Source organism: Narcine bancroftii, chromosome 3 (assembly GCF_036971445.1).
Source record: "Narcine bancroftii isolate sNarBan1 chromosome 3, sNarBan1.hap1, whole genome shotgun sequence".
Taxonomy (NCBI): Eukaryota; Metazoa; Chordata; class Chondrichthyes; order Torpediniformes; family Narcinidae; genus Narcine; species Narcine bancroftii.
The window spans coordinates 132,951,563-133,075,956 of NC_091471.1; the positions used below are offsets into that span (position 1 = coordinate 132,951,563).

Below are 124,394 nucleotides of genomic sequence, written 5' to 3' on the forward strand. Positions count from 1 at the left end.
TGTGGTCTTTCTGTTAGGAAGTGCAGAATCCAGTTAGGGAGAGGGGTGTTGAGTCCCAGCGAGGACCACTTCTCCGCCAGCCTCTGGGGAATGATCGCATTAAATGTCGAGCTGAAGTCAATGAACAGCAACTTGGCACATAAGACTCATTCTCCAGGTAGAACAAGATGGAATGGAAAGAAAAAGCTGTAGCATCATCAGTGGAACACTTCCATCTCTAGGCAAACTGAAATGGGTCCAATGTCTTTGAGAGGTGCGCTTTGATGCGTTCCATCACCAGATACTCAAAGCTTTCCATATTGGTGTTGACAAGTGCCACAAGTGCGGGCTCTCCTGCAACTCTATTCATTCATCAATGTGCCGCAGAACAAAACAGAAGGTAGGGTTACACAGAGAGACCAGTTCAAATGGAGTAAGAGCAACAGTACCTTAAACGCTGATAGTGGTAAGAAAGGGTCTGTCCTTAAACCTGGTGATGCGTGATTTCACAAGATTCAAGGACAATGTTTTTTTACTGTTGGGAGGAGGGCACAATTAGTCTGGCTGAGGTGAGATGAGCCCTTCACTAAGTTGGCTGATTTTCTAAGGATTTAGATACTTAGATGGAGTCAATGAAGGAAAGGGGATTTCTGTGATGTTGCATGGTGCATTCACAATTCTGAGTTTATTGCAGTCCCATACCATGCAGCGATGCACCCTCACATGATACTCTGATGGTACTGTTGTACTTGAGGGAAGATAGGATAATGCCAAATGTCCTCAAGTTTCTGAGATTGTAGAGGCAATTCTTTATATATAATAGTGAAGACAGAAAATTCAGTAGCGAATTCAGTGCTAAGTCCAGAGACTGTAATGTGCACAGATGAAAACGAGATATCATTCTCCATGCTACAATTGACCTTTTTGCAATGGTGCCAAAGGCTATGGTGAAGGGCCACACTTTGAACACTGAATACAGTAAACATTTATTAAAGAACAAATTTTTATATCCAATTTTCTTACAACTGCTCCCTGTAAATAACAATGAGAACATGCGATATCTCCTTTAAGTCACGATGAGAACATGCAAAGTCAATGCATACAATATAAAAAGAGAAAAGCACCATGGAGAATAATTTATGACACTAACAAGTACCACAAGTTGCATGCATACAGAGGTCATGTAAAAATTGTTTGTGTATTTACATTTTCTTGTTTATATTTCAATGGGAAAGTGCTGATAATATGGAGAAATTGGGTGAATGACAGTTATATCTCCAGATCACCACCAAAAAGTAAATCTTACCAAAAAAATTAACATTTTTAATGAACCAAAATGAAGCTCTCACTCTTTCATGGGCAAACTTCTTGGGTGAAGGAACTTGTTGACAGTTCACTGACAAATTCTACAATGTCAGATATATTTTGAAGGGCTTGATTGCTGTAATAATATCCTGATGTTAAAGATACACGCTCTTTCTTGCTTTAATTATGGAAGTGAAATTGCAACTCCTTTTTAAATTATCCTTCAAATTAGATGGCTTTCTAAAATTAATATGTTTGATCTTAATTCTAATGCTGAATCTCCTCTGTTAAGCAAACACCTTCATCATAAACCGTAGAATAAGGATTACAGCAAATGATTCAGACAATATGTCTCCATAATAATCCAAAAGATAAATTCAATTACTCCCTCCTTCGGATTGTCACCTCCCATCTACCCCACCCTCTTCCCATCCCACCAAACTCCATCTCCATTTCAACAATTCTCTGAAAGCATCCAAGTTTCTCTGCTTTAAAAACTTCTCCAACTCTCTATTGTAAATTACCGTTTAATCTGCTATCATTTCATTTTCAGATCTACCACTCCGCACAACAATTTGTTTCCTTGCCTGGTTTCTGGTGCTAGAATTCTGCATCTGCTGGTTACTGTGTCTTGCATTGCTGGAAACAATTCCATCTTACTTTCTCCATGATATGGTTCATGATATTGAATACACGCTTTAAATCTACCCTTAACACCATCTGTCCTGGCAAAAGCAATCCAGCATTTTCCATATTCTCAATAAAACAGAAATTCCACAAACATAGTTTCATTCTCATAAATCTGCTCTGCAGGGATTTGATTTGGACCTGTGATATGGTGCCAAGAAATGGAAAAAAAACTTCAGCTAAAAGCTTACCTCACACATGTCAAACTCTGGCCCGCGATATAATTATATTTGGTCCGCAAGATCATTTCAAAAATGTATTAGAGGTGGCCTGCTGGCCGCCGCGCCAGTATAGCGCATGCACAGTAATACAACAAATCCCAGAATGCATTGGCGTCAGCCCGCTAATCGCCCCCACCTCCTCTGTTTACGTTGCAGGGTCTCACCGTGGACTCTGGTTTTGGGGCCTGGCCAGTGTCAGGGGAAGCCAAGGCCGCTTCCCAGCGACCGGAACCAGAGGCCTCGGGCCTGACCTCGCCAGGACCATTGCCCACTCCCCCTCCCTGCCGCAGGCCGACCCGCGACTCACGATGACGGGGCCGCTGATCCGCCGAGATGCCACCCTGCAGCGAGAGCCGATGCCCCCGCACTGTCGTTGTCCAACCCGATCGCCCGCAAACCCCACCCTCCCGCACACAGGCCTGAGTAAGTATTATGAACTTTAATCTCAGGGTGAAACGATCTTCCAATAGTTTCATGTCACAGTGATAAATATATTCCTGGTTAAAAATGGTCCTGCACCTGGATACAAGCTCATTAGGCATAAAACTTGAAAAGTGTGTAAATCAAAGGATATCTGGTACCAATGGAAAAAGGGCATGGCAAATAACCCTGCTAGAGTTCATGCCCACAATCAGTCACCCATTTGATTGTTTCAGGAATCATGTCGTTCTCCCACATTCTCAATAGCCCTCAGATTTTACTATTCGACAGCACACTAGCAACATTTGACAAATCCTCTATAGAGAAATATTATTTATTGAATATTTTATTTCTCATTTGTTAATGCTTCTGGAAAGAGTTTATCCAAAACTATTATTAAACATTTATTTTAATAAGAAAAAGTTTAACATTACATATGTTGAAAGAAGAGAAAACATGTAGATGTTGTTGAAAATTTTCAATAAATATTTAGTTCGGCCCTCGACTTAGTCCAAGTTTTTAATTTTGGTCCTCCGTGAATTTGAGTTTGACACCCCTGGCTTACCTGGATGTTTATGATGGGTTTTCATAATCCTTTGCATTTTATATTCTGTGTTAAAATGGAGAAAGCCAAGAAACTCATTTTCCTTTTTAATATCTTTCAAAGCATTCTCTGTTGTACTGAGTACTGAAGGAGGCTGATTGGTGCATATATCAAATTGGAAAAGTAGAATTTTACCCAACGCCTTTTGAAAGCCATTTCGTATATCAATCATACTACCCTCAACAACCTTCTTTGTCAAATAATCATCAAGTTTGTGAGATCAATGGCTGTGAAAATGAGGAAATAAGACCATAAGATATAGGAGCAGTAGCAAGCCATTTGGCCCATTGAGTTCACTCCATTATGAGCTGATCCAACTGCTCAACCCCACAGCCACCTGTGGTAGTAAATTACAGAGGTTCATCACCCTGCTCCAAAATAAATTTCTCCCTGTCGCCATTATAAATGGGTACCCTTTAATCCTGAAGTTCTGCTCTCTAGTACTAAACTCTTCTAAAATGGAACACAACTTTTCCACATCTACTCCACTCAGGTACTTCAACATTAAAAATGTTCCTCTGAAGTCCCCCTTATTCATCTGAACTCCAAAGAATACAGTCTAAAAGCTGTCAAATATTCTTCATGTGCTAACCCCTTCATTCCAGAAATCATTTTTGGGACTCTTCTCTGTACCCTCTCCAATGCCAGCCCAAAACTGTACCCCATATTCCATGAGGCCTTACTAGTGCCTTATGAAGCCCCAACATCACATCCTTGCTCTAATATCCTATTCCTATAGATATGAATGCCAGCACTGCATTTGCTATCTTCAACACCAACTCAACCAGGAGGTTAACTTTTAGGGCAGTGGTTCTCAACCTTTCCTTCCCATCCACATACCACTTTAAGTAATCCCTATGCAATCATTGGTTTGTGATTAGTAAGGGATTACTTAAGGTGGTATATGGATGGGAAGAGAAGGTTGAGAACCACTACTCTAGACCCCAATGTTACTGAAATATTTTCCTTGAGATAAATTGTCATTGGCCCATTTTCTTTGGAGTTATGAAACTGCGCACGTAATGAATCAATGAGGTACAATTAAAGCAGTGGTTTTCAAACTTTTTCTTTCCACCCACATACCACCTTAAGCAATCCCTTACTAATCACAGAGTACTTATGGCATAGGGAATACTTGAAGTGGTATGTGAGTGGAAAGCAAAAGGTTGAGAACCACTGCTTTAAGGTATCCTGCATGAGGACTCCCAAGTCCCTTTGCCCCTCTGAATTTTGAATTTTGTCCCATTCAAATTACCTTCTGCCCTTTTATTCATTCTACCAAAGTGCATGACCATACACTTTCATTTGCCACTTCTTTGCCCATTCTCCTAATCTAAGTCTTTCTGCAGCCTCTCCTTTCCTCATCACTATTGCCCCTCCACTCGTCTTTGTATCATCTGCAAACTTAAATACAAAGCCCTTTATTCTACAATCCAAATAATTAACATACAACATGAAAAGAAGTGCCCACAACACCCCTGCGGTACACCACTAGTAATCGGTAGCTAACCAAAATAGGATCCCTTTGTTCCCATTCTCTGTTTCCTGCCAATCAGCCAATGCCTTACCCATGCTAGTATCCTTCCTGTAATTCCATGGGCTCTCATCTTGTTAAGCAGCCTCATGTTTGGCACCTTGTTAAAGGCCTTTAGAAAATCTAAAAATACAACATCCCATGTCTATCCTGCTTGTGGCTTCCTCAAATATTTGCAGTAGGCTTGTCAGGAAAGTTAGACCATTCAGCTTTCCAAGCATCTTCTCTCTGGTGATCATGACTGCACTCTCTTCTTTTCCCTGACACCCTTAACAATCAGTTATACTGCTGATGTCTCCCACAGTGGAGACTGATGCAAAATACTTATTCAGTTCCTCTGTCATTTCCTTGTCTCGAATTATAATTTCTCCAGTGCCATTTTCTATCAGTCCTAATATATAAAACACACACTCTCTCTCTCTCTCTTAATAAAATAAAAGATTTTTTGGTATTCTTTTTGATAGTATTCAATTCCTTCCTTATGTTCCCATATTGGTGAGCTGGTGTGAGAAGTGATGAGCTCCAGTGAGTGACAAAGGTTGATTTGGCACCATAAGATTGAGTTGAATGGGCAATTATACCTTTCCTGATCTAATGACCTTCTATATCGAAGAGCAGAGGACTGCACCAAATCCAGCATTCTATCCACTGCTCTTGCCTTCTCAGAGATCATATTACCCTGCCATTCACTTTTTCTCCGCCAGTACAGTCAAACTTTTTAATCCAGTGACATTAGGACCTGGCCATTGCCGGACCACAAAAAGTGCCGGAAAATAGAAAAAGCACAGAAACTAGTTGTCAAAAGTGCAGTAGGTGACTCGATCAGACACATTTTCTAAGCTAAAAGGATCAAATAAGCCACAAATAAAATTGGGGTTAGTTTAGCAGTTAGCACAATTCCTTTACAGTGCCAACGATCGAGACTGCAGTTTGAATCCCATGCTGTAAAGAGTTTGTACCAATGGCAGGTGCTGGTCTACAGTGTGCCAGATTTAAGAGGTTCAATTTGTAATAGGACAGGGGATATTAAATAAACACAAGAACTGCTGGTGCTACAATCTTGAGCAAACAATAAGAAGCTAAAGTGACTCAGAAGGTCAGGAAGCAATATTGACTCGCCATTTCCTCATTGGATTCTGCCTGACCCCCTGGGTCCATTCAATTGTACGTTGTTTGCACGAGGAGTATTAAATAATATGGATACTTGGCCATATCATTTTAAGCTATACTCAATCATGCACTGCAGGAAATTAGCCTGCAGATCAACTATCAACTTGCTAAATTATCTGTATGAAAAATGAAATGTTTCAATAAACTGCTTTTAAATCCAATACATGTATGGGTGTGAGAAAAAGACAAAAGTGGGGTAAATTCAATTAGAGTCATGGAGTTATACAACACAGAAACAGGTCTTACAGCCTACCATGTCCTTCAAGTACTCATCTATATTAAGCTCAAGGATGAGGTCTTGACCAACTATTGTCTTTCAATCCCATTAATTTCTCAGATACTCATTTCTTTGATTTCTTCATTCACCTGGACCTGTGCTTCTCTTCTACTTCTGGGAGGTTTTTTTTGTGCCTGCTCCCATAAAGGCAGGCAAAATATTTGCACAACTTCTCTCCCATGTCCTTATTCCAATGTGAATGAACCACAGGGACTGCAGCTGTAGTTTTAAAAGTTCTTTATTCAGCAAGACAAGCAGACATTCAGTAGAATCAATCTCTCTTGGAGACGCTCCAGAGAAAAGCTGGAAGTTTCTGAAGTACACAAAAATAACAAAGTAAATTAGCATATTTTCAGTGGTGTCTCTACTCACCAGTATCTCTTCTTTCACAGTGATGAACTATTTTTATTTCTGGCATTAATATTTTTTAAATCAAAATTCAACATTTCACTACTATCACATTATTTTGCCACTTAGCCCTTTTTCTGTCATGTCATTCCCCTTTTTCAGTTTCCTTTTCTGTAACAAATTACTTTGATATCATCTGCAAATTTCAACATCTAGTTACTTTGTCTTACTTTTATCAATGTTTTCTCTTGCGCCAGAACTTGGTATTGTCGTTGCAAAACCCTTATTTGCCCAACCTGACTTCATCCTCAGATAGTACTGATCCTAAGCAAAAAAGCAAACAGAGAGATAGCCAGCCTGAATTAGAAAGGCGGGATGAATTGCAATGTAACAGTTGAAAGGAAAGAATGAGTGCACTGCAATTTTTAAATTGAGTGTCAATTTATAAATAGCTGTCCCTTTCTTTTGATTTAAATTCTCTGGATGTGAGTTACTTAATGTAACCTGATACTGAGTAAAATATTAAAATTTTGCAGGAGATGCTAAATTTATTCTATTAGTTCCAATCAATGTGAAGTCTCTCATGTTACCAGAGAATCCTTACCCGCATCTTCCGTGTCTCAAGCACTTCTGCTTCCACTCCATCCTCTCCCAGACAGAACAAGGATAGGTTTCTCACTTTTCACCCCAGCAGCCTCCACATCCCACCACCAGCCACATCTTCATCAACTTCCTCAAAGTATGTGGCTCTTCACAGGGATCATCATCTCCATGAATCTCTGGATTGATCTTCCCTCCCCACTCATCCTTCCACCCCCTTGGGCACTTCCCAATCCAACTGCTGAAGGTGCTTTACATTTCCCTATATATTCTTCCACACCTGTAGTAAACAGGGCTTCCAAGTGAGACTGAATTTTACATGCACCTCATCCAACCTAGTGCATTTGGATGTTGCCTCCTCTACATTGTTGAGCTCAAATGTAGATTGGGTGACTACATTGCCAAGCACCAGCTCTCTGTCCTTTGGAATAAGCCTGAACTCCTGCTATATAACTATGATATATTGCACTCAGGTATCCTGAAACCCAACAGCTAACTCCACCTGATCCAGTTCCACTGTTTCCATCTTTCCTTCACCTGTTCCCATTTTCACTACTCACTCTTCTCTCAAACCTACTCCACCACCTCTTTCCCATCATAGTTTCCTCTCCTACCTTTCTCTCCACCTCACGTGTCCAATATTGATTGGCCCCTCCCCAGCCACTATTTCCCCCCCCCACCTTCTTTTAATACTTGAGATCTCTCCTTTCTTTTCAGTTTTGAGAAAGGAAAAAACATTCACTGGCCATTTCTCTCCATGGATTAAAAACACACAATGCTGGAGAAGCTCAGCAGGTCAAACAGGGTCCTTTATGTTACAAAGGTAAAGCTACAAAACTGACGTTTCGGGCTTGAGCCCTTCATCAAAGTAGGAGAAAATGCCAGCAGGTGTCCGAACAAAAGTGTAGTGGGAAATGGGGGGGGGAGGGAGGTGGCAAAGGCAGGAGATGATAGGTGGAGAAAGAAGGAAGGAGACAGCAGCATTGAGGGGGAGGAGGGATGGCTGGGTGGGTGGAAGAACTGGAAAGGCACGAAAGGAGGAGTGGAAAGAAAAAGCGAGCAGGTTTGATGGAAACCAGAAAAGTCAACGTTAATGCCATCTGGCTTGAAAGTGCCCAGACAGAAAAGAGTACATGGTCGTAGAACTTGAGAGCGGCAGGGGTTACAGATGGGAAGCAGTGAGTGTGGTGATCCAACCACTACACTGGCCACACTCCTACCAGCCTACTGCAGGTAGGCAATCTGGGAGGCTGGCCCCACCTGCCAGCTGTCAATCACTGGCCCCTTTGGGAGCAGTCAGACACGTGGAGCCAGAAGTGTGTACAAGTTTAAGCTAATTAAATCCTGTTGTACAGTCTGTGGACTTTGCATCAGAATTATTCACAGAGCAGAGCTCACAATGTAATTAGATTAAAATTAAAGGACCATGGAGAAGTTCCTCACCATCGAGAGGCTGGATATTGACCTTCAGCATCTGGAATCTCCAACATACTTCGAGATCTGGAAGCATGTGATCAAGGTGATCATCCACACACAGGCTGAGGTCATCAATATAAACCAGAAAAAAACTCATGGTGCTTCACACCAAGCTGGACCCGTGCACTTTCCAGGCTGGAGTTTGAATCAGCAATGGCCATCCTGGAAGGCCCCCGATTAACATACTCTATGCCTGGTACCTGCTCAGCATCAGGGTACAGCAGTCAAGTGAGATGGCAGATGCTTACTTGGGGACACTGTGAGAGCTAGCATGCCCATGCACAATCAAAACTGGAGTAACTGCTGGGGAGGTGGACCGACTCATCCGAGATGACTGCGAGAGTTGCAGTCAAGGGCATCTCAACAGAAACTGTTAGAGAAGATTAATGCTTCCCTCGCCAGGATCATGGAAGTGGTCCGCTCCCTAGAAACTGCAGCTCACCATGTAGAGGTCTTCGATATTCACCTCCCCCATCCTCCGGCCTGGCCAATGTCGACGACAGCAATCGCCAAACGGCCCCATGTAGAAGAGACGATCACCCCTGCCGACGCCATCTGCCGCTGTAAGTACTTCAGGTCCTGGTGTGGGTCAGACAGGCACTCCAAAAAGAACTCTCCCGCAAGGAACTCACATTGCTTCTGATGCAGCAAGAAAGGCCATTTCACAAAAGTACTGCAGTCCTCCGCAACCAACGGGAGCCCCTCTCATCCTTTGGGCACCCCCACGTGTGAATGCTGGGCAGCGCTATCACTTCACCCACCACTTCCGCTTGCACTGATTAAGTCACTTCTGGCCCGGCTGTCCAACCACGCTGCAACCAAGTGCTCACTATTTTTAATCATCCAACTTCTGTCCAAACTGATGTCATCACTTCCAGCTGAGTCGCCGGACCACATTGATGTCATGTGCATCACCATCACCTGGGCGCCACCATCTTGGGCCAGCCGACCCCCATCCACCCCAACTCGTTCAGGTTGCCAACCAAATGACGTGGTCACTATGTGCGTATAGAAAACTGTGCACTCGTTGCACCCTACACTCCTAAAGACACCCACTGGCCACTACGCGCCATAACCATTGGCAGTCCTAGTGTCCACCAAGCTAGTGGAAGACATTCCCCATGGACTCAGGTGCTCGATAATAGACATTGCTGTCAATGGGAAGATAATAAAATGCCTGTTTGACAGCGGTAGTACTGGGAGCTTTGTGCACCCGAACATGGTCCATGTGCTGAAACTCAAAGTATACCCAGTGAACATTGCTATCGCTTTCGAGGCCAGGACCACTCCATCACGCCACTGGGGGGGGGGGGGGGTGGGGGGAGACATACCAAGGGTTCAGTCTACTGGTCATACCCAGGCTCTGTGCCATGATTCTCCTGGGACTAGACTTCCAATGTCACTTCCACAGCCTCACCCTTGCCTTCGGTGGGCCACTCCCCCCACTCTCCACCAACAGCACAAAATCCAGTGATCACCCCCAGTCCATCTACGAGCTCTCCCCCTTAAGGGTACCCCCTCTATCCCTCTTCAACTACCTAATGCTGGACTGCAAGCCTATAGTGGCCAAGAGCAGGAGTTACTGTGCGGCTGACAGGACCTTCATGAAGGCCAAGGTGAGATGGCTTCTGGTAGAAGGAGTTGTAGAGCTCAGCACCAGCCCAAATCCTTGTTGTAAAAAGGAGCAGCAAACTGAGGATGATCATCGACTGTAGTAAGACCATCAACCAGTACACCCAGCTGGACATCTACCACTGCCCCACATTGCCAACGTGGTCAATGAAATAGCCCAGTACAGGGTTTTCTCCATGACTGACCTAAAGTTGGCCTACCAACAGCTCCCCATCCATCCCTGGGATAAACCTTATAATGTCTTAGAGGCGGAAAGATGCCTTTATCATTGGGTCCAGTTTGGGGACACAAATGGAGTCTCTGTGTTTCAGCAGAAGATGGACCGCACGGTAGAGTGGCATAACCTGAGAGTGATTTTCCCAAGCCTGGACAATGTAACCATCTGCAGCCATGACCTGCAGGGCCACAATGCCAACCTTTTCTCCTTTCCTAGGAAATTGGTGACTGATGTGTCCCTGCATGTTTGGCTGATGTCTCTGGGGCCAATACTCCTCCACAAACATGTGGGGACCCATAAATCCAGCCTCCTGGTCAAGCAGGTGCACCTCCTTCATGCAAACCGAAATTACCCCAATGGACGTGAGGACACCATCTCAACCAGGGACCTGGCACCAGCAGAGATCCAACCCTCTGTCCCACACCTACACCCCCCCCTGCATACTGGACCCAGCTGACCCTCAGCCAGCCCTGCCCCTATCAACCATTCACTAGGAGACTGTCCTGCAACGATCCCAGAGGCATAGATGACCGCCTGAACTCATAGATTCTACTCGGTACCAAGAACACCGCCCCCACCTTAATTTAAGAAGGGGGTGTGATAGTACAGACCTATCACCAATGTATATAGTATATAGTATATAGTTACAGTATCTAGAGTGTAATGATATTAAATTGAGGGGCATCTTTCTCTCTCCGCACTTTGCACAGATAGTGTACTTTCTCACTTTCATCTATATTATCTGCTGCAAAATGACCTGATATTGTAAAAACATCTTCATTTCGTGGTATTTACCAAGTTTAGCAGCACACAGGACCAATAGTCACAAAAGGATTGTAAATCTTCCATATAAAAAGGAATTACTTTGAAAGGGTTGGATATTTTAAAGAGTACTATATGACTGTGAGTTACTCCGCTTGAGTGGGTGGGCATATTGAACTGAGTATATCTGAACTCTGCCACAGGAATATGGATAGGTTGAGTGAGTGGGCAAAAACTTGTGGGAGAGTGTGAGATCATGAACTTTGGGAAAAGGAATCTAAAGCAGATGGGTAAAATATAGAGGATTAAAGTATTCTGAATGAATGGTTTATTGTCACATGCACAAATACAACATACAGATCCTATGACAGCCTTACTTGCTGCAGTTTCCCATGTACCTAAGACACATTAACAACACCAAGTATAATTAACCCAATAGAGAAGAGGGAAAAAGATAATAAATATAATAGGAATGAAAAAAAAATAATAAATATCTACAGTTGGCTGGTTGGGCAAATAATATGGTGTGTCAGAAGTGTAGATAATTTTCAGGCAGTTTTGAAGCAATGCTGTGGTTAGAGTAGGAAAGATAAATTTAAAGGCCTGATAGCTGCTGGAAAAAAATTAAAGATACTGGACTTGAGGCTTCTGTACCTTTTGTACTGAAGGGAGCAGCAAGATGAGAGCATGGTCATGGTAATGAGGGTCCCTTATGACACTGACTGCCTTTTTAAGGCAGTGCCACACATAGATGTCATCAGTGAAGAGTCCAGTGCATACCGGACCTGGCTAGGTTTGCCATTTTCTGAAACTGTCTGCGTTCCTGGACATTCATTTTTCCAAATTAGGCCATGATGCAACCAGTCAGCATGCTTTCCACAGTACACCATTTAGAAGTTAAGTAAAGTATTTGGCAACAAGCTGAATCTCCTGAAGTATTTGAGAACGTAGACATGTTGGTATACCTTCTTCATGGCTGTCTCAATGTGTTGATTCCAGAAGATGGCCTCCGATATGTGGACATCAAGGAACTTGAAGATACAAACCCTTTCCGCCATTGTCGGGTGAGTGAAGACAGGTGTGAGGTCCCTTGACTTCCATTTCTTGAAGTCCGCAATCAGCTCCTTGGTCTTGCTGATGTTAAGAGCATGGTTGATATTCTGGCACCAAAAGAAAACAGATTCTCGAGCTCCTTCTTATATACTGATGTAGCGGGAGCTACACTGCTCCTGCAATAACACACACAACCAGACGGGCTGCTGGGCTGCACTTATACTCCCTGCCCAGACCTGGCTGAGAACCACACTGGAGGGCGCTGACGTCATCCGGGCATCACGTGGTCACATGGGTTTCTGAGCCCCGTGCTGGAAGGAAGGGAATCCCCCGACAGCACCATTTTGGTCGGCTGCCCCACGGCATGGCTTACAAGCGGGGTCGGTTCACCTGCCTCATGGTGAGCCACCACACAGCACCCCCCCAGAACCGATACCAATGTCCTTTTTTGCCAGGCTGCCTCGCTTCTTGGCTGGGCAACGACCACAGGCTCGGTGAAATCGAGATGCGCCAGCTTCAGCCTGTCTATGGTAAATAGCTCCCGCCTGCCACCCATGTCCAGCATGAATGTCAAGCTGGAACGCTGCACAACCCGGTACGGCCCCTCGTATGATCGCTGCAGAGGTGCCGCGGTTGGGCCCCGCCGAACTAAAACGTACTCTGCGGAAAGCACTTAGCCAGAAACGTGAGATGGGCGGGTGCCATGCCTGGGTGGTGGTGGGGGTTCAAACATGTCCAAGCGTGTCCTGAGGTGAGGAAGTAGTTCGTGCAGTGACCGCTGGGGATTGTGAGGTGCGTTGACGAACTCACCAGGTAGTGCCACTGGAGCACCATAGACCAGCTCAGCTGATGACACCTGAAGATCTTCCTTGGGAGTGGAGCAGACGCCCAGGAGCACTCAAGGCAGTTTGTCTCCCCAGTCGGGACCGGTGAGGCGGGCCATGAGCGCCGACTTAAGGAGGCGGTGCAGACGTTTGACCAGTCCATTGGCCTGCGGGTGGTAGGACATGGTGCGGTGTACCTGGATCCCCAACCTGTTGGCGAGCTGCACCCAGAGCGCAGATGTGAACTGGGCGCCTCGATTGCTGGTGAGATGACCCGGGACGCCGAACCGGGCGACCCAACCACGCAACAGTGTCCATGAGCGGAAGTCGGTGGAGGCATCTGGCATTGGGATCACCTCAGGCCAGCGACTGGTGTGGTCCGCCACCATAAACAAGTAATGGTTGCCCCGGGAAATGGGTAAGGGCCCGACGATGTCCATGTGAATGTGGCTGAACCGTTCCCGAACATGCTCGAACTCCTGTATGGGCACCTTGGTGTGCCTGTGCACCTTGGACATTTGGCATTGGGTGCATGTTCTGGCCCAGCCCGCAATCTGCTTCCACAGCCCATGCCATACGAACCGTTCTGCCACCATCTGGACCGTGGACCTGATGGATGGATGTCAAAGGTCGTGGATGTGACGGAAGACCTGCCTGCGCCACTACTGGGGAACCACTGGCCGCGGGGTGCCCAAGAAGATATCGCACAGGATGATGCCTTTGCCACTCGGAGTTGGAAGGTCTCGGAACCACAGGCCGGTGATGGCGGTCTTGAAGGCCCTCGTCTCCTCATCAGCTTCCTGTTCCTGGGTGAGCTGGTCGAAGTCGAGGATGGGCATCAGCGTGCAGGTGGCCAGTTGCGAGAGTGCATCGACAACCACATTGTCCTTCTCTGCCTTGTGCCGAATGTCATTGTTAAACTCCAACACGAAGGAGAGGTGACGCTGAAAAGTCCACCCCTCCAAAAAATAGCAGAAATGCCACATCGCCAGGAACATGCCCAGAAACTAACGGTCGAAGGCTCTATACTTGCGTTCTGGCAGGCGGAGCAAGCGGCTGAAGAATGCCAGTGGCTTCCAATGTCCATTCACCTGTTGCTCCAGAACAACACCAATGGCTGTGGCGGAGACATTAACAGAGTGCCATATGCAGGTCGGTGTGCGAGTGGGCAAGCATGGCTGCCTTTGCGAAGATGTCCTTAGTAAACTCGAATGTGGTGAAGGCTTCTGGGTTCCAAGCGAACGTTTTGTGCTTGTCTGCAATGAGGGTGAATAGCGGCTGCATGATGCGCGCAGCTCCCGGGATGAAGCGGTTGTAAAAGTTGACCATACCCGTGAACTCTTGCAGCCCCTTGAGGCTGTCCGGGCGTGGGAACTCCCTGATACCGGCGACCATTGCAGCGGCGGGTGTGGCTCCTTCGGCAGTGATGGTATGGCCCAGGAACTGCATGGACTCTTTCCCGAACTGGTACTTGGCCGGGTTGATGGTAAGGCCGAAGTCGGACAGCCGAGAGAAAAGGGCACGTAAGTGTGCCTTGAGTTGCGCCTGGTCCTTGCTGGCATTTAGGATGTTGTCCAAATAAATAAAAATGAAATCCTGCCGACAGAGTCCATGAGGCGCTGGAAGGTCTGAGCGGCGTTCTTGAGCCTGAACGGCATGTGCAGGAATTTGAACAAGCCAAAAGGGGTGATGATGGCTGTCTTGGGTATGTCCTCAGGGTGCACCGGGATCTGATGATATCCGTGCACCAGGTCAACCTTGGAGAAGACCCTCACACCATGCAGGTTGGCCGTAAAGTCTTGGATGTGAAGGATGGGGTAACATTCAGGAACGGTTGCCTCAATGAGCCGTCGATAGTCTCCTCAGGGACGCTAGCCGCCGCAGGTTTTCGGGACCAGGTGGAGCGGCAAGGCCCACGGGCTGTCGGACCACCAAATGATCCCCAGCTCCCACAGGTGCGAAAACTCCTCCTTCGCTACCTGGAGCTTGTCAGGCAGGGGCCGGTGTGCCTTGGCGTGAACCGGTGGGCCCTGGGTGGGGATGTGGTGGGAAACCCCGTGGCGCAGCAAGGCAGCAGAGAACTGTGGCTTGAGGAGTGTCGGGAACTCGTCTCTGGGTATGCTGATCATGGCCATCTGCGGCTGCTCCAAGCAGGAGGCGTTGAGGCAAATGGCCTGGAAGGTACAGGCGTCTACCAGGCGCCTACCTCAAATGTCCACCAGAAGCCCATCTGTGAGGAGGATGTCTGCACCCAGGATGGCAGTCGGGACGGACGAGACGGTGAACCTCCACGCGAACTTCCATTGGCCAATCTGGAAGTGGACTGTCTTGTCTCCATATGTCCGGATTGCTGATGCATTGGCCGCACGGAGGGGAGGTCCACGAGGTCAGTTCCTGGACTCGATGGCCGTGGCCAGGATGACACTGATCTGGGCTCCAGTGTCAACAAGGAACCGCCACCCGCTGACTAAATCCCGCAGGTAGAGGAGGCTGTGTCCTTGGCCAGCCGGCGAAGCCATTAACAGCGACCGACCTGGTCGTTTCCCTGGAACGAGCAGGGCTGACCACACTTCCGAGCCTTGGCTCCCCAGTGCTGGTGGTAGAAGCAGAGGCCTGAAGCGGATCATGTGGCCTTGGTTATGCTTTTGGGGGCCACTGCAGGGGCCGGGTGCTTTACCACAGTGCTATGGGTGGGTTTGGCCTGGTCATGCCCGTGCTTCGTGACCTGCTGGACCACTGAGCCCTCCGGGAATCGTGCGAGCCATAGCTCTTGGGCCTTCTGGGTGACCTTCCTCGGGTCGGTGAAGCTCTCCTGGACCAGCAGCAGCCGGATGTCCCCGGGCATATGGTTGAGGAAGATGCGCTCGAAGAGTGGGCAGTCGGTGTGCTCACCCAAGAGCGTGAGCATCTCATCCATCAGCTCCATCGGGGACCTGTCCACTAGGGCGTCAAGTGCAGCATCCGAGCAGCACGCTGGTGTTGGATAGTCCAAGGGACCCGGTAAGCACTCACTTGATGGTCTCATATTTGTCCTCGGCACGTGGGTGTTGAACAAGGTGCAGCATGCATCTGGCGGTGGTCTGGTCCAGGGCAGGGACCGCATGGTAGAATTTGGTCGTGTCGGATGAAATCTGGCGGAGGTGAAACTGGGCCTCCACGTGGCCAAACCAGGTCTCCGGCTCCTGAACCCAGAATTCAGGCAGTTTTACGGCTATAGCGCTGATCCCAAGCTTGCTCATGTTGGGTTCAAAGATGTTTGAACCATTCGGGGTCACCAATTGTAGCGGTGGCAACACTGCTCCTGCAATAACTCACACAACCAGACGGGTTGAGCTCAGTAAGCAGACTGGTTTATTGCAGGTTGCTGGGCTGCATTTATACTCCCAGCCCGGACCTGGCTGAGAACCGTGCTGGAGGGCACTGACGTAACCCGGGCGTCACGTGGTCCCACAGCTCAGGTTTCTGAGCCCCATGCTGGAAGGAAGGGAAACCCCCGACGGCGCCATTTTGGCTGGCTGCCCCGCCGCGTGGCTTACAAGCGGGGCTGGTTCGCCTGCCTCGTGGTGAGCTGCCACAGACTCAATATTACCTGTTATTTGGCCAACAACAGTGGTGGCATCAATAAATTTGTGAATTTCAATGTGGCTATGCAGTTGTGGGTATAAAAGGAATACAGCGCAGAACTAAGAACAACAGTTGAAGTGTTGCTGGTCGTTGATCAGTGAACGATGTTACCTAACCGCACTAGAATATTGAACATCGGTCATTACAGCACAGCAGGGGTCCTTTAGCCCACAATGTTGGACCAAATTCTATAAAACACATCAATCTCACCCTTGGAGTGAAACATGAAAGTCTGCAGATGCAATGATCTCACAGCATCAATAGGAAGTAAAGACAGATAACTGGCTCAGGCCAGAAATGTTGGTTATACAGTATATTTTTACCTCCAATGGACAATGTGAGACCTGCTGAGTTCCTCCAACATTTCTGTGTCAATCTCACCCTTCCCTCCCTCATAGCCCATAATTCTCCATCTTTCTTGTGCCTATCTCAGGGTTTTTTTAAAATGTCTCTATTTAACCAGCCTTCACCAATACCCCTGGCAATGCATTTCAGGTATTCATCTCTCTCTGTAAAAACAATACCTTGATCGGACGTTTCACCTACTCTTCTCTCCACTCACCTTAAGTGGATGTCCTCTGCTATTATCTATTGGCACCCTAGGAAAAATATACATTTCCTCCCCAGCACAATGAAAAGTGTGAAATGTTTGGTGGAGCCCATTAAAACGAATCCAATTTTCCAGCTAAAAATCCAAGACAGAAATAGGGAAGCAAAATATTTTATCAACTAATGAACGACTTTGGTACCATCTTTAAAATACAAGGAGATGCTGATGATGGTAGATTAACTACCACACAGACCCTAGGCTGAGGCCCCCCAAGGTTGGCGTCATGAGGGGGTGGGCATTTGCAGCCCATGCCCACCCACTTAGTGGCATATCTATGGAAAATAGCTCCTATGACAAGCACTGAAATTGCACTCCTGTCCTAAAATCTGACACCTAACTTTTAGATAACTTTGACAACTCAAAAATACAAGTCAAGGTCTCAATGCTTCAGAGATCTCCCAATGTATCGATTCCCTCTTTGCCCCAGCCCAGCCACCAACCCCCCTCTCTCCCCAGTTACCCCTACCTTATCTTGGCCAGTGTATTAAGAGTAGATTTTATCTTAAGCCACTTTTCCACTGGCAATCCAGTTAATTGACTGTGCAGTGTCTCAGAATAGGAATCCCTTTGTGACAGGACCACCCTTAACTAGGATACAAATGGCTTCTCCACTGAACACACTCGTCCCCAGGGATCGGAGTTTTCTACCTTCAATTGGAAATGGGTGACTTTCTGCTGTCCTTTTCCCAATGGTTTTATCGGCATGCCGGCGTCAGCAAAAACCAGGGATACGAGTAGGGGTAGAGGCAGTTAATCCCCGGTGTGAAATAACATCATTTGATGCTGGCATTTGGACAATGTTCCTTTTCCACTGGACTCTGTCCCAGTAAATTCCCAGTTAATTCCTGGGACAGGGAGCCAGTGGAAAAGGGGCTTTATATTTATTTCAAAGAAATATGATGCATTACGGCCAAATCAGATCAAACAATTTTATTAATGTTAGTTTTCCAGTACTCCCACATCCCATCCCTGTGCAATTGTATTTGAATAGTAAATAAAATTTACTGGTGTATGTATTATTTATACTTATCTGCATTAGGATTACAATTGTTTGAATTAACTCTATAATGACAATTTGGTACAGTTACAGATAGAAGGCAGGCTACGACAGGGATGCACGTTTCCCTGACACAGACAGAGCAGTTCCGGCTGCATGGGGAACTATGGGTAACAAAGACGGCCATTGATGCCACATTGGGCCGTCGCTGTCCTGAGCAGGCCCTTTTTTTTAATGATTCCAGTGAATAGGTGAAAGCCAATCAACAAGAGCATTGAAAGCTTTTGCAGTTTTAAAATACTTTTAATATTGTGGCTTAGTTCCCTTTGGTATCATTATATAGTAACATTTCTAATGTATCTCTTATCTCTATTGTTGTTTGACATCAGGCCCCCTACCTTCTAGGCTCCTAGGATTGAGCCTACCCAGCCTAATGGTTAATCCACCACTGGGTGATGAGCATGCAAGACTGTTCATTTACAATTTATAATTGGGCAGTAATGTGATTTTTGCCACTGTGCAAAGTCCCGACTAGGGAGCTTTTGTAAGTAATGATGAACTGAAATTCCATATTCTGTAGTAAAATGTCTTTATTTGGGTTAACAGATTATAACAATTAAAACAGTTAACATAGGGATCTCCTTTCTGGTTCCTGGTCCCTTTATGCTACAAGCTGAACCCTCAATTATAATCATACTAAAAGTCAATCTCCTACTAATCCCATAAGAAAGGACTTGCCATGAAAGGCCAGTTCACTTGCCTGATGACAACTCTTGCCTCAGTAGTCCATTGTCAATTTTTTGAAGTTCTCTTCTCCAGACTTTCTCTTGACACTAACTTTGTGGATGAGTGCTCCCTCTTTCAAGGCAAAATCCTAAGGCCACAGATAATAAATAAACCTGCAAAATTTGAACTCTGTTTGCCTGAGAAAGAGGTACTTCCACTCTCTTTCATGCACTTGTTTTCTGCAGTTGAACCAAGCCAAATCCATACCATGTGTATTTTCCTATTCCTAAAAGCAGCTTAGGACAAAATCCAGAACCTGTTTTACAACAGCATTGTGAAACTTAGCCCTTTAAAACAACATCAACCCAGGAGAACAGACTTGCTATTTCTCTCTCTCTCACACACACACACACACACACACACACACACACACACACACACACACACACACACACACACACACACACACACACACACACACACACACACACACACACACACACACACACACACACACACACACACACACACACACACATTCCACTGCCTTCATTCAGACTCTCATAAATTGTTCTTCTCTCAAGTATGATGCGACCTGGAAACATTTTTTCAGCTATTTCCTGGAATATGTCACAAGCAAAATAGTGCCAGCATAGCTTCTTGCCAGGTTAACACAGAAACAGTTTGCTACTCCCCCTGCACTTACTGCTGGAAGCAGAAGAATCACCAGGGATATACTTCCCTTCTAAATTCAGATTTAATTGCTAACATCTTGAGTTTGTTGCAGGAGAAAGAACTGTGAAGACTCTGCCTAGTAAAGAAGGATAGGGATTGTGCTAATGTGGTAACAGGAAACCACAGTCAAGCCCAAGAACAAGGATATGGAATACAGCAGTGAGGGCACCCAAGTTTCAGGAACACAACTAATTGTGCTATTATATACCCCCTTTGCTGCTAGTAGGAAATTGGATTTATTATTAACTAAGTTACAATCAACACATGCACCATTATTGTGAACAGAAAGAGACCTATTGTTAACGGAGATAAACGAATAGATAAATAGATCTTTGTAACTCCCATTCTGTAATTAAAACAGTAAAAATATGTTAATCAAGTTTATGTAAATTGTGTTCATTCAGAGTATAAAACCTGCACCAAAATTATGCTCAGTAGATCAGCTTTGACTGATCTGATACACCAGTTTTATAAATTGCTCATTGTTTCGACCACCATCACTTCATGGTATTTCTATTTTGCTCCTACAAACATCAATTAAGACATCTGCCTAATTACCACAGGAAGAGAGCTGGTTTCAAAATATGGTCAAAGCTCCCACTGAATAGTTTTAGTCTTGCTACACTGAACATATATCATTATGTCCTCCTTTTAAATCCCAAAAATTCACCTGTTTGGCCACTTTTTAATTACACTTCCTAAATATTGTCTCATCATTGTTATAATTTGAAAGTGTTCTTCTGAAATACATTAACACATTTTTTTTTCCATGGTAGGCACAAGCCAGATTTTGAATGATTTTGCCATTTTCCATAAATTTGGAAACTTCGATTGGATATATATCCATCTATAAAAACTGATAAAATTTGGATTCAAATTTTGTTACAGAATTCTCACAGTTATTTCATTAGTTTAGTCAACAATTAATTCTCTTAGGATATGCAAAATGGCAGGTGTCAAGGTTTAAAAAAACTGTTATTTCCTGTTTGCAACCAGTGGAAAGTCTTTCTGAACATTACATTTAGACAGCTAGTCATTTGCAAAATGTATACACCTACAATAATCAGAATGAAAGAGCAGAAGGTGACATCTTACAATATTTAAGCAATAAATATAATGAGGAACAACTTGAAACTTCCCACAATACAGAAAATATAGATAGATTTCTCCCATGAGAAGATCACTCATTTCCTGCAGATTCCAATGTTAAGCCGCTGTGAAGGGAGAACTCTCCAACAACAGATTGAAAGCTTGAAATATAGATAATATCATTGTGGCCCAGTTGTATTCTGATGAAGACCAGCATGATGAAATGCTGGAGCTTTTCCACCTAGCCAGCTTTGTGAGAACAGAAAACAGAAATAGTAAAGGCTTAATGGGTAGTTTTCTTTTATTAATACTTTCCTTGTGAGATCAGGGGAAGCAGCAAACCTCCTTGAAAAGTTTGGTCCTCTTGTTCAGGTTTCTTTCACACTTCCTACCATCTCTTAACAACTCCACGTAACTTGTCTGAATGATCTCTTATGTCTCTGGCTTGACTTTTTCCACTAAACCTTGCATTCTTACTTCCTGGCCCATCACCACTTCCTGATAATTTGGGGCAGTAAAGTGACTGACACATTTATAGATTAAGATTACAAAAAGTCTGAGATTATCAAGGTTGTTTGTACAATTTAGGCTTGACTGTATTGCGAAAATTGGGATTTCCCAGTAGCCTGATGAATAAAGGGATTGCCTAAGATTTGTTTAAAGAACAGTTGACCAGAAGTCAGGATCTGCAGGTTAAATTGAGGAAGAAAGACAAGAAATGGATGATTTGGGAATTTTAGATGAGAGATACCGTAAATTTTATCAAAAGGAAAAAGGAAACACAAGTAAGATTTAGGAAGCTGAAATCAGACAGGGAAATAAAGAAAACAGGAATGAGGAGTACCAAAAAAGACATGAAATATCATTAGAAAATTGGATTAAAGAAAATCCTTGTTTTTTATACATATGTTAAATCCCCAGTTATTGAGAGAGGCAAGAGAGGTGGGGCCTTGAGAGATAGTTGGGGGCATAACAGAAATATTTATATCCTCTCTAGCCACAAGTGAGAGGTTTCAGAGTACTGGAAATTATCCAATGTCGTTCCTCACCTTAAAAAAGATATTAGGGATAATCCAACAAATTATAGACTGGCGAACCTATCAGAGAGGATTCTTAGGGATAGGATTTACTCATTTTGAAAATCATCGAGTTATAAGAGAGAGTCAGAATGGCTTTGGGTGGGGCATGTCATGTCTTATGAACATAACTGAGCATATTGAGAAGATGGCAAAGATGGTTGTTGAGCATAGTTAGAGGATGTTGTCCACTCTTGTAAGGCCTTTGACAAGTTCCTTCATGGTTGGCTGATCAAGAAGGTTAAGGCATATGGGATCCAGAGTGACTTGGCAAATTGGATTTAAAATCAGTTTAGCCAGAAAGGACAGAGGGTAGAGGTGGAGGCATGATGGTGTGCATGTATATACAGTTTGTGGATCATGTGCAGGTACATGGAATTAATTTAATTTGGCATCATAGTCACACAGATTTCATGGGCAGAAGGCCCTGGTCCTGTGATGCATTGTTTATGCTTTTTTTTTATATTGTGGGACAATCTCAAACTGAAGGCCACCATTTAGAAATAAGGAGTCATTCTCTCTTTAAGACATTGTGAATTTCTGCAATGACTCCATCAAAATGGTATAGAAGCAGGAGCTTGGAATATTTTTAAGACAGAGGTGGAGAGAGTCCTGATAAGTAAGTGGGTATTACTTGGAATAGGTTGGAATGCTGTGTTGAGGTTGCAATCAGATTAGTCATGATCTTTCTGAATGATAGAGCAAGCTAGAGAGGCAGAGTGGCTGACTCCTCGTCTTATGTGTTCTGTATATTGGTTAATTCCCATTATGTTTTAAGTGAGAAAAGACTTGAATGGAATTCCTAACACTAAGAGAATAAGACCTCAAAACACAGACACAAGACAAAAAAAAAATCAGTCTTGGTCAGCAAGATTCAAAACCTAGGCTTCTGTACCACCCTCTCTAACTGGATCCTTAACTTCCTCATCGGAGGACCAGTCTGTGGAGATTGGAAACAAAATGTTCTCCTCACTGATAATCAACAAAGGTACACCTCAGGGATGCATGCTTCGCCCATTCTCTTTACTCCCATGACTGTGGCTGGGCACAATTCAAATGCCATCTACAAATTTGCTGATGACACTACAGTTAATTGGCAAAAATCAGAGATGGCAATGAGGAAGCGCACAGGAGTGACATTGAGTGGTGTCACAACAACCACGTTGCTCTCAACACAAGTAAAACGGAGGAATTGATTGTGGACTTCAGGAAGAATAAGCCAAAAGAACACAAATCAGTCCTCGTCAAGAGGTTAGCCCTGGGAAGGGTAAGAAACTTCAAATTCCTGGGTATCAACATCTCTGAAGATCTATTCTGGGACCGTCATGACAATGGAATCATGAAGAAGGCATGCCAGCAGATATATTTCATTAGGGGTTTAAGGAGATTTGGTAAATAACCAAAGACTCTTGCAAGTTTCTACAGGTGTACTGGTTGTATCATTGTCTGGTATGGACAGGACAAGAACAGGCTATAGAGAGTTGTATACTCGGCCAGCCCCATCATGGCCATTAATCTTCACTCCATTAACAACATCTTTCAGAGGCAGTGTCTCAAAAAAGCAGCTTCTATTATCAAAGACCCTCAACACATAGACCATGCCCCTTTCTCACTGCTTTTTTCACAGGAAGGTGACTCAAGAGTCTGATGACATGTGTTAAATATTACAAAACAGCTTCTTCCTCTCCGCCATCGCATTTCTGAATGGATAATGAAGCTATGGACACTACCTCACCTTTACTCTTTCTTGCACGAGTTATTTATTATTGTTCAATCTTGTATTTACGGAATTTGTAATTTATAGTAATTTTGCGCCTTGTTCTACACCATACTGCAGCCATAAAACAATTAATTTCATGGCACATTCATATCAATGAACCTGATTTTTATCTTTCAGTACTGGACTTGTGTGACTAGTAACATTTGGCATTAATTTTTTTGAAACTACGAAAACAATATTATTTGGGGTGTGTTAGGGTGGGATGAGGGGGTCCCACCAGCAAGGCTCACAAGCCACAGCAAATTAAAACAATAATTCCCATTCGAGACCTTGTCAGCGACTCTGGGGGATTCTCTTTTTCTTCCTTTTCTCTGATTGTAAGGAGTGCTGGGCAGTTTCTGCTAATAGCAAATCTTTGTCTGGTTACAGTAGACCAGGGCTTCCCAAACTTTTTAGCTCATGGAACCCTTTTGGGGAGCACTTGGAAATCGTGGAACCCAAATCGTCAATTACAGTTTAAAAGGCCTGGTATATCAAAGTAAGAAAGTAAATAAACTCACCAGTAGTGGATTAACTACCACCCGGCCCCTGGGCTGAGCTTTATTAAGCCCCCCCCCCACCTTGATCTTGCACTGTGGCCTGCCGTTCTTTGCTCCCTGCCATGGCCCCTTCCACCCCAAATTTCCCCAGTCTGGTTTGGCTCCCCCCTCCCCCTCCATGGCCACCATCTTCTCTCCCCCCACCCCGGAACAAATTGGGAAACGCTATGGTAGACTAAAGGACATTTCATGTAATATCACATTTTCTATTTTATTACATGACATTAAAAGAATCTTGAATTTTCATTCCACTACTGACCATTTCAACATCCAGATGACCACTGCTGATGCACACAAGACCTAATTAATCATTCCAAATTGTTGATGCACAAAGTTGCTGAACAGAGCCTTGAAAATCAAAAGCCAATGTTGGACATTTTAAAGAATACCTTCCATTCTCTATCCATTTCCAGCACCAGTATGTCCTGGTCTCAAGGCCTTCTAGCCATCTCCAGCCCCACCCTGTGTGACCCAACTTTTTCTAACTGACCCTTTTTGTTCCTCTTGCCTCTCTCGCCCTTTTTCCAGCACCTGCCCATCTATTTATCAATCTTTGCTCCTCCCTGGTTCAACAACCCACTGCTGTCCCTATCCAACCCCTCCTATTCCCTATCCTCATTATAATAGCTATCTCCCCTCTACCTCTTAGTCTTGATGAAGGGATCTGACCCAAAACACTGACCATTATTTTCTCCCACTGATGCTGCTCAACCCCCAAGTTCCTCCAGTAGATTGTTTTTGCTACAGTGCTATCAGATTATCTTAGTTGGTTAGACCTCAAACATTAGTGGCTGAAATACCAGAAAATGTCTGCAAAGAGTGGAATAGCTCCATGTTAATCAAGTGAAATAGGAGATAAATAATGATAATGAGCTTGTTGTCATATACATAAGTAAAATGTATATATGCACTGAAGTTCTTCTGCAACCAAACAGGTACGCAAGAAATACAAGCTACAATAGTATACATTAAGTTACTCCAGGGCAGAAAGAGATAATAAATAGAAAGGATAGATAGATAACATTACATTACTGCAGTAAAAAAATGGTGTTTCAATAGTGCTGACAGGTCCTTTTGAGGTGCCCGAGTAGTCTATGATTAGTGTTCAAGAGCCTGATGGCCATTGGAAAGAAACTGTTCCTGAATTTAGAGGCACTGATCTTCAGGTTTCAGTACTTTCCTGCCAAAGGTAGCAGTGGGAAGAGGTTATATCCAGGGTGATCAAGATCCATTATTATTTTGGCTGCCTTATTGAGGTAATGACTCACATAGGTGTCTTGAATGATGGCTGGGGTCAAAATCTGTGATGGACTTGGCTCTATTTGCTACTTTTTGCAGCCTTCTGCATTCTTGATCAATTGAATTTCTTTCCACTGTTCACCTGAATAAATTTGATAGGGTATTTGATGTCATACCTACATCTCTTCAGACTTTTTAGAAAGTAAAGTTGTTGTTGTGCCTTCTCCGCAGTTGTCTTGATGTGCTGGCTGAAAAGAATTGGTATTCCTACACTCTATACAGTTCGACTTTACAGAGTGTACATTTGTAGCAACATATCCTGCAGGAACACTGCTTATGCTGCTACCCTAACACAAGGTAGTCCTCACTTATATCTGCAACCTCAATAATAAACCTCAGTACAAGTTCACGCAAGTGTCTGTACTGCTCTCAAGGTTAAAGTCAAATTCAGCTCACTTTAGAGCCATAGAACATTACAATACAAAAACAGGTCCTTTGACCCTTCTAGTCTTTGCCAAACAATTATTCTACCTAGTCCCACTGACCTCCACCCAGTCCATTCCCCTCCCATCCATGTACCTGTCCAAATACTTCTTAAATGTTAAAACTGAGCCTGCATTCACCACTTTAGCTGGCAGCTCAATCCACACTCCCACCAATCCCTATGTGAAGTTATCCCTAAATATTTCCCTTTTCACTCTTAACCCATGTCCTCTGGTTTGTATCTCACCTACCTCCAATGAAAAAAGCTTGTCTACATTTACACTGCCTATACCTCTCAATTTTAAATACCTCTACCAAATCTCCCCTCATTCTTCTACACTCTAGGGAATAAAGTCCTAACCTGTTTAATTTTTCCATGTAACTCAGTCCCTGAAGTCTGGGCAACATCCTAGTAAATTTTCTCTGCACTCTTTCAATCTTATTGCAATTTTTCCTGTAGCAAGCCTGCACACAATACTCCAAATTTGGTCTCACCAATGTCTTGTACAACTTTACCATAACATTCCAACTCCTACACTCAATACTTTGATTTATGGAGGCCAAGATGCCAAAAGCTCTCTTTACAACCCTATACGTCCTTAACAACATTTCCAGGGAATTATGTATCTATATTCTCAGATCCCTCTGCTCTACTGCACTCCTCAGTGCCTTATATGTACATATACATACTGTATATGTCCTACCTTGGTTTGTCCTTCCAAAATGCAAATCCTCACACTTGTCTGCATTAAATTCCATCTGCCATTTTTCATCCCATTTTTCCAGCAGGTCCAAATCTCTCTGCAAGATTGAAAGCCCTCCATAACGCTTCCAATCTTTTTGTTATCTGCAAACTTGCTGATCCAATTTACCACATTGTCATCTATATCAATGATTTAGATGATAAACAACAATGATCCCAGTATCTATCCCTGAGGCACACCACTATTCACAGGCCTCCAATCTGAGAGGCCATCATCCACCATCACTCTCTGACTTCTCACATACACCCAATATCAAAACCAGTTTACTACCTCACCAGGAATACTGAGTGTCTGAACCTTCCTGTCTAACCTCCCTTGTGGGACATTGTCGAAGGCCTTACTGAAGTCCATGTAAACAACTTCCATAGCCTTTCCTTCATCAACTTTCCCTCGTGACTGAAATTTATTAAACATGACCTACCACTCACAAAGCCATGTTGACTGTTGCTAATCAGTCTCTGGCTATCCAAATATCTGATCTCTGAGAACACCTTCCATTAATTTACCTCCCACTGACATCAGGCTTATAGGCCTATAATTTCAGGTTTACTGAGAAAAAGTCAAAAGTACTCTGCAAATGCCTTTTGCTAATTTGTGTCATAAAGCACTGCTGCATAACAAAATGTTAAAAAAAACCTTAACTATTATGGTGGAGAATCTACAATTTTTGGTTAAAGTAATGTTATTTTTCAGAGCTGAAATCTGCATTTCCTCACATGCAGACATTAGCGGCAGATTTCATAACTTACAGGAATCACATTGTGAATTTTTACCCTCAAATACATTGTAACTTCCCGAAAGAAGTGTCTTTGGACAGGACAATATCTACTCTACTCACTAATCTTCACAAGCCTGCTGAAACACTTAACCCCCGCACCCGCCCCCCCCCCCACCCCCCTCAACCCACTGTTAGAGAATTCACCCATCCCTGTCAACATTTCCCAATCACTGGAAACCACCACCCCCCCCCCCCCCCCCTTGCATTATGCTGTTACTGTTTAAAGCCTGCCCTCTTAGGTCAGCGGTGTGAGGATATATGCTGGAAGCATAAGAGGTTTGAGGTGGGCTCACCTCACTGACAAAAGGCAAAGGAGGAAAAACCCAACACCCAACCCCAACCCACCAATTTTCCCCTGCAGCCGCTGCAACCGTGTCTGCCTGTCCCGCATCGGACTTGTCAGCCACCAACGAGCCTGCAGCTGACGTGGACTTTTACCCCCTCCATAAATCTTCGTCCGCGAAGCCAAGCCAAAGAAGAGGTTTGAGTAATTCACTCCTACTGTCCCTGAAAAAGAAGTGTTTCATGAGAGAGATGAATCCACTGATTTCAAGCAAGCAGTAACAAGTGTATTATTTTTTAGATATTTTCCATGCTGCATCAGGGAGATAATCTCAACATATATTCACAAGTATTGTTGCAAATACATTTTTTGCCCATAATGTTGCAATAAGCAGCAGAGACCTACAGGTGGGTGAGATACAAGGCATGGTGACGTGGCTTAAAACAGTAACAGGAGCTGAAAAAAGGATAATTAAAAAAAAACTTTGCAAGTGTTATTAAGAACAATACTAATGGTTTATTTCTGTAAACCTATTAAGTTTCATCACCAAATTTATTTGCAACTTTCCTCATGAGGGTTCATCTGTCTTTGGAGGACTCCATTTTCACTTAAATTACTTGTTACAATATACTTCTTAAACCATTAGTATTGTTCTTAATAACACTTGCAAAGTTTTTTTTTAATTATCCTTTTTTCAGCTCCTGTTACTGTTTTAAGCCACGTCACCATGCCTTGTATCTCACCCACCTGTAGGTCTCTGCTGCTTATTGCAACATTCAAAGCCACAATACCATTTTTCTACGCTGAAAAAAATATTGTAGGATCTCTCATTGAGGTTAGATAAATGATCTCAGATGCATCTTATTGTCTTTTAAAATCTCCCCCGTCGAAGGCAGGAGACTAACATCTGGTTTCTGTTCTGAAGGGATTTCTTAAAATGGAACTGAAAATAATCTGGAGCTATTTAAAGGAACACATTAAAAAAACAGGCAAACCTGGTCTTTCATTTTGTTTAAGTGTACAGATCAGTTCAAGTGAACAGCCAAAGGAAGATCAAAGAAGCTGACATTCCATTATGAAGAGCAATCAAATGCTGAGGCCTTTGGCAGCAATTCTGCTTTTCACAGTCCTTGTAGCAGGTAAGATTTTTAACAATTATAGTTTCAATATGCAATGTGATGACTAAACATCTGGGTTTTTTTAGTAAATAGAAAACAAGGAAGTATAAAAACAAAAAAATGAAGGAGACCAAGTATTCTCTCCCTGATACCTGTAATTAGAAACACCATCAATGTATGTGGAGACATTGGTTTGAGCATGTACAGAAGTAATTAATTAGGCTTGGTACAGAATAATTTGTGGACAGTGATATTGTACAATCATGTGGTTGTGCAATCTCTTTGCACATTGCTCTGATCACCTCAGCATGTGGTGGTCTCATTCATAAATAACTGTGTACTCAACTTTAGCTGTGAATTTTTTTAAATTAACTATTTTATTTTTCTTACCATACTTGAATAATTATTTTTAAAATACATCTGTCACATAATTTTTAATGTCTAATCACCATAATTTAACTATAAAATAGCTCCAGTAGCAATCTGTTACATTGGTATCAAATGAAAGAGAATATTTCTACTTAATCAGAGACACCTCAATTGGGGACCAGGGCTCTTTATCTCCATTTAGCCATTTATGTCAAGCGTCAGAAAAGGTCCCTAAGCAATCCAAAAATCAAGATTCAATTTATTATCCTAGTAATAAAACAGTGACTTATTACATGAAATTTCTTTTTGCCTGCTGCAAGGCAGACAGATTCACCACTGGCAGGAATTGCCTAAGTGCCTCTTACAGTCAGAGAGAGTGAGAATCAAAAGAGAGTTCCCCTAGAGTCCCCAAGTGTCTGTAGATTCAACCCCCCACAGCCACACAAAGTCCAGTCCAATCCATTGGAAACCCGAGCTCCAGATAAAAACCTCCAGCACCTTCTCTCACCTCAGTTCCAATACCTGGCACCCCTCCAGCCAGTTCAAGCCAGTCTCCAGCAGTCCGCAGCCCAGCGTGAGTCTCCCAACAGTAATCTCCAGCAGCCCACAGCTCCCACAGGTTCCTTGCCTCGAGTCGCCAGCAGCCCGCCGCATCCACTAGTCCCTCAGCTGCAGAGCCGCCTCACTGGTTCGCCGCTGTGGTCACCATCCCTGTGGGTCATCTCCTCTCCTTCTCCCTCTCAGACTATGCATGATCTTCCCATCCTCTGGTGCCCTGCTCCAGTCCTCTGCTTCCCCGGAGTCTCCAGCCCCTTGTGGCTGCTGCCGATTAATAGGTGTAGCCATCTTAGGTGCAGACCCACGGCCGCGGGTTATCAACTAAAACCATTGTCTGCTCCCTGAACGGGTCATTCAAATCCCGTGCAGAGCTAACGGCAATCGACTGGGCAGCTGGACCCTGCAGGAACCCTGTATCTCTGCTCCCCGTGGGTCTGCGCCAGCCAAATAACTAGGCCCACAGGAGACTGCAGATGCTGGAATCAGAAGCCAAACTCAATCTGCTTCAAGGACAAGGAAGATCAGTGGGCCAGATCCCATTCTTTTTTCCCCACTAAAGTTGCTTGACCCACTGAGAATGTTGTAAACAGGAAGTCCGAAGATCCTGAGGTCTATTGCAGTACATAAAAATGCTGGAGAAATTCAACAGGTCACATAGCATCCATGGAAAGTAAAAGGTAATCAACACTTCTCGCCTTAAACCTCCTTCAGAAGTTCCGAAAATCAGGCCTGATTAAAAAGCTGGGATGGTTGGGGGGTGGGGGGTGGGGGCAGGAAAGAAAGAGGACAGATTGTGTTAGGTTACTACTTGGGCCATTCTGCCAATTTGAGGATTAATTTTTTTTTTATAAACAAGAAACAAAAGTTTTCAATCAAACATGAAGCAATGAAAAGTTGAAAAAGTCTAACAGAAAAGCACAATTATAAAATATAAAAATATAAATAAAAGTTTTAATGATAAAATGGCAAAAAAATCTAACTGTATTATTGAAACATTTTTCTTGCCCTAACTGTGAATATTTATCGATGTCTCCATTCATATTTATCCTATCTTTTTCTGTCTTGGCCTATTGTGATCATTTAATATATACAATTGCTGTTGTTTGGCTGCACCAAATATAAATTTTGGTGTATCTGTACATTACACTCATGTATAATGGAATAGACTCTCTTCCTCATAATTCAAAACCCACAAAATTGAGATGAAATCATTCATAAAGCTATTTTAAAAACTAATTTTAATTTCTTAAAAAAAAACTACCAAGAATATAATAAAATGTATTGTTTGATGAAATTAATTACAATAAACTCATCTTGTACTATATATTGTACAGCTTTTTAACTAAACATTATGCCATCCAGCCCCAAAGCCAAAAATATGCTCTCCATCTCAAGAGACATTTCCACTTCTTATATTAGTGATTACATAAGTTTTTTTCTTCTGTAGGGGCAACTCAGCTCAGGGTATTTGAGAAGTTTTAAAAAATCAAGAAATAAATGCAAAAATAAATGAAAAAGAATTGCAAGTGTTGTCAAAGTTAAGATCAAAATTTTTATTTAATGTAAATGCATTGGAGAAAATAACCAGGAAAATATACTTTTTTTCAAACCTTAAAGATAGAAAAAACATAAAATATAGTCCAATAATCATCAAAAATTAATTTTACAAATATATATTAAAAAAACAAAAAAAAAGACAGCAAAATTAAAATTAAAATAAAAAAAAAACCAAACCCGCCCTCCCACCCCTTCAGCCAGCTCCCTTAAGGGGAGCCAAAAATATAAAGTATATACAAACAAAATTATAAATGTTGAAAACAACTCAAAGTATATCTAAATGCATATATTCCAAATACGGAGACCATTTTCTAATAAGAATAATTATCATGTAAATTATATGTAAATTTTTCCATAACAATACAAGTTTTCAATTCATTGTGCCGACGTAGTATATTAATCTCTATATTGTCTTTCCAAGTACTCGCAGCACATTTATGTGCTACTGATAACACCAAACATACAAAAGCAATTTGGATTTTATCCAAACCTAATTCCGTCAATGAAATCAAATTACCCAGGAAGAAAATCATTGGGTCGAATGGTAATGTGAAGTTGTACAATTTTTCCAAAACTACTTTAATTCCTTGCCAGAATGGTTGAACTTTAACACAAGTCCAAAGAGCATGTAAAAAAAGTTCCAATACATGAATCACATCTAAAACACAAGTCTGAATTACTAAATCCACATTTTTTAGTTTCTCTGGAGTCAAATATAATTGATGTAAAAAATTATAATTAACCATTCCATATCTTACATTAGTTAATTTGATTACATTGTCCTGACACATATCCACCCAATCATCTTCAGGAAAAATAAACACTATATCACTCTCCCATTAAAGTTTAGATTTATCCCAATCTGGTTTATCCATATTATCTTGTAACAAATTGTACATAACTGAAATATAACCCTTCTTTGGTACAGAGGAAATCAAAGACTCAAATCTCGACAAAGTAGGTAAATTCATTTCTCTACCATAATTATCCCTTACGAAGGCTCTAAGTTGGTAACACACAAACAAAGAATTTACAGATATATCAAATCTCTCTCTCAATTGATTAAAAGAAAGAAATTGTCCCTCTTCAAAACAATCCTGTATTGTCTTTATACCCTTAAAATCCCAACTCTTTAAATAATTATTAAACATTGAAAAAGAAATAAGTTGGTTATTATACAATGGGGTTAAAATTGATCATTTATCTTTTGGTCCCAAAACCCTATTTTTTTTTAAATACAGATCTTTAATAAATGTTTCAATACCGGCATATTATATTCCTGTAATAAATTCAAATTCCAACAAAATATAAATTCATGTACCTCGACCTCAGAAATACCTGCCATTTCCACCTTAGCCCAGCTAGGAGATTGATCTAGATCCATCAACCTGCTAATAAACTTCAACTGGGCCACTTCATAATAATTTTGAAAATATGGTAACTGAACTCCACCTAACACATATTTTTGTACAATGCCACTCGAGCTAATTTACCTTTCCATAAAAACTCCTGCACTACCTTATTTAAATCCTGAAACAAACCTTTTGAAAGCAAACAAGGTATTGACTGAAATAAATATTGAATTTGGGGGAAAATATTCATTTTAATACAATTGACCCTACCAATCAAAGTCAATGGAAAATCTTTCCACTTAATCAAATCTGCTTTAATCCATTTAATATAGACACATAATTTAATGGATACAATGACTGATAATTAACATAATCAAACACACCTAAATATTTAATTTTATTTCAAATGTTCTTTTTCTGTCAAATGTATTTCTTGTAAAAAGGCAATATCAATTTTCATTTTTTAATACATAAGCCAATACCCTCTTTCACTTAATTGGATTATTTAATCCCTGAACATTAAAAGTTGCAAAATTCAAAGTAGACATTTTTACTAAGTACTAATATATTTACACTCTATAAAATAATGCTCCCCTTTATAATCCTTCAAAAATACAAAAAACCCACCCCTCCCTCAATAATTTTTTTTAAATGTTTCAAAAACTTCAAAAATATAAAAACCACCCAAAGGTAGTAACACCCTAAAAATCTGGGTATGGTAAGCCCACTAGTGGCAGATGACAGTCAAAGCTTTCAGTGTCATCCACTCCACACAGCCAGATATATATTCATTATGTAATTAAAAACAATCAAAAATAGTAAATATATTCAACCCAATGATTCCAAGCCCAATGATTGTTCCAGATCTTCAATGTCAAGAAGACTTCGTGTCAGCTCTTCTTTCTTTCCATTCTTTCCATACCCATTCCTGTCCCCATTTCCATCTCCATTTCCCTTCCTCTTAGGAGACAATGGTGAAGGCCATCAATTTCTTCACAATTCTGGCAATGAATTAGCAAAAACCAAGGCATTGTGATCATTCTCAAAAAATTGAGATTGAAAGTTTCCGTAAAAAACCTTCAAAATTGCAGGATAACAAAAAGCAAACTTATAGCCCTTTCGCCATAAGACATCTTCAGGCGAATTAAATACCCGTTGTCTTCTAATAACCTCTTGACTCAAATCGGAATTAAAAAAACATTACTTTTGAATCATCAACAGGGATTGACTCTGCCGCGCTTTCTGTACTGCCATTTGTAGAATCATTTCTCTATCTTGATATTTCAAACAATGAATCAAGACCGCCTTCAATGTTTATCCTGGAGGTGGTTTTTTTCCTCAATTCTCTATGGGCCCGATCCAGTTCCAAACCTTCAGGAAAAAGCTCTTTACCCAGTACCTCTGGGATCCAATGCTTAAAATTTTTTATTGGATCAGAACCTTCAAAGTCCTCTGGAAGACCAACTATTTTCACATTATTTCTCCGGCTTTGATTTTTCAATGAATCAATCTTCATCAATAAATCCTTTCTTTGAATCCCCCAATCTACAAAAGGATCTTCTACTTTTTCCATTTTCTCTCTTTTGCGTTCCACCTGATTTTAACATTCAGAAAAGGCTGTTTCAATTTTTTTTAATTATCTTGTACAATATCAACAGATTTTATACATCTGTTAATATCACTCTTAACTACAGTCATTTCTTGTTTCATAGTTGACATTTCTTCACACAAAGTATTCATTTTTGATTTCACCTCCATAGGTGTCATATCTTCTTTGGCTTGGCTTCGCGGACGAAGATTTATGGAGGGGGTAAATGTCCACGTCAGCTGCAGGCTCATTTGTGGCTGACAAGTCCGATGCAGGAGAGGCAGACACGGTTGCAGCGGTTGCAGGGGAAAATTGGTTGGTTGGGGTTGGGTGTTGGGTTTTTCCTCCTTTGCCTTTTGTCAGTGAGGTGGGCTCTGCGGTCTTCTTCAAAGGAGGTTGCTGCCTGCTGAACAGTGAGGCGCCAAGATGCACGGTTTGAGGTGATATCAGCCCACTGGCGGTGGTCAATGTGGCAGGCACCAAGAGATTTCTTTAGGCAGTCCTTGTACCTTTTCTTTGGTGCACCTCTATCATGGTGGCCAGTGGAGAGCTCGCCATATAACACGATCTTGGGAAGGCGATGGTCCTCCATTCTGGAGACGTGACCCACCCAGCGCAGCTGGATCTTCAGCAGCGTGGACTCGATGCTGTCGGCCTCTGCCATCTCGAGTACTTCGATGTTTGGAGATGAAGTCGCTCCAATGAATGTTGAGGATGGAGCGGAGACAATGCTGGTGGAAGCATTCTAGGAGCCGTAGGTGATGCCGGTAGAGGACCCATGATTTGGAGCCGAACAGGAGTGTGGGTATGACAACGGCTCTGTATACGCTTATCTTTGTGAGGTTTTTCAGTTGGTTGTTTTTCCAGACTCTTTTGTGTAGTCTTCCAAAGGCGCTATTTGCCTTGGCGAGTCTGTTGTCTATCTCGTTGTCGATCCTTGCATCTGATGAAATGGTGCAGCCGAGATAGGTAAACTGGTTGACCGTTTTGAGTTTTGTGTGCCCGATGGAGATGTGGGGGGGCTGGTAGTCATGGTGGGGAGCTGGCTGATGGAGGACCTCAGTTTTCTTCAGGCTGACTTCCAGGCCAAACATTTTGGCAGTTTCCGCAAAACAGGACGTCAAGCGCTGAAGAGCTGGCTCTGAATGGGCAACTAAAGCGGCATCGTCTGCAAAGAGTAGTTCACGGACAAGTTTCTCTTGTGTCTTGGTGTGAGCTTGCAGGCGCCTCAGATTGAAGAGACTGCCATCCGTGTGGTACCGGATGTAAACAGCGTCTTCATTGTTGAGGTCTTTCATGGCTTGGTTCAGCATCATGCTGAAGAAGATTGAAAAGAGGGTTGGTGCGAGAACACAGCCTTGCTTCATGCCATTGTTAATGGAGAAGGGTTCAGAGAGCTCATTTCTGTATCTGACCCGACCTTGTTGGTTTTCGTGCAGTTGGATAACCATGCTGAGGAGCTTTGGGGGGCATCCGATGCGTTCTAGTATTTGTCAAAGCCGTTTCCTGCTCACGGTGTCGAAGGCTTTGGTGAGGTCAACAAAGGTGATGTAGAGTCCTTTGTTTTGTTCTCTGCACTTTTCTTGGAGCTGTCTGAGGGCAAAGACCATGTCAGTAGTTCCTCTGTTTGCGCGAAAGCCGCACTGTGATTCTGGGAGAATATTCTCGGCGACACTAGGTATTATTCTATTTAGGAGAATCCTAGTGAAGATGTCATATACACCTGTCATATACACACATGGACACTGTACTGGAACAGAGGAGTTACATGATTACATTTTATGCAAGAATTCTTTTTATAAGAATTGAAAAGCAATTCATTTGGTCATTTGAGTTGAAATTTGTTTTGACATATTATTCATTTGGGAGCAATCCCTTCCACATCTATACTTTTATATGGTAATTTCTTCTGAAGTTGAGTTTTAGATTTCTTCACATTGGTAGCCATGGTGAATCACTGTTATTCAAAAAACTGTAAATATTATTTTTAACCACTTTTATACTTTTTTTTTTAAAATCGGGTATTTAAATATCCAGCTGGGAAAAGGTGGAACACATGTCTTTCTTCTACGCCATCTTGCCACGCCCCCAGGAAAATATACTTGATAAGGATATAAAAGATTGTATTGAACATTAAGTGAATAGACCTTTATGAAATGAGTATTTTATACCCACTTTTACAGAAGGGGAAAAAACATCAACACAAAAACAAAACTTCAATCAAGGAAAATGTAATAAATGTAAATATTAAAATGGAAAAGGAGAAAAATCCGGCTGTCTGGTAAATATTGAGTCTGCTAAAGGTTTGGAAAACTGGAAGTATTACTTTCTTTAAAAATGGGTTAAAAAACAGATAACCACTAATTTGTCAGTTGTGGATGATGTTCTGGTCATTTTTATTGTGATCAACTTTTATGGAATGTAGATATCACTGGGAAGACGAGCACTCCTGGAAGTGTTTTTTTTCCTCAATGCTCTATGGGCCCGATCCAACTCCAAACCTTCAGGAAAAAGCACTGCATTTGCAGCACTGGAATCTGTCAGAGTGACTGAGAACCTGCACAGGCAAGGTCTGATCAAAGACTAACAGCATGGACTTAAGAGGGCTAGGTTACACTAGAACCACTTCTTTTTGAGAAGGTGCATCGGCAGGGAAGTACGCATGGACACTGTACTGGAAAAGAGGAGTTACATGATTAAATTTATGCAAGAATTCTTTTTAGAAGAATTGAAAAGCAATGCATTGAAATTAAAGAATGCAATAAAATTGGTTGAGGGAAAGGATTTTAAATAAGAAAAATCAAGAAACTGAATCAGTTTGGTGGCATAGAAATATAATTGAAATATATGAAATCTTTTTGAGGTTTGACAGGGTAATTCCAGGGATTATGTTTCTGTTAATTGGGGAACCCAAAATCAAAGTTTAGCCTTTTGGGATGGACATCAGAAAAAAATCTTCACCCAGAGGGTAATGAGTGTTTGGTACTCTCTACCTAGGGAATCTATGGAGGCTGGGTTCCTGAATATATTCAAGAGAGAGACCAATGAATATTTAGATATCTTGGGATAGGAGCATCGTACAAAAAAGAGGTGAAAGATCAAGGCAGCACAGTTAGCATTGGGGGGGATACCACGGTTAGCGTTAGTGCAACACTGTTACAGCACCAGCGATCAGAATTGTGGCTCGAATCCCATACTGTAAGAAGTTCACATGTTCTCCCAGTGTCTGTGTGGGTTTTCCCCAAGTTCTGGTTCCCTCCCACCATTCAAAAATATACCGAGGGTTGTAGGTCAATTGGGTGGCATGGGCTCGTGGGCCAAAAGGACCTGTTACCATGCTGCACATCCAATTCGTGTATATATACATATATATATATATATATACATACATATACATACATACATATACATACATACACATATATATATATACATATATATACATACATATATACACATATATACATATATACACATATATACATACATATATATATACATATATATACACACACATATATATATACACACATATATACATATATATATACATACATACATATACATACATACATATACATACATATACATACATATACATACATATACATACATACATACATATGCATACATATACATATACACACACACATATATATATATATATACACACACACACACATACTGTATTTAAATCAATTATGATTTCTTCCAAAAGAGTCACAAGGGGGCAAAACACCTACTCCTGATTCTGCTTCTTTTGTTCATTGTAACATGTTATAGATTTGAGGACAAGAGTAAAGATGAAACAATTTCTCTTTGATACAATATTCTATAGCAAATAGGCTAGCTCATCAGGTTGTTCACCATTTGCAGCAATGATTTGAATCTTCAGAATAAACCTCAGTATATTATTTAGAATCAGGTTTATTGTCATGAACATGTGTCACAAAATTTGTTGTTTTGTTTCAGAATTGCACCTGTTCTGTGATGGGATAATACTGGTTAGATAACTCTGACATCTGCCGTAACTGCTACAAAAATTTGTTTCTCATTAGATAATGCCAATGAGGACCAGACACTCGAGAATGGTGTTTACAGCCCCCCTTGAATTCTGATCACCCATTTTTTTTTAAGTTTCAAACCTCTGCTTCAGCCGGATAGTGCCAATCTCAACACACAATGTCCTTTTATTAAAGAACATTTGTTCCTTGCCCCTATCACTCTGATGGCCATAGATTTAGAACACTAGCTCGAAAGCGGAATAAGCATTTCTTCACATTCTGATACCATAGTTTTGTCTGTCCTGGCAAGACAATTAACATACGTTGAACATTTCTCATAATACAACACGTTCATTTAGAAGAACAAATGTTACTGATTAAGATGGCTAGCAACCACGTCCCATTTTTTTTTTTTTTTTTTTTTTTTTTTTTTACAGCTGATTCTGAAAAGCACCTTCTAGTTAAATCAAAATGTAACTGCCTGACTATGACATCCAAAACAGTCGTGAATGTATTGCCTTCTGGTGCACGTGTGGAACAGCTTATAAGAGATATAAAAATTACGTAAGTAAATGCATTTCCATGTTCACATTGTTTAAAAAAAAAGGCAATTATTGAAAACAACTTTATGCATTGGTTCATTGGATGATTATAACAGAAAGCAAACTGTCATTGTATCAGTCAGAATCAAATCCTATCTGCATACCTACTGACCATTTTATTCCCCAAGTGAATATGGAAGTCAATAAATGTGTGCCAGAATTTAATTGCTGGGTTCCAATGGGAAAAGAAACTTTATACTGTACTACTATATAGCCCAATTATTTGTTAGCATTTTTTAAAAATAACCAAATCAGGTATTGCTGCACCAATGCAGAAAATTGAAAATTCTGTATGGTATCTGTAGTCAAGATTACCACAGAGAGGGGAAATGATCTTCAGTGAATTAAAAGATGAGATGATAGTTTGTCATATACATAATCAAAACACAGAAATGCTGGAGGAACTCAGCTGATCTTGTGCTGTCCATAGGAGGTAAAAATAGATTGCTTGAGCCCTTCTTCAAGGTGCAGAAATACTGAAGCAATAGCATGGATCTCCCCAGTGGCCACCCATTTCAATTCCCTGCCCCATTCCCTTGCTGATATGTCTGTCCATGGTCTTATGCACTACCAGGCTGAGACCACCCACAAATAGGAGGAACAACACCTCAGAGTGGCAGTTAACATAGCGGTTAGTGTAACACCTTTACAGCAGTAGCGATTGGGACCAGACGAGGGTTCCAGTCCAACGCTGTCTGTAAGGAGTTGGTACGTTTTTCCCGTGTCTGTGTGGGTCTTTTCCAGGAAAAAAAATCATACCAGGTGTGTAGGTGAATGAGGTGCAAATTGGCCAGCACATATTCATGGGCCAAAATGGCCTGTTACCATGCTGCATGTCTAAAATTAAATGTTAATCTTCTGTCTGGGCACCCTCCTACTGGATGGCATTAATATAGACTACTCCAGCTTCCATTGCAACTCCCCCACCTTTCTCTTTCTCTCTCTCATCCACCTTTTGTCTATTGGTCTGTACTCCTCTCCTTCCCATTCTTCCCCCTTTCTTTCCCCAGCCTTTAATTTAGATGCCTATATTGTTTCACTCTTTCCTTGAGGAAGGGCTCAGGCCCAAAACATTGGTAATATCTCGTTACCTCCTCCAGATGCTGCGAGACCAGCTGAGTTTCTCCAGCAATTCTGTGTTTTGACTACAATGACTACATCTGCAGACACTCCTGGCATATACACAAGTACAATGTGCAAATTAATTGAAGTTGTTCTTGCTTTCTGCATCTACACAGGTACATAAAATGTATCAATAGCATTACAACAAAAAATATAATTATTGATAGATGCAGCCAGTGGGAAAAAATGTGATATTACAGTAATACAGGTAGATCTTTGGAGCTGGAATATCAAAGATACCTATTGGAGTGTATTAGTTAGTGTAGTACAGGAAGGGTCAAGAAGTTAGAAAAATTGTTCTTGAACATAGAGGTGCAAGACCTCAGGCCTCTGTACCTTCTGCCTGGAGGTAGGTAACAGTGAGAAGAGAATGTGACCAGAATGGGGACTTTTTTGATCTCTCATTTCCTGGATGCGACACCCTTTGAGCAATCTGCAAGAGATGCAATGACTACTAGGCCATGAAAAAGGTGCATGTGGAGGTTTAATCCATTTGTGACCTGACATTCCCATTTATTTCTCATCTTCTATTTTACCTTATGATTCCATTTCCTGGAATCAATTCCAAGCCACTGAAAACCATTTGACCTGCCAACATAAGCGGTAACTATGTATCATTTTCTGAAGCAACCTTATGTCTTCCAAACTTGGCCCAGGTTCAATTTGGTAAAGTCTTTACACAGATTGTAAGATTTTCTGCTTTAAAAAGTACAATATTTTTGTAGGATGTCCTCATTTTCTACTGGTATTATAATGGATACTTGGGCCCAGGCAAAATAACTAATATGATTAATTTAATTATTAATTTTGTTCCTTTAATCAAGATCATTGCCCAAGCCACATCTGTAGCAACCCTGTCCTAGTTGTCAATCCCCAGTAATCTTAAAATGATTGTTAATTGTTCCTTTATTACAGAATTCCTATGAGGAGCAGAGAGAACATTTCAGATCCAACATCCCCTCTTCGAACCAAGTTTGTCTACAAAATTTCAGATTTGTATGTTATTTATTTTTATCATTTCATGCAATATATAATTAGAACAGGTTTCAGAACACACCCTACAGCTGGCATTCAAATTTTTAATATATGGCATGCATGGTGTAAAGCTCATAAGATTCAACTTCTGGAAAAATGGAGACCAGCTATAACTATACATTTAAATTCTTTTATGGCTGGAGTATAATTAAGCCAGTACAAGTGCCAAACCATACATTTGATGTGGTGAAATTGTTAGCTCATAGTAGCATTGCAGTAGAGCTACAGTTTCCCATTCCAGTGAAATCCTGACCTCTAGTGTTGTCTTTGTGGAGTTTGCACATTCTTTCATTACCTTGTTGATTGCCCCTTTCATGCTCCTGTCGGTTTCTTCCCAAGTATGAAAGACTTGATGTTGCAAATTTCTCCAGTTGCAATTGGATGGTAGAATATTGGGGAGGTGCTGAAAATCGGGAGAACCAGAAGAAGGGAAATCCAGTGGGGGAATGGGATTGCTCATAGCGGGAGCCAGTTCAGACCATTGAGACAGTCTTAATGAAACATGAAAAGTATGCACCTGCTCATAACCAATCAACCTCATGATTAGTATGCCTTTAAACAAGAGGATACAACAGCACCCAAGGGAACCTGCACAAACATGTGGCCTCTACCCAGACAGAACTGGAGGTCAGAATTGAACTCCAGTCACTGGACTAGGGAGACCTGCTGTACCCAATTGCATCTCCTCATGGTCACCTCTTGTTACCCCAAGGATAACAAGAGAGGACCTGAAAAGAAACAATGGTTTTTCACTTCAGAATTTGACATAACCACAAGAGAGCTCTGCAGAGGGGGAAAAAAAATAGAAACCATTGACAGTTTTGAGGCCAATTTGCAAACAGCACAATGATTGGAATTTATAAATATCCCAATAATTCACAACATTTACAAAAGACGATTGCATTATTGATCCAAAGTGATCGAGATATGTGGAACATGCCCAAATGAAAAGAAAAATTGAGGAATTATTTTGTCATAACACAATGATTTTAAGAAATATAAAATGTAGTGTAGGAATAATCACTTCTTTGATCCATATATTTTGTTGCAGCTGCAAGAATTGCACTCAAAAGCCAACCTCACCAGAAGAACCTCAGTGCAAGGCCCCATCTCCCTCTCCAGATACCTGCTTTAGCCATGACAACAGAAAATGTCTGTACCGTAAAATCAACTTGGGAGATGACAAACATATGAATGCAGTTATGAATCCTGAATGCCTCAAACATGAACCAAACCACTGGATTCCAAAGACTAGACGGTCTATTTAAACACATGATTCGGTTTGATGGCAGATGCTTTGTAGTTTCTTCAAAATACTGCAGCCGATTCCTTAATGCGTTTTCAGTTTTGACATTTGCCTCTCGTCTTTCTTCATAAAATGCTTTATAGCTTCAAAATGTATTCAAAATCATATGCTTTGTGTTACAGCATCATTTGTAATGTGTCACATTTGGTTCTCTTATTTGGTGATTGAATATGGGAGATTACAACTTAAATCATTTTTGTACAATTAGGAATAGTAGAATGAAAACATGGGCCTGAATTCTGTGGTAACCCACGCACCATTAACCCTGCTGCTCCAGGGAACAACTTCAAGCAGGCTGTTAAAAAATTCTCAGAGGTCACAAACAGATGATGAAATTTTCAATAAATATTTCAAACAACATGCAGAGCACAAATATATCAACATACAACTAAACGTTAGCCAATAAGAAGTTTTTTTAATGCAAGTTAAAATAGCAATTGTTGGGCTGAGAGGTCCATCTCAGTACTGTTGCTTTCTGTGACTACGTGAATGCAAAAAAGAGGCTATTCTGCTTCTTCTGGCTCCCTGCTCTTCATCAAGATCACGTAGGTAACTGATCTTTCACCCCTGTCATTTTCTTATACTAAACATTTCCTTTCAAGTCCCCCACCCCTGCTCTCCTGCTGCCAGTCACATTCTCGGAAGGAGACCAAGCCTACCCACTACTTCAGGACACACCCTCTTTCCCCTCCTTCCCCCCACCCCACCCCCCCTCCTCCACAATTGTCAAAATTCACTCCAGTTTCAATAACAACTCTGCTCAAATTCTGCATACCAATTAGTGCTGCCTGATGGTCTCAGAGTTCTCAGGTCCCAGTACATTATTACCTGGCCCATGGAAGGGGATTCATATTGCAGCAGCATTTAGTCAGTGTATAAAATGACCTCCATCTGCCTCACGTGCTGCCTTCAAATTCCTAGATCCTTTACTCTTGTACTGCCTTTAAACTACATCGAGGGAGCAAATGGAAAGTAATGCTGAGAAAAAGAACAGATTTGCACTGACTTTGTTGGATGGCAGACCAGGATCAGGGTGATTTGGAAAAACTCACGAGAGCCATCTCCCTGATGCAGATTTTAAAAAATTAAGAATTTTATTTTGTCATTAAATTTACAATGTTATTTTTACATTTTGCTCAGATCAGTAATATTTTTGCCACATTGCTGCAGAAACAAATCAGCCCGCACAAGTACCAACCAACAATGATTTTCAACATTGATGATAATCCTACTAGAACCCCCTGACATTCAAAGGCATAACATTACCGAATCCCCATCATCAATATCCTAAGGCTACTATTGACCAGAAACTGAACTGGGGAACTCAGTAACAGCCCCTTGAGGGCACAGGTGGTGGTAGTTAAGAGTGGGGAGATTATAGCCAGACCATCAATAGGTCACGGTGAATTGACATGGTGAATGAGATTGCTCAGTGCTAGGTCTTTTCCACCATAGATCTTAAGTTGGCATACCACAAGATCCTGACCTACATGGCATTCGAGGCCAATGGCCGCTTCTATCACTTTCTGTGGGTCCCATTCAGCCTCACGAATGGAGTGTCCGTGTTCCAAAGGGAAATGGACTGCATGGTGGATGACAATAAATTAAAAGCCACCTATCCCTATTTGGATAATGTCACCATCTGCGGCCGTACCCAAGAGGAACATAATGAGAACCTGCAAAAGTTTCTGGATACCGCAAGAAATCTGAACTTAACATGCAATTAAAAAAAGTGGGTTCAGTACCATGTGGTTGGCCATATTGGGGTATGTGGTGGAGCATAGTTTCATTGCCCCAAAACCTGAGCACATGCGCCCCCTGCTGGAAGTTTCACTGATCCAGAACCCCAAGGTGTTAAAAAGATGCCTGATGTTCTTCTCATACTGTGCTCAGTGGAATCCCAACTACTTGGACAAAGCCCACCCCCCGGTAAAAACAACCACCTTTCCTCCTTCGGTGGAGGACTGTGAGACATTCAAGGGCATTAAAAGGGAGATTGCCAAGGCAGGCATGTATGACATTGATGAATCCATCCATTTTCAAGTAGAGAGTGATTCCTCCGACTTTGCCCTGGCTGTCACGCTGAACCAAGCAAGCAGGCCCAGAGCATTATTTTCCTGAATCCTCCAGGGCCCTGAACTCAGGTACTTGGCCACTGAGAAGGAGGCACAGGGTATAGTGGAAGCAGTGCACCACTGGAGGCACTATTTGGCTGGCAGACCCTTCACTCTGTTGAAGGACCAGAGACCTATCAATTTTATGCTTAACAATAAACAGAAGGGAAAAATCAAAAATAACAAGATTATGAGGAGGAGAATTGTAGCTTGATCAATGACCACACACAGACACAAAGTATGTGGCCAAAGGCTTTAATGTCCTGAAACCTCCAGCATACAACTACATGCTTCTAGCCTGGATCCAAGGCTGGAATTGAGGGAGGAGACTAGGGCTCTCAGCCTCTATAGGGAAACTACAGGGAGTTACCAGGTCGTAGGCAGGCCAGTCTGAGTAGTCCAGTGAGGTTCCCCGCCTGCATTACTGTGTTCCACCACAGTAGCCATACACAGATTGAGGCTACAAGAGCAGGTCAGAGGCTAGGAATTCTGTTGCTAGTAGCTCGTCTCCTAGTGCCAAAACTTTTCTGGCATCTACGAGATTCAAGTGATTGTGATTGAATACTCTTCACTTACCTACACAAGTTCAGCTTCAACAGCACTCTAGAATACCCATTAATGAGAGTGGCCCCCTGAGGGCTTTTCTTATGAGGCCCCCTTCTCCAAAGCAGTCAAGTTTTGGTTTCTTCAGTACTTCACTCCTACAGACTAGATGTCATTTATTATGCACAAGGTGAAAAGAAAACAAGGCTTTTACTTAAGTACGCTGTGGCCTCCAAGGGGACCATAGAGCCCTCATTGAGGATGAATCATCTAGAAGCTTGACACCATACAAGTCCTAGCAGCCTGCTTGACAGACATCCCACCCACAAGCACCGATGTGCAGTAACACCAGTACTCAGCAACTCACAGAGCTCCTTAGGCAAGACCTTCCAAACTCACACCCTCTGCCAGCCAAATAGTGGCAGCAAATGCACAGGAACACCATTGCCTCGAAGTTGCCCTTCAATTACAAATCATTCTGATTTGCAAATACATCACTGTTCCTTCACAGTGGCTGGGTCAAAATCCTGGAATTCCTTCCCCACCAACATCGTGGGTGCAACCATACCTCCATGACTGCATTGGGTCAAGGCTTCAGGTCATCAAGGGAAATTAGGGATGGGCAACTAAATTCAGCTCAGCCTCTGAAGCCCACATCCCTCGAATTAATCAAGTTTTTTAAAAATTACAGACCATTACTGTGCACATTTTGAAGAGCCAGTAAGATGGGAACATACTATTAGGTACAAATGTAGACCACACAACCTATACCACGTTGGGAAGAGTATCAGGTTTGGTGGGTTCAGAGAGGGGAGTCTGGACATGTGTTACAATCATAGGCAACTTTTTAAAACACATGGGAAACAAACATTAAATGGTACACAATTACTAATTCATGCAAGCAACGATACAGACATTCGCCTCAGACATCAGTCAGATTCTGACAACAGTAAACCTATATTCAACCCCACACACACCCTATAAAACAGGGGTTCTTACACACGCTCCCGGTTGCCTGATCAATACTTGTAATAGAGCTGCACCACTATTGATCTATCGCAATACTACAGCTCAACTTCAGTGTAGTGCACACCTTACCCGCGACACTTCCAGCGATGTCCACAGAAGCGATCTGGCATGAAGTGGTATCTGGGGCTTGGACCGCAAGGAAGAGAAATAATCTGCTGTGCAATGGTGTTATATACAATGCTGATCTGTGCTTCTAGCCAATAATAACCCTCGGTGATTTAAATTAGCCAACATCAAAGTATACATTAATAGGTGGCCAGAGTCCAAACTTGATTGACTTCCAAATAAGTTCCAGACGGGAGGACATGAAACCACCTGCAATACACACATTCCAGACAGGCTGGGAGGTCACATTTCCTCCACACACAACAACCTGGCAATTCTTTTTTCCAAACAGTGATCATGGTCCAGAACTCTCCATCTCACTGATTGAGGTGGTGGGGGCAGAAACCTTCATCACATTTAAGAATGAACTTGAACATTCATTTAAAGCTGTGTAAACCTCAAGGCTACAAGTGAAGAAATGGTATGTGGCATTGACCCAAATAGTTCTTGTTTTGACCCAAGGCAATGACCCTTTAATGAAGAACCATATTTGAGACATGCAGGAGTGGCCAACTTTTAAATTTAGACATACAGCACAGTAACCGGCCATTTTGGCCCACAAGTATGCACTGGGGGTGTGGGGGCACAGACTTGGGGGCTGAAAGGGCCTGTTATTATGCTGCATGTCTAAATTAAAAATTAAAAGGTTGGCCACCCCTGAAGTGCTACAGAGGCTCATTTATACAAATCATCCCCTACAAGTCCAGAACCTTGGTCACTCTTTTACAGAGATATCAAAATTATAATAATTTGCAACAAGTCAGGAGGAGACCAGATCGCCTTTCAGTATTCAACTGGATTGTTTCATGAGCCCATCTATTTGACAGAGGAATTAGATCCATAAAAGTAGACATTTCCATATTTTCCATTGCTTTATTTGTTAATGAATATGTTGCATATCAAAATCAACTAGTAGACAATACATGCTATTCTATAATGCAGCAGATTGATTCTGCTGTGTAAACTTTACACAACATGTTATAACAAAGGGATAAAGAGAATTACATTAATCTATTATATAGTCATTGAAACAATGTAATAGCACATGAAATAAGCTAAAAGCTTTGAAATGTTAAAAAAAACTAACAAAGGTTTACTTGTATGTTGCCCTATTATGAAGACTGACACCATATGCCAAACATATTATACCAACCCCAGAAATATATCCAATGGCCAAACAAATACAACAGGAATCAATGACAATGGATAGAAAAATGCTGGCTCAATTCTGAATATTAGTCTTAATTTGATATGTGCAATTCTTATCTCTCCAGGTTGATAATTAAAGACATTTTCCTTTGCACTTTTTTTTAAAAAGTTAGATTTGAGCATTAATGGCAAGCCAAGAATCATTGCCTATTCCCACCATCTCTTTATTAAATACCATTGCAAGAACAGATCAGCATTAACCACATTACTGTGCACTGAGAGTCACTGTAGGCCAGATGGACAAGGTTGACAAATTTCCTTCCATAAAAAGCATATTAATAAACCAGACAGATTTTTGTGCAAATCTGGTAGATTTATGGGTCTTTATGCTTAATTTATAATTTAAGGAATCAAATTTAAATTGGTATTTTTACTTTTTTTTTAATGTAGGCATACAACACAATAATAGGCCCTCTCGGCCCACACTACCCAATTACATCCAATTAATGTACAACCCCATACGTTTTATGAAGAGCAGGAGGAAACCCATACAGACATGGGAGAACATACAAATTCCTGACAAACAGCAATGGATTCAGACCTGGGTTGCTGGTCCTGTGTGAGAGCATTGCTGCCTAATTAATATCTCTCTATTACTAGCATAATAAAATGTAGCAGTTCCCCACCTCATATTGGAACTCAGTAACTTTATGGTATCTAGAGCAAGCTTTTAATTATTCATTCCCTTCTCCCTTTTCCTCCCCCCACCCCCAACCCCACAGAAATACTGGTAGCACAAATAAAAAAGCTTTTAAATTATTTGCTGTGTAGTTATTGGATTTGGTAGTAAATTTATTTGCAACAATAATGCTGCAAAAATCTAATAGGAACTCGATTAAGATTAGATACAATTAAATTGCAGCTTAGAAGACGTTAAAAATGTATTTGGTCAGCAATTAATAAGACAAAGCTTCATTTATTGTATGGAATTCATTACTTCAAGTGGAGCGTCAATCATCTTCACCACCACATATGCTTAGAAGGGCATTTCTGTAATCACCTGAAGTGTCACTCTGCAAAAGAAGAATTTGTTAATAGTTGTACATGCAAATAGTTGCATTTAGAAAATATTTCATCCTCTTCAGGATGTGGATAATATCTCATCTGGTCACATGGACAGCATGGTTGGCAGAGTGATTAGTGCAATGCCTTTACAGCACTAGTGAGTGGGAACAGGGTTCAAATCCTGTGCTGTCTACAAGAAGTTTGTATGTTCTCCCCGTGTCTGAGTGGGCTTTCCCCACGGGCTCCGGTTTCCTCCCACTTTTCAAAATGTACCAGGGTTGTTGGTTAATTGGGCAAGGCCGAATTAATTAGCCGAAATGGCCTGTTACCATGCTCCATGTCTAATTTTTTTTGACATACAGCTGGGTAACAGGCTTGCTCAGCCCATGGGTCTGTGGTGCCCAACTTATACCTTATTAACCTACACACCGGTACGTTTTGAACAGTGGGAGGAAACCGGAGCCTCCAGACACAGGGAGACCGTACAAACTGCTAACAAACAGCGCAGGATTCAAACCCCAGTCCCAATCACTGATGCTGTAAAGGCATTGTGCAAACTGCTATGCCAACCATGCTGCTTTGCTCATATGGGCCATGGCAAAGAACACAAAAAGTAGAGAAGGAGTAGTCTTTAGGCTCATCGAGCCTGTTCCATCATTCAATAACATCATGGCTGATCTGTCTATGGACTCAGATATTCTTGAGGCTGATTTATTTAGGTTCTAGTCAATAATTACCTTCTTTGAGGTTGTCATTCCCTGAGAATGTTGAACAACACAAACTAGTCCAAGACTGATTATTTTCCAACATATTATTCAAGATGCAAATTGTACTGAACACAGTTCACATCAACACACATTGCTAGTTCTAATGTCATGGTGGGTGAGTTATTAATGAAGTGTTTAGGCTCAGGACATTGCCCTGTGAGGCTTCCACATGACCATTTGCAGCTGATAGGACTGGCCTTCAACGACCACAATCAAGATTCTTTTTACAAGGGACAACTCCAGCCAGTTGAGATTTCCTCCTTAATTACCAACAACTTCAGTTTTGGTAGGGACCTTTGTCATTCTGTCAAATACCATCTTTCTTGTTGGAACAATCATCTTTATCTTGATAGTATTTGGCTTTTATCCAAGTTTGACCAGGCTGCACTGAGAGCCAAGTGGTCCTTTCACAACTCAACCAGAAACCAGACTTGATTAGTGACATTTAAGGTCTTGTCATCAGTTCACTAAATGTCTGAGAGCAGACTGCTGAGGCAGCACTTATCCAAATGAGATACATGTCACATTCAGCAAACAGGACATAATTAGGTGACTTTCCACATTGTCAGGTAGATTCCAGCATTACTAGGATACCTCAGGAAGAGCATCTCCACTTCTGGGGTACAAATCTTCATTAGCACCTCCAAAACTCTTCAAGGCACAATATATTCAGGCATCTAATTAAATAGCATTTGGTTTTTAAAAAAATGTCTGAATATCAACCAGCAATGGAATTTCCAAAGATTCTGGCTGTCAACAGGTGTAATCAATTCTGTGCTGCCATCTTCCATCAATGTTAATGGAGCCTTCTGTTAACTAATGAATTGTCTACTGCCATTTACAACTGGATACCCCTATCGGAACCATTCATTGGTTACTTAGGGAAGTTACAGTGAGCAGTTTCTGCTGTTTAACAACCAGAGCCAGAGTTTGTTTGATTGAATCTTCCCATTTGCATTTTCAAGATGTTGAAACAAGAGTTTGAAAGTGTTCAGATCAGAGGTATCAATACATTTCCAAAAGGAATCAAGTATTTGCTTTTCAGGTTGAATTGAGAGCAAGCTGGAAATGTACAGAAACTAAGGGTAGTGAATCCTCCTTTCAATCCAAAGTTATTCAGTGCTTATGCTGATCCAGTTTTCAAAGTCCATCAAAAATTGATGTTGGTCTTATTGCAAAAGACCTTTATTTTGCTGCTTTTTAATTTTTTTCCACTAAACTGTGCCATCTCCTCTCTCATGTTACACAATTTGGACACAAATTGTTCTATTTACGCATTGCAGCATTGTTTATCTACAGCATATTTAATGTTGAGGAAATCTTGTTGCACTTTTCCTCAGCTGAGATACCAGTAGTTTCTGTTAATGAGCTTACTTTTTCTCATTGCTTTGTGATTGGTCTTTTCACATTCAAATCAGTTGAAAAAAATTTATAGAAATCAAACATCCAAGTCTTAAAATGATGACTGCTACCCTGCCTCCAGTCAAGGAGGTCATGATAACATTGCCCTTCACTGGGTCCTGACACATTGAATCAAAGAAATCTAGCATGCTAAATTCCAAGGAAAACAATATTGTTTTATGTGCAGTTAATTCAAGGAACATTATTGGACAAGATCTTCCAAAGATACACTGGCAGCTCCTGCCAGAGGATGCAGCCTTTAGTCATTAGAAATGTGGACAGCCAGCATGACACCACATGTCAGAGTATAGCCCCTATATAGTGATCTAGACCAGCCATTTCAACAGGGACCATACAGACCTCCTGGCGCAATTAAGTAAAAGCCTAATTTTCTTTTTGCCTGCATAACAAATTTTTTTTAAAATATTGTTGGTAAGAGAGAAGAATTGAAGTAACCAAAACATTGACTGCTTCACAGGGATGGGGGTGCATAAACTTTGAGCAGAGTCCTGGGAGGGCTACAGCCAAATAAAGGTCAACAATGCCTGATCGACACAGAACTAATACGATTTGCTGAAACTATTCTACAGACCAGCAGGGGGCACAGTTACCTCAGTCTCTCTCTCTCTCTCTCTCTCTCTCTCTCTCTCTCTCTCCTCTCTCTCTCTCTCTCTACTCTCTCTCTCTCTCTCTCTCTCTCTCTCTCTCTCTCTCTCTCTCTCTCTCTCTCTCTCTCTCTCTCTCTCTTCTCTCTCTCTCTCTCTCTCTCATCTCTCTCTCTCTCTCTCTCTCTCTCTCTCTCTCTCCTCTCTCTCTCTCTCTCTCTCACAACATTGTTTTATTGTTTTGCAGTTATTTGGGGTCTTTTCACATCAAGGTGTCCTAATATATTTTACAATCAATTAAGCATCTTACAGAACACTGCTTTAATTTCCAAGTTATTCTGTATACAAGAATAAATTACTCCTTTCTCCTATCCTTCTCTTCCTGTTAATAATTTATTGTTGAATTTCACCCGTCTTTCGAGCTCCATCATGATTTGGATATTTTTGAAGTGTTATTTTTATTTTAAAATTCAGCATTACTTGACAATTCCATTTTCAGACCGGGGTACTGAATGTATCATTAAAGTCAATGTTATAATGAAAAGAAGTAGGCCCTTCAACTCACTACTACCACATCCATGCTGACCATTTTTGCCCTTTACATATTTAAGCATCTGATCAAAGCCTCAAACACAGCAATAGTCTTCAATTCCAGCACCTTCTCTAGCAGCATGTTCCAGATGTCAATGATTCTTTATTTAAAATATCTTTAAGGGCTCTTTAAATCTCCTCCTCTCACTTTTAAACATACTTTCACATCCACCATTAAGTTCATAATATATTATTAGGTGACTGATCAATTTTCTTTATTACAGGGTAACATTCTATTTTATTGTCATACCTTGATCATACTCTGGAGAGATTTTCCATAGTTTCTCTGGAATACTTTACGAATATCCAATAGATCAACTTCGCTCCTTGATATCATAAATCCTGATAAGTGTGTCATCATCTGTGCCCACTTCCCTTGTTTTAAAAAAAAACAGAAACCTCTCAAATACAACTACTTTCAACAAAATCAGATCTGGCAATGTTTTGAAATTTATGGAACATTCTCAATAAAAAGACTTCTAAAGATCAAGGTAAAATAATTAGCACACAATATAGTATTTGGATAGTAAAATTAACTACAGAGCCAACACTCCAGCAAGTCTGAGCCTGATAATATAAGCTTCCTTTTGATTTATGCTCTACTGGAAAATACCTGCCAATTGGAAACTATACTTGCCAAAATGTGCACACTCATGTCAAGCATTTTAACTAATAGCTACATTCCCTGGTAAAGGTATCATCACAAAACTTGTTAAAAAAATAGCTATAGTTCTGCACTGAACTTCCAAAAGCATCAGGATATTTAGAACTTCCAAGAGAAAGTCCAAAACTTTCTGACACATTCCAACAGAAATTTCCTGGCTCTACTCATACAGAACCAGATTAGATCTGGAAGCAGGAACAATAATCAATTCATTTCATGGAGAAGAACAACTACAAAGGAGAAGGATAAATAAAAAACAATTATATTTATTGAATGAATAGGATTTGTTTTAATTGTTTAAAGGTTTGTGTTTAATTACAATTTAAAACAACTACATTTTTGTAAATAGATTATTATTTTTAAAATACATATGCCAGGGGGTTTCTGTTACATTTAAAGTTCTTGACATCTGGAAGAACGATGGAATACCAGACAACAAAAGGTCAAAGATCTTTCAGAAATTTAATAGGTAGGGGCTAATGTTGCATCCATTTAACCAGACTGCAATATTTTGCCTTAAAATTTTGGCTGCGACATTTTCAGGCAAGAAGAAATACAAATAAATTTCTGGCTCTTTTCACCTCTACAAAGTCCCTTCTTGAAAGTTTCTAGATACAGGTTAGACAATTTAAATACAATGAGCTGAAATTATAAAATAAGAACGTGAATTACGGATATGATTTACAGTTTGTGTTTTTGTTGCATTGAATGTTTTATTAATTCTATATTATTATCCATATCATCTTATTGAATTATATTTTCTGTACATGTTCTATATTAAATTAATAAAAATATTTTAAAAAGAAAGAAAAACACAAAAATGTTGGAAGAACTCAGCAGATATTAGAGTGTCCATAGGAAGTAAAGGTAGAAAATCAAAGTTTTTGGCCTATAATCTTTACCTTCTATGGATGCTGTGCAGTGAACTGGGATTCACTGGTAGGGTGTTGTGCTGATGGCTGGCCCTGCTTCCTGGATCTGCCCCCATCTGCTCACATATAACCCTGCTTTCCTGCCTAAACCCAGAACCCTTCTGAAGACTACTGTGAGACCCTACCCATTGTTATAAGGTAATAAAAGCGTTTGTTCTCCCTCCAGTCATGAGAGCTTTTATTCACGTTACACGACCTGCTGTGTTCCTTCTGCATTTTTATTTGTTTTTCCACGCAGAAAACACTAGGGTCGGGATTAACCCAGGAGCTGAAAGGCAGAAGCACAAGCTGTTGTGCTGACTTACTTACCTAATGGTTTATGGTCAGAGATAAGATGAATGTCGAAGACAACCTTTTACTTCCTTCAGAAAATTTTCAGGAAGTCTATAATCTCATAATTCCATTCCTCTCCACCACCTCCCCCCCCCCAAAAAAAAAAACCCACTTAATGATATTTATTCCAAAATAAATGACAACGGTCACTTTCCTTTTATCAGAGAGGATTAAACACAAGCAAGTATCAAGGTGAATGCTGGCACCATTAGCACAAAAGAGTATTTTTGGGGTATGGATCAACAATTTATTCCTCCAGACCAATATTTGATGACCAAGTTTTTAAAAAATATATAAATAGAAATACATATTGACTTCAAATACACCTTTGTTCTGCTTAATTTCACTTATTACCTTCTTTTGTAAAGGTCAAAAGTGAGCAACTGATCAAGAATCAGTATTTACAAACTGCTTTCTTGATGTTACTTTTATCTTTTTAGACTATGTTAGGTCTGCTTTGTTCGAGAATGAGTGAGTCAGACACCAGACTGAGTCGAAATCAAGGTTCTTTATTACCGGATTGTAACACTTGCAACTAACAGTGTTAGTTGGAGAAGCCGCATTCTCCTGATATCAGCAAGTGGTGTTTTTTTATACCTCAGGACACACACTTAGTAAATTATCATACCATTACACTGTCCAATGAATAACTCTCTGTTAGTCTGCTGCTCATCAGCTTGTTATTGCCACACTTATCTTGAGCATACAAGGTCACACCTGCATCCTGTTACTCCTTAGTACTGGGTGATTCCTTCTCCGGTCCCATCTCATGATGTTTTTACCTTACAACTAGGGCACTGAATGTATCATTAGAGTTAACATTATAATGGCCTTCAACCCAGCACGTCCATGCTGACCATTTTTGTAATCCAGACTAACTATGCTTTACCTAGTTAAGTGTCTGATCATAGCCTCAAACAATAGTAAAAGTCTTCACTTCCTGACAGCAGGTTCCAAAGCATATTAAAAAAATTTACACTCCCTCCATAGCAACTTGCATTTTCATTTATCTCAAGGAAATAGGTACAAAACTGAATATTGTTTATATTTAAAAAACCTTTAATAGCTCAATCTCAAATAAATGAATTAATCAGTCAACAGACCTTCATAGCATTGTAGAGCATTTCTGCAAAATACTCAGGAACACCTCTTATACACTTCACTGAAATAGAAGACAAAAGCACAATTTGTGTGTATATTATTACTGTCATTTCCTCTCCTCTACCCACAAAGGCCAACTAATTTAAAAGTGCACCCACAATGGGTACACAAGAATTAGATTTCCATTAACTAATATGAACAATTATTGATAATAGCTCATCAATCCAGTTGGCCATAGTTGAGGTAACTAGTGTAGAAACATTGATAGTGAAATAAAGACAGTTAAACACAAGGATTAGAAATATACATTGGTTTAAAAATGGGCAGCACAGTTAGTACAGCAGTTAGTGCAATGCTATTATAGCGACAGCAAATTGGGTTCGAAACCGGCACTGTCAGTAAGGAGTTTGTATTATCTCCCGGTGACTTATGTGGGTTTCTTCAAAGAGCTCAGGTTTCCTCCCACCCTCCAAAAAAGTATAAGGTTTGTAGGTTAATTGGTATATTTGGGCACCACATGGTCATGAAGCAGAAGGGCCTGTTACCTTTCTGCTTATCTGATTTTTTTTATATGTTGGAAGTGGTTACTGTAGTGTATAAATCAGTGGAATTGAATGGCCTGGTTACACACTATTGTACAACAGTACAAGCTCTTACTGCTTACCAACTGCTAGCAAGGCACTCCTCAGATTTCCAGATGTCTCAGAAGCAATGCTTTCTTCTATTTGGTAGCCCGAGATTTTCATATACTCTGCAAAAACTAAGAAATCACATTAAAACAGCTATAATTTCAAACAATTAAAGAATAGCACTTTCTTTCAGGAATACAAAAACACCTGCATATTTGAAACTTAAAACTTTTAAGCTGTTTTTAAACTTGGCAGGTGAAGCACATAAACTTTCACCAATTCATCTGTGAAGGCAAACAGATGATCAATATTTCAGGTTGAGATCCTGCATCAGGACAGGGCAGACTAGTGATTAAGATGGTCTTGCAACATTCACAGAATATGCTTCTTATATTCTCTGATGTCTATGATCCCCAATCCCAAAAAGAGCAATTGCAACAAAGATTGGAAACATCATGTGCAAGTAAATTCACTTTCCTTAGGACAGTGCAGCATAAGAATAGCATAAGAATAGGCCTTTTAACCAATGTTACCTGACAAATTTTAACTCATCCCATCTGTCAACACAGTCCATTTTTTTTCCCATTCCCTTCCTGTTTATATGCCTCCTTACTGTTCCCACAGTATCTGCTTCCACCACTTCACCTGGCTACATATTCCAGGCACCTACCAATTTGTGTAAAAGAAAAAAAATGTCTGAAATCTCCTTTAAACTTTCCACTCTCACCTTCAACTCATGCCTGCTACCATTTAACATTTCCACTCTGGAACAGTCCTTTGAACATCTATGCCTCTCGTAGTTTTAGATATTTGTATCAGTGTGATACAGACTGCTCAAACTACAGGGGAATTACGCTGCTCTCCATTGCAGGCAAAATCTTCGCTAGGATTCTCCTAAATAGAATAATACCTAGTGTCGCTGAGAATATTCTCCCAGAATCACAGTGCGGCTTTCGCGCAAACAGAGGAACCACTGACATGGTCTTTGCCCTCAGACAGCTCCAAGAAAAGTGCAGAGAACAAAACAAAGGACTCTACATCACCTTTGTTGACCTCACCAAAGCCTTCGACACCGTGAGCAGGAAACGCTTTGGCAAATACTAGAGCGCATCGGATGCCCCCCAAAGTTCCTCAACGTGATTATCCAACTGCACGAAAACCAACAAGGTCGGGTCAGATACAGCAATGAGCTCTCTGAACCCTTCTCCATTAACAATGGCGTGAAGCAAGGCTGCGTTCTCACACCAACCCTCTTTTTCAATCTTCTTCAGCATGATGCTGAACCAAGCCATGAAAGACCTCAACAATGAAGACTCTGTTTACATCTGGTACCGCACGGATGGCAGTCTCTTCAATCTGAGGCGCCTGCAAGCTCACACCAAGACACAAGAGAAACTTGTCCGTGAACTACTCTTTGCAGATGATGCCACTTTAGTTGCCCATTCAGAGCCAGCTCTTCAGCGCTTGACGTCCTGTTTTGCAGAAACTGCCAAAATGTTTGGCCTGGAAGTCAGCCTGAAGAAAACTGAGGTCCTCCATCAGCCAGCTCCCCACCATGACTACCAGCCCCCCCACATCTCCATCGGGCACACAAAACTCAAATCGGTCAACCAGTTACCTATCTCGGCTGCACCATTCATCAGATGCAAGGATCGACAACGAGATATGACAACAGACTCGCCAAGGCAAATAGCGCCTTTGGAAGGCTACACAAAAGAGTCTGGGAAAACAACCCAACTGAAAAACCGCACAAAGATAAGCGTATACAGAGCCGTTGTCATACCCACACTCCTGTTCGGCTCCAAATCATGGGTCCTCTACCGGCATCACCTACGGCTCCTAGAACGCTTCCACCAGCGTTGTCTCCACTCCATCCTCAACATTCATTGGAGCGCTTTCATTCCCTAACGTCGAAGTACTCGAGATGTCAGAGGTCGACAGCATCGAGTCCATGCTGCTGAAGATCCAGCTGCGCTGGGTGGGTCACGGCTCCAGAATGGAGGACCATCGCCTTCCCAAGATCGTGTTATATGGCGAGCTCTCCACTGGCCACCGTGACAGAGGTGCACCAAAGAGGTACAAGGTCTGCCTAAAGAAATCTCTTGGTGCCTGCCACATTGACCACCGCCAGTGGGGCTTATATCGCCTCAAACCGTGCATCTTGGCACCATCACAGTTCGGCGGGCAGCAACCTCCTTTGAAGAAGGACCGCAGAGCCCACCTCACTGACAAAAGCCAAAGGAGAAAAACCCAACACCCAACCCGAACCAACCAATTTTCCCCTGCAACCGCTGCAACCGTGTCTGCCTGTCCTGCATCGGACTTGTCAGCCACAAACGAGCCTGCAGCTGATGTGGACATTTACCCCTCCATAATCAGTGTGATAGTACAGACCTATCACCAATGTATATAGATACAGTATCTAGAGTGTAATGACTGTGCTTACAGCGATTGGCTGAGAGCTTAGCCACGCCTACTGTCTGGGCCTTAAAGGGTTGTGTCCCTAGCCAGTCGGATCATTCCGGACTGGTCGGCCACCTGTGAAGAGCTCCTGTCTTTTGCTAATAAAACCTTGGTTTGGATCAACAAGTCTTTGGTTCTTTCGACAAGCTCTACAATTTTATTAGCAAAAATAATTTTTTTTTAAAAAAGGGATGGAGCATCTGACTCGGCTAGAAAAACTTGACATCGACCCACAGTCAGCTACAGCCTTCAAAGCGTTTAGGTTCTGGCTGATGAACTTTGAAAAGTTCCTAACGCTCATTGACGTGGAGGAGGATAACCAGTGTCTAACAGCATTGCTGTCTATGGTGTCCTTGAGAGTCTACGAGAACATCCAGGATGAGCCACTTACACCGCAGCCATAAAGGTACTGAAAGAACTGTACGATCAACCAATGAACAGAGTTCATGCCCGGCTCGTGCTTGCATTGAGGAAGCAACAGCCCGGCGAGTTCCAGCAGGGCATATTTACAAGTAGTAAAGGCGTTGGGCAAGGACTGTAACTGTGTGGACAAAACTGCTGCCGAGATCACAAACGATCTCGTCCGGGATACCTATGTGGCCGGGCTCCGATCGAACGAAGTGAGGCTGCGCTTGCTCGAGCAAGGGGTAGAAAAACTAGAGTACGTGGCCTGTATTGCAATCACAATGGAGGATGCAGCCTTAAAGTCAAACAAGTTTTCTAGGACTGGACCCCACGTTCTGATGTGAGTAGAGTGCCCTTCTACCCTACCACCCCCCGAGATACTGACGGCCTGTCGGCTGCTGCTACACTGCCCCCTGCGAACCCAAATGTTATTTCTGTGGGAGGGACAAGCACAGCAGGTCCCAGTGCCCAGCAAGAAAAGCCAGGTGCCAGAAGTGCCTTAAAAAGGGCCACTTTGCTGCAGTCTGTAGGTCTAAAATGGCCCGCCGGCAAACACAGTGCTTTGTGTGAAGCCCAAACGCCACTATCCCATCAAACACTTCTTCCCCAGAGCTCTCGTCCAATGAGAGCGAGGGCTCCCCTGCACGGCAACGCCTGACATCACGGAGACGCCGAACCCGGAAGGGGCAGCCCACCCTCGCAACCATGATATTGGCCCACCTCTCGCCCACGTGCAGAACACTCGACCCAGCCTCGGCACCAACTGTAGAGCCCGCTATTGCCACTGCCACAGCCACCCCCGGGGCCGACGACGCCGCTGCCGCTGCCACCGAAACAGCCACAGCCACCCCCGAAGATGATGCTACTGCTACCACTGCCCGCTCCCCTGCTGCTGCTGCCCACGCTGCCACCGGTGCGGCCACCGCGACCGACTGGGGACCCGCAGCGGCCAACCAGGTACTCGCCCTAGTGTCCATCGCTGATGACCACTGAGGCCCGACTGCCGCGACCGATGACCTACCCACCGCCAACCGCGAGCAACAAACCCCACTACTTACCATTCATCCGCCGACGCCGCCACAACACCACCTCCGGGAGTACCTGCAACCTGCTTCTCCAGTGCTGACTGCGTCTGTGACGTCATCCCATTGCATGACGTCAACACGCAGAACTCCCCTGTCAACAGGATCAGTGGCTGCTTCTATCACACTAAATCAGCAATGCTCTCATCCCCTCACTAAAGCAATGGATCTGATTAAAGTGCATGGACACTACACCAATTACTTATTTAACTCTGGGTCAACTGACAGTTTTATCCGGCCAGATCTGGCCCTCCGTTGCGGATTTGACATTATCCCCACTGCCCAGAGGATCTCATTAGCGACGAGGTCGCACTCGACCAGGATAAAGGGGTATTGCATCACCATGTTGGAAGTACAGGGGGTAACGGTCACCCACTTCAAATTATTCATCCTTCCCCAATTGTGCGCCCCAGCGTTGCTGGGATTAGACTTCCAGTGTCAGTTTCGAATGGTGTCCCTACACTTTGGGAGACCCCATGCCCCCATCTCGGTCTGCCATCGCCCCACCCCTGAAGCACCCGAGCAACCCGTCCCCGTGCCCCAGGGCCACTCCTGCGGCCTTTCCACACTCCGGATTACCCCGCCAGCACGCTTCACAAACCTCACCCCTGGCTGGAAGCCTGTGGCCACCAAAAGTTGGCAATATAGTTACAAAAACAGGCAATTCATTAGGAGTGAGGTGCGTAGATTGCTGGATGAGGGCATCATCGAACCCAGTTCAAGTCCCTGGAGAGCCCAGGTGGTGGTTGTCAAGAACAGGGAAAAGCTACGGATGGTGGTCGACTAGAGCCAGACGATTAACCGCTTCATGCTCCTGGATGCGTAACCCCTGGCACGCATCACGGCTGTCTTGAACCAGATCGCCCAATACCGCATATTCTCCACCATTGACCTATATTCGGCCTACCACCAGCTCCTGATCCGCTGTGAGGACCGACCATTCACGGCCTTCGAAGTGAATGGGCGGCTGCATCAATTTCTCAGGGTACCATTCGGGGTCACGAATGGTGTCGCGGTCTTCCAGCTGGAAATGGACCAGATGGTGGACCAGAACGGGCTAACTGCTACCTTCCCGTATCTGGACAATGTCACCATCTGCGGCCACGACACTCAGGACCATGACGCCAACCTAGACAAATTTCTTCAAACTGCCGGTCGGCTGAACCTGACCTACAATTCTTCCGGACCACACAACTCACGATTCTAGGTTGCGTGGTGGAGAACGGGGTAGTGATGCCAGATCCTGACTGCATGCGTCCCCTAATGGACTTACCCCACCCCCCATACCCAGAAAGCGCTCAAACGCTGCCTGGGCTTTTCTCATATTACGCCCAATGGGTTCCACACTACACCGACAAGGCGTGTCCTCTTATCAAGACCACCTCCTTTCCCTCTCGACCGAAGCCAAAGCGGCTTTCGATTGAATCAAATCCGACATCGCCGCTGCACTGCTGCACGCGATCGATGAGTCTGTCCCATTTCAAGTCTTCGCCCTGGCAGCCACCTTGAACCAGGCCGGTTGGCCTGTAGCCTTCTTCTCCAGAACCCTCCAGGGTCCAGAGAGTAGACACTCCTTGGTCGAGAAGGAGGCCCAGGCCATAGTTGAAGCGGTGCGTTGTTGGAGACATTACCTCGCTGGGAGGCGCTTTACACTGTTGACTGATCAACGGGCGGTCTCCTTCATGTTCAGCAACACCCTTCAGCCCTTCCACCCCAGGGTCAATTCTCCAAGAAGGGATGAATGTGATAGTACAGAACTATCACCAATGTATATAGTTACAGTATCTAGAGTATGTATGTAATGACTGTGCTTACAACAATTGGCTGAGAATTTAGCCATGCCTACTGTCTGGGCCTTAAAGGGTTGTGTCCCTAGCCAGGTCGGATCATTCCGGACTGGTCGGCCACCTGTGAAGAGCTCCTGTCTTTTACTAATAAAAGCCTTGGTTTGGATCAACAAGTCTTTGGTTCTTTCGACGAGCTCTACAATCAGTTTACCCTATTCTACTTTAACAAACTTTTTTGATCATCCATCTCAATCAGTTATGTGGCTTAGCATCACTTTTTCCAGCTCAGCTAAATGCACCAAATAAATTAAAGTTGTAGGGCTTCACCTGTTGCATAAATGGTACCAATACCACAATGACATCTTAAATTTAAACAGCACAGTAACAGAACCTGTGCCACCCAATTAACCTACAACCCCTGGTACATTTTAAAGGATGGGAGGAAAGTGGAGCACCCGGAAAAAACACACGTGGACATGAGAAGAACATACAAACTCTTTACAGACAGCATGGGATTCAAAACCTGGCCCCGATTGCTGGTGGTGTAACAGCATTGTGCCAACTGCTATTTCTTTCTTTGGCTTGGCTTCGCGGACGAAGATTTATGGAGGGGGTAAAAAGTCCACGTCAGCTGCAGGCTCGTTTGTGGCTGACAAGTCCGATGCGGGACAGGCAGACACGATTGCAGCGGTTGCAAGGGAAAATTGGTTGGTTGGGGTTGGGTGTTGGGTTTTTCCTCCTTTGCTTTTTGTTCGTGAGGTGGGCTCTGCGGACCGCAGACCGAAGACCAACTGCTATACTACCCTACAAAATACATAGAAAGCAAATGGGCTCATCCCAACGTACTAATATGAGACATTATTCTCTCAAAACAAAACTCAGCTCTAGATGTGAATGAGAAAGTTTTCAATCAACGATAAATTTAGTTCTTAGAAATGTAATTATTATCATGTAAATTATTTTAAAGGTTGCTTTCACATTGTTATTGGTTTAGTATTTTCTTGTTTTGTGGAAGACTCAAGTGTGTGGTGTTGCACAAAAGAGGGGAGATTCAGAGTGCATCTGACAAAGGAAAGAGAAGATTTGCATGCCACCACAATATTGTCAGCAAAGGTCAACTCCAACACAAAGTACAAGTTTGCTGATAACATCACCATTGTTTGCCAAATAATAGGTAACGATGATTTAAAATCCAAGATTGGAAATTGAAAATATGGTTGGATGATGCAAAACAACAATCTTGCTCTCAATGTCAGCAAGACCAAGAAAGCCAGTGAAGAGGCTTGGTGTCTTCACATTCCTGAGTCTTCATATAATCACTGGGCCTCTCCTGGTACCATACCAGCACATCGAAAGAAGTTTGAAGAGATTTGGTATGTTGTTGAATATTCTAATCAGATTTCCACAACTGGTTGCAACACAGCATAGTTCGAAAATTCAAATGCTCAGGAATGCAGAATGCTGGAGGAAGAGGTAGACACATCCTGTCCGTCAAAGATATCTATTCTAGGTCCTGCCTCTAGATGGTAGTCATCATCATAAAAGACTTCCATCTTGCTATTACATGCTCAATTCTTTCTAAAGGTACAGAAGCCATTAAAAGCTGAGCACTCAAAGGCAAACAACTCAATTGCTGAGTGAACAAGGTTTTGCCACTAGCTGCAAGTTTGATATCAGGAATAGAACTCTACAGCACAGTACAGGCCCTTTAGCCCTTGATGTTGTGCCAACCCATATATTCTTTTAAAAAAAGTACTAAACCCTCCCTACTCCATGACCCTCTATTTTTCTTCCATCCATGTGCATGTCTCAGAGTCTCTTAAATCTCCTTAATGTTTCAGCCTCCACTATCATCCCTGGCAAGGCATTTCAAGCACCCACAACTTTCTTCGTAAAAAAAAAAACTGACTCCCGAATGTCTCCCCTAAATGTCCCTCCCTTCACTTTGTGCACATATTCTCTGGTGTTTGCTATTCCTGCCCTGGGAAACAGGCATTGGATGTCCACCCTATCTATGCCTGTTATAATCTGTAGACCTCTATTAAGTCTCCCTTCATCCTTCTACACTCTAAAGAGAAAAGTCCCAACTCTGCTTACATCACCTCACACATCCCAATTGAAATGCATCTGCCACTTCTCCACCCTACTCTGCATCCTGTCTATATCTTCTTGTAACCTTCAACAACCTTCAGCTCCATCACAACTCCTCCAATCTTTGTATCATCTGCAAACCTACTGACCTATCCTTCTGCCTCTTCATCCAGGTCATTTATAAAAAATCACAAAGAGCAGGGGTCCTAGAACAGATCCTTTCAGTACTGACCTCCAGGCAGAATAGTTTCCTTCCACTTCTATTCTCGGCTTTCTACCTTGTAAGCCAATCTTTTATCCACGCAGCCAACATTCCATGATCCCATGCCTCATAACATTCTGAATGAATGAAATGGAATATTCTCTAGTGTCCCAAAAGATTGTAGGTCTAACAAAACACAGGAAGTTCAAGACAAACCAGAAATCATTATTTGACTACCAATGTAATATTCACATCCTTCACCTGTACACAGCAGCTGCAACATATACTATGAACACAGCCACTCACACATCAACCTTCTACCACCTGAAAGGTAATCACATTCCCCAAATGTCACACCATCCTGACTTGGAAGCAGCCCTCTTTTCCCTGACCATCACTAGACTCAGTCTGAACTCCCTCTCAACAGCATTTTACAAGAACCGTCACCACAAAAGTTCTTCTTCAGGGGATGTCAGTCATGGAAAATTAATGCTGGCTTGTCAACAAAAAAACATCCTGTAAAATGACAAAGAAAAAAAAAAATCACAAATGCAAGGTTTTAACTATTTATCTCCCATTAATGTGCAAGAAAAAAAAATACGACTTTCTCCAGTTGTACCAGGCCTGTAAAGTTAATAGGTGCTGAACAGTCTCCCAGCTCAAGTACAGCATGCACAGAATGTTGATAATGAAAGTAGGGAGAAAGGAGAGAAATAAAGTAAAATAAGGAAAGCACATTGTAGGATTTAGCATTACAAGTTTTAAATTCCACCCCCCCATTCTTTATTTTGTGTCATGAGATTCAATGTATTGCATGACCCACCAGTTATAATCCATACACAAGCAACTAAAGCAAAGGCAGCTGTACAAACCTCGTCGAAGATGATGAACACTTTTACTCCCTATGATGGAGAGGAACATCGACTCATCAGTACCACATTTCAGTTCTCCTGCTTGAAACAGTTCCTTTTGAGGAGAAACAAGAGAAAAAGATAGAATTAAACCAAAAGAAAATATAATTCAACACTTTGGACATTGGGGGCGTGGCCATGTGAAGGACTTAGACATGTTTTGGTTGAGATCTCCATGAAGTGTACTAAATAGACAGTCAAAACTTGAAAATTCAAGATTTTATCAAAGATGGATAAAACTAACATGAAGAAGCCAAGGCAGCTGAAAACAAAGATTGAAGAAGCTCCTATTCAACCAGTAACCTCAGGTGAAAGTCCAAAAAGAAACGGTACATAAATGGTGAAGGGACTGGCAGAGCCAGGTAAAACTAGGGAGTTGGGTCAAGAATTGAGCATCATCCTGGGAAAAAAAAGAATTTCAGTAAACAATTCATAAGTGTTGAAACGGTGATATGAGAGATAACCAAAACAAAATAGATTGTTGAAGGTCTGATAGAGAGAATGGGTTGAGCAGAGTTTGAATTGACAAAAATGCATGAAAAACTTGAGGTTTTGAGAAAAAAAAGCCAAAGAATGGGAGTCAAATAAACAAGGACTGCTTGTCAAAATTGACCACATGGAGAACTTTAGTCAACAGAACAATGTAGGGGGGATGCCAAGTGATGGCGTGGGGTTAGATTTGAAATCCCTTCTCTCGCCATACAAGTTTTTTTTACAAAAGTTTAAAAGGCTGGTGATTAAAAGAAAATAGAAAGAAAAGCTGTTGGAAGGCCTACAGAACAATACAGAATGTCACCTAAAAAGGGTAAAATGGTTACTCTCTTTCAAGAACTTAAACAAGAAAATGAAACAGATAAAGAGAGCCCTACCTTGAAGAAGGATCCTATAGCTGTCCAGAAGGTAGGAGCCCATGAGGATAAGCCTGGAGCTGGGGAGACCTTGGACATTGCTGTGCAGTATATCCAACAATGGTCACCTGCCATGGGAGGAGAAATGACTCTGCATATGCGCGACTCCTTGCGGATGTGCAGAGCACAGAAAAAAATGGAGGAAATTTTTAAAAAGGCTCAAGAACCCTCCACTCCAATGATCAAGTAGAAGAACAGGAAGAAGAAGAAGAAGAAAAAACATGTAGAACAAAGAGTCTTGACTAAAAAACAAGAGAAAATAAAAGAGACGTATATCTACAATATCTACAACAGAAATAGAAATGAAGAAATATATGGATACTTTTCAGCAATGTCTGGTGCAATTGACAATGGAAGTTAAAAAAAAATGTAATGAGAGTATATTTGAAAATCTTCTTTCTTTGGCTTGGCTTCGCGGACGAAGATTTATGGAGGGGGTAAAAAGTCCACGTCAGCTGCAGGCTCGTTTGTGGCTGACAAGTCCGATGCGGGACAGGCAGACACGATTGCAGCGGTTGCAAGGGAAAATTGGTTGGTTGGGGTTGGGTGTTGGGTTTTTCCTCCTTTGCCTTTTGTCAGTGAGGTGGGCTCTGCGGTCTTCTTCAAAGGAGGTTGCTGCCCGCCAAACTGTGAGGCGCCAAGATGCACGGTTTGAGGCGTTATCAGCCCACTGGCGGTGGGTTTTGCAAAAACGGTGGAAAAAAATTTTGTCGTAAATGGATAAAAAATTTGTAGTAGTGGAAGAAAAAAATTAAAAGGAATGAATTTGAAATTCAAGATGTTAAAGAACAAAGTTCAAGCAGAAGTAGCCGCAACAAAAGAGCAACTAACTCAAAAAATTGATATGTTAGCAAGTTTCAGTAGAAGAAACAACATAAAAATTGTTGGATTTAAAGAAGCTGATGAAGGATAAGACGTTGGATTCTGCAATCTTTGGGGGTAAATGAATTTCAAGGAGATATCGAGATTGAAAGAGCCCATAAAAGCGTTATGACAAAATCCATAGCCAGAACAAAAACCATGTTTGGTACTGGTCAGGTGACTTTGTTACAAAGTGAGGGAGAAGATCTTGGAACTGGCAGCGAAACAAGCGAAAGACAATCACCATTAATTTACAATGGAAATAAGATCTTCTTTTACCCTGATATAAGTTTTGATTTGTTGAAAAAAAGGAATTCAATGCTGTTAAAAATGTGCTATGGAAAAAAGGTTATACTTTCATTTTAAGGTATCTGGCAGTATTGAATTTTTGTTCCTGAAGGAAAAAAGAGATTTTTTTTGGAATCAAGTGCAGCAAAAGTGTTTGCAGATTCATTGCCTGAGAAAAAAAAAAAACAAGAAACGAGAACTGGGGGATGTCAGAAATGAAAGAGGATGTATAAAGATTTCAGCTGAGGATATAAAGAAAAGATATGTTTTGAGAGCAAAAGAGTATCAGAGAGGAAAGTTCTTACCCAATAGATCTAGGGAAAAATAAATAAATTGGAAAGTGGTAGAGACTGAATAGATCAGAGGCAATAATAAACAGTATAATGTTTCGGGGGAGTTAGTTAGGAGCATGAGCCTGGTCCTGAGAAGTCATACGAGGGGGTGTGTTTTTGATCACAACTCCTACAGATGAGGGAAGGATGTATCATTAATAATATACACCTTTAGTTGAGGTGGGGGGGGGGTTCTATCTTTTTCTGTATTTCTTTTCCTTTACTTTACTAACACATCTGAATATAATAATATTATGAATGATATTGTTAGCATTTTAAATGAGAGAGGAGTGGAGGTGGAAAGATGGACGGTTAGATTATGTGGAAGACTAGATGGCTGATAAATTAAATTTTATTAGAATTAATATTAACAGGATTAAAAATGTCAAATAAAGTGCTAAAAATTATTAGTATACAAGAAAAAAAGAGACATTGTTTTTCTACAAGAAAAACATTTGACAGAAAAAGAACATGAAAAATTAAAAAGAGATTGGGTAGGGAATGTAGTAGCATCATTATTTAACTCTAAGGCTAGGGGTACATGAATATTGATAAATAAAAAATTGCCAGTTAAAATATTGGATACTAGTATAGATGTATCTGGAAGATATGTTATGGTAAATTGTCAGATCTATTCAGAACAATGGACCCTAATGAATGTATATGCAGCAAATGTAGATGATGGTAAATTTATGCAAGATCTTTTTATGCATTTATCTAATGCTAAGGGGAAAGTTATACTAGGGGGAGATTTTAATTTTGCTTTAGACCCTAAATTAGATGGGTCAGGAGATAAAGTGATGAAAAATTTAAAAAATGGTAATAGATTTAATGAAAGATATGGACCTCGTGGATATCTGGCGAAAAATGTATCCAAATGAAAATGATTATTCCTTTTATCCTTTTCGATATAAAACATATTCACGAATAGATAAGTTTTAAATTTCTGCACAATTTCAACATCAAGTACAAAAGGTAGAATTTCAGATAATTCGTCTTTAATTTTGTAAATTTTGCTGGAAGAGCAAAAGATTAGTTATAGATGGAGGTTAAAAACAATTTTATTGAAGAAAAAATAAGTTTGTGATTATGGTTGGGGAGAAAATTTAAGTCCTTTTTTTGTATTGTTACATATGATCAGACAATAAATATTGTATTCATTGAATTTTTCTGTTGTGTTTGTATTGATACCAATTATAAATACATTTTTTTTAAAAACAGAACAATGTCCAAATTATTGGGCCAAAGGAACAAATCGAAGGAAGAGACCCAGTGAACTTTTTTCAAAAATGGATCCCACAAGGGTTGGGTGAAGACAAATTTGGAGAAAAACTACACATCGAGAGAGCTCACTCAGACCCAGAAGAACTGGCGATCAGAGAGCAAGGGCAGTTCTGGTGATACTTTTAAGCTACCGAGAATGGGAAATAATTCTAGAGCAGAAATGATTACACTAAGCAGAATAATAGCCCACTCGAGGTTGATTCCCCCCCCCCCCAAGATTTTAGCCTAACCTTGATTAAACAAAGAATTTGAAGATGTGAAGACAACTACATACTAAAAACTTGAAATACTCAAATGAGTGCATGACCAAGTCAAACTAAAAAAAACGGAAACAAACTGCGCCTGCTAGTAGTTTCACAACGGGTGCCTGGGTGAGGGCACACAAAATCAGTGAACCGGTGCGGACTCATGGCCTGTTTCTGCTCCATAAATGGTTATATGGTTATACATCCTGTGATTTTGAGACTCAAAGTAATGGAAGGGAATCAGCAATTTTTCAAGACAAAGAACAAGGTGAAAGAGTTTCTGTAAAGTTTATAAAGAAAAAAAGATCAAGGTTACCGAGGGAGAAGATTGTAAAAATATTTCTAATGGAACTAAGTAAAAGTTTTTTTTTATTTTTACAAAGCCATCTTGTATTTATTATTAAAAAGTAAAATGTATAGAAATATTTATGGAGAGCTTAGTGAAAGGAAAAATATCTGGGAAAAGTGGTAGCAGGGTGGAGACTGCAGTCTAAGGGTAAGAATGGCACCTGGAAAGTAATAACAAAAAAAACAAAAAAAAAAATACACTAATGGGAGAGAATCTTTTTCCTCTAAAGATTCCATGGGCTTTTCTCGTGGGCTTTCAGGGCTCTACATATAAGTTACCATCTGGGTAGGAACATTGTGTTTTTCTTAAAATGGGAAGGACCACTTTTATTTAAAGGGTCAGAGATTTTTTTTAAAAATTGTGTTAAAGATGAATATGGATAGAATATTAAAATTTATTAATTTTAATGTTAATGGAATTAACAGGTCGATGAAGAGAAAACTGGTCTTGGCACACCTAAAAAATTAAAGGCAGATACATTCTTTTCACAAGAAACACATCTTTCCAAATTAGAGCATGCAAAATTAAAAAGAGGATGGGTTTAGCAAGTAATATCATCTTCATTTGGATCAAAAGCAAGAGGTGTAGTAACTTTAATTAATAAAAATATACTAATAATAACAGAAGAGACATTAACTGATCAAACTGGAAGATTTGTAATGGCACACTGCAAAATTTATGCAGAATCATGGACATTTATGAATATTTATGTTCCAAATGATGATGATGAACTCTTTGATAGATATCTTTTTAAAAACTGCAGGGGGAAGACAAAATATATTGATTGGAGATTTCAATTTTTGTTTGGATCCAATATTAGACAAATCAACAAGAACAGTAACAAGGGTGAAAGCTGCAAAAATGACATTGTCATTCATGAAGGGTTTAAATTTAATTGACATATGGAGGCAGCTCAATCCATTAGAAAGAAACTATTCTTTCTATTCAAGGGTACATGAATCATATACAAGGAGTGACTTATTTTTAATGTCTGCCCAGCCACAAAGTAAAGTGGTAAAAACAGAGCATTTAGCAAGACTTTTATCAGTTCGTTCGCTGTTAATGTTAACTTTTACAACAATGGAAAAGCAAGAAAGTATGTATAGATGGCACCTTAAATGATACATTATTAAAGAGGTAGGATTTTTGTGAATTTACTAAGAGACGTAGAAATATTTTGTGAAAACAATCTTCCTTCCACTGACAACAGTTTTCTAATTATGGGAAATGCTTAAAGCTTGAAGGAGGGGACAAATTACTTCTTACACTAAAAATCTTGAGAGAATATGCAAGAGACTCAGAAGAATATAACAAAATTGGAAAAAGATATCTATCAGGAACACAAGAAAAATATAAAATATTACAGAACAAAAATTTACAATATAATACACTATAAACATAGAATGAAAAAAAATAATAAAAACTGAACAAAAATATTATGAATTAGGAGAATGGACACAAAGTGTTATCTTGGCAAAAGGTAAAAGAAGAGGAGTCATCCAGAATTATAAATGCAATAGAAACAGAAACTATAGCATGTAATCAAAAATAATACATTTTCACAATACTATACAAATCAGAATTAGTAGGAGATGAAAACAAGATGGAAGAATTTTTAACAAATGTTGAAGTTCCTAAATTAGACGAGACAACTTAGATGCATCTTTTTCATGGGAAGAAATAGAGAAAGCTCTGGGTACTTTACAAGCTAACAAGTCCCTGGGGGAAGATGGGTTTCCTCCCATTCAATAGGCAATTTGAAGATTTGTTGATGCCTCAACAAATCTTCCCAGAAACTTTTTCAACTGCTATAATTACAGTGCTACCAAAGAAAAGTAAAGACCAAAAAAAAATTTAACATACAATTTTGCTCTTGAATGCAGATTATAAAATTCTAGCAAAGGCACTAGCCAGCAGATTGGGTGAGTATTTACAAAAATGAATACATCCAGATCATGTGGGATTTGTTAAAGGAAGATATTCTTCAAATAGTCTAGTTAGATTATTCAATATAATACATATGGCAAAAATCAAGGTTGAATCCAAACATTACTATTTCCTTAGTTGCAGAAAAGGCATTTGACAGACTAGAATGGTCTTTCTTATACAAAATGTTGGAAAAATTTGGTATAGGTAGAAAATTTATAAATTGGATTAAAAACTCTATCATAAGCCACAAGCTAAAATTATAACTAATAACTAAATATCATCTATTTTTCCCTTGAGTAGATTGAGTAGACAGGTTACCCTCTATCTCCAGCATTATTCATATTAATTATTGACCCTCTGGTGGAAATTATAAGAGATCCAGATGTTAAGGGCTTCAAAGTTGGCGGGAAGAACATAAAATTAGTTTTTTGCTGATGATGTGCTCGTATACATGTCTGACTCAGCTGAATCACTGATAAGATTATCAACAATATTAGAAAAAATATGGAATAATATCAGGATACAAAATAAATATGGACAAAAGTGAGGCAATGCCATTGCATTAAATGGAAGAAGGATGGAATTAAATACTTAGGAATAATGACAGATAATAATTTAGAGAATTTATACAAGCTCAATTATATCCCTTTATTAGAATAGAAAAACATTTACAGAAATGGAAAGATCTGCCATTTATATTAATCTTTCAATTGTTACTTATTGCACTAACTAAACATTTCTTTAAATTATTACAAAATTGTATAATACAATTCCTATGGAATAATAAAGTACCAAGAATTGCACTGGAAAAGTTAACATGGGAGTATAAATTGGGAGGACTTAGACTCCCAGGTTTTAAGCAGACATCATCCATCAACACAAGCAAGATTTCCATCATCTTTCTTCAAAGAAAACAATCTCCCCTCGTGGATTCAAATAGGACTGAATTCAATAAAAGAGGAGACAATGAAGGACTTCATTTATAAATGGAATGTTAAGTCAGTAACAAAAAAAAAACAGATAATCCTATATTAATACAAATGATCAGAATATAGAAAGAAATGAATGAATTTGGGTAAAAAGACACCATTATATAAAAATGGATCTATGAATCTGGGTGACACAATATTGAATTTATGGTATGACAAAGGAATAAGGTATGTGGATGATTGCTATATGGAAGGATCTCATATCATTTGAACAATTAAGAAATAAGTATGGAGCAGCTAATTGGGCACTCTTTTGCTTTCTCTAGCTAAGATTGTTCTTAAGAGAAAAATGGAGACCAAGCTTGGCCCCACCTGAAATTAGTGAGATGGAACAAACAATTTTGCTGGGGAACACACCAAAATGTACTTTGCTCTCCAAAATGAAAGTGCAAAAATCAAGTTTACAGAGAGAGATAGGAGTCAGATTTTGGAGTTGCAATAATGGAAAGATGCTGGTCTGATTGGTGTTTGGATAGTATGATGCCAATTATAAGTGCAAAATACTGATTTGTACAAAATAATTTTCTACACCAATTATACCTCACACCACAGAAGTTGTATCAATCAAAATCAGAAATATCAGATGTGTTTTAGATGTGGAATAGAAATAGGAACATTTGTATATGCTACATGGTCATGTGTGAAGACGAGACCTTTCTGGAAGGACATTAGTGAAATAATAACAAGGAATAAAAGGGATGGCCTTTAGGGTAATTTTATTGAAATAAATAAACTAACTAAATTCCAAATTTCATTTGTGAAGTCAACGAATCTCAGGAAAAACTCTTGTCTGGAAAACAGCAGAGCACAACCATTCTTTGAATTATGATGTCAGTGTTCATATTCCCTTTAAGAAGATTATGATCACAGAATTTGAAAGGGAAGGCAGAGAGAAGATCGAAGAGGCCCAAAGAAAAACAGGACTAGCTATAAAATTAGTCCTCTGACACCCCAAGGAATATTGCAAAGGATACTGCACAGGGACAGTGGAAATTAGTAATTATATTCTTTAAAAACCTGTTGATTCTTGATCAACTGAAAAATTTAAAGCTGAAGTGGGTTAGGCAAGACTTTAGTGTTTTTGAACCAAGCTGAATAAATAAGAGTTATGTTAGTGATCCTCTATAATCTCATGAGCACTGGAACATGCTCAAAGAGCTAAATGACTCATTGCTGTTGCAATATTGTGGTCACTGTCTGCAAGACTTTTCCATATGATTCAACTTTTTGTTCATTATTCATCATAAAATGTAGTATGGAAACACAACTCCATTACAATAGAAGTGTCTCTCCTCACCAAGCATAGCAGTTACAGATGGGTTAATAATATCATTACAAAAAAAGAAAAGAAATACAGGGTCCTCTATGATTTCCCACAGATAAACATGGGGATTGCACTGAGTGACATTCTCTCCTGGGCTCAAAAGAGAGTTGACAAAATATCGGCTTCTCAATAACTTGGATAGATTCAATAAAGAAGGATGATCCATTTGATGACAGGTAATTTTCCCCATTCTCATTTCACCATAAAATGCATTTTTTGACAGATTGAGGCATAAGAAACAATAAATGGAAGCAATCAGATCACCCAATTCTCATTTCCAGATACAATTTCAGCTCATCACAATGCATCCTAAGATGGCACCTTACAGTGGCGACTCTTTGCGTGCAGCACTGATGGGAATTATTAAATATTCCCACTCAGAACTATTACAATGCAACAACAGAACTAGAAATACAAAATCAAACTTATCCGTTAATAAGGATGTCACTGGCAGACCTCTGAATGGGAAGAATTGGCAATATCCGTCAGGACACAGGACGTTTAAACAGTTGGCGCTCAGAAAAGTTCAGAACCGCAGGAGTTTTAAACAGCCAGTGATTGGGCCATTTAAACTTTGCCGGAGTCGCAAACTGCAGATGCTCAGTACATTTAAACACCATGGGTGACTTAAAGGACATTGCACGGACCATTTAAACACCACAGGAACTACCAGCAGTGGACCTACGAGCCACATATATAAGACCCAACCACGTGAAACCAGAGTGGGGAGGGGGGGTGCTACAGGTTAAGATGAGACACTGGGCCCTGGGACTTCCAGTCCCTACCTTCCTCCTGGCCAAAGTGCAATCCTTGGAGAACAAACTTGATGAACTCCAACCCAGACTTCACCATCAGAGAGACATCAGGGAGTGCTGTGTGATGTGCTTTATAGAAATATGGTGAAACACAAACATTCCAGAAACAGCGCTGCAGCCCAAGGGCTGACACCCTCCATCGCACTGACTGAACACCAGTGTCAGGAAAAACCAAGGGAGGCAGTGTTTCTGTGATTGTCAATTCATCATGGTGCGTAGACATGACAGTCATCTCACAGTCCTGCTCCCCCGACCTGGAATATCTGGTGATCAAGTGCCACCCATTCTACCTGCCGAGGGAATTTGCTTTCATCCTGGTAACAGCATACATTCTGCCTCAGGCTAACATCAGGCTGGCACTGGAGGGACTGAGGACTGGGATCAACAGCCATGAGACAGCACATCCTGATCATCGTAGGGAACTTCAATTAGGTCAAACTGAAGTCTCTGATAAACTATCATCAACACACCACACGTGAAACCAGGAGAACCAACACATTCGACCAGTGCTACACAACCATGAGGAACGCCTACCGAGCCATTCCATGACCACACATTGGCAAGTCTGATCACCTGGGTGTACTTCTCCCAGCGTATAAGCAGAAGCTGAAGACCACAGCACCAGTGGTGAAGATGGCAAAAGTATGGTTGAGGGAAGCAGAGGAGCGGCTTCAGGACTGCTTTGAATCGATGGACTGGAACATATTCAAAAACACAGCCACAGATTTGAATGAATATGCAACAGATGTCACCAACTTCATCAAGACCTGTGTGGATAAGTGCGTGCCCAAGTGCACATACCAGGTGTTCCCCAACAAGAAACCTTGGATGAATCAGAGGATTTGCAATCTGCTGACGGCAATAACAAGGGCATTTAAGGCCAGAGATCCAGATCTCTACAAGAAGACCAGGTACGACTTGCGGAAAGCCACCTCTGAGGCAAAGTGACAATCCAGAGGAAGCTAGAGACAGATACACTCCAGCTATGGCAGGGAGTGCAGCCCTTTACAGCTTACAAAGTGAGGGAAAACATCATAGATGTCTGTGATGATTCATTACCTGATGAGCTGAACATCTATGCCTGCTTTGAGAAGAACCAAACATTGCCTACTAGAATCCCTGCAAAGGCTGAGATCCTTATGATATCTGCCTCTGAAGACAATGTTAGAACATCATTCAAGAGGAGTCAGGCCCTGACAGCATACCTGGCAGGGTACTGAAAATCTACACCAACCAACTAGCTGGAGTGTTCAGACATTTTTCAACCTCTCATTGCTGCAGTCAGAGGTTCCCACCTGCTTCAAAAGGGCATCAATTATCCCAGTACTCAAGAAGAGTAGAGTGAGCTGCCTCAATTGCTATTGCCCAATAGCACCAACTTCTACTGTGATTAAATGCTTTGAGAGGCTGGTCGTGGCCAGAATTAACATGTACCTAAGCAAAGATTTGGATCCACTGCAATTTGCTTATCATCACAATTGCTCCATAGCAGATGTAATATCACTGGCTCTCCACTCAGCTCTAGATCACCTCGAAAAGAGTAGCCGTGTACATGTTGCTGTTTAACTACAGCTCAGCCTTCAATACCATTATTCCCTCAGCACTGGTCAAGAAGCTACAAACTCTGGGTCTCTGTATTCCACTCTGCAACTAGATCCTGGACTTTCATATTGGAATACCACAGTCAGTACGAATTGGAAGCAACGTCTCCTCCTCATCAACACAGGTGCACCCCAAGGATGTGTGCTTTGCCTACTGCTCTACTCATTATACACCCACGACTGTGGGGCCAGGCACAATTCCAATGCTATTTACAAGTTTGCCAATGACACCACAGTTGTCGCCAGAATCACAAATGCCTATGAGGAAGTGTACAGGAGGGATAGATCTTCAAGTGGTATTACATCAACAACCTTGCGCTGAACATTAGCAAACTCAAAGGGATGATTGTGGACTTCAGGAGGGAGTCAGGAGAACACAACCCAGTCCTCATCGAGGGCTAAGTAGTGGAGAGGGTCAAGAACTTCAAATTCCTGGGTGTCAATATCTCAGAGGATTTGTCCTGGAGCCTCCATGTTGATGCAATCACGAAGAAGGCCTGCCAGCAGCTATACTTTATGAGGTGATTGAGGAGATTCGATATGTCACTGAAGACTCTTGAAAACTGGTACAGGTGTACAGAGGAGATCATTCTGGCTGGTTGCATCACTACCTGGTATGGAGGTGTCAAATCTCAAGACTTCACTGTAATCGAGGACATCTACATGAGGCAGGTCTTAAGAAAAGCATCCTCTATCCTCCAAGACCACCATCTAGGCTATGCCCTCTTCATTCTGCTACCATCAGGAAGGAGGTACAGGAGCCTAAAGACAAGCACTCAGCAGCATAGGGACAACTTCTTCCCCACTGCCATCAGATTCCTGAATGATCAATGAACCAAAATACTGCCGTACTTTTCATGCACTATTATTTTTAATTTTTTTTAATATATATATATTATTGTTATAAGATCGTTCACAATATGAATGTTTACACTGTGACGCTGCTGCCAAAAAACACTGAATTTCGTGACTTGTTCATGACGATAAATTCTGATTCGAGAGCCAAATGTAGTGAACAGAAGTGCTTCCATTAGTTCATCTTATCTGCTTCTCTCCTCTTACTCTTTTACAGGGCTCTAGTTTGTCATATTATACTGAGTACCGTGAGAACAGTTCTTCTGCAAGCAGTCTAACACGTTATCTTCAACATTCATTCAGCAATGTAGAGCATAATTTATGATTGCATTAAAAAGGGAATGATCAATTCCAAGCAGGGCAGTGTAATAGCATAGTTGTGGGGTTCATTCAGGAGCCCGATGACTGCAAGGAAGAAATGGTCTTTAAGCCCATTGGTGCTTGCTTTCACACTCTTGAGCCTTCTCCCCAAAGGTAGGAGGGAGAAGAGAGTGTACCTAGGCTCTGATGTGACCTTCGGTACGTTGGCTGTCCTTCTTAGGCAGTTGGAGATGTGGGTAGAGGTCATGAAGGGGAGGGACATATGCATTAGGTTCAGGCATTCACTGCCTTCTGTTGCTTTTTCTGATCTTGAGCAAAGCAGCCTCATACTCTGCTGTGACACATCCAGCATTTTATCTGTAATTTCCATCTATAGTAATTCTTCCAGCAACATGGGAGTCAAATGAATTGCTCTTTCAAATTTTAGACACAAAGCTATATTACTTCCTCATGTACAACTACTCTGGAGAGCAGCTATACACAAATCACACACACTCACATGACCATTACCCACTCTGATGGTATACATTTTCTGAAATTCAATCTACAATGATTTTTTTTAAACCCCAAATGGTTTTAAAAATTGGATAGATTTTACCAAAAGCTTTTTCTGTCACACCAACAGAATGGGGCTACACAATAATTCAGGCATCAGTATTGGAATGGTGTCTTAAACAATTCTCTAGTTGAGTCCAATCACCATAAAAGGTTAAGGCTAGAATCGAGCTGCCTCAAAGTTGTGCAAAATTAAGTTTAAGAAAAGTTCAAACAACTTGCTTAAAGTCTAACATTTTCACTAACCTGTGCATCATTTTTAACTGCAGCTTCATCATATGCTGTACTCTCCTCTCTGCTTGCCTAACAAGGAAGAAGAGAAATGTTAACATTTATTGGTTTCCCCCCCCGCCCCCCCACCGGTTGGATGAACTATGACAGAGTACATTGCTATAAATGACTGATAATACTTTGTTATCACTAATAGTAAACGGGAAATGAAGAAACTGGCCCAAAAACTAGTTTGCATTTCAGTGGGAACTCCACAAGTTGTAATACACCCTCCAGTTGCAAAATTATGATGGCACAGCAAAATTTAATGTTGCACCATGGATCTCTGACTTTAAGGAAGTTTACCTGGATAACTAAAACAGAGGAATAGACAAAGAATGAGAGGAGCATTAGACAAGGAAAACAATGGTAGCAAAAGGGCCTGTAATGTTCTATATGTGAGAAGGGAAAAAAAATTGCATTTTGGAAATCTTGTAAAGGCCTCAAAGATCTGTTCAGCAACTGCTATATATCAAGATAAACAAACAAACAAACAATTGTGGAGAATGTTGGCAAAGCCTCCCTTGTCATGAGGGATAATTTAGCACACAAGGAGAATACAATTACCTGTAGTGCTCAAAATTACTTCGAGACGAAAATGGGGAAATTGATTAATAGCAAAATTGTGCATTGTCCAAGGTTACCACTGTTTGTAAACCACTGAACATTTATCAAATCTAGTAAAATCTAAAAAAAATAAGAGTTTCAAAGTTCTCTTGAGACTCTAATAAGATGTTAGGATATTAAACAAAAATGTTAAAACTATTTCATAACTTTTAGATAGCAATGTTAGAGCCATTTTAAAATCGCTTAATTTTTGCATCTATTTACTTCCACTAAAATAAAAAAGGTGAAAACCAAGTGTCGCCTCAAACCTGCTACAGAATTATCTGTTAATCTCCACAATGAACCTACCATCAAAGTGCAGGCAGCTGCCAAGACAGGAATTCTAGATTTGTGCATTGCTTCCATGAACATTGCAAAGCTTCACAATGATGGTAAATAGTTTCACATCAATTACTCTGCATCAATCCAACCAAGCAAGGATGTTTACAGGAGAATATACATTCATCTATTGCAACCCAAAACTGTTTCAAAAAAGTGTATCAAATTTTCTATTTCTGTATGTTGAAATGGCTTCACATTATGCAAATAATCTTTCAAGGCCATTTGGAATATGGTTGTTAAGACTGAAAAAAAAACTGCTGAAACTTAATAAAACAAATTTCAGAATAATTTAATTCAGCGCTTTATGGGACCTTTCTGTGCACAATTTGGCTCAACATTTGCCTTAAAGTAGCAGAAGCACCTTTGGGTGCAATTGCAATTACCTGTACATTTTTTAAAGTTTGGAACAACTGAGGAAGAACCTTGAATTAAACAGAACCCAAAGAGATGTAAAAACAACAAAGTACTGTTGAGTTGTAAATATTCTTCAAATTGTTTGAATCTACTCTCAATTAAATATCATTTCAAGTGCAAAATTATCCAGTATGCAGAACGGAAGCATTAGCCTGGGTTGTTCCAGGGATTAGAAGATCCACCCTAAATCCCCAACTATCTGCCACCAGGATCGTGCAATTTGCTCTGGCGTAGGTACCAAAGGGGGCACTCCTTCAGAACCAGCCTTAATTTAATATTTCCTTTTATAATTGGTATCAGATTTTGATTGGCAATGCTTATATGGGGTTTTAATCACATTAAATTCAAGTTCATGGAATTTATGAACAAAACAATGATAAATTGCAAAATGATTCCATAAATGTGGCACTTTAAAATTTACAGTAAACTCAAAGGTGTAGCATTTCATACAATGACCGATTTATTTTTCTCAACTTCTACCTGGAGCAGAATCACCAAAATCCTTTGAAAATGTCCAGAAGTGTCACTGACAACACATTCTTCCAAATCTTTGCCATATTCTGAAAGCAATAAAAGTGGCAGTTACGGCTGAGATAAAGAGTTATTTCTAGTAGCTCATGAGTTAAAACACAGGGATTTGAGTTCCATTACCAATAGCAACTACTTAGCCCTAAGAGAACAAATTAAATATTTTTGCCATCACTAATAATCACCAAAATATTTTATTCAGTACTTCTATTAACAACATGCTCCACAGTTTAATGCAAGGATCAAATGATGTTGATTTAATAATGTTTTAAACTGTTCAACCAAAAGCACTATGCCATTTCTGAAGCCATGCTTTAAAACGAGAGTGTGAAGATATTGAAGTGAAAACGGATGTAGAATACAAAATCTTTAAGTCATCTAACACCACTAAAATCAACTCTTCAATTTCAAGCCAAAAGTTAGTTTCAATCTTCGCAGTACATTAATATTTTGAAAGGTTGATGACCTTTCATTACAATTTTGTCAATGATCAAAAACATTAGTTTATTTTCTTACTCCATAGATGCTGCCTGACCTGTTTACTTTTCCAGCTCAAGTTTTTATTTCAGATTTTTAGCATCCATAGATTTCTCTTCACTTCTGAACAAATGCCTCATCTGTTTTCACAACACTGCCATGATATAGTAAATGTGGTACAAGACCATACCTTCTTTGTAAGCCTGAATAATCGCTCGAAGTTCCTGGTTGGTTCTTGAGGCAAGAATTTCTATCAAACACTTTTCATCAGTTCCAGCACCCTACAAAAGATGGAAAACAAAAAATGTCAATAAATTTATGTGCTTTGGGTGTTTCAATGTGAGATTGTCCATTTTGCCAAATTTGTTGGAAAAGAACTTTCACCATTATTGTTTTGATGTGTAGTCAGCTGTGAAATTATGGGGTAGTAATAACTATACTTAAAGGTTATGCAAGAGACAACATTTCATATTAGACCATTATAAAAGATAAAGCAGATGTACTTATCAAAATATGGGTTTCATTATAATGTCCATGAATTCTGGTGGTCAAAAAAAAAAACACCTGTCACCAGAAAATCAGGGTCAGGTTCTTAATTGAGCATCAAGTAGCCTGAAACTAGGTATAAACATTGGTCTTGTACATCTTAAATTCATTTTCAATCACACAACCCCAGCTCTTTCCCCTACTAAGAGTTGTGTGAAGGAATTTCAGGGTCAATTACTCCCAACTCACTGGAATCTGTGGTACAAGGCCCCATTTTGTCCAACCTAGCTAACAATAAAACAAAAGTGGACTTTTCTAGCTGAAGGACTGTCCAAATTGACCCTTGTTCTTCTCAGAGACAGTAGGCCCAATATTCATGGATATGGTGATATTGTAATTTAACTATTAGAGGAGCAAATCAGAGGCCTCGATGAACAATCCAGAAAGGAGTGTTAAAATCCCAGCATGCTAACTGTGTATTTCAAATTCTGCTAATAACCTAGCACTTGTCAAAATTAATGAGAGTTCTTTAAAGTTCATGGATCAAAAAAATGCTATCCGATTCATTTATGTTCTTTAAAAGGAGGAAATTTTCTTTCCTTGCTCTATCTGGGGCCACATACAAGCCAGTATGAGCACAATACCCCCGACACCAAATGGTCCTCTGTCCCACCAACTAGACAAACGACAACCTGATATAAGTGCATTCTATATCATGCTAAATTCCCCAAATATAATCCCAGGGTATATCCTGTAAGATCAGTAGGACAATCCCACCAACGCGATGGTACAGCAGTAAACCAAAGGCATGGGAGACTAACTCAATATCACAACATTCAAAAGTCTCAAGGCATCAGGTCAAACATAGGTCAAGAAATTGCCTTGTTATCACTTGCCTTCCACCCTCAGTGAGTGTATTAATGTCCTACTGCATTAAGCAACATTTGAAAGAAGCATTCAAAGTTGTAAGGACACTATGTTCTCTTGCTGAGTGACTTCAACATGTGTCACCAAAAGTGATTTGGCAAGTCCTGAAGAACACATCTGCCAAATTTATCACATAAAGGTCATTGTATGGCACTCCACACTGCATCTAGAAAGAACTAAGAGCAACTAATTCAACATTGGTATCTACCCAACAATGTGAAATAATGCTGCAGTTTAAGAAAAAAGGGAAAATCTAATGTAATTAATTATTCCCAATCAATCTATTTTCAGACATCAAGCAGCACTTAGTAATAATTTGATCACTGATTAGCAGTTTTGGTTTTGTCAAGGCCACTCACCTCTGGACCTCATCGCAGCCTTGGTTTAAACAGAGACAAATTTCAGAGATGAGGTCTCACACACCACCAACCTTTTGACGTTCAATCAAGTGCAGTGCCAAGTCATCCTGGTAAAATTGAAGCCGTTGGGACTCAAGAGGAAAGCATTTCAATAGTTGAAACAATGCACAACACAAAGAGAAATGGTGACAGCTTTTGGAGATCAGCTGTCCCCAGCCTCAGGAAGTTACCTCAGGTGCAAAGAATTCCTGGCAGAACTCAGAAGGCAAGACAGCCCCTGTAGATAGAAATGAGTCAGCCAACATTTTGGGGCCAAAATATTGGCTGATCATTTCTACTACGAGCAGCCTGCAGCATTCTTCTGGTAATTCTTTCTTTGCTCAAGCTTCTAGCATTTGCCATTTGTGTTTCTCTAGTTATTTCAGGAGTTGTTTATAATGGTGTTGTCAACACAACAATTCTTCAGCTGCTTTATCAATGACCTTCCATCCACCACAAGTTCAAAAAACAGGAATGTTTGCTGAAACCTACAAAAAATTCACTACCCATCAAACGAAGCAATCCATTACTGTTTTTAATAAATCTGGTCAGCTTGCAAAGCTGATAAATGGAATGTTAAATAAATGGAATGTTAAATTCAGGCCACAAGTGGCAGGAAATGCTGGAGGAACTCTTAGTGAGAGGCTATAGGCTTGGAAAGCATTTTCAGAGCACAAAAAAAAAGCAGCTTTTGTGCAGTTTTGTGACACGTGCTGCAGCTTTGTGGAGGGAATGAGCATGTCATGTGTTAGATGGAGAGCCAATCATGGGCCACTTGGACCTAGGTGGCATCAAGCTTTGAGGTCCTTGATGAGTACAACTGACATCTGTCCCACTCTGCTGGGAGAAATAGGAACATTTGGGTACAAACCACAAACTCTATCAACAAATAATTATGAATGAGGAACATTCAAGCAAGCAACTGGAGGAGTCACGTGATGGAGTAGTGGCCGGACGGTGAACTCCAGCCCTCTCCAGAAAAGTCGGAAAAAACAAAGGAAAACACAAAGGCACAGAAATAAAAGTTAAAGAAAAGTGAGTATAAAGGTGGAAAGACGATGGCGACAAAAAAAGAAAAATCGAAATCAACGATAAGAAGAGAGGAAGAGAAGACAACGGAGGAAGAAGGAGAAGGCCTTACCTGTTCGAAGAGGCCCGCTGTGGAGAGAGAAACCCGCTTCCTCAGGTTGGTAGAAATTGGACTACAAAAATGGCTCGCTGAGCCGAGTAAAAGTGCGCAACCGCGCATGCGCGAGGAGTCGCGCATGCGCGATGCGCATGAAAAAAACACACCGACGGGAGGGGGGACCAGCTGGGGAGTCGATCTCCACAGCCGGCAACGACAGCTGCAGAACACCTGCAGCAAGAAGAGAACACAGAAGACAATGGAAACAAGAAAGAAGAGAAGAAAAGGGCAACAAAGAAACAACAGATGGCCAACCCAGAGGAAGAAGAAGAGGAAGAGTACAATGAAATAGAAGAAGGGAAAGGCAAGATAAAGGATATACTTTCTCTTATTAAAGGATACATGGAGTTATTTAAAGAATGGCAAACACAGGAATTTAATGATTTAAGAAGAAGAAGAAACAACACAGAAGAGAAAATGAATAAAATAGATATGACCTTAACAGAAATGGGAAAGAAAATGGACAAGATGGAAGAGCGGGCAGTAGCAGCAGAAATGGAGGTAGAGGACTTAAAAAAGAAATTAGAGGAATCTAATAAAAAAGCTATAGAGACACAAGAACTGTTAGCTCAGAAAATAGATATAATGGAAAATTATAACAGAAGAAATAACATAAAGATAGTGGGCCTTAAGGAAGATAAAGAAGGCAAGAATATGAGGGAGTTTATAAAAGATTGGATCCCTAGGATCCTAGGATGTCCAGAACTACAGCAAGAAATGGAAATAGAAAGGGCACATAGAGCATTGGCCTTTAAACCACAACCACAACAAAAACCAAGATCTATTTTAGTAAAATTCCTAAGATATACAAGAGAAAAGATACTGGAGAAGACAATGGAAAAGGTAAGAGAGGGCAACAAGCCACTGGAGTATAAAGGGCAAAAAATCTTCATTTATCCAGATATAAGTTTTGAACTCCTAAAGAGGAGAAAGGAGTTCAATACAGCAAAGGCGATTTTATGGAAGAAAGGGTATAAATTTATACTAAAGCATCCAGCGGTATTGAAAATATTTATTCCAGGAAAACAAAACAGACTATTCTCAGATCCAGAAGAAGCACGAAAATTTGCAGAACAATTACAAAATAGACGGAGAGATGAAGACGTGTAATGAGAGTAAAAATGATCACGATTGATATGTATGTGGGTAAAGAGGTATAAGAGTGTATAGGTATAATGTGCATACGTGAATATATCTGTACCTAGAGGAAAATATAGATAGTATAGACAAGAATTAATAAGGGAAGGTAATGGAATAGAGAGAATAAGGAGGGAATTAAAAGAGTGACCTTTGTTACATATGAAAAGTGAAATCTTTTCTGGGGGTGGTTGGGTGGGGGGGAATAGCGGTCACTGCAAAATCAGTTGACGCTTGCGAGTGAATTCGCAAACCCAAATGGAGAGGGGAGATGTGGTTGTCCGACAAGGGATAAAGGACAACTCAGGAGGGGAAGGGGAGATTGGGGCTAAAGAAGTAATAAATAGGAGAATAAGGAAAATGTTTGATGTTTTAGGAATGTTGTCTTATAAAGGGTTTAAAATAAGAAAACAGAAATGGAAAAGGAGGAAAGGTAATGATGGAAAAACGGAAAGGGAAGATAAACAAAGTATAAAATGGCTATGTTGAACTATATGACTTTAAATATTAATGGAATACATAACCAAATTAAAAGGAAGAAACTGCTAAATTTACTGAAAAAAGAAAAAATTGATATAGCATTTGTCCAAGAAACACACTTAACTGAATTGGAGCACAAGAAATTAAAGAGAGATTGGGTAGGACATGTAACAGCAGCATCGTATAATTCAAAAGCAAGAGGAGTGGCTATATTAATTAGTAAAAATGTGCCATTTAAAATAGAAGAGGAAATAATAGATCCAGCAGGGAGATATGTAATGATAAAATGTCAGATATATTCGGAGTTTTGGAATCTACTTAATGTATATTCACCTAACGAAGAAGATCAAAAGTTTATGCAAGATATCTTTTTGAAGGTAGCTAATACGCAAGGGAACATACTAATAGGAGGGGATTTCAACCTGAATTTGGAATCAAATATGGATAAAACTGGGAAAAAAATTAACAGAAAGAACAAAGTAACCAAATTTATAATTAAATCAATGCAAGAAATGAAACTTTTGGATATATGGAGGAAACAAAACCCAAAAGAAAAGGAATATTCATATTACTCGGCTAGACATAAAACATACTCAAGAATAGACCTATTTTTGTTATCAGCTAGTATGCAAGATAGAGTAAGAAAAACAGAATATAAAGCTAGAATACTATCGGACCATTCACCCTTAATATTGACAGTAAAGCTAGAGGACATCCCTCCAAGAATGTATAGATGGAGATTAAACCCCATGCTACTTAAAAGGCAGGATTTTAGAGAATTTATTGAAAAACAATTAAAAATGTATTTTGAAATAAATACGGAATCAGTGGAAGATAAGTTTATACTATGGGATGCAATGAAAGCATTCATTAGAGGGCAAATAATAAGTTATGTAACCAAGATGAAGAAGGACTATAATCAGGAAACAGAGCAGTTGGAAAGGGAAATAGTAAATATAGAAAAAAAATTAGCAATGAAGGAAGATACAACTAAAAGAAGAGAATTGGCGGATAAAAAAATAAAATATGAAACATTACAAACATATAAGGTAGAGAAGAATATAATGAAGACAAAACAGAAATATTATGAACTGGGTGAAAAAACGCACAAAATCCTAGCATGGCAGCTTAAGACAGAACAAGCTAAGAAAATGGTATTGGCATCAAGGAAAAAAGACAAACAAATTACATATAATCCAAAAGAAATTAAGGAAAACTTTAGAGAATTCTATGAACAATTATACCGAACTGAAAACGAAGGGAAAGAAGGGAAAATAGATGAATTTTTGACTAAAATTGAACTACCAAAACTACAAATAGAGGAACAAAATAAATTAACAGAACCATTTGGAACAGTAGAAATACAAGAGATAATAAAAAAATTACCAAATAATAAGACACCAGGAGAGGATGGATTTCCAATAGAATTCTACAAAACATTTAAAGACTTATTAATTCCGCCCCTCCTGGATGTAATCAACCAGATTGATGAAACACAAAGCTTACCAGATTCATGTAAAACAGCAATAATTACAGTAATACTAAAACAAGGGAAAGATCCACTCTCACCAGCGTCATATAGACCAATATCTTTACTAAACACAGATTATAAGATAATAGCTAAACTATTAGCAAACAGATTAGCAGAGCAGGTACCGAAAATGGTAAATTTAGACCAAATTGGATTTATCAAAAAAAGACGCACAACAGACAATATTTGTAAATTTATTAACTTAATTCATGCAATAGAAGGAAATAAAGCACCTACAGTAGCAGTTGCTTTAGACGCAGAGAAGGCCTTCGACAGAGTAGAATGGAATTATTTGTTCAAAGTATTGCAAAAATTCAGTTTACCGGAGAAGTATATTAATTGGATTAAAGCATTATATAAGGGACCGTTAGCGAAAGTGACAGTAAATGGACATGTATCAAAGCAATTTAACTTAAGCAGGTCAACGCGGCAGGGATGCCCACTATCACCTTTATTGTTTGCATTAGCTATAGAAACACTAGCAGAATTGATAAGAATAGATAATAATATAAAAGGAATAAAAATAAAAGACAAGGAATATAAAATCAGTCTATTTGCAGATGATGTTATAGTGTACTTAACAGAACCAGAACTATCAATAAAAGAATTATATAAGAAATTGAAGGAATATGGAGAAGTGTCGGGTTACAAGATAAACGTAAATAAAAGTGAAGCAATGCCTATGAATAATGCGGATTTCTCAAAATTTAAGAAGGAATCTCCATTTAGATGGCAAATGCAGGCAATAAGATACCTAGGTGTACAAATAAACAAAAATCTCGGCCAATTATATAAACTCAATTATTATCCACTAATGAAAAAATTACAGGACGATTTAGAGCATTGGAAAGATTTACCATTAACACTAATAGGAAGGATAAACTGTATTAAAATGAACATTTTTCCAAGGATATTATATTTATTTCAGGCATTGCCAATACAACTGACAGAAAAATTCTTCAAAGAGTTAAAGAAAATAATAAGGAAATTTTTATGGAGAGGGGGGAAACCGAGGATAGCACTAGATAAATTAACAGAATGGTATAAACAAGGAGGCTTACAATTGCCAAACTTTAAAAATTATTATAGAGCCGCACAATTAAGATACCTATCAGATTTTTATCAAACAAGGGAAAAACCAGACTGGACGAGATTAGAATTAGATAAAATAGGGGAAAAGATATCTGAACACATATTATATAAATGGGATGAAAAATTGGTACAACATAGAAGTTCTCCAGTATTACATCATCTCCTCAATATTTGGAAGAAGATTCATGTAGAAAGAAATAAAACAAATTATCAATTACCAAAACTAATATTGACGCTAAATAAGTTACTCCCTTTTACAATAGATAACCTTTCCTTTAGAGAATGGGAAAAAAAAGGGATTAAAAGAATAGAAAATTGTTTATCAGGAAGTAGATTCTTATCCTTTGAACAAATGAGAGATAAGTACAATATAACTGGAGATACAGCGCTGGCATATTACCAATTGAGATCCTACTTGAAGGATAAATTAGGAAGCAGTTTGAGTTTGCCAGAGGGAAGTAACCTTGAATATGTGATTACAGATACAATGTTAATCAAAAGATTTATAACAAATATGTATATTAAACTGCAAGAAAAGGAAAATGCGGAAACAAATGGTAAAACTAAACAAAAATGGGAACAAGATTTAAATATAAAGATAAAAAAGGAAACATGGGAGAAATTATGTTCTGGAACGATGAGAAATACAATAAATACGAGGCTACGTATGAGACAATATAACTGGTTACACAGACTATACATTACACCGCAAAAGTTAAATAAATGGGACCCAACAGTATCTGATAGATGTTTTCGATGTAAAAAAGAAATGGGAACAACAATTCATGCAATCTGGACATGTGAGAAAGTAGAAAAATTTTGGGATGATCTCAATCAGATATTAAATAAAATAACAGAAAACAATATACCAAAGAATCCAGAGATCTTTCTCCTAAGTAACATAAAAAACAAAGAATTTGGAATTGATTTGGAGGATGCACAAAAAAGATTTGTTAAGATAGCTCTAGCCGTAGCAAAAAAATGTATTATGTCAACCTGGAAATTGGAAGATAATCTGAAAATACAACAATGGTATATAGAAATGAATAAATGTATTCCATTAGAAAAAATTACATATAGTTTAAGAAATAATATTGAAATATTCGAACAAATATGGGAGCCTTACATTAAATACAATAGCGAAAACCTACCGGGGACAATCATTACCTAAGTTGATGGAAGGAGAAGGAAAGAAAAGAATGGACTCAATAGAATTTCTGGTGTATTTTTGTTGAATGACAACACTGTCTGACTGGTTTAATGTAACCTAGATTGTATACCTAAAATGGATGGGAGGGGGGGGTGGGGGGGTGGCTTGGGAGGAGTGGGGGGGGGGGAGAAAAAGTCACTGTATATGTGTGAAAAAGAAAAAGTGTATAGCATGGCTAATGTGATTTATGGTGTGAAAAATTAAAAAATTTAAAAAAAAAGAGAAAGAAAGCAACTGAAGGGTGCACACATTGCTTCAATGTTTTGCATACAGTAGACCCCAGCCTCACTGGCAGTCAGCAGCAAGTTAGCTCATTCTCTGGAGCTCCTTTCACTTACTGGATTCAAGTTTTCCTTCAAGTTTATCTGTGACTTGCACTGTGATCACTAGTCCATCTTTCAGCCTGTGGCTTCAAGAAATGGATGAGTGGAGTGGCATTTGATGAGAATCAGGCTGTGTAGTTATGTTAGGGAGTTTCTAAGCTATACAGTATCACAGCATGTTACCTCTCACTTTCATGGCAGCTCTGTGCACTTCTGCACTAGGGCAGTCAAAAGAAGAGCTCACCTCCTTCCAAGATGCCAACAACATAGCAGCTACCACCAACAACTCCAAAAGGTAATGTTTTTATAGGATTCAGGGCCAAATCCACCTTGGTAATTTATTAACTATTTTTTTGCAGGTTATTCAACTTGCCACTGGTACACTGCACAGGAGCAGATATTTAGCCAAAGCAGGAAAAAAAAAACGAATTCCAATTTCAAAACAACTATTTAATAATTTATCCCTTGCAATTTGAAACACAAAACTCAGCAGACTCTGCAGTTAAAATATAGAAATGTTGGAGGAACTCAGCAGGTCTCATGACACCCCAGTCTTTTAATTCATTTGCCTGCCTGTTTTTTACTCATACCTTGAAGAAGGGCTCAGGCACAAAACGTTAGTTAATTTTGACTCCCTTTGAATGCTGCAGAGTTCCTCCAGTATTTCTGTGTTTACCTCTTGCAGTTTGCAGGATTTTGATCACAAACTTCATCTGTTTTTCTTGCACTCCAACAGCATTCAAATCATAAAACTATTGGAAACATTTTGGGGCAGATCAAGATTACAAACTTTACTAAAATTTTCAACATACTTTTGGAAAGAAGAAGAAGAAGAAGAAACAAAAAAAAATAAATCACCAGACTGACTGAATTACAATCATTTGCAGCTTGAGGAATTGGTGACACATACAGCAGAGGACAGTACTTGTATTGTAAAGCACAAGTAAACAGTTCACTTAAAAACAGATAATGTTGGAAAGGGAGCAGGTCAGGACATCTGTGAAGAGATATGAAAATGCAAAGGCAAGCCCAGACCAGCACAACATCTACAAATACATAATGCTTCAACAGCACTTCTCGTACTTGTATTTCATTAAGCTAACAGACAGAAGACATTTGCAACAGTACACACAAGTCCTGACATTGAGTAGATCCTCATTAGATACATATCACTTCTTTTTGGGCTTGCTACAGCAAACTCTCCCAATGTGCACCTGACAGCAAGCCTTTCCATTCCCATGTACAAAATACTCAATTTTCCACTGACTTCTACAAACTCCCTATGAATCCTTGGAGCCAATCTTCACCAAGCTCTAATTTCCTAGTCCAATCAGTTCACTTACTGATTCTTTGCCTATCAATTTCCTTTTGAATTCTGCACTTTTTTCATTCAACTCCCAGCAATGCTCTGTGCCACGTTACGCAGGCCCAGATTTATCCCACTTTACCCAGGCCTATATTTATCCCACATCCTTCATGCATTTAAAAGCCCCTGCCTACAGTGAACCCCGTACATTTGTAGACATCATGTTGTGCTTCATTTACAGTGGTAGTTCCTTGGGAAAAAAATTACGTTACTATACCTTGAACAGGCATTTAACACATAATAATTTCTAGGTGCGTATTCCTCAACTTTGACACTATGCACCCTCCTCTTCACAGGAAGCCATACATCCTCCAACCTCAAAGCTCCTCCTCCTTCATAGCCTGTATTTCTAGAATCAACTATGACTTGGAATCAAATTTGTATGAAATGGCATTTCTGGAAAATGCCAAGCTTTGTCACTGGAAGTTTAGTTTTCAAACAAACAAATGTCTATTTATTTAAGGATCTCAATTTTTAGGTTTACTGTTGAAAGACTGTCTCCACTGGTTAACAATAGTAATGGTTCAGCTGACATTCTGGGCTTCAGTTCACTTTCCTTCCTGCCACGTGGCTTATAAAGCACTGCACGATGAATCACAGCAGTAAAGGCCATTTTAACCCTTCTCAAAACCTTTTTTTTTTAAATAAAATGCTTGATAATAGAGACACAAGCAGAAAATTCAAGCTTGTTCAAAAACTGTCCAAGAAAGCAACAAGGGATATTATTTTTCTGATTCTAAAAATAAAAACACATGAAGTCAATATATTAAATCTCTGCTGCTGTTGGAACAAGTCTAAATAATAAGTTCAGTTACAAATGATAAAAGAACAGAGAGATTGTGGGAATCAGAGGTCAGAAACAAAGTGCAGAATGTACAGCAGCTGCAAAACTGAGAATAGCCACAGTACACAAATCGGAGTGACACAGAGAGCAGCAGCCGCCACTAGAGGGCTGAGTAAAACTTGGCAATCCTACTCTGCACCAAGGGTAGCCCTTCTACACAGAGCTCGAGAGCTGGGTTTTATCTGCCTTTTGAGCTTTGTGTGAAAGAATCGCAAGGTAGTTTGGGGGGGGGGGGTGTCCAGACTTACCCATCTTCAATCCACCTAGGTAGGTAGTCTCATCGGTGGAGTATATTTGACTCACAGAGCCAACTTTTTTCGGTTCTGTGTGAACACACAAGCCAGCTTCCTAAGATGGGTCATGCCTACGGGAATACAGCACTTTGCAGTATAGAAGGAGGCTAACAAGATGCTGCCTCTACTGGTGGACTAATGGAAACAAGGATAGAGAATTCTCACTGGTGAAAAAAAAATCACAAAAGGAAAAAAAGACAAAAGCTTCTTGAAGGTATTAAACCAGAAGATGCCTCACAAGGCTATTGAAATAAATACAAACTGTGCATATTATGGGGTTAGTATTCTGGGGACAAGGAAAAATTTTGAATGGTTATAATCATGCATTGCAATTCCTATCAGGAATGAATTAGACACATGGTGTTTAGGATAGCATACCCTATGAAAAATGCCCAAAACAACAGGCAAAATTCAGTTTGACCAACCTCAGAGACTGGTTTTAATTAGTCTTGATGTGAGATTTTAAATTGTGAAGTCTATGCACACACCTTTGTGCTTCTCAGTTCAGACTTTACATGTCCACAGAGAATCTGGTAATCTGGTGAAGAATCAGAACCAGAAAAAGCAATAGACTGTAGAGTCTGTCACATCTTATGCTTTACATGTAGGAATTTGTGTAGTGATAGAATGCTAGTCACCCTCCTGACCACTAAAGGGAGACAGAGATTAGTTTGCTGCATGGATACAAGATGGATGCCTCCACACGGACCTAAGTGAGTTATTTAGCTAATAAATTAGTTGTTTTAAAAGAACCCAAGTTTATTTATTACAATAAAAGAAACATTACATCCTATCAGGAGTGCAAATTAGTCAATATAACAGTAGAGAAATGTAAAATGTGAATATTCCTGATGCTGTAAATTGGACTGGAAATACTGACCATGAGTGGAGGCTGTTCAAAGATTCATACTGTACCTGCAAGCCATTGGAGTCAATAGCAAGTCTGATGTACAGAAGACTCCATTGCTACTTACCTTGGTGGGATCTGAAGCACTAGAGGTTTTAATACATTTGTTTTTGCTAGGTCAGATAACTAAAGCAAGTTTGACAAGGCTATCAAGATGTTTGATGACCAGAAAAAAAAATGAAACAGCTGCAGGGAGAGAGCTTTGATATGTTTTTTTTTTAAATACAAATGGACATGAAAAGCTGAAAGCTTCAATGATCCATGATCAAATTGTGTTTGGGATTATTGATAAGAAATTGAGAAAGCGGTTGCTGCGAGAGACAGAGCTTAACTTGGGTGGAGTTGTGAAGATATGATGCGCCAGTGAATTAGCTCTGCAGCACACAAAAAAAGTTCAGTAAGGTCCAAAACCCAGTGAAAACAAAGGCATAGGCATAGCCACTGTGTGACCACACACACAAACAAAAAATTAGATATAGGAAACAACAACAAAAAAAATGGAGAGACATTCAAGTGTAAATGATGTGGCATTTAACATGCACCAAAACAATGCCCAACCTATGGAAAAGTCTGATAAGTTCAAAGGGCAGAATCACTAAGCAAAGCAAAGTTTTTCCAAAGGGAAATAAAACAGGTGAAAGCATGCATACTGTACACACTATAGAAGAAACTGCTCTCCGTGATACACTTTGAGGCCATGGTAGTGCAGGAAGATTATAAACCAACAGACACTGAACAGTCAAGTGTGAACAGATTCAAGCAGGACAAGTGGACGGTGTCATTGCATACAAATGTTCCTTTCAAGCTGGACACCAGGAAATCCAAGCAGATTGCAGCTGAAACAGAAAATGATAGGTCTATAGAACGTCATCAAGAATCTGAATGAAGAGGAGTCATGTGATGGAGTAGTGGCCGGTCAGGAAAATCACCCCTATCCAGGAAAATAGGAAAAAAGTTAGAAAAAAGCAAAGCATAACAAAAATAAAATATAAGAAATAGAAGATAAAGATACAGAGAAGAGAAAGAAGATGGCTTCCAAGAAGGAGAAAGTAAAAGCAACTGGAAAAATAGTAGAAAAGTCACCGGAGAAGAAAAAGGCCTTACCTGCAAGAAGGAACTGGGCACTGCGGTGGCAAGGAGCGCCCGACCCCTGAGATCAGTGCCTGCCCTCCAGAGTCGTGACTCACCAGCCAGTGAACTACAAAAATGGCTCTCAGAGCCAATCAAAAGTGCGCAAAGAGGACAACCGGCGAGAGGGGGGGCTCAGCAGAAGAGCAGGCTGCCACAGAGCGAACAGCTGAGGAATGTCCGACACCAGGGCGCTCAGCTGGAGGACGAGGAAGGCAGCAGAAGAGGGAGCAATGAAAGGTGTGGGAGATAGACAGAGGGATGACTGACAAGAAGATCAATGTCAGGAAGCACAACAGACGAGCAGACCAGGAGGGGAGGACCAGCAAGAAGAGGCCCGACAAAGAGATACAAGCAGCTCATCAGGAAAAATGGAAGAGACACAGACAAATAAGAGAAGACACAAACACAGGTACAGACACAGAAGAAGAGGAAGAAGAAGACCAAGATCTTCACAGAGAAATAGAAGGTAAAACTGATGGACAAAGATAAATAAAAGGTAAAACTGATGAACAGAATATAGATAAAGTTTTTTTTTGAAGAACAAATGAGATCACTAAAAGAATGGTTATCATTAGAATTTAATGCAATTAAAAGGAAAATGAAAAGAACAGAAAATGCAAAGGTTAAAACTGGTAATGACAGAAATAGAGAAAAGAGTAGAGAATGTGGAAGAGTGGGGAATGGCTGTAGAAATGGAAGTAAATAACTTAAAAGAAAAATTGGAAAAAAGTGAAAAAAATTAGAGACACAAGAGTTGTTAGCTCAGAAAATTTATATGTTGGAAAATTATAGTAGGCGAAACAACATAAAAATAGTGGGCCTGAAGGAGGGTGAAGAAGGCACAGACATGAAGGAATTTATAAAAGGATGGATCCTGAAGGTTCTGGAAACAACAGAAATGCAGGAAGAAATGGAAATAGAAAGGGCACACAGAGCATTAGCTCCAAAATCACAGGCACATCAAAAACCAAGATCCATCTTAGTAAAATTTTTGAGATACACGACAAGAGAAAATATACTGGAATGGGCAAGGAATAAAGTTAGAGAAGATAATAAACCATTGGAATACAAGGGTCAAAAAATATTTTTTTTACCCAGACATAAATTTTGAACTCTTAGAGGAGGAAGGAGTTTAATATAGCAAAATCGATTTTATGGAAAAAAGGTTACAAATTCACATTTAGATATCAAGCTGTGCTTAAAATATTTATACCCGGGAAGCAAAACAGACTCTTCTCAGATCCAGAGAAAGTGCAAGAATTTGCAGAACATTTGCAGGACAGGCGAAGAGATGAAGAGATGTAACAAGAATGAAGAACGGCGATAAAGTATATATAAAGATGTAAAAACAATGTATATGTAAAGAACTAGAGAGGGAAAATAGAAGGGAAGGAAGGAAGTGAGGGGGGAAAAAAGAGGGTTTTGTTATGTGTTAAAAGAAGTGTTTTCTGGAGAGGGCTGGGTAGAGGGGGAATAACCATCACTGCAAAATCAGTTGACGGTGCGAACAAGAACGCAATCCAAATGAAAAGGGGAGTTGTGGTTGCCCGGAAAGGGATATGGGGCAACTCAGAGGGGGGGGGACTTTTGGGGTTAAGGTTTTAGTGGATGTGGGAACTGCGCGGGTACTTTATTTCTTAAATGTGTTGGTGTACATTAAGTGTAATAAGAGAAAACTAAGAGATAAAAATTAGGAAAAGGGGGATGGAGGTGGCGAAGAAGTGTATGCAAGATACAAGATGGTCATGTTGAATTATATGACTATAAACATTAATGGAATATATTACCAAATTAAAAGGAAGAGGTTACTAAATTTAGTAGGAAAAAATAGATATATACAGCATTTGTGCAGGAAATGCATCTAACTGAAGCAGAACATAACAAAGAGAGACTGGGTAGGACACGCAACAGCAGCATCCTATAATTCAAAAGCTAGAGGTGTAGCCATACTAGCTAATAAAATTGTACCAATTAAAATAGAGGAGGAAATAATAGATCCTGCAGGGAGGTATGCAATGATAAAGTGTCAAGATATACTCAGAATTTTGGAATTTGCTCAATATATATGCATCTAACAAGGAGGATCAAAAGTTTATGCAGGATATTTTTTTTGAAGATTGCAGACACACAAGGAATAGATTGATAGGAGGGGATTTTAACTTTAATTTGGACCCAATGTTGGATAAAACTGGACAAAAGACAAGTAAAAAGAATAAAGTAGCCAATTTTTTGGTTAAATCAAAGCAGGAAATGAAACTTATGGATATATGGAGGAGGCAACACCCAAGAGAGAAGGAATTTTCATATTATTCGAGTAGGCACCAAACTTACTCAAGGATTGATATGTTTTTGTTGTCGGCCCATATTCAAGGGAGAGTGAGGAAAACTGAGTATAAAGCTAGACTACTATCAGATCATTCACCCCTATTATTAGCAATAGAACTGGAGGCCATCCCACCAAGAACATATAGATGGAGGTTAGGGAGTTTATTGAATGCCAAATTAAAACATTCTTTGAAATAAACACAGGATCAGTGAAAGACAAATTTATATTATGGGATGCAATGAAAGCCTTCACTAGAGGGCAGATAATAAGTTATGTGACTAAGATGAAAAAGGATTACAATCAGGAAATAGAGCAGTTGGAAAGGGAGATAGTAAGTACAGAAAATAAACCAGTAAAAAGGGATGATATAACAAAAAGGAGAGAATTGGCAGATAAAAAAATTGAAAACGAAACATTACAAACGTAGAAGGTGGAGAAGAACATAATGAAAACAAAAGTGTTACAAACTGGGACAAAAAACACATAAAATATCAGCCTGGCAACTTAAAACAGAACAAGCTAAAAGAACGATACTGCCACCAAAAAAAAAGGACAAACAAATTACATATAACCCAACAGAGATTAATGAAAATTTTAAGGAATTTTATGAACAATTGTATCAAACTGAGAACGAGGGGAAAGATGATAAAATAGAGGAATTTTTAGCTACAATTGAACTGCCAAAATTGCAAGAAGAGGAACAAAACAAACTAACAAAACCATTTGAAATAGAGGAAGTACAGGATATATTAAAAAAGCTGCTGAACAATAAAACACTAGGAGAGGATGGATTTCCAATAGAATTTTATAAAACATTTAGAGTTATTTATTTCTCCTCTCCTGGAAGTAATGAAAATGTCTCTAAACTTATAAATCTAATCCACACAGTTCAAGGAAATACGAAACCAACAGTGGCTGTTGCTCTAGACGCAGAAAAAGCCTTTGACAGAGTAGAGTGGAACTACTTAATTAAAATATTACAGAAGTTCAATCTACCAGGAAAATATATAAATTGGATTAAAGCATATAATGGATCATTGATGAAGGTAGCAATAAATGGATATGTATCGAGTCACTTTAAATTAAGTAGGTCAACTAGACAGGGATGTCCACTATCCCCCTCATTGTTCGCCTTAGCAACAGAACCTTTGGCAGAACTGATAAGAATAGAAAATAAAATAATAGGGATAAAAATCAAAGAGAAGGAGCATAAAATCAGTTTATTTGCAGATGACATCATAGTATACCTAATAGAACCAGAAGTATCAGTAAAAGAATTACATAAGAAATTGAAGGAATATGGAGAAATATCAGGGTACAAGATCAATGCAAATAAAAGTGAAGTGATGCCAATGAGTTACGCAGTCTATACAGAATTTAAAAAAGAATCACCATTTAAATGGCAAGCACAAGCAATCCGATACCTAGGAATCAGGTTAGATAAGCCACTTGTACAAACTAAATTATCAGCCACTAATAAAGAAATTGCAGGAAGACTTAGAACATTGGAAGGAATTACCGCTAACGTTGATAGGGAGGGTAAACTGCATTAAAATGAACGTGTTTCCAAGGATACAATACTTATTTCAAACATTACCAATTATTTTAACAGAAAAATTCTTTAATGAACTAAAGGGAATAATAAGGAAATTCTTGTGGAAAGGGAGGAAACCAAAGGTAGCATTAGATAAATTAACAGAAAGGTATAATCAAGGTGGTTTGCAGTTACCAAATTTTAGAAATTATTATAGAGCCGCACAATTAAGGTATTTATCAGATTTTTACCAGACAAGGGAAAAACTAGACTGGACTAAGATAGAACTAGATAAAATAGGGGAGAAGGTACAGGAACATATACTTTATAAGTGGGATGAAAAGCTGGTGTAATATAAAAACTCACCAGTACCGCATCATTTACTTAATACATGGAAGAAGGTCCACTTAGAAAGGAAAAAAAACAAATGATCAAATACCAAAATTATTATTGACGCAAAATCCGCTAATCCTTTTTACAATAGACAACCTTTCCTTTAGAGAATGGGAAAGAAAAGGAATCAAAAGAATACAAAATTGTTTTTTGGGGAACAATTTATTAACATTTGAACAGTTGAAGTACAAAAATGGAATAACTCATGGTACAATGTTTGCATATCATCAATTGAAATGCAAACATTGTACCATGAGTTATTCCATATTTGTACTTCAACTGTTCAAATGTCAATTGAAAGCTTACTTAAAGGATAAATTGGGAAACAGCTTGAGATTACCTGAAGGAAGCAGCTTTGAATATGTGATTACAGACGCAATGATAATTAAAAGATTTATAACCAACATGTACATTAAGCTGCAAGATAAGGAAAATGAAATAAACTATAAACCTAAGCAGAAGTGGGAAAAGGATCTAAACATAAAGATAAAAAATGAAATATGGGAAAAGTTATGTTCTGGAACTATGAAGAATACAATAAACACAATGTTACACATGATACAGTATAATTGGTTACACAGGGTATATATTACTCCTCAAAAATTAAAAAAAAATGGGATTCAACATTATTGGATAGTTGTTTTCGCTGTCAGAAGGAAATGGGAACAACATTATATCCAACTTGGGCATGTATGAAAGTGAATACATTTTGGGAAGAACTAAATCAGATACTAAATAAAATTACAAAAAATAACATACCAAAAAAAAAAAAATTTCTTTTAATTAACATGGGAAGTAGAGAATTAGACCTCAAATTGGATAAAGTGCAAAAAAAAATTCATTATGATAGCCTTACCGATAGCAAAAAAATGTATCATGTCAATTTGGAAAATGGAAGAGACCATGAGTATACAGCAATGGTACATGGAAATGAATAAATGTATTCCATTGGAAAAAAATAACATTTAATTTAAAAAATAAAGTCACAATGTTCGAACAAATTTGGGAACTATACATGGAACATATCAGAGAGAGCTTGCCTACGACCTCCATCCCCTAAAATGGGAATGATAAGACAAAATGACTAGATTCAGTGTGTAATAAATGCATTTATTACATTATGTGTAATAGATGCATTTTTCTTGTTTATTTTCCTTTGTGTGAAGATATTGTTTTATGGTTTTATTGTATTGTATATCTTGAATATTTATGGGTTTTGGAGGGGGGTGGGGAGAGGGGAGGGAGGGAAAGGGGAAAAAAAAGGGAGAAAAGACCACTGTGTAAATTTCATGAGAAACGTTTGTACATATTTTGATTGATTTGGTTCATAGTGTGAAAAATAAAAAATAATATTAAGAAAATTTGAATGAATGATGGCCTAGAGATGAATGTCAGCCATAATACAACATCAGAGCTGAGTGTTGTCAATGGGCTTCTACTCAGACAGAGCAGAATTGTCATTCCTCAATAAGTGTGACAAGAAATGCTGAAAGGGGTGTACGAGGGTCACTTTAAAATGGGAAAAATGCAAGAGGACCAGAACTGCTGTTTATTGGCTAGCGATAAACACTGACATTGACAGAATGGTTTCAAGCGATGATACCGGTTTGAAATACTACACCAATCAGACAAAGGAATCCATGATCATAACTGACTTACCAGCAGAACCATGGCAGAAAGTAGGGACTGATCTGTTCCACCTGGATGAAAGAATTACTTGCTGGTTATTGATTATCTATCAAACTATCCGGAGAATGCATTGGTTCCTAACATGTCCGCTGTTTTCAACGATATGAAATCAGTCTTTGAAAGACATGGAATTCCTCAAATTCTCTACAGTTGTAGAGAATTCCAGAACTTTGCAAAAGAGTACGATTTTTGACATGGACTTCAAATCCTCTACATCCATAGACAAACAGTAAAACAGAGAAAGTTCACATAGTTTAAAAAGTTGCTCAAGAAAGCACTAGACGGTGGCTCAGATCCGATTCTAGCTCTATTGAGTTACAGAAATTCACCACGTGAACATGGCATGTCACCCGCTGAGCTTCTGATGGGATGTAGACTACGCACCACACTTCCTTCTCGGCAGACCCAAACAAAAACAGATATCAAATGGAAACAAAAGTGTCTGCAATGGAGACAAAAAGCAAACTATGACAAGTCAGCAAGAGGTTTAGGGCCACTGGCACAACATGACACAGTGAGACCCAGAGATTCCAACATTTGGGAGAAGAAGGCCACTGTTCTGGAGGAAGTAAATCCAAGATCCTTCACTATCAGAACAGAGGGTGGTCAAATACTGAGGAGGAATCAAAAGAGCCTGCTGAAAGTGAAAGGGACACTGCAGGAACAGACAAATGCAGAAGATCCAGCCTGGACAGCAACAGAGGAAACACCCCCAGTGCTAGACAGGAGTGAACCAGCAGAGCTGACACAAGCATCTGTGTTAAGAAGACCCACCTGTGTTATCAAGGCACCTGACAGGCTGAATCACTAAAAGAAAAAAAGAACTGCACACTTAATAAGTTTGTACTGCTGATGTTTGGGTTTACATTTGTGTTGAATTTTAAATGGAAATTAATACTGTATTAGTATGTCAAGTGGTTAGATTAAACATCTCAAGGAAAGGGGATGTAATGATAGAGTGCTAGTGATCCTACTGACCACTGGAGAGACTCAGAGACTAGTTTGGTTACAACTTGGTTTGGATTCAAGATGGATGGCTCCACACAGTCTTGTGTACTTTAGATAATAAAGTACAATTGTTTTATAAGAACTCAACTTTCTTTATTACAATAAAAGAAACATCACTTTTGAAGTGAAATCATTGCTGACAGAAGAATTACAGTATACCAGCCAATGTGTGCATAGTACATTGTCCCTTGTGTGACTGAGGGTAAAATAACCAGATGCTTGATTTAGTGTTATTAGATTACAGATTCTTAACCATTGTCAGGAACACAGGAGCAAACTCGCCTGCTTTCTTTGAAATGGTTTCATTGAAGTATTTACCCTCAATTTAATACTTCAGGTCATACTTCCAAATGTGTGCCTTAATTTGGGACTCAAGTCTCTGCAGTGCAACTTGAGCTCACAACCTTTGAATTCAGGAGGATCCATGCGAGCATTGAGCTGCTGACTCCCAAAGATAATAGTGTTCATGCACTGTAGTTAGAAAATCGGTCATTTCTCTTAACCTTTCGGTTAATTTAATGTACTCCAAATAAAATCCTTGGACTTAGTTAATTATGGAATTCAAATTCCAATCTTCAGGATCCTTCCCTAATATTTTCTTCGCTCTCTTCTAGAGCTACAGTGGTAGTGCTACCATTTTGATTAACCACTTGAATCCCATTACAAAACTGAATAATTAACTACCAATAACTGTGTCAGGTCATACATGAATGCCAATACACTCTAACTTTCAGTTGTACATTTCAGTAAGTACACATATTTGGGCTCTTACATACTCTGCATCCCTGTTATAGCTTGAAATACAACATAATCCATGTAAATTTTATATTTTTCTTTTTTATTTTCAGTCGTACGTATAGATGGATGCAAGTCGCATTGGTTGCAAGTTGGGGAGTACCTGTATACTGGAATATAACAAGCAAAATAAGATGTTTTTAAAAAAAAACATAAAAGATCCATCCACCAATTTACCTTGAGCGCATTATGCAATTCAGAGATGTCATACTGGAGGGGAGTCTTCATGAGCCCAACAATTACTTTCTCAAACTTCCCTCCCAATTCAGACTTTAGATCCTCAAGGAGATCCTGTTGCACACAAAGTTAATATTAGTGTATTCTTTTTTTAAGAATTGTAAACTGAACACAGCTAAATAGGTCAGATTGGGTAGAAGATGAGACTAGCAGCAAAAGAATAAAAATTTGCAAGTCATTTTCAGAATGGATACAAGTCAATAAACAATAGGTGCTGGAGTAGGCCAATTGGCCCTTTGAGCCAGCATCACCATTTATCGGATCATGGCTGATCTTTCCCTTTCAATAACCAATCCCAGCCTCATACCCATAACTCTTAAGTCGTACATCAAAGTAACCAAGAACACAGAAGTAGATAACTATAACATTGTTAATAAAGATAACAGAATTTTATATTGAACTACACACTAATACTCTGCCTTTATAAAGAAAGGAGATAAAAACTCAATCACAGAAATGTTGATGAAATTATTTATTTTAAATTAGTTAAATAAATTATTTTAAATATTTGCAGCCACTGTTATCCCAACAAGCAAAGGAACTTGTAACTTATTTGCAACATGTACAACTCCGATGATCTGAAATCAGATTATCTGAAATTTTTTTGGACCCGGAAGCGACGTCTGTTCGCCTCTGAAAATTTTCGAATAAATGAAGATATCTGAAGCAATCAAAAATCCTTAGTGATCTGAAATTTTTTCAAAGCCAAATTGACCACAGTTTGAAAAAAAAAAATCACCAAACATGAATTATAACAATTGTCTCGTATCAGGTAACTCCCTCCCCTCTCTCTTTCCATTTCTTCTTTACTTCTCCTATTGACTTTTCTCTCCAACTCTCCCACTCAAACTGTGTGCCACTGTCTCCCTGCCACAAGTGGTCAGAAGAATCCCTGGTCCCAGTATCATCAAGGAGAGCAGCCTCCCGGGCAAGAGCAGGGACCTCAGGCTCCTGGGCAAGAGCTGGACTTTGGTGGGGAGTTATCAGTGATCGTCAGCAGCAGTTGGGAGGGGGTAGTATGCGCAGGTGAAGACTGGGTCTCTATCGGGCTCCAACATCAAGAACGAGGATACAAAGCTGGAACAGCCCCTGATGGAATGAGCCTATGGGGAGACAGGATCCCATCAACATGCCAGTGAGTGTTCCACCGGTCTGGGAAGCCTTCCCGGGAATTGGTGACAGTGTTAGGGATATGTTGGGGATTGGCGGAGGCCAGCACTTTTTTGGTGAGATTAAACATAATTTTAATGCTTAAAAAGCCTTCCCTTGTTTGTTGTTTAAACATCGATACAAGTGATTTGCTGTTGCTACTGGGAAAAAATGGCCAGTTGTGCAGAAAAAAAGTCAGCCAAAATAGGTCCAGTCCCAACCATTTTGGATAATCCGAGTTGTATCGTATTTGAACTGGTAACTCCCCTACCTGGTTAAATGAGTGGGCTTGCAAGGATTGCACACAAGTTTCAGATTATCCCCCCTCCCTCAATTTAACTCTTACTTCAACCCCCTTATCTTTGGGTTTCTTAACACCCCTCAGTAATTCAGAGGTCAATAGAAATTCATTGCAATTTGTGGACCAGTACATTCAGAAGCAAACATGTCATGGAACAGAAAGTCAAATACAGTATTTGAAAAATTTTGCAGTTTGCACCTACAAAGTGTGTTTGGGAGGACTTTGGCACTCAATGATCTCTACCATCAAGGTGTATTTGGTCTGCTGTTATCCCATTCATGCCGATAGGTCACTAGCATCTCCATGCCTGCTATATCACAGGATACCAGAATGGTCAGAGAATGAGAAGAACCTTCAAATGTTTCTTTTTGTCCAACAACTCTAATTAGATCCACTAAACTGAGTTGAATAGCACAATGGAAACATGCACAAAAATAATTTCCTACCCTGCCAAAAAGAGTTTTGTATTGAAGGGAGATTTTTATACGTTGATTGCTGCTCCTGGTAGTTAGGATGCTAATAATGGCGCTTTCATCAGTACCTAAAGACGACAAGAAAAGCACAATCCTTCAAGTAATATCCATGTACACACACACATGAATCAGAAAAATCATGAAAAACTTCTGCCATTTCAAAACCATGAATGGACCAACAATATCAAAGTCACATATTGACTGGATCCCCCACATTCTAAAAGGGCTGGATGCCTTAGAGTTTGCCAAATGCGTTCAGGAGAGAGCGAGAGCGAGAGCGAGAGCGAGAGCGAGAGCGAGAGCGAGAGCGAGAGCGAGAGCGAGAGCGAGAGCGAGAGCGAGAGCGAGAGCGAGAGCGAGAGCGAGAGCGAGAGCGAGAGCGAGAGCGAGAGCGAGAGCGAGAGCGAGAGCGAGAGCGAGAGCGAGAGCGAGAGCGAGAGCGAGAGCGAGAGCGAGAGCGAGAGCGAGAGCGAGAGCGAGAGCGAGAGCGAGAGCGAGAGCGAGAGCGAGAGCGAGAGCGAGAGCGAGAGCGAGAGCGAGAGCGAGAGCGAGAGCGAGAGCGAGAGCGAGAGCGAGAGCGAGAGCGAGAGCGAGAGCGAGAGCGAGAGCGAGAGCGAGAGCGAGAGCGAGAGCGAGAGCGAGAGCGAGAGCGAGAGCGAGAGCGAGAGCGAGAGCGAGAGCGAGAGCGAGAGCGAGAGCGAGAGCGAGAGCGAGAGCGAGAGCGAGAGCGAGAGCGAGAGCGAGAGCGAGAGCGAGAGCGAGAGCGAGAGCGAGAGCGAGAGCGAGAGCGAGAGCGAGAGCGAGAGCGAGAGCGAGAGCGAGAGCGAGAGCGAGAGCGAGAGCGAGAGCGAGAGCGAGAGCGAGAGCGAGAGCGAGAGCGAGAGCGAGAGCGAGAGCGAGAGCGAGAGCGAGAGCGAGAGCGAGAGCGAGAGCGAGAGCGAGAGCGAGAGCGAGAGCGAGAGCGAGAGCGAGAGCGAGAGCGAGAGCGAGAGCGAGAGCGAGAGCGAGAGCGAGAGCGAGAGCGAGAGCGAGAGCGAGAGCGAGAGCGAGAGCGAGAGCGAGAGCGAGAGCGAGAGCGAGAGCGAGAGCGAGAGCGAGAGCGAGAGCGAGAGCGAGAGCGAGAGCGAGAGCGAGAGCGAGAGCGAGAGCGAGAGCGAGAGCGAGAGCGAGAGCGAGAGCGAGAGCGAGAGCGAGAGCGAGAGCGAGAGCGAGAGCGAGAGCGAGAGCGAGAGCGAGAGCGAGAGCGAGAGCGAGAGCGAGAGCGAGAGCGAGAGCGAGAGCGAGAGCGAGAGCGAGAGCGAGAGCGAGAGCGAGAGCGAGAGCGAGAGCGAGAGCGAGAGCGAGAGCGAGAGCGAGAGCGAGAGCGAGAGCGAGAGCGAGAGCGAGAGCGAGAGCGAGAGCGAGAGCGAGAGCGAGAGCGAGAGCGAGAGCGAGAGCGAGAGCGAGAGCGAGAGCGAGAGCGAGAGCGAGAGCGAGAGCGAGAGCGAGAGCGAGAGCGAGAGCGAGAGCGAGAGCGAGAGCGAGAGCGAGAGCGAGAGCGACTGGATATCCTTTTGGAGAACAGTAAACTATTAGAAAGGACAAATGACCGAAGTATGTAAATGGGAAAATTTTGTGTCCAGTGATCATAATGTCATTAATTTCAAGTAGATTATGGAGAAGGATAAATCTGGGCCTCCAGATGAGATTCTAAATTAGAGAAAGCCCAATTTTCAGGAAATGAGAAAGGATCTAGAATGTGTGCATTGAGACAAATTATGTTCTGGCAAGGATATGCTAAGTAAGTGGAAGACCTTCAAAAGGTGAAATTTTGTGAGTAGAGTTTATATGTTCCTGTCAGGATTCAAGGCAAAGTTAACAGTCATTATGAACCCTAGTTTTCGAGGTACATTGAGGATCTAGCTCAAGAGAAGAGACAGGTATATAGCAGGTACAGATGACAGAGCAAATGGGGCACTTGAGTATAAAAAAAATGCAAGAATAAACTCAAGAAAGAAATTAGGAATGCTAAAAGACACAAGGCTGCTTTGGCAGACAATATGAAGTAAAATCCTAATTGTTTCTACAGGTATATTAAGAGTAAAAGGATAATAAGGGACAAAATTGGTTCCCTTAAAGATCAGATTGGAGAACTATGTATGAAGCCAGAAGAGATGGCAGATCTTAAATGGGATTTACTCAGGAAACTGAGTCTAGGGAAGTTAGGTCATGGAACATCTACAGATGGATTAAAGAAGATGAGGTGCTTGTGGTCTTAAAGCAAATGAGGGTCAATAAATCCAGGGCCAGAAGATATTCCCTCAGACCTTGAGGGAGACTAATGTGAATTTTGCAGGGGCTCTGGCAGAAATATTTAAAATGTCCTTAGCCATGGGTATTGTGGTGCTGGAGGACTGGAGGGTAGCTCACGCTCTGTTGTTTAAAAAAAGGCTCCAAAAGTAACCCTGGAAATATAGGCCAGTGAGCCTTACATCAGTAAATTATTAGGAGGTGCTCAAAGAAATTGGATATATAATTATTTGGATAGCCAGGGACTGATTAGGGAATAGTCAATATGGCTTTGTACATAGTAGGTCATGTTTTAACCAATCTTACAGAGTTTTTTGAGGAGGTTATCAGGAAAGTTGATGAAGGAAAAGCTGTGGATGTTGTCTCCATGGACTTTAGTAAGGTCTCTGACAAGGTCCTACATGGATACATGGGGGGTTAGTCAGGAAGTTTTGGATGCTCGGTATTCACAGTGAGGTAGTAAACTGGATTTGACATTGACATTGGAAAAGCCAGAGAAAGGCAGTGGATTATTGTTTCTCAGACTGGAGGCCTGTGACTGGTTGTGTCCCTCTAGAATGACTTGCTTGTCATCCATATCACTGATCTGAATGATAATGTGGTAAATTGGATCAACAAGTTTGCTGATGACACAAAGATTTGAAGTGTTGTGGTCAGCAAGAAAGGCTTTCAAAGCTTGCAGAGGGATCTGCACCAGCTGGAAAATGGCCGATGGAATTTAATGCAGGTAAGTGTGAGGTGTTGCATTTTGGAAGGACAAACCAAGAAAGCACATACACAGTCAATGGTAGAGCAGCACTGAGAAGTGCAGTAGAACAGAGGGATCTTGGAATACAGATATGCAATTCCCTGAAAGCGATGTCACAGGTGGATAAGGTTCTAAAAAGACCTTTGGCATATTGGCTTTCATAATAAATAATGCATTGAGGATAGGAGTTGGGATGTGATGGTAAAGTTGTACAAGACATTGGTGAGGCCAAACTTGGAGTATTGCATGCACATTTGGTCACCTAACTACAGGAAAGATATCAATAAGTTAGAAAGAGTGCAGAGAAGATTTACTCGGATGTTGCTCAAACTTCAGAAACTGAGCACTTAGGAATGAGGGGAGATTTGATAGTATTTAAAATTATGAGGGGATAGAGACAGAGCACACGTATGTGGGCTTTTTCCACTGAGGGTATGCGAGAAACAAACCAAAGGAAATGGGCTAAGGGTGAAATGGGAAAAGTTTTGGGGGACCATTAGGGGGAACTTCTTCACAGAGAGTAGTGGTAGTGTGGAACAAACTGCCAGGTGAAGTGGTGAACATGGGCTCAATGTTATCATTTATGAAGAATCTGGAAAGGTACATGGATCAGAAAGGAATGCAGGGATATGGAATGGGTGCAGGCAGTAGGACTAGCCAGAATAACAGTTCAGCACAGACTAGAAGGGCCAAAGGGCTTGTTTCTTTGCTGAAATGTTCTATGGTTTTAAGAGAATGCAAGCCTGGTTTATGTAACCTAACCCCTCAATTTTTGAAGCACTGATGTCATTCTATTAAATCTTTTTGATCCCGCTTCAAGGAAAGCAACATGTTGTAAAGTTTAGTGCACCAAATTAAATGTATTGCAACTTGGTGTATTTGTAAAACCTTTCCCTTAAAACCCTATCATTACAGCACATGTATATATTTAGGAATCAATGACAAGATCAGTTTTTCCATATATACAATTCTTAATCCACAACATAAGAAATCGAAAAAGTCCCTCAATTATCAGGATACCACAAGACCACACAAAGCTTCATGAGAGCAATTAAGTTGCCTTTTCCAATGTGGCTGGATATGGAAGCAGGATTAAGTTTGTGGACAATTTTGGAGGTGGAGTCATGACTAAATTGTATAAATTGAACATACTTGAAGCCCCAGTCCAGCATAATGGAATGCTGCCTCGTCAAAATTGCTATTAACTAAGTAAAAGAAGATGCAGGCTCAATACTCAGCAGATCAAGCAATATCTATGGAGAGAGAAAAATAATTAATGTTTCAGGAAAGAGACCTCATGAAAGAAGAGTTAGTGTTAAGAATAAAACAAATTATAAATTGTACAGATGAGATACAAGAAAGGAAACAAAAGTGAAAGGGAAAGTTTTTGCCAAAATGAAACAACCCATCTTTGGGGGAAAGATTGGATAAGTTAGGTTGTATCGATTAAAGTTTAGAAAAATTAGAGGAAACAATAGAAAAGCAAAAGATGCTGAGGGACCTGGACAGGGTTTTAATGCGGAAAAGAGGTTTCTGCTTAAGGATAAAATCTAGAACCAGGGATCAGAATTCTAGAATACAAATGCTCACCTACTTAAACTCAATATTAGACATTTTTCCCTAAATGTTGCAAGTCTTGGGGTCTCAACAACTTTGAAAGGATGGTGAAAATAAAATTTTTGAATGTTTCTGGGATAGGCAGATTCTTGAGAGGGTGAAAAAAAAATCACTGGCAGTAACTATAACCATTATAACTATTACTGCAGGAATGCAGTAACTATAACCAGAATCACCATGATTATATGGGACAGTGGAACAGGTTCAATCAGCTTAGCTACTAATGCACATGATGTACTGTATCAGTGCATCAGGCACTGATGTACACATTTATTGGGGGAGATGCTGTTCCTTGAGCGCACACTGAGCTTAGTTTGAACAGGGCAAGAACTCAAAGCAGAATTTAAAAGCATTGAGGATATGGAAAGGCTATCTCGGATGACCGAATGGAAGATTTCTACTACAAGGCAGTCACCAAGTCTCTTTCTTCCTCAATGTAGAGACCACACCATGAGCACAGAATGCAGAATACCAAATTAGAACAGCAAATAAATTACTATGTTAACTGTAAGGAGCGTCTCAATCTCTGCACAACAGGAGATAGATGCTCCCCAGGTGCATGGGGAGGGTCTAATGACAAAATCTTATTTTTGAAGATGGAAGAGATTCCAAAATAGAACAGTTCTGTCATAATGTTTAAAGAAGAAGGAAGGAGAAAAATGGTCTTGTGGTGGCACCTCATTTGATGTGGCTAAAATCAATGGATTATCAGTTTAATATGGAGGTTTAAGGTGTAGAATGCAAAGATAATGGGGTTTATCCTTATTTTAAATAGGTATGAGAATCATGTGCTTGCATAATTCTTCTTTACATGCATTATAAAGCAAACTTGAGTACAACACCACAAGAAATATGGCTAAAAAAGCAAGTAAATTTAATTCACTTGTCATATTATACCTAGTATAATGAGAAGGGTTTTTTTGACGAGCAGTCTAAGAAATAATTTCTTACATTCACACAGATGTGTAAAGAACACAATTTACAGAGTATGGAGTTATGATGAAAGGAAAGATTAATTAGTACCAAGCAAGGACAGCATGATAGTTCCTGTTGTGGATTGCGTTCAGGAAACTGGTGATTGCCAGAAATAAACTGTCTTTAAACATGTTGGTGCATGATTTCATATTCAAGCCTTATTCCTAATGGGAGAAGAGAGAGTGCCCAGGATGTGTACAATCCTACAGTGCATTGGGTGTCTATCCTTGGCAGTGGGAAATGTCGAGACAATTGAGAAGAGGGAAGTTTGCGTTTTGTTCCAAGCTGCAATCAGTACCTTTGTAACTTCTTCTGATTTGGAGCAGAGCAGCTCCCTAACCAATCTACGAGTACAAGCACAACATGCCAAACTTTCTAAGAAGTCTAATAAAGCTGAGGTGGTGGTGTGCTTTCTTGACCATTGTGTAAATTTGCTTGTCCCACGTCAGGTAATTGGAAGGTTGATTTCGAACTTGAAGCTATCTATTCCTTCCATTTCAATGCTATTAATATTGACAGGGGCTTGGGCTTTTTCCCCTCCTCTCTTTATTTGAGACCTGACCACCACTATGGTGCCATCCAAAATTTGAAGATGATGTGGGAACAGTTCATGTGGCTGTACAATTGTAGGAGTACAGGAAGACAGAGTACTCACTCTTGAGGAGGCTAGGGTTGAGTGTAATTGTGGAGGAAGTGTTTATCCATCTCACTCAGGTAAGAAACTGCATATCCTGCAGTAACTACCTCACCTCCTGACTCCTCGAAGTTTATCCACCATCTCCAAGCACTAATCAGCAGTCTAATGTCACACTTTCCATGAATTTGGACAAAAAGATCAACACCATGTAGGATAAAGTAGCACTCCTGGTTATCATATCCACCACCATTGAAGCAGTGTGTACCATCTACAAAATGCACTAAGCTTGCTTGAAAGTCTTTATCAACAACACATTCCAAATATGGAATGCCTACCACCAAGCATAACAAGAACAGCATGGGTATTATCACCTGTTGGTTTCCATTAAAGTCACACACCACCTTTTAATTTGAAATATTATTGTTCTTCCATCATTATTTCTAAAACAGGCTGCCATAGTTCAAGGCGGTTACTCACAGTCACTCCAGTGATACCCAAATCATGACACAATTTTAAAAGTTCTTAGCCAACAAGGTTACAGAAAAAACATTTTCTAGAAGTTATACACTTTGAGTCGTTACCTAGTCCCTTCATTGCTTTTCGAAGTTGCTCTGCATCATTATTTGGATCAAAATTTGGATAATCTTTAATAACTCCTCGAGGAGCCTGCATTGCATATTATAATTGAAGAGAAATTGGTTAGCTCCAATTATTTTGAAAAATAACAATTATATTGTTACAAATGAATATAAAGCTTATCAGCAAACACATTTTTGTTCTTCCGCACCTAGAAGGCAAACCTTCTTATACATTATAGATTAGCTTTATTATTATTATTGAGGAATTATGACAAAGGGATAACTTTTCACACTGAACATTAGCAGCAGCAATTAAAGGACGAAGGTATATTTTTAATTAACTGAACCAGTTTTTCAATTTATGATCATACAGGTAGTCACAGATAAGTCACAATGAAAAACAAGATAACCTTTTTATGGGGAATATCTGTTTGAACCACTCAAATACACCACCATATCTTAAATTATTGGTCACAATATTTTGCCCACAATATGCATGGTCAACATTTGTAATCAGTCACAAATCAATAGAGATGTGGTATTTTCATATATCATTGATTTATTAACAACATGCAACCTTTGATGAAGAACAGCAGATATCACTCCACGTCCAAATCAAAATCAAGTTTGAGCTTTTCAACTGTTTTTTTTTTAAAGGGGGCAAAAAAATCCTACACATCCTACAATGGAAAATAGAAATGCTGCAGACTTGGATATCTGACATAAAAGCACAAAATGCTAGAAACACTCAGCTACTCAGACTGTGGAAAGAGTAGGTTTTCCAAATAACCTGAAAGTTCAATAAAAAAAAGTTAATGATCGATTGGCAGAGTATGGGTTAGGATCAGGTTATAAAATAAATGTTGATAAAAGTGAAGCGATGCCTATGACAGAGATAATGTTCAAGTTAAGAAAAGGTCAAAATTTAAATGGCAGAATGAGGCAATTAAATATTTTTAGGAATTACATTGATAAGAATTTAAATAATTTGTATACCTCTATTGAAGATTTAACAAGATGGAAGGATTTGCCAATTTCTTTAATAGGAAGAATACATTGTGTCAAGATTAATATTTTTCCTCGAATACAATATCTTTTTCAATCTTTACCAATTTCTGTACCCACAATGTTTGTTCAAGATTTAAATAAAATCTTCGATTGCCTAATTTTAAAAATGATTATTCAGCAGCTCAAATTAGATTTTTGTCTTCTTATTATCAGGCTGATGAAAAGACTGCATGTGTACAAAATGAAATGAGAAATATAGGAGAAAGTAATTCTGAAAGAGTTGGTTAACATTTGGGAAGAAAGAGAAGAAGCACTAGTTTTAAAATGAAAATGGGCAATGGGAAAGCAATTCATAGAACAAAGAGAACGCTTAAGATAGGGCAAGGCCAGAAATACCGTCGTGTTCAGTGGATTAATGGCAGTAGATAGAGAACAACAATATAAGATAAAGGAGTTGCGGCACATTCATTCCCAAGAGATTGGGAGTGCTTTAACAGAGAAAGGAACACTGAGCCAATATTGTAGAATAAAAGTGAAACCTCCCAGTCCTGATACAGACAGAGAAAGCACATGACAGAATATTATAAGCTTTGCTGATCAAGACCAGAAGGCTGCAACATGGCCAAGCTTGTAACCCCTGCTGGTAATAAAAGTGTGGAACGCCACAAGCAGGAAGATCAGACTGGGAGCACCATGGAGGGGTTAAAAATACGCGTTTTTAAATGAAGAGGAGTTAAAATGAGGTGGTTAAAAGAAAACACAGAAAGAAATCCAATGGAAGGAACTCACTGTTTTCAATTCCAAAAAACTTGTTACTTTCAAAGATCTGTGTAATTAGTTCAACGTTGCCATTCACTTGTATAAGAAGCAATACAGTTTAGCAAAGTGTTACTGATCAATCATGGCTTTAATTCACATGATTCGGAGTATTCCGTCTGCTGATTTTGAAAGTAACCCACTAGGAATGGGTTTCCGTCGCCACCGACGTTAGAAGTGGATTTAAAGTGACTAACTGTCATTACCATGTACAAAGGCAGCGTTTTATAGTGTTGGAATGACCTACCTTCCCTTTCGATGCCATTTTTCCAGTCTGGTCAAAAGAAAATAAAAACAAATTTTGTGAAATAACCATACAAGTGAAGTTTGTAAAGTTACACTCCAACGTTTCTTCTCTCTCATCGCGTGAGCGTTTCAATTAAACTATGCAATCAAATTTTAATCCACGCAATGTACCCTTTAAAACTAAGCAGAAACTGGATTTTTTTTCTCTACCCGCTTCAAAATACTTGCAGCAGAGATTTGCCTCGTCGCCTACCGTTACAAAAGTCGCCCTCGACTCTGCACCCACGCAGCTGGAGTGTGGGCTTTAAAAACACACACGGGCGCGATGAACTCACTTATTCCGATGTCTAAACTGCTGACGGACCGCGCCCCGGCCCGTAAGCACTGGCTGCTGGGAATCGCACATCTGTGCTGCCAGAATTGGCTTAGAGCTTCGTGTTCAATGAAACACCAAGGATTCTGAAATTGAATACTTGGCCAGCAGGATGAAGGACTGGTTGGGTTTATAAATGAGAATCTAGCTGCTTTAGAAAGTGGGAAATTGTTACTTTATTTGTAACTGTGGTGTCTATCTGTTGGCAGCTACTCACTATTGACAATTGTATACTTCTTTTGTCTCTCACCACTCCCTCACTGCACCAGTTCACCCATCAGTAGCCAGGTTAGTCTAAGGATGAGAAAGCATCAACGTCTCCAGGTCAGTGGCGACGCGGAACGAAACGAACCCTACACATACTCCATGCACCCACTATGAGAAAGGAAACAACAGGTAGAAAACAACTACCTCACAATCCCAACAAATGTCCGCCAAAAGATCAAGATGAAAGCGAGCTAAGATGGCGGAGGGAAAGATCGGGAAATTCAATGAAGTAGAAGGGATAACTACGTAGAACAGTCTAACCATTACCGCGTAGCCTACAATATTGTGGAAGGTCCAGTAAACTGCAAACGTGCCCTCTTCCTCAGTATAATGGCCAGCAAAACATTCGACCTCCTTAAGACTTTGCTGTCACCAGAGGATTCAGGGACGAAGACATTCAATGAATTATGCATAGCTCTAAGGAACCATTTAAGCCCCAAACCATCAGTTATGGCAGAAAGGCAACAGTTCTATGAAAGGAGACAAGGACCAGGAGAAACAGTAAGTGAATACTTGACATCGCTGTGCAAACTGGTGGAGCACTGTCATTTTGAGCAGTTTCTAAATCAAGCACTGAGAGACAGATTAGTGATGGGACTGGCAAATCGCCAAGCAAGGCAAAAATTATTAGCAATGGATCAAGACGTTACGTTACAGATTGCATACAGAACTGCCTGCAGCTCTGAAATGGCAGATAAAAACTTGGATGTGGATCAACCAGACCTACTGGTCAGGAGGACTTCCCACCAACAATGCTTCTGTTGTGGGAAATACAACCACCGACCAGAAAACTTTTTCTTCAAAAATTCTAAGTCCAACCATTGCAAAACAGAAGGACATATCAAAGCCTGCCTCTAAAGTGCAGGTGGCCTGCAAATAAACAGGCAGCTCAAGTCAAAACAATTGCAGAGAGAGAGAGAGGCGACCTAGCAACGACGATGATAACAGCCTTCAGGCTCCTGAAATTTCGGCTCCTGAGATATTACACATCCGAGGAATAAATGGAGGAAACACAGCAATCTTTATATAGCTAAAAATAAATGGACTCTCCCTGAAGGTGGAACACAGGGGCAGAGGTGTCCCTAATGATATTACATGTAAAGGAATGCTTGCTACCACACATCCCAGTAAAAAACAACTGAAATAACTCGAAGATCTGTTACAGGAGACAGAATCAAAGTGTTTAGAAAAAGTACGGTCCAAGTACAATACAAACAACAGCAACCAAAAACACTCTCTCTCTACATCGTTGATACCCAGGTACCAGCACTCTTCGGAAGAAACTGGCTACACCACGTTCCCTTAGACTGGCTGGAAATCAGTTCAATACTAAATGTAAACCACATGGACACGTCCCAGCCAGAACTTGACCAAATCCTCAAAAACCACGCAGTGGTTTTCCAAGAAGAATTGTGAAAAATCAAAGGTGTTCAAGCCAAACTGCAATTGAAAGATAATGCAGAACCAAAATTCTTCAAAGCCAGAATAGTCCCATTTGCTATGAAAGGTTCCAGAGATCATGACAGCCAGACCGGGAGGCTGAAGAACGCTTACAGGATTGCCTTGAGTCAGTGGATTGGGTGTGTTCAAGAACTCAGCTGAGGATCTGAATGATTACACCAGGTCTGTGGACGAGCGTATCCCCACCAAATTTTCCATGGTTTTCTCCAACTTGATTTAATTGTTTATTCAGGGAAATCAAGAACCTGCTGAGAGCCAGATCACAGGCATTTAATTCCAGAAATACAGAGCACTACACAAGGTGCAGGTATGGCCTATGGAGAGCCATCTCCCGGTCGAAGTGGAGATTCCAGGCAAGAACAAAGTTCAAACCAGATTTTCTTCAGTACAATTTACATTGCCAATAAGCAGTAATTCTGCCTAGCCTGCAGGAAAAAGAATCTCAGGGTTGTATGTGATGTCATGTATGCTCTCTGACAATAAACTTGAACATTGAACTTTAGTACTTTATTAAACTTCTACAGCTGAACTGTGGAAAGTATTCTGACTGCATTATGATCTAGTTTGAAAACTCAAGAGCCCAAAAACACAGAAGGTTGCAGGAGGTAGCCATGCTAACCTCATTCATCACAGGCACCAACCTCCCTTCCCTGTAATCACTCTCAATTTGATTGCCAAAATGAAAAATTTTAATGCTGAAAATGTGCAACAATCAGTCAATTGCCTCATACACAACATAAATTTGAACCAATAAATTGCATTGTAATGTCGAGGCAATAATTTCCAGAAACATTATTATAACTATCAAAAGAGATTTTCTATACTTTGCCATAAACATGGTTAAATAAGTTTCTCAAAGAAAGTTTAAAGAGATGTGACTACTAATTTTTTTCTTCCTCATCCCTAATTACACATAAGAAGATGGGAGTGAGATTCCCACAATGGTTTGGGAAAATGAGTTTCAGGATTTGGATCCAATGATAGTATATTTCTCAGAACCAATGATATACTGAAAGTTAGGGGCTGATGATATTCCAATGCACCTGCTGCCCTTATCCATCTTGGTGATAGAGGTCATGAGTTTTGGAATTGTTGTTGGATGTTTTGAATGTTTTGCTTGTCAATCATGATACATTGGGTTCTTTTAAGGTTTATTTTTATTTTGTCTAGGTTTGCTTATAGGGAGGTGGGAAGGTATTTTCATTTTCTTCTTTCTTTTCATGGCTGGTATGGACATTGGCATGGAGAGACCATGGACAACAGAGAGGCATGAAAAGGGTGCTACACAAGACAAAAACTAGTAGTGCTATGGAGACGAAAAGATAAGACATAGAAATACAAATAAATAATACTATCAAATTTATTAGTTTCAATGTGAAGGGCCTAAACAGTACCGTAAAGAGGAGTAGGTTCCTGGTTCACCTTAAAAAACTGAGACTAGATGGATAGGGTGTTCTTTTCCTCCTTTAACTCTAAGGCTAGGGGTAGTCATTTTAATAGCAAAAAGATTCCTGTGGTGGTGAGTGGTGGAGCTACAGACCCAGTGGAGAGATTTGTAATGGTACACTGTGTGGTGATATGTAATAACACCACTAGGTCACCCGAGGTCATCCCGGTGACCTTGTATATAAAATAGTGCAGAGCTACAGTCTAGCCTTCCAGGTTCATCTTGCAGAGAGACAAGACCTCTTAGTGTACATATTAGTTTATTAAAGCTGTCTTATACTTGCACTGCTGGTGTGGTTATTGTCAAAACAATTTAATAAACTAATATGACAGCTACTAGGATGGAAGCTGCTTTGGCCCCATTGTGCATTCCTGACCATCTGGAGACTCTTTCTGAGAAATGGAATCTGGGGGCGACTAGCATACACGTGCATCTGAGGAAAGAGACGGTGAGGGACTGCCGTATTGGAATTGTGGTGGAATGCAGGGAAGACAACAGAAGTACGATAGGGCAGGTAAGAAATGGCCAAGAGCCCTGTCTGTCTGTGGGTTCACCAGTACATGCGCCGCTGACCCTAAACCCTGGTCCGATCAGAAAGGGGCCACTACAAGTGCGGGTGGAAGGATTTCTACAAGTCATGCTCCCAATCGCCACGTTTGTGCAGAATTCCCGACCACTCCAGAGCCAGGGAAAGCAGACACCGCTACCATCACTCCCCCAGCAGCAGTTTCCCCAGTACCATGGAGACCTGATGCTACCACTGGGATCCCCCCCCTAAGCCCGCTGCAAATGTCCCAAAGCCAGAGACTCAACCAACAGCCCCAAGCACCCAGGTTAATCCTCCAGCAGACACAAGCCCCACAGAGGCTCTACCAGCAGCTCCAGGTACCCCAAGGTCCACCCTTGCTACACCTAAAGAACCAGAGACTGTGGCTTAACCATGTGCTGTGACTAGACAGGCTGGAGTTCAACCACAGAAATCCTGGAGCTGGTTCGCACTTTGGCCGCTGGCAGAGATGCTTTCTGAATTACATGGTGTTGAGGCATTGGATAAAGAGCTATTAATGCTGCTTTTAGCACAGCTGGAAGACCACCCTTACTCCCTTATGCAGGATGTCAGGTCCTACCAAGAGGCAATGAGCATTTTACAGAGGCATTACAGTAAGGGGCACAGCAAACTCCACTCCCGGTACAGGCTCATGACCAGGTCACAACAACTAGGGAAGTCTGCCACAGACTTTATACTCTCTCTGAAAGACCTGGCGAGAGGCTGCATCTTTAAAGCAGTATCAGCTCAGGAGTATGCGGAGGAGCTTATTAGGGACAGAATTGTTGCGACCAAATGGCCCTCTGAGACGAGACATCGATTACTGGAGAAAGGAATGGTGGGGCTAGATGAGGCAGAGATTATTGCAGAAGCTTTAGAAAGCACCAGGAAAGAATTGGAGGAGTACTCACAGGACCCTGGGGCTGGGACAAACGTCACACTGCTGGACTCCCTCGCCCCACGAAAAGAAAAGTATGCGACCTCACAGGAATTCACAGCAGCAGCAGCACATCTTGAGGGTCCCAAGTGCTTTTTCTGTGGACAAAGAAAGCACCCCAGAGCCCTCTGCCATTCCAGAGAAAATGTCTGTTCCAACTGTGGAAAACGTGGGCATTATGCAAAAGTCTGCAGAAGGCGCAAGGCCCATTCTTGTGTTAATGAGAGGCGGGAAAGTTCTTCTTTCTCCACAGACAAACAGAAGAAGAAGAATGCTATGTGCAGCCAGCCATCTTCGACAAATGCTACAAAGCAGAGGACACAGTTTTCAGGAGATGAATATGACACCGAGTCCTATCAGATGGAAGGACATGCCAGACTTGCTTCCCTATGCATGAATCAGGCGAGTCCACACAATTTATCTGATGCCACTGTGTGCATGAAAATTAATGATGTGAGGGTAAATTGCTTAATAGATAATGGAAGCACTGAAAGTTTTATTGACCAGGGGTTAGTCAACCACCTTGCTCTGCCCACATGCCCAAGTGAGCACCAGATCCTGTTAGCAGCCAGCAGCCTTGCGGCTGAGGTAAAACAGTTTTGCAGGGTTACTCTAGAAATTCAGGGCACAAAATATGAAGGGTTCAAATTACTAGTACTCCCTCACCTCTGTGCCCGGTACTATTGGGGTTAGATTTTCAGTGCCAGTTAGAAAGCATTACAATAGTGTACAATGGGCCTCACCCCCCACTACGTCTTACGAAGAAACAACACTGCAGCCTGTCTGTCCTGAACATAGAATCCCGTCCGCTGTTCACGCACCTGACCCCAGAATGCACACCAATAGCCACAAAGAGCAGGAGGTACAGCCCGAGGGACAGAGCCTTCATTAGGACAGAGGTCTGCAGGCTACTACAGGAGGGCATCATAGAGCAGAGCACCAGCCCCTGGAGAGCCCAGGTGGTTGTAGTAAAGTCAGGAGAAAAACTGTGCATGGTAGTGGATTACAGCCAGACAATCAACAAATTTACACAACTAGATGCCTACCCCCTGCCATGCATAGCAGACATGGTCAACAACATTGCACAGTATAAGGTGTTCTCCACCATAAACCTGAAGGCAGCATTCCTCCAACTGCCCATTAGAAACAGCGATCACATTTACAAAGCATTTGAGGCAGACGGCAGGCTTCGGTGTCACCAATGGAGTGTCCCTGTTTCAGAGAGAAATGGACCGAATAGTAGATGAGTTCCAACTTAAAGCGGTGTTCCCCTATTTAGACAATGTGACAATCTGTGGCCACACTCAGGAGGATCATGACACGAATTTAAAAAGCTTCTTCCAGGCAGCCGAGGAAAGGAACCTAACATACAACAGGGACAAATGTGTCTTTAGTGCCAAGAAGTTGCCAATCCTGGGCTACATAGTGCAGAATGGGGATATCAGCCCAGACCCAGCCCATATGTGCCCTCTCCTAGACCATCCAGTGCCACACATGCTGAAAGCACTAAAAAGGTGTTTGGAACTGTTTGCTTACTACGCCCAATGGGTCCCCAACTACGCCAACAGGGCCCTCCCACTTATAAAAGCATCAGTTTTCCCACTGTGCCCAGCAGCCACCAGAGCATTCAGGGACATTAGGGACCATATTGCTAAAGCTACCATACAGTCCATAGATGAGTCGATCCCGTTTCAAGTAGAAACGGATGCATCCGATGTGGCTCTGGCAGTCACCCTAAACTAAGATGGACACTGGTGGCCTTTTTCTCGCGAACCCTATAGGGGTCAGAGGTAAGACACTCAGCAGTAGAGAAGGAGGTCCTAGCCATTGTAGAAGCAGTAAGGCACTGGCGACATTATCTGGCGTGCAAACACTTCACGCTCGTAATGGACCAACGGTCTGTGGCTTTTATGTTCGATAACCAGAACAGGGGGAGAATTAAGAACGACAAAATCCTGTGCTGGTGGATAGAATTGGCTAATTTAACTACGACATTCTATACCACCCCGGGAGACTCAACGAGCCCCTGGACGCACTGTCCAGAGGCACTTGTGCCATCCTTAACCCCACGTCCCAGATGCAGAGCTTGCACAATGAGCTGAGCCACGTGGGGGTTGCTAGACTGTTTCACTTCATTAAAACCCAAAGCCTCCCATTTTCGGTAGAGGAAGTGAGGTCAGTGAATAAGAGTTGCCCCATCTGTGCGGAATGCAAACCGCAATTTTACCAACCAGACAAAGCCACCCTGATAAAAGCTACCAAACATTTTGAGCGCCTCAGCCTCGATTTTGATGAATATTCCCGTTTCCACTTCGCAATCCCGTGTTCTGATGTATCAGCAGCCACTGTTATAAAATGCCTCCAACCCATCTTCAGCATATTTGGGTACACGAATTACATACAGACAGGGGTGCTGCATTCATGAGCGCATAAGTACAGCAGTACCTGCACGAGAGAGAGATTACTACCAGCCGCACTACAAGTTACAATCCCAGGGGGAATGGACAAGTCAAAAGGGAAAAAGCCACTATCTGGAAAACGGTCCTCTTAATTTTAAAAGCAAAAGAGCTGCCTGTTACTAGATGGCAAGAAGTGTTGGCAGAAGCCCACCACTCTATACATTCTTTGTTGTATACTGCCACTAACATGACCCCACATGACCGTATCTTTTCTTTCACAAGGAAAGCCACGACAGGCACAGTACTGGCTAAATGGATGATGACACCGGGATCTGTTCTCCTCTGAAGCACTGCAGACCCCACAAAGCAGACCCGCTGGTGGATCAAGTGGACTTGAGGCATGTGAACCCTCAGTATACCTTCGTCACATTCCCAGATGGAAGAGAAGACTCGGTGGCCACAAGGGATCTCGCGCCAGCCAGAAGTGTGAACGATGTGGAGGAAACACACATGTCTATGGTTTAACAAGGAGCACAGCAGCAGTCACTAGAACAGTCATCCATCGAATCACCCCAGAGGACTATACCACCCCACAAAATATCACCACCCTAGACTTGATGGCAGGACCTAATCCCATACAAGAGGATCCCCAGCCCACGCGGCCAAATGGCCATCTAGTACTTCCCACTCCCACACCTCCACCAAGAAAGGCCTAAAGGCAGACCGCACTCCCCATCCCTATACCACTACCGAGGAGGTCCAGAAGGCAATGGAAGCCGCAAAAAATTTTGGACTTATGAACTTACAAACAAGGGAAGGAGGAAGGGGGGAGTGAGGGTAATAATTTTTTAAGGGGGGGGGGGGTGAATGTAATGATATGTAATTACACCACTAGGTCACCAGGGGTCATCCCAGTGACCTTGTATATAAAGCAGTCCAGAGCTACAGTCTAGCCTTCCAGGTTCGTCTTGCAGAGAGACAAGACCTCTTAGTGTACTTATTAGTTTATTAAAGCTGTCTTATACTCGCACTGCTGGTGTGGTTATTGTCAGTACACACTGTCAGTTATATTCAGAACTATAGACACCAAACTTTGATGATGAACAGTTTATGCAAAATGCCTTTCTAAAGGCTGCAGAGGGAAAATGGAATATATTAATTGGAGGAGATTTAAATTTTTCTCTAGATCCTATTCTAGATAAGACAATAAGAATGCTGATGAGGTCCGAGGAGGCAAAAACCACTCTGGCCTTTATGAAAGACCTAAATTTGATAGACATATGGACAAACCCACAGGCTGGGGACTACTCCCTTTACTCAAACATCCATGACACTCATATCAGAATTGATTATTTTCTGATGTTGGCCCGATTGGAAGGCAGAGTGCTTGAGCTGGAATATCTAGCAAGGTTAGTATCTGACCACTTACTGGTGACCTTGCAAATAACAATGCTTGAAAAACAAGCAAATCCCTAAAGGTGGAACTTTAATTCTATGCTGTTGCAAAACCCAGACTTTTAAACTTTTATAAGGAAGCAAATTGCACTCTTTTGTGAAACAAATTGTTCCTCAATGAACAATAACTTTTTAATCTGGGACATGCTAAAGGCCAATCTAAGGGGCAAAGAATTTTGTATACTAAAAGTATTAAAAAAATTTTGACTGAGATGGAGACACTGGAACAGGAAATCACAAAATTGGAAAAAGAACACCAAACCCTGAGATCGAATGAGAAATGTCAGGAATTGGAAAATAAAAAAAATAAAAAACCTATGTGTTAGGTGAAAAAATGCATAAAATTTTGACATGGCAACTGAGAGCAGAGGAAATTTCAAGGACAATTAATGTGGTTCAATCAGGTCCAGACTCGGTAACATATAATCCAAAAGAAATAAATGGTACTTTTAAAACTTTTTATGAGAAATTATATAAAACTGTGGTGCCAAGAGAATTAAATAAAATTGATGATTTCTTGGCTAGGATTGAGTGGCTGAAATTGGGCCAGGAGGACCAGACAGAATTTGATGACCTCTTCTCCAGTGAGGAAATCGAGTGGGCTTTGGGAATATTACAAACATACAAGTCTCCAGAAGAGGACGGCTTCCCCCCCTGAGTTCCATAAGGAATTCAAAGACCTATTCATACTTTTGTTAATGCACGTAGTTAAGCAGGCAATGGAGACACGGAACCTGTCGGAATCTTTTTCAACAGCTATTATAACCTACTTGGTTCGGCTGGGAGTGGGAGGAGGAGCTTGGAGAGAGACGGGCTGTGAATCAGAGGAGGAGGAGCTTTCTGAAAGTGAGGAGAAGGTAAGCTATTAAAGTCGGGGGCTTACCGGGGCTTGGGCTTACTTGGTTCGGCTGGGAGTCGGAGGAGGAGCTTGGAGAGAGTCAGGCTGTGAATCAGAGGAGGAGGAGCTTGCTGAAAGTGAAAGGGGTTAATTGGTCAAGGGGCCAATAAAAGGAGTGAAAGGGGAGCGGCCAGCGAGGAGTGGCTCAGTGAGTGTGTGGAGCAGTGAAGGAGTGAGACTTCCTGGCTTTGGCTTATCAGGCTTCGGCGATAGCAGGCAAGGAGAAAAGGTAAGCTAAGTTATTTGCCTTTGTATTCAGAGTCATGCCAGTAGGGTTAGTGCTCTGTACTGGGTGTCAGATGTGGGAACAATGGGTGACCTCCACCCTCCCAAATGGCCACATCTGCACCAGGTGTACCGAGATGCAGTTACTAAGGGAGTGAATTAGGGATATGGAGTTTCAGATTGATGACCTGCAGCTTGTAAGGGAGAGTGAGGAGTTAATCGACTCAACTTTCAGGGCGATAAATACTTCAGAACCCGTGTCAGGTAAGTGGGAAACCGTCAGGGGGGGGAAAGAAAAAAGTGAGAAAAACGGAGAGCACACCAGTGACTATCCCACTCAGCAACAGTTATATTGTGTTGGATTCTGTTGAGGGAGATGACCGGATAGAAGATGGCCACGGGCACCAGGTCAATGGCAATGAGCCTGGCAGAGTGGTGCAAAAGAAAAGGAGAAATGCAGTAGTTATTGGGGACTCCATTGTCAGGGGTACGGACAGGAGGTTCTGTGAGCCAGATAAGTATACCCGCATGGTGTGCTGCCTCCCTGGTGCAAGGGTATGAGATATCACAAATCGGGTCCAAAATATTCTGAGAGGAGAGGGAGGGCAGCCTGATGTCTTGGTACATGTGGGTACAAATGACATTGAAAAGGGAGGAGGTAATGAAAAGGGATTACAGTGAGCTGGGACGAAAGCTGAAAGACAGGAACGCTAGAGTGGTGATCTCAGGATTACTACCTGTTCCAAATGCAAGTGATGAAAAGAATGTAAGGATAAGGAAAATGAACGTGTGGCTGAGGTGCTGGTGTACAAGGCAAGGATTTGGCTTCTTGGATCATTGGGATCTCTTTTAGGGAAGGCATGATCTTTACAAGAGGGACGGGTTGCACCTAAATCCAAAAGGTGTCAACATTTTGGCAAGTATGTTTGGTACAGCAGTGAGGCAAGGTTTAAACTAATTTGGCAGGGGTATGGGAACCAGAGTGATAGGAAAAAGGGTAGGGAAGATAAAGTAATGGCCAGGAAAAGTAAAATAGGAAAAGTAATGTTGGGAGGAGAAAGTAAAAAATCAGATGGTGCAGTGAGTTTTCGGGTCAATGATAGTGTTAAGAAAATTACAAAGAAAAATGGTGGGCAGAAAATTCAAAAGAAAAGGTTACAGAAGTCACTAGATATTAAAAGGACAAAGAGCATAAGGGCACTTTATCTGAATGCCCGGAGTATTAGAAATAAGGTTAGTGAACTTGAAGCGCAAATCGGTACCCATGCCTATGATTTGATAGCCATCACGGAAACATGGCTACAAGATGATCCTAAATGGGAATTAAACTTTCAAGGGTATCAGGTGGTACAAAGAGATAGACAGGATGGTAAGGGAGGTGGAGTTGCACTCTTAATCAAAGATTAGCTCCAGGCAGTAGTGAGGAATGATATAAGATCTAAAGAGCATAATGTTGAGTTTATTTGGGTAGAGATAAAGAATAACAAAGGGAAAAAATTATTGGTGCGTGTTATCTATTGCCCACCAAATAACAATAGTTTAGTGGCACAAGAAATAAATAGAGATATAAGTGAGGCATGTAATAATGATACGGCAGTAGTCATGGGGGACTTTAACTTCCACATAGATTGGGAAAATCAAGTTGGTCGTGGGAGTCTGGAAGAGGACTTCATAGAATGAATCCGCGATAGCTTTCTTGAGCAGCATGTTAAGGAACCCACAAGAGAAAATGCTCTCCTGGATCTAGTGTTGTGTAATGAGATAGGTAGAGTAAATGACTTGGAGGAGGGGACAAAATGTGGTGTAGCCAAGTTTGTGGATGATACCAAATTGAGTGGAAGAGCAAATTGTAATGAGGATGTGGAGAGTCTGCAGAGGGATATAGTTAAGCTGGATGAGTGGGCAAAGGTCTGGCAGATGGAGTACAATGTTAGTAAGTGTGAGGTTATCCACTTTGGCAAGAAAAATAAAAGAGCTGAATATTATTTAAAGGGTGAAAAACTACAGCATGCTGCTGTGCAGAGGGACTTGGGAGTTCTTGTGCATGAATCGCAAAAAGTTAGGTTGCAGGTGCAGCAGGTTATTAAGAAGGCAAATGGAATGTTGGCCTTCATTGCTAGAGGAATTGAATTCTGGAGTAGGGAGGTAATGTTACAACTGTATAAGGTACTGGTGAGACCGCACCTGGAGTACTGTGTCCAGTTCTGGTCTCCATATTTGAGAAAGGATATACTGGCTTTGGAGACGGTCCGAGGAGGTTTACTAGGTTTATTCCTTTTGATGAAGGGGTTGACTTATGATGAAAAAATTAAATCATCTATAATTGTATTCGCTCGAGTTCAGAAGAATGAGAGGAGATCTTATAGAAACATATAGGATTATGAATGGTATGGATAGGATAGATGTAGGAAGGTTTTTTGAGCTGGCCGGGGAAACTAAAATGAGAGGACACAGTCTCAAGATTCGGGGGAGTAGATTTAGGACAGAGATGGGGAAAAATAGTTTTTCCCAGAGAGTAGTGAATGTTTGGAATTCTCTAACCAGGGAAGT

At 40.7% G+C, this 124,394-nt stretch overlaps 2 protein-coding genes and 1 long non-coding RNA gene across 3 annotated transcripts; 1 reads left to right on the forward strand and 2 right to left on the reverse strand.

The window, feature by feature from the left end:
* Nucleotides 1-6,419: 6,419 nt before the first annotated feature.
* On the reverse strand, nucleotides 6,420-17,594 carry LOC138757574 (uncharacterized). Its single transcript, XR_011353707.1, has 3 exons — nucleotides 17,296-17,594; nucleotides 6,776-6,869; nucleotides 6,420-6,510 (listed from the first exon to the last, which is right to left on the reverse strand). It is a non-coding gene; the product is annotated as an uncharacterized lncRNA (long non-coding RNA).
* An 11,232-nt stretch (nucleotides 17,595-28,826) lies between these two features.
* Nucleotides 28,827-42,548, forward strand: LOC138757575 (immunoglobulin J chain-like). Its single transcript, XM_069925156.1, has 4 exons — nucleotides 28,827-28,971; nucleotides 38,816-38,942; nucleotides 41,018-41,098; nucleotides 42,189-42,548. The coding sequence occupies exons 1-4, from the start codon at nucleotides 28,908-28,910 to the stop codon at nucleotides 42,403-42,405; spliced, it is 489 nt and encodes a 162-aa protein (XP_069781257.1). The 5' UTR covers nucleotides 28,827-28,907; the 3' UTR covers nucleotides 42,406-42,548.
* A 4,545-nt stretch (nucleotides 42,549-47,093) lies between these two features.
* Nucleotides 47,094-112,178, reverse strand: LOC138757576 (annexin A5-like). The gene is given in 14 exon segments (XM_069925157.1): nucleotides 47,094-48,456; nucleotides 52,063-52,149; nucleotides 52,151-52,182; nucleotides 54,841-54,903; nucleotides 55,507-55,602; nucleotides 64,374-64,467; nucleotides 77,315-77,371; nucleotides 79,181-79,260; nucleotides 79,896-79,986; nucleotides 100,939-101,052; nucleotides 102,895-102,989; nucleotides 109,769-109,853; nucleotides 111,837-111,863; nucleotides 112,089-112,178. Coding segments are annotated over 13 exon segments (975 nt in total). The 5' UTR covers nucleotides 111,855-111,863; nucleotides 112,089-112,178; the 3' UTR covers nucleotides 47,094-48,393.
* Between the last annotated feature and the right edge of the window lie 12,216 nt (nucleotides 112,179-124,394).

Bases quoted from the DNA above. Each gene is read 5' to 3' on its own strand.
- LOC138757575 (XM_069925156.1), top strand. From the start codon at position 28,908: ATGAAGAGCAATCAAATGCTGAGGCCTTTGGCAGCAATTCTGCTTTTC. The intron at 28,972-38,815 runs GTAAGATTTTTA...TTTTTTTTACAG, and splicing joins TTTCACAGTCCTTGTAGCAG to CTGATTCTGAAAAGCACCTT. The intron at 41,099-42,188 runs GTATGTTATTTA...ATTTTGTTGCAG, and splicing joins GTCTACAAAATTTCAGATTT to CTGCAAGAATTGCACTCAAA.